This window comes from Patella vulgata, chromosome 6 (assembly GCF_932274485.2).
Source record: "Patella vulgata chromosome 6, xgPatVulg1.2, whole genome shotgun sequence".
NCBI lineage: Eukaryota > Metazoa > Mollusca > Gastropoda > Patellidae > Patella > Patella vulgata.
Genome location: NC_065884.2, coordinates 57,656,905 through 57,773,552, shown reverse-complemented (window position 1 = coordinate 57,773,552; position 116,648 = coordinate 57,656,905). Strand labels below are relative to the sequence as shown.

General features: G+C 33.5%; 6 protein-coding genes across 10 annotated transcripts; 3 read left to right on the top strand and 3 right to left on the bottom strand.

The window, feature by feature from the left end:
• Positions 1–2,838: 2,838 nt before the first annotated feature.
• LOC130013207 (uncharacterized) lies at positions 2,839–4,834 on the bottom strand. Its single transcript, XM_056101937.1, has 2 exons — positions 4,455–4,834; positions 2,839–3,560 (listed from the first exon to the last, which is right to left on the bottom strand). The coding sequence occupies exons 1-2, from the start codon at positions 4,645–4,647 to the stop codon at positions 2,890–2,892; spliced, it is 864 nt and encodes a 287-aa protein (XP_055957912.1). The 5' UTR covers positions 4,648–4,834; the 3' UTR covers positions 2,839–2,889.
• Positions 4,835–5,046: 212 nt separating this feature from the next.
• LOC126823847 (exonuclease V) lies at positions 5,047–9,063 on the top strand. 3 transcript variants are annotated; one of them, XM_050552872.2, is made up of 3 exons: positions 5,047–5,191; positions 6,388–6,654; positions 7,620–9,063. In XM_050552872.2, the coding sequence occupies exons 1-3, from the start codon at positions 5,068–5,070 to the stop codon at positions 8,366–8,368; spliced, it is 1,140 nt and encodes a 379-aa protein (XP_050408829.1). In that variant the 5' UTR covers positions 5,047–5,067; the 3' UTR covers positions 8,369–9,063. The 3 variants fall into 3 exon arrangements, with proteins under 3 accessions (XP_050408829.1, XP_050408830.1, XP_050408831.1); XM_050552873.2 differs by lacking the exon at positions 5,047–5,191 and adding an exon at positions 5,314–5,402; XM_050552874.2 differs by lacking the exon at positions 5,047–5,191 and adding an exon at positions 5,454–5,730.
• A 15,417-nt stretch (positions 9,064–24,480) lies between these two features.
• LOC126824417 (uncharacterized) lies at positions 24,481–40,359 on the bottom strand. The gene is made up of 19 exons (XM_056102051.1): positions 40,285–40,359; positions 39,007–39,145; positions 38,225–38,485; positions 37,479–37,613; positions 36,682–36,811; positions 36,419–36,518; positions 35,465–35,573; positions 35,045–35,137; positions 34,211–34,356; positions 33,411–33,479; positions 33,019–33,103; positions 32,211–32,316; positions 31,775–31,837; positions 31,281–31,371; positions 29,971–30,069; positions 29,672–29,715; positions 28,343–28,518; positions 26,421–26,512; positions 24,481–25,847 (listed from the first exon to the last, which is right to left on the bottom strand). Exons 1-19 carry the CDS (start codon positions 40,348–40,350, stop codon positions 25,692–25,694), a joined length of 2,160 nt encoding a protein of 719 aa, XP_055958026.1. The 5' UTR covers positions 40,351–40,359; the 3' UTR covers positions 24,481–25,691.
• A 79-nt stretch (positions 40,360–40,438) lies between these two features.
• On the top strand, positions 40,439–52,906 carry LOC126824416 (beta-1,3-glucosyltransferase). Its single transcript, XM_056102006.1, has 14 exons — positions 40,439–40,527; positions 41,142–41,204; positions 41,701–41,816; positions 42,345–42,424; positions 43,312–43,420; positions 43,866–44,002; positions 44,230–44,293; positions 45,038–45,157; positions 45,681–45,750; positions 46,359–46,472; positions 47,063–47,165; positions 47,855–47,977; positions 48,751–48,892; positions 50,050–52,906. The coding sequence occupies exons 1-14, from the start codon at positions 40,479–40,481 to the stop codon at positions 50,185–50,187; spliced, it is 1,428 nt and encodes a 475-aa protein (XP_055957981.1). The 5' UTR covers positions 40,439–40,478; the 3' UTR covers positions 50,188–52,906.
• A 1,738-nt stretch (positions 52,907–54,644) lies between these two features.
• LOC126823414 (serine/threonine-protein kinase ULK2) lies at positions 54,645–91,910 on the bottom strand. Of its 2 annotated transcripts, XM_050552244.2 has the most exons (27): positions 91,534–91,910; positions 90,339–90,359; positions 84,779–84,871; positions 83,961–84,011; positions 73,778–73,810; positions 73,337–73,373; positions 72,534–72,584; positions 71,417–71,539; positions 70,984–71,057; positions 70,033–70,193; positions 69,096–69,178; positions 68,678–68,725; positions 68,357–68,478; positions 68,076–68,186; positions 67,594–67,636; positions 67,096–67,156; positions 66,520–66,763; positions 65,888–65,969; positions 65,223–65,351; positions 64,922–65,107; positions 64,100–64,219; positions 63,126–63,349; positions 62,417–62,592; positions 61,872–61,990; positions 61,101–61,252; positions 59,691–59,826; positions 54,645–59,372 (listed from the first exon to the last, which is right to left on the bottom strand). In XM_050552244.2, exons 1-27 carry the CDS (start codon positions 91,621–91,623, stop codon positions 59,311–59,313), a joined length of 2,832 nt encoding a protein of 943 aa, XP_050408201.1. In that variant the 5' UTR covers positions 91,624–91,910; the 3' UTR covers positions 54,645–59,310. The 2 variants fall into 2 exon arrangements, with proteins under 2 accessions (XP_050408201.1, XP_050408202.1); XM_050552245.2 differs by lacking the exon at positions 90,339–90,359.
• Positions 91,911–92,189: 279 nt separating this feature from the next.
• On the top strand, positions 92,190–114,636 carry LOC126825039 (A-kinase anchor protein 1, mitochondrial). 2 transcript variants are annotated; one of them, XM_050554461.2, is made up of 9 exons: positions 92,190–92,363; positions 94,271–95,307; positions 104,114–104,336; positions 105,403–105,548; positions 105,984–106,164; positions 106,639–106,786; positions 107,693–107,760; positions 108,233–108,369; positions 108,996–114,636. In XM_050554461.2, exons 2-9 carry the CDS (start codon positions 94,312–94,314, stop codon positions 109,059–109,061), a joined length of 1,965 nt encoding a protein of 654 aa, XP_050410418.1. In that variant the 5' UTR covers positions 92,190–92,363; positions 94,271–94,311; the 3' UTR covers positions 109,062–114,636. The 2 variants fall into 2 exon arrangements, with proteins under 2 accessions (XP_050410418.1, XP_050410419.1); XM_050554462.2 differs by having other exon boundaries at positions 92,194–92,233.
• The last annotated feature ends 2,012 nt before the right edge of the window (positions 114,637–116,648 follow it).

Here is a 116,648-nt window from a genome sequence, read left to right as displayed (position 1 = left end):
TAGATTTGTCGCGATTTGAGCAGCTGGGTTTAAAATTGAACGGAATTGAAATTGCCCTTATTTATCCGATCTGGGAGATCGTTGCCTGTTTACATTGTGGATTCTATCAATTTCCAGTATGTTCAGTTGCCGCGCAATATGGGATAGGATGTGCGTCTGGTTATCTAACGGACTTCAAGTATACATGCGTGAAAAATGCCTTTCTGGAAACCCTGTATGTTTGTTCTATTTATAACATATACAATAAGTAAGTCCAGAAATAGACCTTCAATGAAATAGATCAAATAGTGTCACTTTTATTGTTTGTATATGGGTTTTATTAATCAAAAATAGATAAACACTGACTATAGAATTATAATCAACACTTACACTATGACAAGTCTATAGTATACACAATAAACCTCAATTTATATTTCTTTACACAGAATAGATAAAAGCTGGGATTTATAAATAGTTGTTTATTCTAGGGGATAAAAGAGATATGCCTCTCTTATTAGTTCGTTGGTATGAAAGAAATTGTCTATAATGGGGTTGGATACAAATATACATGTATGTGGATAAGTGGAAAATAAACTGAAATATTCTCTGATTTGTTAACTTACATTATATAGACCTGAGATAACTATATCCTTGAGTTATATGCAATGGTAGAGACAATATTTACTCAGTCCCAAGATTTTCTGATATCTTTGATGGAAAACAAGATTGATTGCTATGTGAAATAATGTTCTTTTCTAAAACTTTTTTTCTTTATTTTAATTTTTAATTTAGGTTTGAATGATAATTTAAATTTTCTTCATTGTGATAGTGATTATATAAAACTACTCTTTTTATGGTGCTCAAAGTCCGGACACTCGAAATGAGGAAGTATACCCTTAAACTAAATTTTGTTTCGAGTATAAATGGAGGATATCCAAAAAGACCTGATAAAGCGCTTAAGTTACAAACTCTTTTGTTTCTGGCACAAATGTGAATTGAATCATCCCATCAACTGCACTGACAGACTATTGAAGAGAAGAACCCAGTATTAAATTATTTCTCTTAAGAAGGAACAAGTTAATAATTTCATTAAGATGAATTGTAATTTATTACACATGATGATAGGTTATTGAATTTCAGTTGGAGCCAATCAAAATTATTAACTTTGCTCTTTTGAATTTCAACAGCAATAATTTAACAACCTCATCTTCTCTTCAATAATAGCAATGGGGTGTGTTGAAAGTAACTTGTGGGTTGTTTTTTGAACTACTGGAAAATTTAGATCTTTGCATTCCAATATATATAATTAATCAAAATCGCTATACTTTGAGCCAGTTGCATAGTAAGGGTAGTTTAATTTATACCAAAACATATGACGTCTTTCAACAGTGTATTATTCTGCTGAAACTGTACAAGAAAATGGGGGGGGGGGGGCGGGTTGAGCATTTCTGAATAAATTTACTCACAGAATTACACTACCTGTCAAAACCTATCATTTGAATCAGAGACTTATTAATTACATCACTGAATAATTCATTTAAGGTTAAAGGGTTGTACATGTAATGTCATGTCACATTTATGCCGCCCTTATGACAACTGGGGAAAAAAATGATCTATTTTACATTATTGCCATCTGAAAATTACAATGAAATAATATATAAATAATGTTAATCACACACAATGGAAACATCTACCACACAAAAACAATAACTTTTTTAATAATCAGTCAGAAATTTATGATGTAAATCTGGGAAGCTACTTCGCCTGTACATTCTGGACATGTCCTATGCAATTTTCCATACGTCAAACCAGGAATGGGTCTAATCGGACATCAAGATATGGTGAATAATATTCAAAATTCCAATATATATTGACTGTACTGAGTGTATAACAGTTATACTGTATAACTACTACTCATCTTGATTATCATGGTTGATAATAGACTGGATTACACTGTAACTGCAGATTATAGTCATAGAGGTCAAAAGGTAAAGAGGGATAATGTTGTAGAGAAATTTAAAAGCTCACATTACCAAAGACTAAAACCACAAGGCTTTTACATCACAAAAACTATGATTTAAGAACTATTTAAGTAAACATACTGTCAATATGCTAACTGGTATTCTAATAATGTTGGCGGAGTCATCCTAAATTGTTGGACTGACTACTGAATGATCCTGATCCCCAAGATAACCAAGTTCTCATTTGCACTGCCATAGTGAGTTAACATCTGGTTTGTATTGAAAATGTTTGGTTTGTGAAATCTACCTATCGCTGAATTATTGAAAGCAAAAAAATAAAATTAGAGTAAACAGTCTTGTTTTAGAATAGATCCAGTCTTGAATGTGTTAACTTCAGCGCACATAAAAATATATTTAAACACATGTATTTTACTATTTGATATAGGAGAAGCTTACATAATAAATTACATCTAAATGTATCTTTTCGATGTATCTTAACATAAAATGTATCTTTAATTATACCGGTAATTAAAACTTCATTTCCAAAAGTTAGCAGAAGTCAATCCTATATCTACTGTCACTTAATTTATTGGGGTTTTACACCTACGCTTTTCATACATGCCTATTTTGGGGGCCAAATACACTACACAGAAGAAACTATAAATATTAATTTTGATCAAAATAAACCATTTTTTCATTTAATGATGTATTTTCAATGAAAAACAGTTCATCAGTTACAGTACTTTTCTTAACACCTGCTGAATTGAAGTGCATGAATTTAATATAAAACCAAGAAAAGTAATTGACACTTTTTTTTTCTCACATAAATCAAATATGATCTGTCCTTTTAAATTTGGCTTGGCACAATATACTTTACAGTACTTGACACTTTTATGAACTACTCTGAACATAAACTGCTGATTTTGTTAAATGCAAGATTTAGAAGCAACTAATGTCCTATGCTAATAGCTTTGGCATCACCCAATAATGAAATATTTTTTTGGCTGGTGCGAATAATGCTAACAGTAGAGAATTCACTAATACCCCCTTCTTTTCTGACATCTACACTTGTATCTTCTGACAGAGGGAACCCATTAACGCCATATTGCTTTACCCAACCCAAACCCTTAAGCTGAGCAGCAGCAAGGTAACGCTTTCTACGATTGATTTTATATAAATGAATTCTCTCCCTTTCCATATCTGTACCTGTGAGTTCATTTTCCCATCGAACACTTTCACTTACAACAGAAACGTTTTTTTGAGTTTCCACAATATTAGGCATAACAGAGTTCAAAGCAGCAGGTGTTTGTTTCTCATCTGTTTTCTTAGTTTTGGCACTGCCACTGTCCTTCTTTCCAGCACTACCAGTTTTATTTTTAGATTTTGAATTTTTGTTTTTTAAACTTATATTAGATAATTTAGCACTGAAGGAGTCTGCAGACTGTGATTTTGAACGAGGTACAGCAGTTTTACTGTCTGTCTGTCGAGTGTTAGAGAATCTTGAAATTTGACTATCTGTTGACACTGGTCTTGGTGTAGTCTTGCATTTCACAGTTATATCCGATACAGAAAGTTTTGGTAAACGTGGTGTCTTTGTGCTTGAGGAGTCATCTGTGTCATCTAAATGTAAAATTCGAAAATACAAAAGGAAAAACATTTATTACAATTTATAAGTTTTTAAATACAAGACAATTAATGAAAAAAACTTTACAGATGACCCTACTCCATGCCATGTACAACTGGAGAATCGAAACCACGCCAGTTGACCCAATGACAGACCTTATGATACAGCGTGCATGTACTAACCATTTGGCCATCCAACCCACCCTTGAGGCAAACAAAGTCTACAAAAATGGAAATAATGTTACCTATTGTATGTTTCATATGGATTAGGTGGGGTTTTACTGTCAACAGCTGTGTTAGGGCTTCATTTATATTTTTAGAAAGTGAGAGAGAAATGGGGTTTAACATGCACTCAACGCAACCTCGGTCATTTCGGGACTAACATATGGTTCAATTTTATTTCAATAATTCGCTTACGTGCGTTATAATTTAGACATAAACTGAACAAAGGATTTTTTCTAGATTTTTGTTGCAAAAAACAGGATTTCTAAATATTGTTATTATATTAATATCATCTAATCAGAAATCAAATCTGGTTCTATACTTTGCAACGGTCAGGAACCATATCCAGTCCTATAAGTATAACTGACTGCCTTGAATTTATAACAATAACACTAACAGACACTTTATTACAATTTACATAAAAGAAAAGTAAAAGGAAAATCTGCTTTTTCTTCCAATTTCACAGGGAATAATATACTAAATCTAAAGAATGTGTTTACATGCGTACTTTAATAAATTTTGAAATCTCAACAGTGGCTGCTTATCCTTATTAGGCCCTAGTCCCAATTGCCTGTGTCCTTCAAAATGGACTACGGTTTTGTCTAGACTAGAAGTAGAAAGAAAGAGCAAGATTAAAATAGGCCCTATAATAAAATTAATTATTATTACCGTCATTCTGATAACATGTTCCTTCTATTTCCAAACTATTAACATCTTTATGAATCAACCCTTCTTTAGACTCTAATTTTGCTGACTTTTTAGTCTTTTTCTTCTTTTTTGCCTTCTTCGTCTTGTCACTTGTTAAAGAGCCTCTTTTGCTGTTACTGGATTTAACAACCGGTTTTTGATCCACTGTCGGCATTGCAAACACATTTATTTAGCATAATTTTCTGTTAAAAAAAAAATCAGTTTAGCGTAAATAGTTGGTGATGACCCGATTTTGATTCTTATCGGAAACTATTGGTATAAACCTATTTAATTATCCTTTTTTCATTGTTTATCTACCAGAATTCCCAAATATGACACATTTCACTCGCCATGTTGTTTACATCTGCCTAACAACAAACCAACTTAACAAAATATCCAGGAGCAGAAAAATACCAAATAGTTCCTATTTATGGGCATAAGTAATCCGATTTCCACAATATTTAAAAAATAATATTATTTCTGAGTTTGTTCGGGACAACATACATGGTTATTTCTGTTAATGAAAGTACCAGAAACATCAAAAATAAGGACACGGAATGATTTGTTTTTACGCGAGGTTCGAAAATAGTCCAAAATGGCCGACTCCACCAAACCTGAAAATGGCTCGAAATATGAAGCTGATTTGAAAAGGAACATTAATGATTTAGACCTATGGGATGATGATATCAGTGACGAAATATTGTCATCGTATGATTCTGGTATATTCATTTGTTTTAAACTAGGCATATTGATCAGTTAGCACGCCATCTATGATCTAAAAAGAAGAATAGGTCCACTTTTCAGAATTGGACCTTAAAATAGAGTAGTCTCCCTTTGTAAGAAATAATTTAATGTAGGCATTTCCGTGTGGACTAGCCTAGTTCAATCGGTCCAAAACGGCAAGAACCGCAATGACAAGAACATCTCGAAGTAAATATGCGTTGTTTGTAAACATTAAGATGTGATGTCACACGAAGAAGTATACTTGATATGACCCTAAAACTAAAAGTAATCTATCAGAAGGCTTTCTGCTCATTGCCGCAGGCGCAGGGGCCGAGCGATGTTGGCTAAATCAAAATGAGTAAGACTGGCTCGCTAGCCAGGAGGTCGGTGTGGTTTCCCCTTTGTCAGTGGTGCTGGATGGAGAGCCTGACAAGGACAGCTGTCTAGTCATTCGGATGGGATGAGAAACCAAGGTCCTGTGTTCACATTGGAGTGCACGTAAAAGATCCCTTGGCAGTGGGAATTCAATATAAGAGTAGGCAGTTTTACCTTAGTTTCCCTATTTATCATCATATATATATATGATCATATTGTATTTAAGGCAACTAATAGTAATAGACCATTTGCAGACTGTGCAGACCGAACCCCCTTCTTTTGTTGTTGAACTTTCAGTTTATCATGTATGTGCGGGGCATTCTACCTGGAATGTTCATAATCTTAACATTTAAAGTGCTTGGAAAAAAGAGTCAACACAAATTGTATGTCTTTTATATATATATAGTTTATGTTATTTATTATTAAACATACATTATGCAAGAGCTAAATCTGCCTATTGCAGGTCTTTCTTTAGGCCTGAAATGTTTTCTAAATTATTAATTAGACATTAATTAACTGATCCAGGCCATAATTAACTCTCGATAGCATCAGATTTCTCCGATATTAATATATTAGAACGGTTCAGACATATTTTGATTTAATCTAAAAATGGAGGAACGAGACTTAGCTTCGAACAACCAGTACAGTGGTTGAAATTATTGCACACATCTTGTCAAACCTTCAATCAAAGGCTAATATCTTTGCTCGCAATAGAGTAATTTGAATAAAATGATCTATTTTGTAACTATTATAGTAAGAATGGCTAGCTCTTTATCTTAATCTTACATAATGTATCTTTAATATTTTTTTTTTTCAGACATATTATTAATGCCAGATAAAAAACAAAGAACTAATAAAGAAATGACAGTAAAAGTAGACATTAAAGTTTCAACAGATCAACTTGCCCGTCATGGAACCCCACTGGAAAGATTTCGACCAGGCTATTTGTGGGTTTCTGACTTGACTAAACAAAATTGGTGTGAACAACAACTGTACTATTCGTTTACCATGTCTGGTATTATAGAAGTAAACCCTGTCGTACAAAAAGTTATGACAGAAGGATCAAATCTTCACTTAGCAAGAGGTCAAGTTTTACAAACTAAATTAGACAAAAAATTTGTATCTTTTTCTTTTAGCCAATCTGATTACAATAGATCCTATATCCTTTCATCTTTTGCAATTTTTTTTGTCACTAGTTGACAATTACCGTACTGTAGGCCCTATACAGAATTGTAAAAGATGCCAGCGATGTGGTAAAGTGTATAAATCAGGTCTTGCTGTTTCAGGAATGCCAACGATGCTAATACTCCATGACATTCTTAAATTCTGCTACTCTATTTGCTTTAATATTCTGATGAGCAATTTTGGCATTTTCAAATAGCATGGCCTAATAAATAGTTACTGTCGTTCATTCTTTACGACATTGCTATCTGAGATAGTTTTTTTAAGTAAATATATTGCTTTATGTATGATGTTTGGAATTTTAATGGTTTCGATTCCCCGATTGTACATGACAAGGAGTAGGGTCACCTGTCCAACCTCGTGGGTTTTCTCTGGGTCTTCCAGTTTCCTCCCACTGCTAAAGATCTATACGCGCAAGCGAATTAATGAAATAAAATTGAACCATATGTTAGTCCCAAAATGACCTAGTTTGTGTTGAGTGAAGGCTAAACCGTCTCTCTCTCTCTCTCATACCCTCTACTTTTGTCAGCACCAGGGTAATGCTCCCATTGCCTACAAAAAAATAAATATTTGACTGCCCTGTTGGACTGCTCAGGTGACTGTGGCCATGTTATTTGTCTGGCAACCTATCTGTTTCATGACTTTGTTGCTCAATATTGATTTTTCCCATATAACTGTAAAATAAACTCTGTGTTATGTAATGGTGTTATGGTCTGACATTAGAACTAAAATGTTATATTTATTTTACAATTCAAATAAGAATTAATGCAATCAGAAATCAATCAGTAATATGTCAGTCAATGATGCTATTCACATTATATACAAACAAGTCACAACATAACCTTTAAATGTTATTTTATTTTCTAGAGTTGGCAGTACATGATACTGTTCCTGTTAAGGTTACATCAAATGAAGATATATGGGCTATAAAAGTCATCAACTTATTGAATGCTGTCCAAGGATTTCTCAATGGTGTCACACTAGCTCGGGAAGTACCTATTTTTGGAGCTCCCTTTCAGCAGGATGTGTTTTTTGTGGGTTTAATAGATGAGTTACGGTTTGATCCCGAATCTTATAACATTGATTTATTAGAACTAAAAACAAAGGCCTTCAAATCCCCACCCAGTAAAGCTCAAAAATCACAACACAGGCTACAGGTGCTTTTATATAAAAAGCTATTTGATGACTTAGTAAAAGGGAATTTATCAAAAGAGACTGTTGCCAAACATTTGCGACTTGATCTGAAAAGAGATTTTGGCGAGGCTGTGTCACTGGAACTGACCAAACATTTGGTTGAGTTCCAGAATTTGGATGGACTTTTGGACCATCTGTTTCAAAGAATGCAATGTTTGACGTGTGTCAGTCAATTACATATTGAGTATGTCCATCAAGAAAGTAAACAAACTTTGTATCATCATACAGAGGACTATGATGATGATGATCTCTCTAATATTTTCGAAGATTACTTGAAATTTTGGAGAGGTCAAAGGCCAATTGCTGGTGTGGATATTGAAGAAGCATGGAAATGCCAGAAGTGTGATTTTGCTGACATTTGTGAGTGGAGAGCAAAAAAATCAGAAGAATATTCTTCAAAAAATAAAGCTAAAATAAAATAATTTAATAAGCGAGAGAGAGATGGGGTTTAACAGCCACTCAACACAGACTAGGTCATTTCAAGACTAAAATGGTTCAATTTTATTTTAATAATTTGCTTGTGGATATGGTTCTTTAGCAGTGATCGGAAACTGGCAACCCCACAGGGTTGGACAGACGACCCAACGCCTTGTCACCCACCTACAAGTGGGGAATCGAAACCACATCACTGACTCAATGACAAATCTTATGATCTAAAGCATGCACATTAAACCATTTGCCCCCACCCCCCCAACATTACAAACCACACACACTTAATAATCACTGAAATGTCAAAAAAGTTTAAATAATCTTATGTAACATGAAATAATGCGGCATTCTGTGGGCCAGTCACAATTATACTTAAGTTAACATACTGTCACTCCTGCACACCTTATGAAACACAAAAATGGTGCCACCAATTGATCAATGTTCAAATATGGTGTAGATGTTTGTTATGTGAATGTCTTGACCATGTTTAGCAATGTGATTGGCCGAGACTTTAGAACACAATAACTCTAAATGAGTAGGGATGATGAAACTTGGTGTAAAATACAATAATAATTTTCTGCTTTTGTTAAGCAGAGTGATAAACAATTTGATTGCGAACTAGCTCACATCTTTTAAATTCAGACACTGTCATTTTAAGCTCTGTGAATAAAAATAATTGAATTGTGAATTACTTTTATATATTTGTCTTCCAGTTTAAAGTTCCTACTTGATTTTCAGTCCTATTGGCAGTCTCCATAAGTGGCAGCCATATTGTCATTTAATGCAGATATGGTGGGCCACTCAATACCTAAGAAATCTGATGATCTAGAGAGTTTAAGATGGGCTTGTCATGTTAATAACTATCTAAATAATAATTTATATAACATGAAGTCAAAAAAAGGCCTGCAATAGACAGATTTCTTTCTTGCATAATGCATCTTTTAGATAACGGACAGTGTATTACTTCTAGAAGTTACATAACTTAAATAACTGTGCGACCCACCATCAGCATCTAGGGTCCATTTTTCAGAATGTATTTGTTATTATTTACTGTCCATTTACCACACCAGGAATCTTTAAATGTTGACAAACACAGCCGTACTAATCACCTACAAGTGTGGGCCAGTAACGCTCAAAGTTTACAAAAAGTAACCGACAAGGACATGTATTATAGGTAGACTATACATATTCTACACCTTGTGGGCTTAACTTGCCTGGCAATCTATGGAATGTATTTGGTAAAGGTCTAGGTTATGTTAAGTGGACACTGCACTGCATTTCACTGCCAGAGGTGCTGGGAGTGGGAGCATTGTGCTGTTACCCTGTGCGTAGGCCCGTCAACAATTGGCTGTGAACGCAATAGAGGCTATAATTTTTAACAGATTTCTTTCAAATTTGGTTGAAAGCAATGGGGTCATAAATGATAAATGAATGAACCCTATATGATTAGATTTCTTCACTTGCTCAACATCCAAAGTTTTCCTTTCGAATAAGCTGCAGTTGAGACAAAGCTGCAGTCGGGGCGTATTTCACACTTTACGTGGCTATCTTTGAGTTATGATCCTTCCTTGAGGTTAAATTTTGATGTAACTAGACGAGTAACATTTTTAACTGAATTGTGTCCCTTTGGTGATATTGTTTTAGCTTTATTTTTTACGTCCTACTGTTCTGCTCCTATACTGGGCTAATGAAGACGGGCATACGCCATACAGTGTGCTATGAGGGAAATTTTGCCCGGGCAGCGACACTATCGCCTACTCTTATATCGAATTCCAACTGCCAAGGGATCTTTTACGTGCATTCTAATGTATACACAGGACCTCGGTTTTTCGTCTCATCCAAATAACTAGACAGCTGTCCTTGTCAGGCCCTCTTGGGGATCACGTGGACCGAACACAATTTGGCGACCTATTCGGCTAGCGACCTATTCGACCGATCCAGCTGGCAACCTGTTCGTTGGCAACCTATTCAGAATAAATTCAACAGTCGCCCAAACTCATCTATTTTTATCAACCAATCAAATCCAACGTTACGTCTATCAAATGAAAGTAGAATATATTATTATTTATCCATTCCTTTAGCTCAGAATAGAGATGTATTTTCGCATTATCTTACAAAATTCTGGACGTCCAACTAAATATATTCCGAAAGGTAAATAAATAAGCTTTCCAAATATTATTAGTAAAAGTTGGCACAGTCATATTAAAGGGATGCACTCTCATCCTAAACATGGTCAATTTTGAAAAAAAAATTAAAGGGAAAGACTGTTAATGTTAATACCCCGTGTCAAAATTCGGACCATCGTACAAAATTCTGATGATCCAACTAAATATATTCTAAAAGGTATTTGAATAAGCTTTCCAAATCTTATTAGAAAGTTGGCACAATCATATTAAAGGGGTGCGCTCTCAACCTGAACATAGCCCAATTTTCAATATTTTAAAGTGAAAGAACGGTAATATTCCGAGTCAAAATTCGGATCATCGTACAAAATTCTGAGCATCGGTATCACGTGGCTATGTGGGTAACACGCTGGCTCGTTAGCCTGGAAGTCGGGTGTTCGATCCCTTCATTGGCCGAGAAAGTTCATCCAGATTTTCCGGCGTGGTTTCCCCTTGCCAATAGCTGAGTCACAGACCAATTGAATTGAATTAAATTTTATAGAATTTATTCTATCAAATCTATGTGGGTTTTAATTTGGATTTTATATTGTCAGAAATGTATTCGCATTATCATACACTTATAAATGTATGCATCGCAAAATTTGTGGGTTTGTTAGCGGACATGTATTGCTTCATCAATACTAGTCTGATTTTATTTCTGTTGCATCGACGTCATCATTTCAGAGAGGCTTCAATAAATTGTATAGTAAGAAGGGGCTAAGTGAAAGGAACGCAATGGTGCGTTTTTGCTGCCCCTCTGGAGCATTTGACACAAAGGTTAATGTTCAGATTCTGATCTTCATTACTTCATCACCGGTTTGTACTGTGTCTTAAATATTCAACACATCGACTCTAGCAAGTGATTTTAGTTTACATTTTTATTGAAAGTGTGATTACTTTTGATCATTTACAGCTTATTTTCATGATGCAAGAATGACTGCGCATTCACTTTCAGTGCAAATGAACCCATTTGACCTTTGACCCCGAATATCTCGAAAACGCCCCAACGGCGGACTGATTACCACTCGGCATCGTATTCTACGCAAAATTGTACTCTAGAAAAGTTGGGTCTGGTTTTGTGCCCATTTGATGGACACCCCCACCCCCCGCGCTGAGCCTCCAGACTAGCAGTTTTGTATTGTTTCTGAATATCCCCTACTTTTTTATACGCCCATATTTTCATGTGGACGTATATTGTCGTCGCCCCTGTCCGTCCGTCCGTCCACAATTGTTTGTGGCCACTCTACAGGTCACAATTCTTATCTCCAAAAGATCTCGGTTGCTTTCGATATTGGCATGTATCGGACGGAAACTTCATGGATTATGGCCCCTATAGAGGTCACAATTTTCTTCTGATTTTGTTGAAACTTGAAATGTAAGTTTGTAGCCCAAAGATCTCGATTCCTTTCGGATATTCGCTCATATCGGATCATAACTTCCTGAATTATTGCCCCTGATTGTACGAAAAATAGCGTTTTTAGCTTGTGGACCCTACAGAAGTCATAATTTTTATCCGATTTAAAAAACCGTTTAAGGGTTGAGTTCGAATTTCGTAAAAATCGGACCAAAACTGACAGACAAAATGGCCGCCCCTCGTACTCAAATAGCGTAAAAATATGGTATATCAATGTTGTGGACCCTCTAGAGGTCACAATTTTCTTCTGATTTTGATGAAACTTGAAATGTAAGTTTATAACTCAAAGATCTTTGTTCCTTTCGATATTCGCGCATATCGGATAGTAACTTCCTGAATTATGGCCCCTGATTGTACCAAAAATCGCGTTGCAGACCCTATAGCGGTCATAATTTTTATGCGATTTAAAAAACTGTTTGAATATATCACCGTTACACCCTAAGGATGGTTGAGTTCGAATTTCGTAAAAAACGGACCAAAACTGACAGACAAAATGGCCGCACCTCGTACTCAAATAGCGTAAAAATATGGTATATCAATAATGTTGTGGACCCTCTAGAGGTCACAATTTTCTTCTGATTTTGATGAAACTTGAAATGTAAGTTTATAACCCAAAGATCTTGGTTCCTTTTGATATTCGCACATATCGGATAGTAACTTCCTAAATTATGGCCCCTGATTGTACGAAAGATCGCGTTTTTATCTTGTGGACCCTATAGCGGTCATAATTTTTATGCGATTTAAAAAACCGTTTGAATGTATCACCGTTACACCCTAAGGATGGTTGAGTTCGAATTTCGGGAAAATCGAAATGAAACTGCCCAACAAAATGGCCGCTCTTTCTACGCAAATTGTGTAAAAGTATGCAATACGAAGGTTGTGGACCCTCTAAAGGTCACAATTTTTATCCGATTCTGATGAAACTTATCCTGCCTGGCAGCCGCTGGTTTGAAGAGTATAGTAATAATGTTTCACCTTGGTCCCTCATTCGTGAGTGGTCAGGTCTTTTTGTTTATCATAGCGGGACTAGAACGGACTTATCAACCTTGTGCGATCGGTGATCTGCTTTTGCTCCGACAGGTAACCCATTCTAATCAGTGGACGGGTGTTCAGCGGATTGTTGGAATGGTATCCTATCATCTGCTAATTACTTTCGCTTTCAAAGCAATTTTTTGACAAAAATCGGTCAATTTTGATCACGATCTGTACTACAATGGACGGAAAGCTTACTACTAAGAAGAGGGGAAAAAGAGGAGTATGGTGGGTTTACTAATTACTAAAATAAATAAAGGTAGAAACGTCACTTCAGACCGAAATTGAGCACAATGATAAGCGAATGGTCGTTGATGCCGATCCTGTCCACACATAATATGAACAGTTTGGTCTTGCTCAATCAGATTTGTTCTTTCATTTTTATATGGTTGTCTTTTGAGTGAGGACAAAGAATAGGCCGACTTTCTATAGTCCATTATCACTGCCCGGTGACTTTTTTTCAAGATAGCAAACATGTTTTTTTACTACCCAAGAAATACATCATAAACCACCAAATGGCATCGATTTTTCTAAATGTTGTGGGGCGGGAGGGGGGGGGGGATCAAGGGCTTCTGCGGGCGCCGATCTACCTACACTTGACGGTCCACGAAACAAGGGTGCCTTCCCCCAAAAATTTGATGAAAATAGGGTTTGCACCTATGAAAATGACGGGAAAATTTGAATTTTGAGGCTGAATCTGCGATATTGGCGTATTATGTTGTTTGGATATGAACATCCTAAAAATTGGAACCAAGGAATACGAATTCATTCGTGGGCGCCTAACCAATTTCACTCTGAATTATGGGTGCCCCGCCAATTATATTATGGGCGCCCATGATCTCGCCGTGAGATGGACGCTCCTCCGGGATGAGGCACCTCACCATGATGCCGTTTTGGGCACCCCATTGATCAAGTTGTGGGCGCCCAACCAATCTCACTCGGCATTATGCATTATCATCTCATTATGGGCGCACCTCCCTTATAAGGCACCCCACATATCACGCCATTTTGGACGCCCCATCAATCAAGTTGTGGTGTTAATAATTATTGGAAGCTCAAAGTAGGGAAATGAGTCAGTACCAAGTTAACACATAATTTAGTTGGCCCCATAAAAAATACAATTATTTGCTAGTTTACTTCCTAAAGAAATGAGAAGTAGTATAAGTTGTTCTAGAAAGCATCTGCTAGCTAAATAGAGCTAGGACCTGAACTTCTGAACTTGGATGTCAGATAATAGTAGAAATATAAGGCACCAAGGCGTACAATCACACTTATATTTACTTTTGATTTAACCAACAAACGATATTAAATAGATAATTAAAACGTATTGATTTTTTCAATATCAAAATTGTCCATAATATCATTAGATAGATAATGAAAACGTAATGGATCTTTCGATATCAAAATTGTCCATAAGATCATTAGATATATAATGAAAACACTATGAACACGTATTGGATCTTTCGATGTCAAAATTGACCACAGTATCTTTTTCAAAATTGACCATAATATCTTTTTCAAAATTGTCCATAATATCATTTTCAAAATCTTCATCTATTATATCTGTGACATTTTTACTATCGAACACTGATGTGTGATTAAGGTCGGGTTTTCTGCTACGTCTAAAAGATTTTGTTTTAGATCTGTCAGTCTCGATCGATTCTATCAACATATCCGCATCTTCGGGCAACTTCGTTCGGATTCGAAGTTTGTAAAAGTTGTGACCCCCATTCACGCTGTTCTTCAGCTTACTTAAACTGTTCCGGGTCATTAGTTCCTCTTGCAACCTTTTCTGCTCGTTGAAATACGACTCCATTGTTGATTTGCTGAAATCTGGGAACTGTTTCTTGACCTTTTCGCGTTCTTTTTCCTGGCGATGCTTTTTTGACTTTTCGTCTACCATGCTGGAAAAGAAATTCCCAGCACGGAAGTTGTTAATTTTTGGTAGGGAACCGGGAACGCCTGATTCTGTTAATCTTGGAACAGCAGGATTTGTTCTTGATCGGTTAGGATTTACAAGTGCCGGCATGGACAGGTTATTTCCGAAACCAGAGACTTGTTTCGACTGTCGGCGTTCGCCGGCGCCTTTGAGATTCGACCAATTATTAGAAGCCCCCACGAGTTCTTCCTCTCTGTGACTATTCAGGCAATTTTCAACTTGATATGAGCGTTCGTTGGTTTCCATCAGTTGCTTTTCTAAGGCACTGTTGATCATTTCATCAAAGGACTTTATGGATTCACACAGGGTTTTCTGTTGACCAAAAACCATGGACCATTTTCTTAAGATGTCTCTTTTCTGGCACTCGATGTTCGTCTTGGCTCTCGTGATGTCCTTATCGAATTTCAGTAACCGACGATCCAGATATTTGATCTCGTTTTTATTGGTTCTGTAAATGACCTCGCCAGTTTTGCTTTTGGACATGCTCATAGCTCCCTTCATCACTCGAGGGGTGTCTGTAGTCTTGCTTTTGTCCGTATCACCATCAGCAGTGTGCGGCGAGTCCACACAGTCATGCATCTTGGGATGGTTAGTGGGAAACTGAAGGATAATATTGTAGAAAGTGTATTAGTTTCTGTCTTATTTCATACGTATAAATTGGTTTATCTTTGCTTACGTGCACACCATTGAGTCACCATACACCTACAATTATAAAATGCATTTAACATTGGTGATTAGAAAGATAATCCTTTTAGAGGTTTGGTACTTTTATGGATATTTGAATATTTCAGGATACCCTACTGTTCAAGATAACCTTCATTCTCGGTAACTTAGCATCACTTGTTAACCCTATGACTTAGAAGTTTGATAACCAGTACATAGTGTGGAAAAGGGATCTTAAGTTTTAGTTTTTTTTAACCAGCGACTTACCTACTGTTTAAAACAAATGACTTTGGGCAGACATATATGTACGTACTGAGTAGGTGTATCACGTCATACAATATACATTCCTACCACCACGCTCTTAACTGTAGTCTGTATCGCAATCTATCCATGGAAAGATTCGTTCTGAGGATAACTTGTATCACTTGAAATTACTAACTATCTGCTAACGATGTCAATTTTTACATGCTCAGTGCCATATTTAGGCATAAGTTAAACCAACTATAGCTCAGGGCATCGCAACAGTTTTGTGTGCACGGCTTTTATGTGTGCCGTATTTGGTTGTTTTTTTTTTTGTTTTGTTTTTTTTAAATGGTTGAGAAATTATTGTAACTTTATTACGCAAGCTTGATATATTGACCGCTACTAATATTGTATCTAATAAAACCGATACTGATTTGTTGATAACACCTAAACCAAATTAAAAACACTTATATGGATATACTACTTCTGAATTTATAAAAAAAAATTGCTTTAGTATATCCATATAAGTGTTTTTAATGTGTGAAATCTACTTCTATATGTCTTATAAGGATTACACCTAAACCATTTATTAAACCCAATATAGTAGTTAGTTGCTTAGCCCTTTGATACACTATAACCGAAAATGTTTAGATACATTGGTTTCCGTTTAATAATATTAATTTCAAACTTTTTGTTATTAATTAGAATGTGTGCAAATGGTCTGAAAAGGGCCATTTTTCAACTAATAATCTAAATGTCTTCTCAAAGTCGTTTGTTTTAAATATTTTAGTAAGTAAACGGGTTGTTGCGCCGCGGAGAGCATCCAGAACCAAAACTCGGGAACTTTTATCTACACAAAATAACTGAAACCCGTCCTATAATTCATACAAATTTAAACGGATTGTTTTGCATAAAGTATAACAAAATCAATAAACTTACCCCCATATTTTAGATATTTTCCAAGTCTGAACGTAAACTAAACTGATTTAACAAACCGCTTAATCTTAATCTAGTCACGTGATTAGTTAATCTGTAAGATATTGGGTATTAACAAAAATGGCTGTTGTCAACGATTAGCACGTTGTTATATGGATTAGTTGATAATTATATCAACATAGGTTTGATAATTGCTATTTGGTGTTTGATTTTTGCCAAAACAGAAAATGTTACTCAATTTCTTCCTGCGTAACAAACTAGGTTATAACGGAAAACACCACTCGTATATTATCCAGATAAGTATGTAATGTTACAGGATAATTATGTAAATTTCTAAGCTTGAATCCCAAATTGAATAATCAATCTATGCAGGGAACATGTCTGAATCTGATAACCATGGACGGAATGCCTCCCCCTACCTCCCCGCATAAGAGCCGCGAGTTTTACAACATCTATGATAAGATGTACGGAGTCAAAGCGAGATCAAGCTTTCTATTAAGGATGGGGGCCTTCACTCTTGGGGTTCTCTCTCGTGGACCCGAGGAAATCTTTGACAAACTGACTAAGTGATGTTATCTAGAATATTTCCTAATTACAAACCTACAGAGATTGCTTTGCTTATCAATTCAAGAAAAAGACGTAAATACAATATTAAATTGAGGCCCCCAAACTACGTAAGAACATTAACTTCTTTATGGACCCCATATAGTCTACCATACTCGCAGACCACTCCTCAGTCCACCTCTGCTCTTAATAGCAAATTAAGATCAATACAGTTTTATACTTTTAGCATATTATCTAAATAACCGTTCATTAAATCAACGCAATGTAAAATTTTTATGTTAATTTCCCCTTCAACTCTCCATTTGATCGAAAAAACCTATATCTTTGAATATTTCTGGTATGTACTTAGATAAGTAAGGGCCCTGCTGCTCCGGAAAATACAGAATTCAACGACCTATAGATGCTACTGTGTCCTGTTCCTTCGTCCACATAGTCGTCGTCATCGTCATCTTTTAACATAAATGTAGGACAGTATATTCATATTTATTCAGTTATTTTGAAACTAAAAATTTAAATCTATTAAATATAAAATTATAATACGAATACCACGACGAAGGTATTATCGGGTGCATGAGTTGATCTTCTCGAAATTATTATTTTATCTATCTATTATTATTATCTATAAAATATTATTATTATCTATAAAATAAGGTTTCAAGCTATGACAGGTACAGAGGCTATTTTTAAACGTCCACATTTTATGTATACTTATGGTCGTTACCTCCTTCCACCGTTCGTCGATCCATCCATATTTTATTGTGAATACTCATAGGTCAGTCTTCATGAATAATTATGTGCCCACATTTCAACAATTGACTTGTGGATGCGGTGGATTCTTTTCAAATGTGGTGCGAAGCATTTTGGTCATAGAAGGACGAACCATATCGGTATTCAGCGTTCCGTGACCGGCAGTTCTAAAGTTATCACCCCTTTGTCGAAAACCTTAGAGACTATAGTTTCCCTCCACTCCCCCCCCCCCCCAAAAAAAAAAAAAAAAAAAAAATTTGGTGTGAAGAAGCACTGTCGTCATAGGAGGACGGACCCTCTCGGCGTTTCACTAATTAACGGATAAAGGCTACGGATTTTTCTTTCAAATTGGGCGTGAAGTGTCCGGGTCCATCGAGGACGAACCCTATCGATATTCTGTGCTCCATAACCTTCTTTTCTAGATTTACACCCCCAGCCCTCTTCTTAAAAGTTTGTGAATGCAACAGAGACTACCGATTTTAACCGATTTTTTCAAGGTTGCTAACACGACATAGATTAGATTTCTCAAAGGCAATTTGGTGAACAACTGAGTTTTTCTTTCGGATAATCTGATGTCCATGGCAATCTTTTTTTTTTGAGACGAAGCTGCTGTGTGGGCGTAAATACGCTTTGCGTTGGATATCTTTTGCAAAAGTGCATGGATTGTTTACTTAGATAAACCTTTATCGAAATGGAATTTTTCTATTGCTACTAGATGTGTTTCCAAGATTTTGTTCAAACTTATGAAGGCTCTTGAAGACCTCTTCATGAATTGCTTAGCGTATCTTGGTGAAGGTGATTCGAGTCGGGCTCCATTCTTTCTTCATGCCTTCGCCTGACCCATTTATTATAGAAGTCATGACAGACGGAACTCGGTCGAGATTTAAGAGGACCACGTTTTGAGTATAAGCAGATATCTTGCCACAGTTTCATAACAACTTTTGGTCTTCGAATGAATTATTAGTGAGCAGAAATTCGCCCGTGTATCTGTTATCACTCGTCACTTCAGTCAGTTATATAGAAGGATAACTCGCGTTTTCCTTTGCGTTCGTCACTTCCCTTTCTTGAAAATCTTCATAACGCATCTATCGTAGTAATATCTCTGGGTTCAAATTATATTTGGAACGGGTTTAACCAGTTCTATCACATATGTGATAATAATTGCCACCAATATTGTCCTTTAAGATTTCCCCATTTCGAACGTGTTATCTTCTTGTTGTACAATAATTTTAATACAGCATAGGGTTCTTTTGCCCGTTGGGTGGGTAACCTATATGGTCTCTAGTTACATGCGTGTAGCAACGTGCTCTGTAGGATACTGTGTAGGCATACTATCATTTATCTGTTTTGGTTGTCAATTGAAGCCCTGTTATAGATAATTATAGCTTAAATACTGTAAACATATATTGAGAGATTGTATCTCTCTATGGGATTCATTTCAGATAGCTCGTACGAAGGGCGAATCAAAAAAAGAGGAGCGGGGTACGTACCCTAAAAATGCTCTTCCAGAGTCGTAGATTGTAAGTAATAATCATTATTAATTTCTTCCAAAGAGAAGATTAAGTCGCCCGTTTCCATGAGTTTTTAGATGGCTTCTAGTAATTGTCACTCCCACCCACCCCGAGTTAACAAAATTTCTGTATCTGCTTTTGCCTGGTCTCGTAGGTGAACGACATTATATCACAGCCTAGATACCTAGCCCTTTGTTAGCTTCACTCAAAGTGGAGCCGGGATTTTTCCAGCAAGAAAGGTGCATGCGGATTATATATATAGTTATGTTATTATTGGATTAGCGTAAAGCCATGCGCCAGAAGGGATAATCTCGTTTACCCAAACTAATCGTCAGGTCTAACATTATGAAGTTACGAATTTGAAACTGACAAGAGTGGTTGTTATAGTTGGTCATATTTTAGGTGGAGTTTATTTCTAAGGTTGTATGCATGAAATCAAGAACATTGTTGTATTGACTGTGTTGGCATATTATTTTCAGTTCTGAGGACGTGTTTTCATAATACTAGGTACTTTAACAGACTGTGTTAGGTCAAGGTTTCACAATGGAACGATATGACAGAATCGTGGTTCGGGGATTGTTTTATGTTAAAGCATTTCAATAGAACTCATTTGCGATCGAAATGAATTGTGGTTAAGTACCCTTATCTTTGAAAATGGATATCGGAAGCACCCAACTTAAAAATAGGTCTATCTGTTATGATAAGAAACTGTCAACAAAACGTGGTCCTCTTAAATCTCGACCGAGTTCTGTCTGTCATGACTTCTATAATAAATGGGCCAGGCGAAGACATGGAGAAACACTGGAGTCCGACTCGGATACGGGAGGGAATCAAACATGGACGCCAGCGGAATCACCTTCACCAAGATACGCTAAGTATCGTTCAGATCTCCGGAGAACACCAGTGAATCTGCTATTTAAACATTCTACCTCGTGCGCAGGTCCACCTCCCCGGAATTTTAATAGACCCAAATCGAGAAATAGAATATATTTGGACAGGGCTGGATCTTGTGTGTATCCATCTGATTTGGAACCGAAAAATATCATTGATCCTAGAAATGCCCAATCTGCTCTGGATTTTCAGAGCTTATCTAAGCTTCCTTCAATAAACTCTCAGAAATTAGTTCGCCCTGGCACAAACACGTCAGGGTATCCCTCGCCGCGTTCTTATAATAAATCAAAACCCAAGGCAGATCAGCAAGTACCGTTTCATATGAACAATGCGGTTTTGAATTTTACAGAAGACATTGTGCTAAGGGGAGATAAGTATGTTTTTATTGATCAACTCTACAGAAAATGTAAGGATACAAGAACTTCGGTGACTGTTGAAAGAGTGACTGTTAATCAGTCCGGCGAAAAACATTTAGCAAGAGCACAGTTGATTGATTTTGGAGAAATTAAACAAATTTTGAGTTTAAGACGAGAAAGGCTACAAAAGGAAAGATTGGAGAATTTGCGGAAAAGTGATTATACATCGATTTCAGTGCCGTCAAGAGCATGAAGTGAACCTATAGACTATACGTATCGGATTGTCAATTTCCTCTTTTATTTCAATGTGTATTTTATTCTTGAAAAGAATAAGATATTAGCTTGTAGATCACAGTAAAGTCCGCTACAACGGAAACTTTTCTACAATATACAATATGATGTAGTTCGTTCCAACTGCACATTCCCCATCGGTATTGTTTGTCTACGAAACTGTGGTTAAGGTGGTGAAGCTGTAGTAAAAATAATGGCGAAGGGTTGTTATTTATGGAAGACCAAATGGGACAATATTTATGATTCTTGTTTCTACATTCCAGTTTGAACATTTTAGACATGAACGCAACATTCTAAACTAATGATTCTTGTTTCTACATTCTTATGTCAACATTTCATGCACAAAATCAACATTTTAAACAAAAAATTGACTTTATGTTTCATTTTCGGCGTTTTATCGGTAACTTTTATATATCATTAAATATTAAAATTAAAAAATAATTTCTTAATTTTACACGATAAAGAAATCAATTCATTGGTTTCTGAAAGTATCTAAAAAAAAATCTGAAATTTGAACTCTTATGAAACTATTTTCTACGTTACAAAAAGTCTTTTAGTTAAAATCTTGAAATGAAAATGTCCAGAAAAATATCATGAATTATCAACATTATTACACCAGAGGGCGTTAGCGTATGTGTACAACGTGTCTAAAATGTTCAAACTGGAATGTAGAAACTAGAATCATGGATATTGTCCCATTTGGTCTTCCATAGTTATTAATTCCAGCGAAAACTATTAAAAACTGTGCGCATGTGTATACCCACAACATAGCAGAATATAAGTTAAATATTGAGAATCTAGACATAGGCCCCTAATAACATTAACCTTTACAATAAAATAATATATATTTTTGACTTTTGATATAATATGTATTAGTAAACGATCTGACTTGTTGAGTCTTTAAGTGGACACTTTGTTCTTGTAATAAGATCTAGGAGCCCCGGACAGGGATGGACTGAGCCTGAGTATGGAAGACTCGGGGGGGGGGGGGGGCTCCTAAAGACGTTAATGTTCTCACGGACTTTGGGGACCTTTTTTCATTTTAAATTAAGCCGTTTTTTATGCTTAATTGGAATTATTTCTTGATAATTTGCAGTTTGATGGTTTGTAGTCTCTGGAGGGCTGGTAGCAATCTGTTTCACAGAGAATTACGAGTATTGTCGCGGCCAAGCAAATATTCACTGCGGATCAGTGTGAGCTGGTAGTCTACTCAGGATATACTCTAGAAAGCACCATTAACATACAGTCTTCAAAATTTCAAAAATATATCTCCTCCGAGAATTGGGGCCCCTTAAGGATCCAGGCTCAGGGGGCCCCATCCCCAAGTTAATCCCTTAGGCTCCAGAACGAAATAATTTATAACGATTGTTAAGTATTTGAAGATATAAATATTATATTGCGAGAAATACTTAACATTGTGATATAAGCCACCCATGTACTGCAGAGGAAAAAAACCATCAATCTCGTGAAGCTATTAATCATACATTTTAACCCTTCATACGACAGCCAAACCCCATTTTATGCCTTGACATGGAAATATGGTCCACTTAATGTTTTTTATCGATTATATATCTTTATGTGTAGATTCAAAATCCGGATGGTGCCACCTTGACACCATTGGGGAAATTATACTACATGTATTCGACCCGCTGAATCCAGTGAGGTTGGGGACGATCTTGGCGTTTCGTTCGGTCATGACATTCACATATGAATTCGGCGAACCCGAAAGCCTGCATGTTTTACGTATTACACTAACATCGTTATGTCTGGCCAAATATGGTCGCCATTTTGAATATGTATTCAAAGTGGAATACCTTTTGGTCGGTACATGTTTTTATCTTTATATCTGAAGTATCTAACTCCAAAAACATATATTTCAATATATTACACAACTTTTTAAGGAACATTATCAGTTTCCCGACAAAATAAGCCCCCAGTTTGAATTTAGTCCCCTATAGCAGAATTAGTTGCCCCTTTCAGGTGGAATACCCAAGCTCATTGGATTCAGCGGGTAGAACTCTTATAGAAAACACCTTCAAACCGCGGTCCAAGAATCTATCACCAATTTTACCCAACTAAATAACCAGAAAATGCCCTCGTGTCGGCCATCTTGAATATTTAAATCCCCCGCCACGGGTGCCAGGGTGGCAACATCCTGATTCTGAATCTACACATATTAAAGTTATGTAATCCACCGAAAAACTATATTTCAATATATTACAAACCTTTTTAGAGAACTTTATAAGTTTCCCGCCAAAATGAGTCGTCATTTTGCATTTGGGTCCCTACAGAAATTAGCCGTCACTGTTAGGAGGAATACCCAAGCTCATTGGATTCAGCGGGTCGAATTTTTACCGAAACCACCTTCAAACCGAGGTCCGAGAGAATCTAATTTTATCCCAATAAATAACCAGAAAATGTTTCATGGCGGTAATCTTGAATACTGGAGACATAATCCATCAAAAAACATTAGGTGGACTATATTTCCAGGTTTGTCAACCTGCCGCCAGTTTAATTTGTCTATATTATGCCGGGGTTGGGTTAAGCTAGTGTGGGGTCTGTAGCATATGTTATAAAGAGGCCCTAAATTACCGCACACCCATTACAATAATAACCCCAACTGACGGTGATGGATCCTTGAAAATGCAGAACCATGTTATTTTTAATATTAGTTTTCTCCAAGTCCTTGGACCATAAATTAGAGATGTAGGTGATAAGTTTTGGGATCGGTACCCTATCAATAGCAAATTACTGGTTGCACCACATTGCCTTGGAAAGGATGATCCGGGGTGTGGGTCTGATTTAGATAGCAGATGTATGTTTGTGAAGAAACAGAAGTAGCCTGGACCCTGGTGAAATCTGCCATTGAATCAAGGTGTGTAGGATGGACTGCCCATAAAGACATAGCAACCCAGTCAAGCCTCTTCAATAATTGATTTCAAGACTTCTTTTCATACCACAATACTATATACCGAAAAACTACCGTAAAAACACAATGTTATACTGAATACCGGAAAACACACTAAATACCCCAAACGCCCTAAATACCGGAAAACACCCTAAATAGGTAACCCGGAGCCTGGTCCTCTGTGTGGGGGGGGGGGGGGAGGGTAGGGTTAGGGTTAGATTTTTCCGGTATTAAGTATAACATGGTCTTTTCTGGTAGTTTTCTGGTGTTTTTCCGGTATATAGTATAGCCCTTTTCTTATCTAATATTTTTTTTTCTTGTCACTCTTGCAATGTAAGACAGAGATAGGGGTTTAATAATTCGTTTGCACCTAGGGGTCTTCAGCAGTGAGGAGAAAATCACTCAGCCACCTAATGAAACCTGCATGTACAAATAAACAACTATACAGTATATTTTAAATTATATTTATATTTTACAAAATTCTTACAATAAAATATTTAAATAAAATAATGAATGTCTTATGTACATGTAATAATATAGATATAAAAGTATAAAATCTTTATTTTGCCAATTTATTTGTTACAAGTAATGCTGTGATTTTTTACTATCAATAAATACGTTTCTTTACATAAATCAATAGTACATGTATTTCACTTTCTGTGACTTAAAAAAAACCCAGAGGGGGATGGGGTCACATAATTTGTTCAATATTAAAGTAAAGGGAGAGTTTGGGGATATAGGCTTTGAACAAAACGGTTTTCAACTGAAATAACTCCAGCATTATTTCAGATAAGCCCAAATATAAATTATAACAGCCCAAAGTGTGTCCCTCTATAATACACCACTGGAACTGTTAAAGGGGAATTATTCAAGAACTAAATCTGCCTATTGCAGTTCTTTTTTTAGGCCTTAAATGTCATATAAATTATTAATTAGACATTTATTAACTTGCCAAGATCATAATCAACTCTTGATGCCATCGGATTTGTGGTTAATGATTTTTAAAAATGGATAATCGAACTTTGTTTATTATCATAACAGTAGCAATGAAGATCGTGACTGCACTATTCTGCAATCGACAATAACTCCGCTCAGAATGGAGAAATTTTACTGACATTTTCAACATATTCCCTTTTTATTACCTATTTTTTAACTATTATAGCGAGAACTGTCAGTTCTTTATCTAAATCTTAGATAATATATGTTTAACAGTCTGGAAGATGATCATTAACCCTTTAGCATTTAAAGGTGCATGCAAAATGGTCCTTTAATACAGAAAGCTATTCACACATATCGGGCAGTTTGACCTAGTCTAAGGAACAGTAGATTCAGACTGTTTCACTCTGTCCAAGGATGTACCAGTATTAATATATCACTTTTCTCTAAATTTCTTCAAGGAACTGAGGTAGTCAATACTTACATGTACCCACCAAGTGCTAACGGCTTAATAACCTAGCAATAAACTTGACTAAGAAAACTAGATATCAGTCAGCTTAGATAACAAAGAAGAAACATTTCACATTAATTTTACCCATAAAAATACTTTTGAGGGTGTAAAAAATGATATACTAAAATGATGATGAATTTATTTTTTCTAAGTTTTTAAACGATGTGATCTTATAGTCAAGCAGTTCGTTCCTGTAAAATATTTATTTTATTTTATAAAGACTGTCTTGATTGTCTTAATTCTGCAGCACGTCTTTCTTCCCGCCATTTTTGGATTAAAATCATCATTTGATCACTGATTTCCTGCTGCTTTTCATAGGGCATGGAATCAAATTCTCCTGGTTGTAATCTATGACCCATAACTTGTGCCTGAATAATATAAGAGTGTGTTTCATATTATGTCATGTTATGTTAAAGAAATAAATGGATGTAAAGGGATATAACCAATAAAATGTCAAAAGATGGGCTTGTCTACGATATCACCCCCTGGTGGAAGTGGACCTAAAACTCCAGGAACAAACGAACAAACAAGATAGGTTACATTTATAAACTACTCTGGAACAGAGAGAGGAAGAGAGAGAGAGAGAGAAATGGGGTCACGTACAACAGGGAATCAAAACCACGCCAGTTGACTCAATGACAGACCTGATGATACAGCGCGCACGTGCTAATCATTCGGCCATCCAACCCCCCAGCTCTAGAACAAATCCAATACTTAAACCTAGAACATGTCTGACAATGAATATTTTTTAATATAAAGAATACAAACAATAAATGTTAATAAAGTACACCCGATGACAAAATTTACCTGTATAAAGCTATAGATACAGATAAAGTATCTGTCACATAGAAAATATGACAAAGACAATATGCTATAGAATTAAATATTTGTCAAGAACATTTTACACATAAAATTGTCTGACTGTATTTAGATGAACATACCTCAGCTCTCTTTATATCATCTATATTTTGATCTACAAATTTTTCTGTTTCCCTTTCTAATGTCTCCCTATCTTTACCTTCACCATGAGCAACTAAAATATATATCAAATTATTAATTAGATACTACCAGTACAGAAATATTATCATTGAGAGTATTTAGCAATTGACTTGAGAGGCAATCTAGCAATATAATACAAGAATACATGGTATGGATACAATCACTTTGTTTACTACACTGTATTGTTTCAAATAGATTTCAAAAGTCCCTTTTATGCAAATACCTAATGTACGTGTGATAGATGTCATATATATAACACCCCAAATCAATATATTATTCAATAACTTGTAAATCAATATATTCGTTAATTTGTCTGCGATATCAATTCGGTGGAAGCGGATGTTAAATAAAGCTATTTCACACACACACACACGTGGTTATTATACAATAATCAAAAACTAAAAAGTAGAAATCTCATGAGACGCATGAAATTACAAGAGATGTAAACGTGACAATTATCACGTTAACTTATAAATCAATATATCCGTTAATTTTTCTGCGATATCACTTCGGTGGAAGCGGACATTAAATAAAGCTATTTTACACAAACACCCACACGTGGTTATAATACAATAATCAAAAACTAAAGTAAAAATCTCGCGAGACGTGTGAAACTACAAGAGATGTAATAGTGACAATTATCACGACGGAGGAAAGATTCTATTTTGATGGCATATTCTCGGGTTTATAATAATATTTTGATGTGGTTTATGTTTAAAAAATGAAATAAACAAGCTGAGAAATGACGACAAATATTTCGATTGGATAATAGTGTACATGTAAGTAGTTAATTGTTTTACAGATAGCGCGTGCGAGTGCTATTATTTAGCAGATGATATCACTGACTCGATATGGTGGAGCGACGCTCACTGCCAAAACAATTTCGGGATACGAATTTGAATATTTTGTTGACACGTGACTTTTAATTGTGGTCTGAAACCGCCTGATTAAATAATGATAAGAGTTATGCTCCTTTATTTTCTGTAAAAATGTCCGACAAGAAAAAATTTAGAAATCCCATCACTGGTTTGTACATTAGGTTTTTTTGCTTGAAAACTACTTTTGGAATCTTTTCGAAACACTCTACTGGTTTAATATACATTTTATATTCTACTGGTGTAATATACCTTCTACTGGTATAATATACATTCTACTGGTGTAATATACAATATACATTCTACTGGTGTAATATACATTCTACTGGTATAATATACATTCTACTGGTGTAATATACATTCTACTGGTGTAATATACATTCTACTCTGGTGTAATATACATTCTACTGATATAATATACATTCTACTGATATAATATACATTCTACTGATATAATATACATTCTACTGGTATAATATACATTCTACTGGTATAATATACATTCTACTGGTATAATATACATTCTACTGGTATAATATACATTCTACTGGTATAATATACATTCTACAGGTATAATATACATTCTACTGGTATAATATACATTCTACTGGTATAATATACATTCTACCATTCTACTGGTGTAATATACCTTCTACTGGTATAATTTACATTCTACTCTGGTGTAATATACATTCTACTGGTATAATATACATTCTACTGGTATAATATACATTCTACTGGTATAAAATACATTCTACTGGTGTAATATACATTCTACTGGTATAATATACCCTCTACTGGTATAATATACATTCTATTGGTGTAATATACATTCTACTGGTATAATGTACATTCTACAGGTGTAATATACATTCTACTTGTGTAATATACACTCTACTCCTGTAATATATACTGGTGTTTTATACATTATAATATAGAATATACATCATTATTAAATTCAAGGTAATTGTATAAACAATAAAACTTACTGTTATCTAATGTTTTTCGAACTTTGCTCAAAAAGTGTAACACTACATTTTCTGTCTGTTGTTGTGGTGTGTGTGTTCTAGAAGGTGTTCTACCAGGTGATTCTAATATTGGGGGCAGACCGTTTGTTCCTGAATAATGTGAGGCTGGTGTCGGTGGTGGTGGTAACAAAACACGACTGTTTATAAACAGAAAGAAGAACTACTCATTGATCATTATGAGATAATTTACAGAGTTTTTCATAAAGAAATGCAATCCAAGTATTCAGGAAAATTATTCAGTTTTATAGCCTGCTCTATTTGACCATAGGTGGTCTAATTTGATAATAGGAGGTCTAACTTGACAGATACCAATTGAAAAATCATAAAATTACATACAGGTATTAAAGATACATTATGCAAGATTTAGATAAATAGCTAGATATTCTTGCTATAATAATTCGAAAATACATGATGTAGATAATGTAAAATGAATAATTTAACATTTCATTCAAATTACCTATTGCGAGGTATAGTATGACAAGATGTCTGCAATAATTTCAACCTCCGTACTGGTTGTTTGAAGCTAAGTCTCGCTCTTCCATTTTTAAATTAAATCAAAATATGGCTGAACAGTTCTAATCTATTTAATATTGAAGAAATCCGATGCCATCGAGAGTTGATTATGGCCTGGATCAGTTAATTAATGTCTAATAAATAATTTAGAAAACATTTCAGGCCTAAGGAGACCTGCAATAGGCAGATTTAGCTCTTGCATAGTATGTTTAATTGTTTTAAGATCATACTTTCACTTGTGCTTTGATAAATAATCATTACAATTTATGTAAAGAATATAAGAAACGGTCCTGTGATGTTTATAAAGTTTTGGAAAAAAGCTCTTTAAATTGTTTTTTTTAAATTTAAAGCACAACAACTTAGATTGTTCACATATATTTCAAAAGTCAAAAATATGCACTATATTATTTTAAAGAATGTAATTAAGCAGATCCACATGTAAAATATCTTCATAAAGAACCAAAATATTTCTAATAACAGTATCTAAAACTTTTGGAATTTACATTTTGTGATATAATTACGTTGCATTCCCGTCTGAACAAAATATAATGGTAATAAATAATAATATTGATAATTTTTATTGTGATAATTCCATTCACAAATTTCATGCTGAAAGCACCATGGTGTGATTCCCTGTACTCCTTTTAGAATTACAATTATTAAAGGATCTTTTCAATATCTGACCACTTGGCACATAGCCATCACAAACCAACGGGTGTTACCGCCTCCATGTTTTTGGCACACTTTTCAAAATGATAGTAAATTAACAAATCTCACCTCATGTATGACATGTTACTATTGACTGAAGGAGTTGGGGATTTCTACAAAAATAAGAAATATAATATGCTATATTCAAAGAGAGAGAAAGAAATAAGATCTATGCTATATTCAAATATTGACATAAATTTTACTCTCTCTGCACATGCATCATCGTTTGATCCAGCAGCTACAAAAACATACTGGTCTGACCATCCTCTGCTACTCTTTTAAGGGTGTATTGCTGTTCCTCCTCCAGTTTCTCATTGTTAATAAAATTGATTCATGCAATATACTATATAAGTTAGAGGGTCTCTTACTGTTGGTTTCGATGTTCGTTTCAATATGTCAACTTCTCGTTTCAGTTGTTCAATCTCGTCTTGAGCTTTTCGTTCATTGTCTTCTCTTAATCTTCGTTCCTGAATGATTAAAATATGATAAAAGGATATAAAAATGGTGACTCCCCATAGATCTTTGCAATTATTGCATTCCATTTTCTATGAAACACAAGCCTTGCTATATTGAAATATATTTTCTGACTCACATTTACAATTGGATAACAAAGTTTTCAACGGCATAACAAATGAAAACAAGATTAACCAGTCTAGTTCAAATGAATGAATGGTTAAAATATATCACCAGGGCTGTCGGTTATTTTTCACAGATGATTAGCAAATTTAGAAATTGATAAGCAGTTTTTCGGTTTCAACATAAAATACCTAAATAACAAGATTACTTTAATTTATAACAAATGATTAGATTTCATTCTTAAGATTTTAGCACTGCTACAGGTAGCTGTGAACATTTCTGAATGTAGACTTTCGGTTATGTCTGAAGCCAATTCTTGGCAGTGGCTTCCGAAGTCCCACTCATTTTAATTCTTATTTCTTCGACAAAAAACAATTTTGTCTGCTTTTTATCGTGTGTTACTATTTTATTTCAATCGGACGCGCACATTTTTTTTACGAATAATCTTGATTAACTAGACGCATGCAATATAAACAATAATATTTTACGGGAATTCTTACTTTGATTTCTCATTTTACAAAACATTTACACATATTTATTTTTCATATTTTATTGACAATACGTGGGGGATACACTGACTGAATTTATTTTGTTCAAATTGAATACGGATATAATTACTCGAAATTGTCATGTCTTGCAACATGAGTGATACTACTTGATTCCCTATTTCCTGTTTAATAGTCCCAATTTATAGAGTTATGTCCCTGTATAATATAGTATAATGAATTGAGTCTGGGTAGTTCGAGAAGAAAATGTCACACAGAGAATTCAGTTTTGCTTATAAAATTTATTTGATATTTTATACACGTTGAAAGTGTTGAGAAATGTGGATAAATCTTTGTGTCGATATCCAAAATGACTGGCATATTAATGATTCGCAGTTACTGCGAATCAAAAACATTAAGATTTTAATTTTTGATTAGCAACGGACACAATATGTATCGCAAATTGCGCTGCGATACTGGTTGTCGGCAGCCCTGTATATTACTGACATTTTGGTTGACCGTGACCAGCAGGTGTATTAATTAAATACAAAAACAATGGCTTAGTGTGGAAGTGGAGAGTGGGATAAATAAAACATTATGGGTTATATGATCCATACCTGATATAGTTGTTCCTCTAATAGTAATCTTTCTTGTTCAACTCGGAATCTTTCAGCCGCTGCAGCTCTGGTATATTCTTCTTCTTCTTCTCTAGTAAATAATAAATTTGATTCAAGAAACATTAAAAGAATAAAAAAACCTATTTAGAATCAAGGACCATATCTTGTTAGCATATATGACCACACTTTGAGAGGAAGTATAGTGTATTTCTCCCTGCTATCACTCCATCCTTCTATATACAATCCGTGTTTCTGATTTTCTTTCAAACTTGCTGGGATTGTTCTGAGGTAACCAATCAGGGTTTTTCGATCTGTCATCAGAACCTTGTGATTTTATAGCGATCTAGGACCGGAGCTTTGAAAATGTTTACGGAATAAAGAATTGGTAGAAAACCTAGAATTTAAATTGCTTTATGTTTCCACTCAGCCAAAAATAAAACTTATTATTTACAAATTATGACTTAAATTTAATAATTCTAAATTCAAACACCAACCTTCTTTCTCTTTCTTCTAAATCATTTCTATAATCTGTAGCTTCTTTCTGTTGCTGTAGTAACCTGAAACATTAAACAACAATATAATTTGTAGCTTTCTGTTGCTGTAGTAACCTGAAAATGTAAGCTAAAATATAATTTGTAGTCTTTTTCTGTTGCTGTAGTAACCTGAAACAGTAAACAACAATATAATCTGTAGCTTCTTTCTGTTACTTTAGTAACCTGAAAATGTAAGCTAAAATATAATCTGTAGTCTCTTTCTGTTGCAGTAGTAACCTGATAATGTTAGCTACAATATAATCTGTAGTTTCTTTCTGTTGCTGTAGCAACCTGAAAATGTTAGCTACAATATAATGAATCTAAGAAACGATAAATACTTGAAGTGTATGTTTTGACTCCTCAAAGAAAAGTTAATTTTTGAATAACGAGTTCTAACCTTTCTCTCTCTGCCTCTCTCTCCTCTCGTGCTTTCCGTCTGTCTTGTGGTTTAGTGTATGGTGGTATGACATCATTATACCAGTGGCGCCATGGTGGATGGGCAGCTGAGAATGAAAATTTGCAATCAATTTAATTAAATGATTATTTTAAAAAAAAAAAATTGATGAATATCTTCAATAAATACAGTGCACATATGACATCAATATGCATCTGATCTGATGTCATCAAGTGACACCATATTGCTTGGCAAAAGAAAACTTTTATAGATATTATGGTAATAAAAGGAGGTTTCTAAAAATGCTACTTTTTTTCTTTTTTTTTTTTGCTACACAGATGGGTTAATAGAGGTTGATAAATTTAGCTATATAATATAGTCACATTTTAATTCTCTTTTTAACAATCTGTTTTATAACAGACAAGGAAACCGGCTTGTTGTTAAAAACTCAAGCAATCTCTGGTGTACTGAAAGAGTGGGGGTCTAGTCAGATCCACTGAGTGCAGATGTCAGCTAATGAAGTGCCCTAGGATCTGGAAACATTCAAGGGGCCTGTGGTAAGGTCCCATAAAATAAATTATGTGTGCCCTAGCCAGTCCAACTCAGCGGATATATCAGCCAGCGCAAGTGCCCTAGAATCAGAAAACATTCAAGCAGCCTGTGGTAAGGGCCCAAAAAATCAATTAATCTAATTAATAAAATGCTTTGTTTTCCCTTCTATCACGCAAAGGACTGATGGAGGAACTTCATTACAATTGTTTTAAAGGCATAGAATGAATATTGAATGTTCTATGTAAATTGTAAAACATACCTTGAGTAGGATCTAAAACAGGCATAGCAGCTTTCTGATCTTTAGTTAACATAGCATATAATTCTCTATAATGATGTCGTTTTACCTGTTCAGAAAATAATAATACTAACATTTCACAAAATAGCGATAAATAATATGAAAATGAGATAGGGATATTGATCGAAACAGTTTAAATTAAACCTAATTCTGACATTTCATTCTTTAAAACCACTGAACAATTATCCCTGTCAAAATCTTTTTAATGCAGGGTTTGTTATATATGTTTTTTCAGGGTGTGATTTGAAAGGAAAAATAAGGTTCAGTGGTTACGACTAGCTGGCCCAATCAGGACAAAATGTCCAGTGTGCTATATATTAACTAGAAACTGGTATAGTAGAAGAAAATATTATTACCTCATATTGAAACTGTGGGATGGTTAATTTAGGTGATTCTTGTGTTATAATACTATCTAATTCTGAAGGCTGAAATTACAAAATAAAATATAGTTTGCTAGGCAAGGTACACATAGGCCTACAATAGCATTTCCGCCATTCACTATGTAAATAAGACTCTTTATATCAAGATTATCTTTTGACCAATATTTACTATTCAAGAACTGAATAGAGTGAGTATGAGTACGGTAATATACATTTATCAATCAGGGGCATTAACTCTGGAACTACTTTTGCGAGAAATGATCAAAATCGAAATAAACGATCTTTAACAAGATTTCATATAAAATCAGTTAATACATTAAGTGTTTAGGTTGAGTGTTGGAACAAAAACATATATGACTATAATAACATGTGGACATATAAAAACCAAACCCACCATCATGAATGTCATCGCAAAAATAATTATCATTTTGTTTTGTAATCAACTGCTCTATATAGATGTCTCCCATAATTCATTGCACACCTTGCTTAAAGCTCAACAATTTCATTGAGTAAATCATTTATATCAAAGAGAACGTGGGTTAAATAGTGAAGTTTGATACACTTTAGAAAAGCTTAATCCCCGATTTAATGCCAATATGGGTTCAATTTGGATTGTAATTTGAATTTCTTTTTGGTAGAATTGATTTTAGGTGAATCCCCTACCAGTCCATAAAATGGTATAAAATAAATACCGGTATCTGATAAATATAACAAAAAGTTTAGGATTTGTTGAAATCAAGACATTCTCAAAATAACACTTCAAATAATACGCTTACGCTGTTACATTCTTTTAATTTATCTTGTAATAATCCTAGTAACGTTGCCATGGCTACAGCCAACCATTCTGTACCAAAACCAGGAACATCCATACCAATAATATACTGATCCCACACATACAATAATACGTCCATCTTTAAATAAGCTGTGTTATAAAATAAATAAAGTTAAATATATTAATATTTTTTATCAGAACAAAAATCCAGTGTGGAAAAAAAACACAAATGTGATAACGGTGCCTAATGATATAATGTCATACCAATTCAAACCATGTTGTCTGTTGTCATTTCATTTACCAGACATTACGAACACAAATGAAATGGGGTTTAAAGTCATATTTTTTTGCACCAAGTGGGCTACCAAAGACAGGCATATGCCATACAGTGTGCTATGTGGGTAATTTTGCCCAGACAGTGGTTCTAGAGCCTACTCTTATAACAAATTCCAACTGTCATGGTATATTTTACAAGCACATCAACATGTATACAGGACCTAGGTTTTTCGTCACATCTGAACGACTAGACATTTTCCTTGCCAGGACCTCCGTCCTCTATACATTACAAGGACCCCATTGGAATTGAACCTAGTTTTAATTTAAGCAAGTTTTTAAGGGTTATCCTCAAAAGGCTGATCATTCATGACATCATTACTTTTTCTATCATCAAAACTTTCTCATCTTATTATCATGTAACTTCATATGATCATCTATATTGTCATGTTTGATATGCCTCTTGCAAAAATAAATATATACTAGAATGAAATCTGAAAATTAGAAATTTTATGTATTTTTTGAACAGTGAAAAATTATAAAATTGATATTGTCTTTCACTCACCCACAAATACAGCTCTAATGACCGGTCTAATTGACATTGTTAAACCATCTAATAACACAGCTTGAGAACCTTTCTCGGTTGCTACTATCTTTTCTGAAAATAAAAATCATGAGTATTCAACGTAATTGTTTGATTAAACTGATGAGTTCAAAATGAATGAAACTAGTTGCTTCAGGAGAGCAATCTGGGACGGCTACTCGCCACTCATAGATGTCTAATTTGAATATATCAGACATCTGGAGTCTGCATCGGTTAACATTCGTGAGTTTCTTTTCCTCCCAGGTAAACATTAAAACATCTAACTACCAAGGTCCAAGGAGGAGGAGCAGAAAAACGACTATTGAAAATTTTAAATTGATTCTATAATTACATTATATTTGTTAGGAGGCCTGAGGTTGCTCTTGATGGCCTTGTACCTACCTTTATCAGGTACATATGCTCTACCAATCGTTTTTGTAACTTCTGGATAAAGTCTTTCTAATATTGTTAAAACTTTACTTGCAAATGCTGCCATTTCTTCATTATCCACCTACAAATTACAAGCAATTGTTACATGGGCAATATATCACCAAGATTTTAGTACAAATAGTTGATATATGGAAGACACTTAACTATTTTCCATCTTAATATTAAAAAAAAATATTTTTCAGTTTAAAATGATCGAATAAGGGTTTTAGTCTGTTTAAGATTCCTAACCGTCCCATTCCATTTTAAATGCATTATGTTAGAGCTAAATCTGCCTATTGCTTCAAATGTTATATAAATTATCAATTAGACATTTATTAACATGACAAGCCTATAATCAACTCGCTAGTTTGTCAGATGGTCATGATTTTTTTTAACGGATTGAGTTGCTTTATTTTATAACAGATATGATGTTTCCATTTTTAAGTTCAGAAATTTGACCTACACAATTGAAACATTGCCATTTAATCATTTAATTTAAAAATGGATAATCAAGACTTTGTACAATATCGTAAAAATGGTACTTGACAATCAAGACTATATTGTGAAACCTTCAACTAGAATAAATTCACTCCTGTACCAGTAATTTGACTGAAATTTTCAATATATTCATTTTTCATTAACCAGTTTAGAACTATTATAGCAAGAACAGCCAACTCTTTGTCTAAATCTTACATAATGTGTCTTTAAGATCAATAGAGGTTTTATTTTATGTAATATTTTTTTGTTTATTATCCTTTTGTATGTAATATCTTTTTGTTTAATATCCTTTTGTATGTAATATCTTTTTGTATGTATGTATGTGTGTATGTTTCATTTTATGTAATATCTTTTTGTATGTAATATCTTTTTGTATGTAATATATTTTTGTATGTAATATATTTTTGTTTAATATCCTTTTAAACTTGCCTGAGATCCTGAATCTGTAATAAATCCTGGTTTTGTTTCATTAAAAGTTAAAAACTCTTCAACTAACATGGCCACCACTCGACCAGGAGCAGGTTCTTGTCTAAAAGTAGTAACCAAAAATATATATATCACGTATATCAATTTTTAACCCAGATTGTCAATTTATGAACACAAAACATTTATGGGATACATTTTCTGAGTTTCAACAGTGATTCTCTTATTGTTAATGTTGTGTAAAAACATTTAAAATATAAATTTATTACCTAGAAAAGTTTGGTGCTGCCACTTCTACAAATGGAACAATCAACATAAAGTCCATATCTCGTACTCGGTTTTTCGTCCTCTGTATAGCATGATTATACGATAAAACAGCTTTCATTGCATAAAATGCACCTGCAAATCGATGATTTAAAAGAAATTAAATTTTACGGCAAAAACTTTTAACCTTTTCTTTAAATGACATCTAGAAACACGGTTAACTATTCATAACAATAGTGACCTGTATGTGTTACGAAACGTCGTTATTAAATAACTAAGATGTAGTTATATCCATATATACCTTGTGTTGTGTTTTGTTATGAATAGTTAACCTGCACCATTTTGAACAATAATGGCTGATAATATAAAATCAATGAATTAAAAAAATTAAATTTTACAACAGAAACTTTTAATACGCATCATTTTGAACAAATAAGTTTTCTGTGATATATATATATCAGAAATGGCTGACATTCTAATTTTCTGGAATCTTCTGAATATTATTCATCATATTGATATTTCTTAATTGGTTATTACAGTCAGATAAGAAGTTATCAGCTATCAGTCACAAAAATCTTGTAAAACTGATAAAAATTTGAAAACAAGAATCACTATTGTGTGAGCTTTTATTTAATGGGATATTTAATTCTACAATTTAACCAGAGGTGATTTCACACACATAGATAAATTTTTAAGTAGCTTGTTCATAATCAAAAGAAATCTGTTTGAAATTTATGACAGCTGACATGGTAATTTCTGTGAATATGTGTTCCAATTCTTTGAGAAATATAAAACATTTTACCAACTGAACCCTTTAAATCTGAAAATGTTGTTTCAGAAAGTAGAAGTTGTTCACATTTCTGTGAGATATCTACATCATAGGGAGAAATGGCACTTCTCGGGTCGCTCTTCATCAAATCAACATATCGTTTACGTACTGAAAAATAATAATGGAGGAACCTAAGAAATTTTTCTTAAATTTCCAGTAAATGAGTAAAATGGTTTGGATGGGACGAAAAGTCTAGGTACACAGATGCACATATTGGTGTGCATGTAAAAGAATCCGTAGTAGTTGGAATTCAAACTAGAATAGAAAAGCCACTATCCAGGCTAAATTCTTCCCCTCACATTGCATGTGTAACCATATAACTTTTATAAGTGAAATTTATCATATGTTAGTCTCCAAACAACCAAAGTGTTGTGTTGATGAGATGCCGCCACAAATCGAAAAACACTGACACGAGTTGATGATATTACATCAATAAGAAAAAAGCCCAACTATTGTTTTTTTTTTAAGAAATCCTATCAAAATTGTATAGCAGAAGAACAGTGAAGTTTAATAAACTCATTGATATGATTTGTTATTGAACATTTTCCAAATAATTAAGTTTACAGCACTTGATATAAGGAATGATGCCATGTGGAATGAAACATTCAGCTCCCTCGTCACTAGCTGGAATTTGCTATACTAAACGATTTTGTGTTCACTAACTAAGGCAACCTAGACATCACGAGTGACGACAGGTTACTGGGAACTGGTCTACTTACATTTTGCATTACTAAGATAGAGTCTCCAGGCTAACTGTCGGATTGTTAATGGAAGAGGTTGATTCAAACAGATGTGTAACTTTGATTTAAATTCAGGCCATTTCTTCAATAAACTGAGAGCCCCTTCTTCAGCTCCCTCTATAATAAGATCTGATTTGGTGTCGACAGGGTAATCTTCAAGAAGTTGTTTAGCTACGTCGTTGTTTAAATGTTGATCCAGAAGATTTGTGACTTTACCAGCAACATTTTTAGAAACACTACCTGTAATTAAATGGGTTTTTTTTAAGAAATGTTCTTTTTAAAAGAAATGTTTTTTTAAAGAAATGTTTTTTTTTAAAAAGAAATGTTTTTTTTAAAAGAAATGTTTTTTTTTAAAAGAAATGTTTTTTTTTAAAAGAAATGTTTTTTTTAAAAGAAATGTTTTTTTTTAAAAGAAATGGTTTTTTTTGAAAAGAAATGTTTTTTTTTTAAAAGAAATGTTTTTCTTTGAAAAAATGTTTTTTTTAAAAGAAATGTTGGGTTTTTTTTTTGAAAAGAAATGTTTCTTCAAAGAATTGTTTTTTTGCCATTTTGGTTTCAAGTATTTGCTGAAATATACCAATTTTATAAATCTTTAATCAAAAACATTAAATAAACTTATTTGTGCAATAATATATTATCTGCATGCTCCCAGTAGACTAGTACAGGGATTTTTATTTTTATATAAGGTGAGAAAAAGGTCGGTGAAGATATAAATTATGAAATTGATAAAAAAAGCATTAGGCCTATCGATTATAACCCACCTCCTTCAATCGCCTTGGTAGCTCTCTGCATAAACAATTCTTTTTCTGGTTCTGATAAATCAGTAAAATATTGAACATGACTTTCTGTTAATTGTTGTTGTATAGCATCATGTAATTCCTGGAGAAAAATACTCCATTCCTATAAAAGAACATACCAGATGTTAAAAATGTAAACAAACAATTCAGATTTTAAAAAACATTTTTGGGTATGATTTGATGATAAAAAAACCCTACAGATGCAATTTTGGCATGTTGATATACACATTTTAAAATTCAGTTTAATCAGAGAGGTTGAATAAAGGGAGAAGACGCGCCTTTAAATTTTTTATCTCATCTTCCGCCTTAACGACAGTTAAATTCCAACTGAATTAAAATCATATCTTTATTTCATTTTGTTCCAAGGTTCTGATTTTCTCTACTCTGCAGTTAATAAAGATCTAAAATATATTCAGACTGGCAATTATTCAGATGACTGATGTTGGCTGTGGTATTCAAAGGAATTTAATGACATTTGGTGTGATTGGAACAGCAATGTAATGTTTTTATGGGCTATTTTCTACAGTAAACTAAAAACAAAATACAATGAACAAACTTGTTAAGTATAACAGAGTTAAGTAAAATATTAAAATGCAGAACACACACACACACAAAAAAAGAAAAGTAAAAATGTTTTGAAAAACAACAGATTCTAATCAGATTAGTCCCATGATCCCTATTTTGGGGTCTATATAAAATGGTAAGTACTAGTAGTATCTTGAAACCAATGCAAGCCAATGTTTATCATCAAAGAGTAAGATATTCAGAATGGCAATAAAAAATATCGATTAGCGTGATATAGATCTAAATATTAATTGACTACCTTGATTCTTAGCGTGATATAAATTTAATATCTAATCTATTGTCACATATTGACTACCGGTACCTCAATTCTTCCAAGTTGGAATATGTGCTCAATTTTTAATGTCAAATTCAACCAATATTTAAAAAGTAATATGATGCACAAATGATTGCATTCATTGTTCAACTAATTTTTTTTACAAAGTTAAGTACCGGTACATAATATGTCATTTTTCATTTATTTTCATAACATGTTTAACAGGTGTATAGGCCTATAGTAATAGTGTTATATGTTATATATCGTTAATAATACCGGTAATTAATTATTAAAATTTGGACTTGTTACCCTGATCCCGATGGTCATTCATAATTCATAAATGCAGATTCATTAACTCTCTGCTGATTAAGTGCGACAAAGCCATATCAATAATCAATGTTCACCTTAGATTTTGTGATATCTTCTTTACAGTTCAGCAACCACTTCGGAAAACCTTGTGTGGCCGCCATTTGTAAACAACCTTGATTCCAAGGTATGCCATGTTTTGCGCTTGCTGATTGGCTAGGTATTTTTAGCCATTGAATGCAAAAGTGTCACGTACCATTCAAGAAATATGTCGTTTTCCAGTTCGTAAAGGATGGCGTTGTGGTTTGGAAACCTGAACACGTTGTTGTTTTTATATGTCTGTACGTTTGCATTATTTACAATTTTTTAATTTTGTTAGAATGAATGCAAATGCCTTGTTATTGCACAAGAATTGCTGTTCAATTACACTCTTTATCAGATTATTAGTCACAAAGCGCTTTAGTCAAATGAGAAAATCGAAAGTAGATCATTGCAACTGCAAGTAGGATAAAGAGAAATTCCATACATTTTACCGTCACAGCCAATTATTCAAGAATTTGTCGAAAATATAAACAAATAATAATTGTCATTATTTTCACTGAAATCCAATTTTGTTTTTGTTAGTATGCCATCGTGTGGAACTCCAGGATTATCTAGATTCAATCATCCATAGGCTAAGGCATTTTGCACCATCTATTTCTTTAGGCCTGAGTCAGAAGTCAATCGACTTCACAGTACCGTATAATGATGTTTTATTGAAGATACATTGTCTCGTTAATTATAGCTAATGTTCGTTATTGAATGTGACTACACACGTTAATGAGAAGCAATTTGATAAGGACCCTCGAGATGAAGACTCTCTTGTCTTATTTCTAATTAGATCAAAAAAGCTTTCACTGGTACACCCAAGCTTATTCAAGAGGTAACATTAAAAATATTTTTGTGTTTATTGCAGATGTATTATCACAGACAGGAAATCTGTGTTCATCAGAAGAAAACAGGCAAATAGAGAAAAAAGGTGACTTTTATCAGAATTCACATATTTAAATTTTGTGATTTGTTCTATAATTGCAGGGGAGGAGTTTGGGGTGGTGGATGGGTGGGTAAAGTTAAGGAACAGGGTATTTATTTTTACCAAATAATGAACTTAATGCAGGTTTCTGTGTATTTAAATCGGTTTGGTAGAGGTGGATCTGTTCCTCCCATACATGCCTTCAATATTATGTTAAGTAATTTAATGCCCCCTCCCCTTGTAAAATTGTATGCCACTCACTGGTGAGAATGCAGGATGTGCACATAGAATCCTCCCTCTTGAGAGTTATTGTATCAATTCTTGGTCGACATACAGATAATGTAATGTGTGGCGTGATCAATAATCAGACATGTCATTGGCATTTGAGAAAAAAAAACAATGTTATCATATAATGATTTGCCCTGCCTTTCCAATATTTCAAGAATATATTTTAAGATTTATTGTATAACTCACTGAAATCTTTCAATAATATATTTTATAGATCTACGTCTAAGAGATATAGTATTTATTGTATTGAGTCAATCCAATACTTACCACAAACAAAGAGCCAAGGAATTTAATCATCATTTTCATAAACAACTCCGAGATACATCACAGGTAAATATACCTCTTTCTCTGCTAATTTACCAGTATTTGTGATAATAATATGACCTACTTGTATTTTTTTTTTATAGTAAAATTTAAAAATAAAGATTTGAAAATATTTTAGATGTAAAAAGATGAATAGGGACATCATGGTAATCATGGCACCGTTTAGGTTTTACACATACATGTTGTTAGATTTCTTAGACTCCCAGTACCAGGTAGTTACATGCTGGTGCCATGAGTCTTTCTTTCTGTGTTCTTTTACCTTTCAATTCAACAAATCAGGAACATTTCTATAATTTTGAGGTGTTTGGGCAGACAAGTGGGTTACTTTTAAGATCATAATGACTGTCATTGAATCAAGTGTAATGGTTTTGATCCATATGAGCAGGGTCGCCTGCTTAATCTCGTGGTTTTCTCCTTCTGCTGAAGCTCCCTACATACAAACAAACCATTGAAATATATATGTAAAATACATTAGTCCCAAAATAATCTAGTTTTTGTTGAGTGGATGTTAAACACCATAGTCATATTTTGTAGGAAGATCATCCAGAACTTTATTTACTACATAAAAAATGGCCATCAACTGGGAGCTGGACAATATTTCCTATTTTACAAAAGTAAGTTTTAAAAAAAACCTTGTATTTGTTTCCTATCCAAAGAACTAGACACTGTCAACCTCCAATGATTAAAGGCTGGGCTTGAAATTCTTGAATTTTTTCTTAGCCCACAATGGGATTTGAACCACTGAGATTGTAGTGCTGTGTGTCCTACTACCATGACCCTACAGAAGAGATTAATCTGTCTTTAAGCTATCCACTCCTTTACAACGTTTTTAACAGAGAAACGCAAAAGCAACTCCGTGAGCTCCTTGTTGAATTCAAAAAAGATTTTCCTAGAGCCACTTTTCAAAGTATGTGAAATAGTAGCATAATACTCAGCCTAACTCAAGGCAGAATATGAAAAACAGGGACGAGTTCCCATTTAATCAAACAAGGTACCCCCACGGCGATAACTAATAAAAAATTAGTGCATACACGCCCTTAACCTAATAGAGTTATTTTTAACTCCTCTCTAGTTTAGAAAAGTTTAAACATAAAGTACAAAAGGTTAAGGAGCCTTGAGTCAATGCTAATTAGCATAATCATGACGGAAAATTTCTTATCCGAATAACTTTTCGGAATAGTTGACTCTGGCGCCAAAGATTGACTCCGGTCCATCTGTGACGTCACATGTGCTCCGGTGCCCACCGAGACTATATATAGAGGTCCACCGCACATCCTCATTTAAGCCTGTAGAGTTCAAATAAGAACGAAACTAGTAGCTGAGAGAAATCTGGAAGGGCTGTTCGCCTACTCACAGATTTTTTACTATCCACTCCTTTTTTCGTCTTTTACTTGAACTTCTAGCCCCCCCATCCCCCACACACATTTTGTCTTTAACCATTTCATTTGTTATAATTGAGCGCTACAAAAAAATCCAGCCTGACATATCTTTTATCTTATAGTATAGCAGAAAAGTTTAAAGAAAAATCATGGGTGATATTTGTAGAGGAAGAAACACGTGTCGATTTAAGTCGACTTGTTGATGTTCTCAATAAATATGATTATAAAAAGGTAATAGATTAAAAATAATGAGGTCAATGATTAATCTTAAAACATTAGTTTTTATAACAATCAAATTAAAATTATATTTTTATTCATTTTATGTTTCTTGTTATTTTCATGACATAGATTTAACATAATTTTTATGTTTCCTGTTTTCTTCACTAAATAAGATCTAACATTTTATGTTTCTTATTTTCTTACTACATAAGATCTAACATTTCGTTTTTATGTTTCTCATTTTCTTACTACATAAGATCTAACATTTCGTTTTATTGGGGTTTTTTTTTGTTCACTACATAAAATCTAACATATATTCAAGACATATATTCAAGACTTGTTATTGAAATTAACGTGACTGGTAATAGGTCACATTTATTTCTTGTTACATTAATTTATTGTTTTACAATATTCAAAATTTATGAGACATTTAAATTTTTATATATTTATATTTTAGGAATATTTTCTTGGTAAAGCTTTATATGATAAATCACCAACTATAATCCATCATTTTGCATTTTTTGATGATCCGAGAAAGTTTGGATACCCCGATCCGGCAGCGGGCATGTGTTTTAGTCAGGGGTTGTTGACAAGGTTAGAATAGAAATAGTATATTTCAAATTTACTTGTTATTATATATAAACTTATTACAAAGACATCACAATGTTCAGGTGGCTAGCTGGCCTACTGAACGCTCTAAAGCCTTGCAATGCAGATTTTAGGTTTGACATCAATTCACTTTTGGGTATAATCCCATGATTAGACTGATAATACATTGACCCTCAAGGTAACAATAAAACTGTTTTAAATGTATATTGTAGTTTAGCTGAGAGACTGGCTACAGAAGACGTTAAAAATGATTTTACTATAGATTATAAACATGAAGTAAGTAATAAACAATTATAGCTCTTTCTACTACTTCTATATGTACATTGCTTGTCAATTACTCAATCAATCCCCTTACTCAAAAGAATATGACTATAGTCTTTGAGCACTGCTAGCCTGGAGGTCGGGTGTTTGATCCCTGCATTGGCCGAGAAAGTTCATCCAGATTTTCCGGCATGGTTCCCCCTTGTCAGTGATGCAGGATGGAGGGCCTGACAAGGACAGCTGTCTAGTCCTTCGGTTGAGATGAAAATCGAGGTCTCGTGTATACATTGGAATGCACGTAAAAGATCCCTTGGCAGTTGGAATTCGATATAAGAGTAGGCGATGGTGCCACTGCCCGGGCAAAATTTCCCTCATAGCACACTGTATGGCGTATGCCCGTCTTCATTAGCCCAGTATAGGAGCAGAACAGTAGGACGTTAAACCCCATTTCATTTCATTTCTTTGAGCACTATCCATATCTATCCAGTTACCTTGTATCTTGCCTTAATAACTTTTAGTCCACAACAATTTAATTTGCTGTTCTTCAGGAACACCTGCATTGTTCAAAAGCTTTTAGTTCAAAATTTTAAACTAAATATCTTTCATGTGATACAAGTGACTCTATTTAGTTATCAAGATCCTGAAGAACAGAAAATCAAATTAGTGTAGCCTTAGTAAAGATCCACACAGGTTATTTGTATGTGTTATGCCAATTTTTCTTCAGAAATTTGCAATTATCTTACATCTTGTGTATTTCAGCTTGCTTTGTATATATGGAAAGATGGTAAAGGTGTTAATTTAACAAATGTTGAAGAATTTTGTACAATTTCTGATTCACCCAACTGTGTAACAACTTCACCATTCCTCTTCCCTAAATGTGTAAGATATGTTCTTTTATAAATATGCCTGCTACGGAAAAGAATATTTTCCTATTGAATATTCAAAATACTTCAAATATAATAAAATCTATATTGATATTAATGCAATCCCATGTGTTTTACCTCTTTATAAAATTGGGAACTATGGTGGCTTAAGATTACACTGTAATACAGGAGGTCTTGGGATTGAATCTGATGATGGCTGAGAAAATTTCTAAGGATTTTCTAGCCTTGTTTACTCGTGACGCTTGTGTAGAATTGAGTGCCAGGCAAGGAACATTATCTTGTCATTCAGATGAGACAAAACAACAAGGTTTCATATACATGTTGGTGTGCACAATTTGGTGAAGAGGATACAGAAATGGTGCTGTTCAGGCAAAATATCCCTCATGGCACACTTCAATAGCCCAGTTAGTGCAGAAAAAATTGTATGCTATACCTCATTTCATTTCATTTCTTTTCTATTTCAAATGAACAGTCGAGTGGCTTCTTGTAGAGTAAAATAATATGTTATTATTTTCTAGGGTTCACCTGTGTCAAGAAATGACATCTATGTTGCTGTTAAAACATGTGAGAAATTTCATAAAGATAGAAGTAGGTGTAATAGTTTATAATGTCTGATCAAATATACGTCTCCACCAGACCAAAAACATCAAATAGAAATCCGGTAGTCAGGGTGGCTAAATGAGTAGGACGTTGGCTCGCTAGCCTGGGGGTCCTGTATTCAATCCCTGCGTTGCCCGAGAAAGTTTATCAGATTTTTCAAGCGTGGTTCCCCATTGTCAGTGGTGTAGAACGGAGGGCCTAGCAACCGATAACGTATAGTTGTTCCGTTGAGACGAAGAACCGAGGTGCTGTGTACACATTGATGTGCACGTAAAAGAACCATTGACAGTTGGAATTCGATATAAGAGTAAGTAATAGCGCTGCTGTCCGTCAAAATTTACCTCATCGCACACTGCATGGCGTATGTCTGTCTTCATAAGCCCAGTCGGAGCAAAACAAATAGGACCTTAAGCCCTATTTCATTATCTGCATGCATTATTTAATTAATGTTGTTACATATTTAAAGGAAACTGATCAAATTCCATTAGTATTAATTCACATTGAATACTGAATACCAAAACGTTTTGCATTCAAATATTTGTGTGAGCTCTCATTGTATAAATATTAAATTTATATAATCTTTTTCTTGTTTGTAGTACCTATAGTAAAAGCCACATGGGGAAAAGAGAATATAGATATAGAATATTTTAGTGAAACAGAGGATAGTTTGATACCAACGATTGATCTGGGAATACCAAATACAGAAAGAGGTCCTTTAATTTTTTTTTTTATTGCAATGTAAAGAAGTATCTTTTGATGAAGTCTGTTGATATTAAAGTGAAAAAACTTCCTCGGAACCAATTCTAGCCTATAAAAACCAACTAAAAATGTTCAATAGGAAAAATTTTGAAACGGAACCCCAGTATTGTTCTCTGTTAGGAGTAGCCTTAAAGCTGATTGGCTAATAAACTGGAACTTGTGGTTGTTATTAAGTTGCTCTTTATACTTGACAAACAGATGTACTGTAGTCTCAGTCACTCCAGCCAAAGTTGTACCTGCTTGGTCCAGAGAAAGTTGTCTCGGCTTGGACTACAATGATTATTGGCCAGGACAAAATAGCATCAATTATATCAATTATTGTATGTGGTAAATGGCTTTGTGGCTGTTCATAAATATATACAGTCTACATTGCGACTTACGAGAAATGTTGTCTCAATCTGTTATTTATTAGTTCTGTCTACATTTTTCCAGACCTTTATCCATTGGAGTCAATATGAAGTAACATTGTAAATACTCCAGAATAATGGTACAATCTGTTATGATGATTTCATTATACTACCTGTGTTTGTTGTGATTTTAGGTCATTGTGGAAAGACTCTAGCAATAATGAAAAGATTTGTGGAAGAAGAGAAACTATCGTCTAAACAATGGTTGCTGATAGCAGACGATGATACTATCATAAAGTAAGATAATCTATGTCATCTGTTCATAAACAATGTTACCAGGGTAATACACTTTTTGTAAACAACTTACATATGGTTATATGTGTTATATGTGTTGTTGCCTTTATGCATCTTTTAAATGGAGACGCAAAGGCTCAGTGAGTAGGACTCTGGATCGCTAGCATGGAGGTCTCAGGTTCGCTCCCGGTGTTGGCTGAGAAAGTTCCTCATGAATTCCCGGTGCAGTTTACCTTGATGGTAGTGCAGGACGGAGGGCCTGAAAAAAAACAGATGTCTAGTCATTCGGATGGGACAAAAAAAACGAGGTCCGATGTACACATTGGCATGCACATAAAAGATCCCTTGGCAGCTGGAATTTGATGTAAGAGTAGACAGGCATTTTCTATTAGCTGTATTCATTTTGTCTGAATATTAAATTTATGACTCTTCAGGGTTTCCGTTTCAAATTCTTGCAGTCTTTCAGTCAGATGGATTCAGACCACTATTAATATTTATGTTCAACTGCATTTACTGTGCTTTATTGTATTTCATTTTAAAGAGATTACATCATTTGTTATTGTGTTATAACTGTGTACTGTACTTACTTGATCATGTTTTATTGTTATTTTAGTTTAAAGAGATTACATCATTTGTTATTGTGTTATAACTGTGTACTGTACTTACTTGATCATGTTTTATTGTTATTTTAGTTTAAAGAGATTACGTCGTTTGTTATCATGTTATAACTGGAAGGAGGATATAGCATTAGGTGAAAGATATGGTTATGCTTTAAAAGATGGATATGGTTACGATTATATCACTGGTGGAGGAGGGTAAGATTTCTGTTTCTTGATATTTCTGTTTTCTTGTTTCCAATTTTTTGTCCCTTGTCAGTGATGCAGGACAGAGGGCCTGACAAGGACAGATATCTAGTCATTCGGAAGGGATGGAAAACCGAGGTCCTGTGTAGGCCGTAGTGCCGCTGTCTGGGCAAAATTTCCCTAACAGCACACTGAATGGCGTATGTCCGTTTTCATTAGTCCAGTTAGGAGCAGAACAGTAGGACATTAAACCAAATTTCATTTTTCATTTTGTTTCCTATTTGAAAAATTCAGGTGGGTTATCTATTCCTTGCAGGACTCCTGTTACAATTATATTTGCCAGTTGTAACTTATTGGCAGTGACATTAACTGGTTAGAGAACTTTCTTGTTGGTCGAGAAAGTTTCTTGGGATTCTCTAGCTGGCTCTACCCTGATCAGTGGTACAAGAAGGAGGGTCTGAAAGGCAAAAGCAGTCAAAAAGGGCACCTGTGTGTACACTCTTTAGTGTGCACACAGAAAGAACCCTTGACACTTGGAAATCGTTGGGCAAAACACTACTGTCTTGGGTAAATTCCCTTCGTAGCACCTTGCAACATATATGCCCGTCGTCATAAGTCTTGTTTGTGTAGAAAAGTAAGGACGTTAAACCCCATTTCGTTAGTTTGGTTTGTTGCTGTGGATTATTTCATGTGGATTCACATGTGCAGTACTACATGTAAAGTTTATATTTTCAGAATGGTATTTAGTAGAAGTGTGGTACTACATATAAAATTTGTATTTTCAGAATGGTATTTAGTAGAAGTGCAGTAAAAGAAATAGCAAGTCAATGTAAATGTCCGAGTAATGAATCACCTGATGATATGATACTTGGTATGTGTTTAAAAAGAATGAAAATACCTATAATTCACAGTAAATACTTCCATCAGGTGAGTTATCGTATCCTATTACAGATCCTCTTAATGCTGTATTGTAAGAAACTAATACCCAGAATACTCATTAACCCTGCTGCTTCCTGTCAGGGAGTGGTCATCCTCTATACTGAAGGCTGCTGGTTCCAGTCGCCCATGGAAAACATAAGGCTATTTTACTATGAAATAATTGCAATGATGTGAAGTTAATGATTTGTAAAACTTGTGTAGAGTCTGCATCCAACAGGAATATGAAAACAATGGATCGAGGAAACTGATACGAAAGTGTCTTTCACTAGATAAATATTAAAGTTGGTAAATAAAAGAGGTTAGGTCGTAGGAGACCCTACTCCTTGTTACATACAAACCTACGATCCAACCTTTGTTGTGCACATTCATTAGACGGCTCAATCACCCAAACCCAAGATAAAATCGAATAAGAGCTTCACTATACATCTGTAGAGTGTCATAGCCCATGTGTTATACTGGAATACTCTTTATTCATGCTATTGTTTTATACTAGAATACTCCATGCTATATTTGAGGTCCGGTTTGTAACCTATTTTCATACTTGCACATTATAATGTGGTCATGTTGTTGTAATCCATGTCAGTCTGTTGGTCGACTTGTCCACCATATACAATTTAGGCCACACTTATCATCTGATATTTCTGTAATATTTATTAATTGGTTAGATCATTAAACATACATTATGCAAGAGCTAAATCTGCCTATTGTAGGTCTTTCGTAGGGCCTGAAATGTTAACTAAATTATTAATTAGACATTAATTAACTTATCCAGACCATAATCAACTCTCGGTGTCATCGCTAGTCTGCGATATTTACTGGATTAGAACTGCTGCTCAACGCTCATTGATGATTAAATCAAAAAATGGATAATCAGGACTTTTTTTATCGTACCGACTTTAGTAATGATGATCGAGGCTAGGCCCAAAATTCAATCGCTAAATTCCCGGTTCAGAGTGGACCAACTTGACTGAGATTTTCAGCAAATTCCCTTTACATTATCTAGTTTTTAATATTATAGTGAGAACTGCCAGCTCTTTGTCTAATCTCCCATAATGTATCTTTAAGTGAACAAAACCCTCTAAATATACATGTTAATACTTTAGTTATAATTTTGATAATACATGTATGCTATTTATCTATTCCAGGCACGTCCAGAAGATTATAGCTCTGACTTTCTCTCTGATCAAATACCTATTTCCTTTCATAAACATTGGATGGTTGATGCATATAAAGTGTATGATTTATTACTAGAGGGGGATCCAGCAGATCATGATGAACTCTAGAGCTCAACATTCATCAATTAGGCCATACAAAAAAAATATTCTGGTTGTCAGACAATCCTTCAAAACAATCTGATGAATGAGACTTTTCACAAAGTTTTACATTTTATCTCTACTCCTTCCATCTTGTATCCCCATAAAGTATAATTTCAGTCATTTCCTTCCATCTCTTATCCCCATAAAGTATAATTTCAGGCATTTCCTTCCATCTTCTATCCCCATCAAGTATAATTTTAGTCATTTTCTTCCATCTCCCATCCCCATAAAGTATAATTTCAGTCATTTCCTTCCATCTCCTATCCCCATAAAGTATAATTTCAGTCATTTCCATTGCATTACTACAAAGGGGGGGTGGGGGTGTAAGGGGCAAATGTTTTAACATGTGTGCTTTAGATCATGATGTCTGTCATTGAGTGGCATGGTTTCAATTCCCGGCTTGTACGTCTGTCCAACCAGATGTGTTTTCTCCATGTCTTCCTCCCACTGCTAAAGACCCCTACACGTAAGCGAATTATTAAAATAGAATTAGATCATGTTTGTCCCAAAATGACCTAATTTGTGTCTCGTGGATGTTAAACTCCATTCCACTCTCAACCCCATAAAGTATAATTTCATTCATTTTCCTCTCAATACTACATGTAAAATGTACTTAAAAAAAACTAAAAAAATTGAGCATAAGAATGGAAGATTACCATTTTGTGATAAAAATGCATCATTAACCATTAGAGTATTATTTATGATTGTCATAATATTTATCAGGGTTACTTCCCTTTACCTACAAGAATTATGAACATGGGATAATAAATGAGAATGTTTTAAGTTACATGGCAGTATTTGAAAACCAGGGCATTTTTTTATATGGTGTTTATTATGTGCAATTTTACAGGCGGTATGCACCGCTCATACTTTAGCTAACTTTGTATTTTATTGAAATATTAAAAGTCAAATTTCGGTATGACAGTGAGGACTATTCCATCCTTTATTCATGTCTACTCTCTTGGTCTGAATCAGCTTTTGATCAACAACTACACAGATCTATTGGCTTTTCCAGCCACAGGCACTGATACTCTTTCAAGGGAGTGTTGCCATATACCCCCACTGTATCGCATGACAAATATGTTAATTATAAAATATTAATATCTTTATTTAGAATTAAGAAATTATCTTAGCTAGAGTTAGAACGGTGCATATAGGAATAAGAATCTTTTATCTTTGAAAAACTTTTAATTTCTGAAGAGGTAAAAATATGTCTTATTTGTTATGGTATGCTTGCAGAATCAAAAAGTTTTTATTGTGGGAATTTTTATTAATACTGATTTTGTTTTTATACTGTTTTTGTTTTTATTTATAACTGGGGATTTTGCTTAATACTGATTTTGTTTTATTAAATCAGTTCACAGTTTGGGATTATGATCATGGTTGTCCTTATTTATTTTCAAGTAAGTGTTCAGGAATCAAAAAGTGTGGACAACATGAGTGGCAAAGTTTGTTTAATAATATTTGCAGTAGGATAAGTTTTTACGAATCAAAAATATTTAGAAAACATATATTTGTTTTTATACACCCACACATAGTTTGGGGCAGTTTGGGCGTATATAGTTGTTACCCCGTTGGTCCGTCCATAAACAATAGAGGGTTTAGTCTTTAACATCTTTTTCAAATTCAGCTCCTTTCCCGAAAACTTTGTGAACATGATACAGGCTATAGTTTTTAATTTAGTGTGAAGCATTCGGATCATGAGAGGATGAACCCTATCCATATTCAGCGTTTCTCAACCTTCTGTTGTGGTGCCCAATTCCCAAAAAATTGTGAATGCAATACAGGCTTTAGTTCTTAATGGACTTTTTTCAAATTTGGTGGGAAGTATTGGATTATAAGAGGATGAACTCTATAGATATTCTGTTTCATATTTGATGTGAAGCATTTTGGCAATTGAGGACGACCCCGGTCAATATTCAGCAACTTTCATTTCCAGAGTTATCCCCCCTATGCCAAAATATCAGATTTGGTCAACATCCAAGTTTTCCTTTGGGATATGCTGCTGTGGTGGAGGTATTTCCACACTTTGTGGTGGCTATCTTTTATTTATGTGAAAGACAGTACAGCTAGGGATTATAGTCATGGAATGTACAGTACAGCTGTCTTATGTTTTCCTTTACAATAGCTACACATCTTGTGCATTAATGAATGGAATTCGAGTCAGTTGTCTTGTTAAATGGACTAAATTGGGGTTTTTTTTTATCAAATTTCCTACTGCTGTAGCTAAAAAGCAAATGAATTACTTAAATCAAGAAATTACTGGATATCAGTCCTGAAATGAGCTGCTTGTGTTAAGTGGATGTTAAACCTTATTTCTTATAATTGTTATATTTTATTGCCACCAAATCAAATGACATGTTATTACCTGGTATGTGGTTCTAGAATGATGGTGTTTCCGTCAAGTTATATTATCATTCTACAGATCTGATGTTATTTCTGAATCTCTTTGAGGATTATTTTCGTAGGTTTTTTTTTAAAATTGTATTTTTGTAATGATATAATTTGTTTGTGGGTTTATTAGTACTATATATATTGGTACAATATGAATTGTATAAAGTTAAAAATTTTTGGTTTGTTATTTATGAACATTGTAAAATCTACTAAAAAAACCAACAAAGGGCAGATAAATAAAGAAAATCAAGTAGAAAAGGATAAAATTAATTTGTTTTTGAATAATTAAAGTGGGGTTATGAGTAGACATCTTACTTGATTGTTTATATGTGGTCCAAATAATGAGATGAAATGGGGTTTAACTGTTCTGCTCTGACTGGGCTAATGTAGATGGGCATATGCCATGAGGCAAATTTTGCCTGGACATAGGTGCTATGGCCTACTCTTATTTCAAATTCCAACTGTTAAGGGTTCATTAACGTGCACATCAATGTGTACACAGGATCTTGGTTTTTCTTCCCATCGAAACAAATATCTGTTGTCCCTTGCCAGTCCCTCAGTCCTGTATCAATGACAAAGGAGAATCACATTTGAAAATCCTGATGAACTTTCTCCGCGACCACCGGGATCGAGCACACTGAATCTCCAGGTTAGTGAGCCAACATCTTGCTCACTCAACCTCCATCTTTAGATACACCACTTTTCCAATTACTTTATCATCCTAATCCCAATTGACTGATTATTAACCAACCAAACCACTTTAAATCTGTCAGCTGACTGAAACCCTAATTTCTTTATAACCACTGTAGATTTGATGACCAGCCAGACATAAGGGATGCATTGTCCAGGATTTTTCATCGCTATTGGATATTCAAATGGGTATGACAGATTGTCCCCAGTATTTTATTGTTTGTCTGTATTAAAGGTCAATGTGTTAAGTTTTGTATAAGTTAAACAGTGGCAAAGAGAAACTCTTGCCAGGGGATCTTTACAGCTTAGACACTGTCCTTGTCAGGCCCTCCATCCTGCACCACTGACAAGGGGAACCAGACTGGAAAATCCTGAGTAACTTTGTCAGTCAACACCAGGTTCAAACCCAGGACTAATTATCTATATCGATGAGAAAGTGGATCGAGTGGTTTGGTTGTGCATGGCCGCCCTATATTTATCAAGTGTTTGGAATATTGTGTCTAAAGACTTCACATCTGTAAGATTATTGAAATCAAATGGTGTCCTATTTTTTGGCACCCACTGGTCTAATAAAGACAGACATGCAGTCGTACGTAACTAACGTACGAAAATTAAATGGTAGCTGGCTGTTTTTTCGCACGTATACAGTGAATGGCCATTTTGCTCAGTAATCCCAGCCAGAATTTGGCTATTTTTTTAAAATTGCGTTAAAGTTTTAAATTTTTGTTTAGAACTGAAATAAGTTAACTTTTAGTCAATCCCCACACTAAAAACATTAACAGAATTGATTGTGTATATCTGAAATAGACACGACTGAAGCACAAAATAGTGCCAATATGCCGACGTCAAATCTAGAGTTGTAGATGATGTTATTTTTGTGAAAAATCATTGGAAGAAGCGATAAGACGTTCTGTACGGATTATTCAGTCCTAAAGGCTGCAAGAAGGCTATTGTTTACAATGTAACATTGTGTCTTGTAATGTTGATAATGATCATAATGATGGTGTTTACATTTGTTTGTTGATGTGACCTCATGACCTGTGACGTTTAGATAATGTCATATGGATATCATGGCTATTCACTGTGTCAGTCACTGTGTCAGAGTCACTTCTCTGCAGGTAGGGTGAGTCTGTCGTTCAGATTGACATGCAGTGTGTTATGAAGGATATTTTGACTGGACACTGGCGTTTCCACAAATTCTTTGTCAACTTCCAACTGCCAAGGGTTCTTTCATGTGTACAGGACCTCAATTCCTATACTGTCCAAATGACAAGATGCCATTCCTTGCCAGGTTCTTCGTACGGCACCATATTTATCACAAATAAGACAAAGACAATATGTTGGGGGAAATGAACAATGTGCATTTTATTGGAAATAAATTATCCAACTATATAATAATATATACATTGTACATTGTCAAAAACTTTGTTTCTATTGCATCAAATCCAAGTAATGGACTTTCTGAGGTTAAATAATTGACTATTATTTAAATATCAAGGGCTGTCGAGACAGCGAATAGGAATTAAATATACACAGGTTTTATATAAATAAACTTCACAACTCATACAGATTTAATATATAAAACAAACTTCTTAATCGTACATCGACAAACACTCATCTTACGCGCTACGCTCTCCAATAAACAAGGGGGATAACTTGTCATATGTTGTGTATACAATGGTAGAGATTCTGGTCACTACCCGTTTTCTATAGAAATATTTGGATTTGGTTAAGATTGTCATTTAAATAAATAGAAAAGAGTCAATAAATAATTTATACCCTATAGTATCAGTATCTGAACTTGTTTGTTGGGACTCGCGTTCACATCTATGAGGTATTCATTCCTCAAACATTGGCCAGCCTGGAAGTTAGCCAACTGAAACAGACAATGTTAGACTAAATTCAAGCTTTGTCAGGAACAATTCCGCTAGTGCCTGACAGTATCCATGTTTTTTATTCCTTGTATTTTTCATGTATAGCCAGCACAAGCTTAAGAGTGTTCGGTGCAACTAAAATCATAATTTCCAATTTTCAGGTCTGCCTTTTAAAGCCAATCATTTCTAACAATCTGTTAACATATTTTACCTGTATCAAGGTATTTTTCATTGACAAAGAAAATATTCCTTCAACAATATTATCAAGGTTGGTCATATCAGAAAATTCTAATTTCTAATCAACATAGTTGACCTAGCAAACTCCAAATTCAATGTAAACATATTAATTACCACTATAGTCAAGATAAAAGAAATGCTTATAATATAGTCAACTAGAGTTGAAATAGCTTCATTATACAGGCCATTTTCGGAAAACCATATTCTCTTGCTGAAAATTTCGACTCTTAGATGCATGATAGCCAAAAAGATGGTGGGGGGGGGGGGGATTTTCCCGTTTTTTTTCCACACTAAGTACTAATGGAGTTTTCATTTATCAGAATGTTCGGAATTCAGGAAATTTCAATCAAGTGACTCCTGTCACCTTCCAAGAGATTGAGAGAATTCTGCAACTTTCAGTTGAGATTTACAATTATTTTGGGATGGGACTTCCTGTAGACTACTATTCAATGACAGAAGAAAACAATTTTTTTGCTACGGCACTCACAGAGTCGCTGTGTTGACAAGAGACTACAGGTTTCCGAGAAAGTATATATATATACATATAATCATAATTATACATATTAATTAGAAACAATATACTTCATAAACATAGCGGTATATTATCAAACATGTTGCAAAACATACCATAAATGCAGTAATATTCATTATCATATCACAGAAGATAAAAGCAACAAAAAAATACATGCAAAGCAGACAAAAATGTTTGTAACATACTAATTTTACACTTCATATATACTTTGCAAATATTTGAGACTGGGATTTGTTACCCCCAAAATTGTAACTTTTTAACATTTTGATTCAAAATACATGTTTGCAGTTTGCCGTTTTAGACAATATAGGCAAACTGCAAAGATTCCTAGCTTCAATAAATACTAGTTTTAACTATATCATACATGTATCTTTACCCTCCATCAAGTTACAATTTTCTTAGGTAACATGCTCAGAAATTATCCAAAAAAAAGAAAAAAACATTTGAAGTAAATACCTGGACCAGTGATTTGGTTGAAATCCAGGTATGAATGATTTAAAATGAAATAACAATAAATGGTGAAACTAAGGCTCATATACCTGTACAACTCAAACCAGACACATCGCCATTAATCATTGATAGTTTGAGATACATGTACAAGCCTTTGATTAACCAGATTTCAGCTTACCCTATTAATTTGATACATGTTGTTAAACTAGCTTCACCTGACTGGTTAAAATTTGGATTCCATTCCAATAACAATTTTCAGCCAATCAGATAGCTTCAAATATGATTTGTTAACCCAGAATGGTATTGGCTGTACCTGACTGGTTGAAATTTAAATTCCGATAAAAACATGTTCAGCCAATCAGATAGCTTCAACCCATATTGGTGTTACATGCCTACTCATGAAAATCAAATCGTTAATCTAAACTCAATGTAACTATCCAAAAAATGATGAAGATAGTATTAAATAAGAGCTGTACATTTCATATGGGCCTACATGACCAAATGAATTCGATTATTTTTTTCTTGGAGATTACCAAAGATTTCAATTTGAACAAAAATTGAAACTAACGGTGTATGTATATATATATATATATATATTATATACATAAAAAAATCACCAGTATTCTACTTCTATATGACTAAATAGAAATTTACTAAAAATCAGCTGATGTTAAAAAAAAAACATTGACCACATTATATAGAAATCATGGCATGGTCATTAATTAGTTTCTTCTTTAAAGATGCATTATGTAAGAGCTAAGTCTACCTATTACATGTCTTTCATTTGGCTTCAAATGTTATATAAATTATTATTTAGACATTCAATGACATGACAAGCCTATAATCAAATGGTCTAAGTCTTGGTTGTCAAGTACCATTGCTACGATAATGAACAATCTACACAGTATTATTACAGCAAGAAAGTCCAGCACTTTATCTAAATCTTATATAATGCATCTTTAAGCGTGTGAGTGTTTAAAAGGTGATAAATTATGGAAATGAAATTTACAAATTTGAAATATGAGGGATAAAAATGCCTTGACATATAAACAATGTCTTAATATATAAGTTTTAAGCTTACAATTGAAAGACTAAAACAACAATATTTATTATATATTTGGTGAAAGCACAGAGAAAAGAACCCAGATGCATGATAAAATGAACATCTATAATCTTTTTTTTATAAATTATTATTACATACATTAAGTTTTACTACATTGAGATATATATAAACAATGAAAAACATTTTTTGTTTTGGTGTTTTTTTTCTGTATAATACTACTATTGGAATATATTCATCTTCACATTGTTAAGACATTATGACATATGTCCGTTACCTTGACTGAGTTAGCCGTTTTATTGTACATTGGAAAATGCATCAGAAATAAGAAAACTTTAAATGAAATGAAATGGGGTTTCACATCCTACTGTTCAAGAAAACTTTTAAAAAGGTTTGATTACTAGGCTTAATGCCTAAAATGGATTTATAACAAGCCCTACAGCTGATGTGCTCTGCGATACAACAACATCAGCCAACACAGTCAAGGTATCAGTATGTTGTAATACCATTACAATATGAATATGTAGTATAATATGATATACAGGCACTATAATGATGAATGAAATATATTAAAATTAAAACAACTATATACAATAAAATATGATAAATCTATTTACATGAGACTAAGAAACCGTTTTTTTATATAAACGGTTTATGAAGAATATCAAGTCAACTATAATAAACTAGAACAAATAACACTATTCACTTCCTAAACCCTTCACAGAAGTTGGTCTTTCCTTCAAATTTCTCTTACTGTCATCATCCAACTTCACACACACACATACATCAAATATCAATTTTACGTTAATTCTCCCGTCACAAACGAGAAAGTTCCAGATTTTCTGTCATACAAATTTTGCAAATAACACATTATGATTCACAATATCTGTCCAGTTCTTCTCAAAACCATAGATCAATTTTCCAACTAAAATTCCCTTCAATCAAAATAGTGTATTAAAAGTTGAGATTTGATGAAATATGAAGTTAATAAGAGTGATTTACATGTGATAAATGAAAATATAAGAAAAGCTACTATCACGACAACAGTATACATGGCACACAACCTAAATATATATGGAATTCAAACATATCATTATACAAGGATATTTTTATAACATTTTCTTCTAAAAGATGAAATCATTCTCATATTATCTTATTTTATCCATTTGAATTATAGCACAATAAGAGGTTTGATGCCACCACAATAACTATTTTCTGTCCATTTAACATATTCCTCAGGTGAACTCAATCAATAACAGTTCAGGTGACTAAACAACTATTTTTTGGTCTTTTTTCGTGTATTTTTCCGGTGAAAAACATTCGCGTCTTTTCCTCCTCGCAAGATAAACCAGCACAGTGACGATGGATGAAGGTGATAAACAACAACGGCAAGAATCATGTGTAAAATATCTCAAAACATCAAATTGCACAAAGCAAAAAATTCGGATGAAAATAAGTATATCACATGATGCAGAACGGTGACGATAAAAAAAATCGGACATTAATAATGCCCATGGTATACGTATAATGATTTTATATCTATTATAAGTATATCTATATGTAAACAGATATATCAGGGTGTATAATAAAATGCAGTATTTCTTAACAGCAAAAACAATCAACAGCATTTTACTCTTATTATTATACAGTTTTTGTCCATGGTTTATTGACGGTAAATTAGGCAGTTGATTCTCATGTGTTCTTTTATTTAAGTAAGAGACTTCTACAGTTCTTTTGAACTGGTTTTATTCTAAACTTTTAACATTCCTGGAATAATTCTAATCTTAGTTTGTACTGAACTGAATATAGTTCTATTTCATCGGGTACTCTTCGTGGATATAATTTTGTTTAATCTATGCTGGTACCGTTCCTGGAGTTTGGAGATTAGACAATCTATGTTCAACGGAGAGTTTATCTGTAAAACAATAAACAAAATAAAATTGTACTAAAATAGAAAGAAAGACAATTGAATTTGAAACAGGTTGCCAGGCAATGAAAAATTTATTATGATAACTTCATCTTTTCGTATATTAAATCAAAACGCATCATTTCATGAACATAAAAACTGTGTATAAATTTCAAGTCAATCAGATCATAACTTTAGTCTCGAGAGCAACCACAAGGTTTTTCAAATTTCTCCAAGACCATAACTCAGACAGTAATTATCGTAATGTGTGTAAATTATCAGTCTGATGATGTTTTCTAGTTTTACAAACTGGAGGGAAATACTTACATTTATTCAAGAGATCTTTATCTCTAGCATTTCTAGTTTGTTGAGCCAAGCTATGTAATAATATCTGGGCTACCGTATATCGACGGAAACATTCCTGTGGATTTCCAAATAATTCATCTAATGCAGCAGATTGGCACTGAAATAACAAAAGAAACAATAAAACAATGGTAAATAATTTGTAAATTTATTTAATTAGGCTAAACTAATTTATTTTTAGTTCTGTTCAGTTTTCCAAATAAAATAGCCACTCTAGTCTCATGGAAGACTTTTTGTTTATAATTTATAAACCTAAAAATTTAGAACTAAAAGCTTTTGAAAATAGCAATCAAGTACTTCTTGTTTTAAAATTATTTTTTCATGAAGAAATAGAAAACAACGTTGTGTGTAAACAAATTCATCTTTGGTGTGACTTTATCTGTATAGACTTCTATGACACTGAATGTAAATCAAGTGTTGTGCTGGAGTGTATATAACAAGACTGGCATACAACGTCTGCCTCTTGAAGGTTTTACGTCTGCTTCCACAATAGTGATATCGCAAACATGACCCTTTTTACTCTACATAGGAGCCTATCTGATTCCACTCTTTCAAAATAGTTTACAAAGCTAGTGCTTCAAACGTACATAAAAAGACTGGGTCGGAATCTTGTGCTCCATGCAAGGCTCTACAATGCGACTGAAACACTCGCATTTGCGAGTGAATTTTGACAATGGCGACCAGATATTTATAAATGCTAGGTTTCTGGCGAGTGAACATATATCTTGAAGTCCCCAATTAACACTATAGCTATCTGAACTTTTCTCCGTAAAGATAACGTAATCGGCAATGATCCCAGTCAAATGTCACTCTTGTTACTTTCCTGGTTTGAAATTGGGTCAATCTCATTGTCCTCTGCGAGGAAATTCTCATTGCGCATGCACTGTATTTATCGGAAGTTTGCAAGACAGCTGACTGCATGGCTAGCAGACGAATCAAACCTATATCGTCTTACTTTACTAGTAAAGTAACTTCGTCTCGCAGTGAGTCTCAGTTGGGGAAAAATGATGATAGTCATGGTACTGACGCTACACCACCCAAACACGCAGTGAGTCCCAGTCGGAAAAAAATGTTTAAAACATCTTTTTTTATTATTATTATAGGACGACGAGTTATGTATGTTCACAATATAATTTAGCTATATCATACGACAAATTATTCTAATCTTCAGACTTGGCAACTGAAAATTTTGTTTGGCTAGTGGTTTTGAAAATTTACTTATGTTTGCACAAGTAAGTTCAAAATGCTGTGTAGAACCTCGGCTCCATGAAAATACCAGATAACACCACTATTCCAGAAAAAAATTATATAGGCTGTTTGCTTTTTAATCCTTTTAAACTAAATAAAATAATCTTAAAATTTAATTAAACTTACCATTTCAATAGCATAGTTATAAATAAGTTTATCTGCTGTTGATACAACTAACTGTGGTGTTAATGGTGTTTTACAGATTTTAGCCAATCGTTGATGTAATATTCTACATTCTGATACACACTTGTGGTATAGTTTATTCATATCACATAAAACTAGAAATAAATAAAACAAATTATTCAACATGGGCAATATAGTGTAACAAACATCAGAATTATTTGGAAAAATGGAAAGTCTGAATTGCCATTATCCAGTTTTTGAAAACTTTTGAGACTAACATATGATAGTTTTTGTTTCAATATTCACATGGGCAATGCAAGGGGAAGAATTTTATTCAGACAGCAGCACACTTCTGTCTACTCTTCTTAGAATTCCGCCTGCAAAGGATTCTTTTACGTGCATACCAATGTGTACATGGTTTTACATCCCATCCAAACGACTAGGCACATTTTACTTGTCAACCTTGTCAGTGCTACCCCTGGCTTTAAAAGTTCCATTCTAGTCATGAGGCCAGTGCCCTATCCCTCAGAGATAATCATATAAAGTAATGTGTAAATGTATATCACAGAGATAATCATATATTGGTATAAGTAATGTATTAATATTTACCACCCAGAGATAATCATATATAAGTAATATATAAATGTTTACCACCCAGAGATAATCATATAAAGTAATATATAAATGTATATCACAGAGATAATCAAGTCTAGGTAATGTATAAATGTTAACCACCCAGACATAATCATATATTAGTAATGTATAAATATTTACCTGATCTAAGTGTATTAGAAGCTTGTAATTTCTCCATCTTTATTTCTTGTCTAGACAGTTGTAAAGCTGATGATAATAAATGCAGAGATCTAACATAGAGGACTAGCTGCTCTAGATGTCTATAATATAAAATAATACAACATTTAAACAATCAATCAGTTACAATGCATTGCTGCTTGAATCCCAAATATGTTCATCTGAAGATATGATCAATGTTCTAATTGGGGAAAATAAGAATTGTAATTCTAGAAAAACCATTTCTAATTTTGATTCATCAATTGTATCTCGGTCAAAAGTTTTATATTTTAGATACTTTCTCTTTGTTTAATTATAAATGCTATCTTGTAAAATAACAGTTCTGTGTAATGTTCCTTTGCACACTATTTGAAATATTCTCTCCCTATTTCCATGTCATGTGAATCATATTTTAAATATTCTCTCTCAGTTTCATAATAAATGCTACTTTATTTTGTGAAATAACAGTTGTGTTTCTATGACCCTGTGAACTATATTCTTTATTTAGGAATTGAAAGTAAAATATATACCTTTGAGCTTCAGTAAATCTAGGTACTTGTTCAGCTGGTAGACTATCACCTTGTTTAGATGAGAAGGAATCAGTGAATGATGTCAAGGCAGCACCTCGTACTTGAGCTAACTCCATGATACATTCAACTAAATCCAACACAAACGTTAACTTGGCCATTATTTCATTATGTTCATCCTGTAAGTAAACCAATGGAGTTGTTAGAACAACACCAAAAGCAAAGGGTAAGGGTGGGGTAGGGGGCTGTGGTGTAGGCGTATTAAAAAATATAAACAATATACAAAATGTTTTGTTATTCTCTTTGTGATGCAAATATCACACGAAAATTATAAACTACTGCAGAAAATGTTATCTAATATACACAATGTTTTGTTTTTCCCTTTTAAAACAAAAATTGAGAACAAAAAATTATGATCGCTGCAGAAAATAATATGATATCTGTTATTGGGCCCACACAACTTTTAACCTCAGTCCTGATGGTGCTCTCAATGACCCTCTTTAGAACACTCAATACTACTTATAATTTATCTGCGACGTTCACTTGTTAACAAATGATACTAGTTTAAATATTTATGTAATATTTAACCAGTAAAATTTAGTAGAGTCAGATTTACAAAAACCTGTTTGAGTATGTCAAATTGAATCACATCAGCTGAGCAATATATGATAGCTTAGTCATGTATCTGAAGTTAAAATTTAAAAATTCTTACATCCATCAGCGTTTCTTCAGATAGTTCAGGAGCAACAAATGTTATGGGTCCCTCCATGTTGGGTGGAGACTGAGCATAAAGACCGGAGACAGGTGGTGAGGTTTCCATGAAGGAACTACTACTTCTTCTAAAGAAAGATGAAGATCTTTCCCTCTCTAGAGAACTCTGTTTATCTATGTTTTCTCGACTGTTTGATCTACCATTGCTAAACGGCACCACAGTTCCTGTTGATAGAAAATAAAATAACAAACTTAAATAATGTGAGGAAAATTTCAACATGGACGTGACACTGACAAAATCATATCAGTTTTAATAGTTGAATTTCATCATTTTTAAAATTTCAGGCTGTCATATATACATTACAATGGACAGAGAGAGACAGAGAAATGGTGTTTAACGCTCCGAGTCAACACAAACTAGGTCATTATGGGTACATTTTTATTTCAATAATTTACTTGTGCTTAGGAGTCTTAAGCAGTGGGAGGAAACCAGAGGACCTGGATAAAACTAATGAGGTAGATTTTAGACCCTACTCCTTGTCACGCACCAGCTTGGGAGTCAGATAGAAACCATGCTTCATGATTTATCGACTGGCCATGTGATCTAAAGTATAGCGAGGGGTGTAACTCCTAATAGCTCAAACCAATCTATCCAGAAGTGAATATGTGTCACATAGCCAGTTCTGACATCAGAATTATAGTGCTAGAAGTGACCATGTGCCATATATCCACTTCTGGCCGAATCGGTTTTATGATGGTAGGCTTTAATCAAAATCAGGAAAATTGGAGACATTCACTTCTGTTTCTGAGCCCTCGATTTGTGTTTGACAACTCAGTCCCCAACCCAACCTTATTTAAAAGTATCTGCTATTCCATGCTATTTTCATCTTTTTTGTTAGCTCTTTCCTGTAAAAATGAGGGTAAACTAGGGGCTAATGAGATGATTTATTGCAGGAAATAAATTGTTTATATTACCTGGTGGAGGATGAGCGAAGGCAGCCCTTAATAACTGTTGAGATAATAAACTGGTTCCTTTATTAAATTCAGGATCTGTATTAGATCGGTGATATTCTAATCTACTATTCTCTGGTGAAACTATAATCAAACAAATATAAGATTACATCTATGATATTCTAATCTATTATTACATAAGAAAAGGGAAGATAATATTTGTATAATTCTATTCATTAAACTAGTCTAAGGGTGAATTTTATGGTGTGGCTATGATGCACTAAGACTAAAACTCAATTAAAAAAAATTTTTCTGTCCTTACAGATTAACATGCGCATGCTATAATGATTACTAACTAAGCTAAATAGATAAATATACTCTTCAAAAAAAGTAGGGGATATTGAAATGCAAATACCTATGCAGGATGCGATATGATAAATAGCCATGGACATTTGACATGCTTTGAGAGTATGTTCACAGATGAAGAACTTATCGCCCCAACAGAACCACTGAGCTGCACATGCGACACGCAATTAGCGCTATACACGTGGGAGGGGTTCATTGTCAAATTTTACATTTCAAGGAAAACTGGTGGAGCAATTACTCATTATTCAGACAAAAATCAAAAACATCCATTTTCACTTTTGACGGTGTATCGCTTTGCGAGTGAAATGGGGCCCTCAGATAAACCACCCATATGAACTGTTTATGTTCATGTGTAGGCAATTGGCCTGTTACTAACATACACTGGTTACCTCCAACAAAAACAGCAGTGCAATTCCGCAGTTTTGTATTGTTTCTGAATATCCCCTACTTTTTTTGAAGAGTATATAAAACAGTACATACTCTCTCTAAAACCTATAGCAGGAACATTATCTCGATTGTTACAACCAAATGGTACCGGGTCTTGTGTGATAGGTTCTGGAAGCTGTTTAAAATTATAACCATCTTTTAATTTAGTTGGAGAACCTAATATGGTTGGTAACGCACCACAAGAACCAAATGGTAGTGGAGATATTCTTGGTGATGATCCTACAAAAAATTTAAAACATTCTTTAATCTATATTAATTCCAACATTTTTTGTTTATTCTTGGTTTTTCTTGTTTAGTTTGAATAAAGTTTATTTAAAGTAAATGTAGTAAATACCAGCAGAGCGTCTTAAGGGAGAACCAGTGATACTTGGTGGGGTACCTGATGGTCTGGTCGGTGGAGTATTTGCACTACTTCGTCTCCACTGTCCAGTTGTACTTGGTGGTGTACCAATAGAAAACTGAACTACAATATCAAACATAAAATTATTCACCTTGGATCATGGTACACATACATCTTCAGTTTTTAATGATTTACAGAGTGTGAAAAGAGCGACAGAGACATTGAAGTCCAATGCTATACGATCATGGTTTCATCTAAATACAGACATTTACTGACAATATGGATTGTGGTAAGATTGTGGTACTGAATTAAACATGTATGTTATTATAGGATTCGAAATAGACATTCGAAGGGACCTAAAAATGGCTCTAACCAAGATGGTACTTTTGGTCTATATTTTAGGGATTTTGAATCCCTTACAAGCTATAATATTCTAAAAGTTGAATCTCTATAAGGAATATCAGTTCAAGAATGGTTCTATTCTGTTCCGTATTTACAAAGATATGATAAATTGAAAATTTCGCAATATGTGGCATCTTCTGCAGACAATATAAACACGTAAGCACTGTTTAAAATCTTTTGATTGGCTTCTGTTTAATCAGATTGAATACAAGCCAGGAGATTATCTACAGTATATATTTATAAGATATAAAACTAACCTGATGGTGGAGATAATGAACCTATATCAGGACCAGATAAAACATTTTCAGAATATCTTCGGGTTCTATTTTTTTCTACTCTCTAAAAATATAAAACAAATATATCATATTACACAGATTCCACCATTTGCATAAAATATAAAACAAATGTATGATTTTACAAATATTCTTTCTACTCTCTAAATAAAAACAAATGTATCATCTACACAGATTACACCATTTGTAAGAATAAAATAATTCATACTCTTTTCTTCTTCCGAAACTGTCAAAGGGGGACTCCATAGTCAGTCCGTAATTGGCAGAATTACAATCAAGTGACAGAGAATATAGTCCTGTCACATGCACTGTGAGCAGAATCGTGAAATAATTAAACATTTCAGTTATAGTGATACTGATTTGTTGAGAGAGTATCATATTCAGTTGGTGAATATTCGGGTGGTAACCTGATCGACACGTTTTGAGGGATTGAAAGAAATCAATTCTATATTGTATCCATATGTATGCAAAAATGAATCGTAAATAATTACAAAAATAATTTAAGACAAATATTGGGGAAAATCCATAAATAAATGTTACATCGGTAAAAATTTTAAACAGATTATAATCAGCTATTAATTAAAAATAAAACTTACAATAGGTGAATCTGACATAATACGTTTTATAACAGGACTAGTAGGAGAGGTTGTGTGTAGTTTTTGATAAGCTCTCATCTGTGACGGTACAGGTATTGGATCTGATGGTGTAGGTGAGGTAGTAGGACTAGATACACACAGAGTGGCTGGTCGACTAGGACTTGTCTGAGCATCTTTTCTAAACGTAACTGTTCCAGTAGCTGGACTTGCTGCTACAACTCTTAATGAATGGGGTGGCCCATCACTGTAATAATAAATTGTACAAAATGATTATACTCATATAACAAATAAGGTGGACCATCAGTGTAATAAACAAGACTCAGTTATCAACACCCCTCCCATTGAATAAGCCTACCAAGAACAAAGTCAATTCTTGTTTACATTTGAGTAGAGATAGGACAAATTAAGCAAAATCTGTTTTGTTATTAAACATTTTCATAACTTTACTAAAACTGTTGACTGTTATATTATCAGCATTGGCTCTTATCTGTGTACCTGAAGTTAACCTTGCCCCTCTTTGTCACCACCCGAAACTCAATTGAAAATAAAAGAGAGTAATTATTATATAAAACAAACCTAATAATATCCATTTCTTCTTCTGCTAATGGAGCATTCAATACAGCACCCATACTACCACCTAAAACATAAAACATACAGTTATTAGGACATAAAAATATAGTTATATAGTTCTTACATTACGTAAGAATTATCAGAAAGAGTTTGCCGTTCTTGCTATAATAGTTCAAAAGTAGATAATGCAATATGAATATATTGAAAATTTGATTGAAGTTTTGACAAAATTTAGCAAAGATTGTAGCAACAGTACTTGACAATGAAGACTAAGTCATGATTATCTTTTTTATCGTTTAAACTCTTAAATGGCCACGGTGTTTTAATCTACTTAAAATCGAAGCCATTTGAAGCCCGAGTTGATTATGGATTTGTTATGTTAATAAATTTTCACATAATAATGCATATAGCATTTAAAGCCATAAAAAAGACCTGCAATAAGCAGATTTAGCTCTCACAAAAGGCATCTTCAATTATATTTTTTCATACTTCAAAGATATTTACCTGAATTATCAGACGGTAATGATGGTGGAACCAAAACAAAATCCTACAAAATATAAATTCAAGTTAATTTAGATAAAGTTACAATACCGAGAAGAGATAATCCTGGCTACTGTTTACATTCACTCAACATTACCATTTCTTTTTCTTAAATCACAATCATAAAAATAACAGGTGACTTAAAAGTTGTGGATGTTCATCGTGCATTTTTAGGACAACATCTAATTATTTGTGGCTTAATCCATGCTAATATGTACGCAAATTGATTACCTAACATTAAGAAATTAACAAAGTAAAACAAAATATCAATAGTATATAATCTGCTGAGGATACCGAGGGATATACTGTATAGAAGGGAACCATATTTGGATTAATATTCCTTTTAAAGATTAAACTTTTATAATATTGTAGTTTGCAGAAGGATTCAAAATTCTTCAAATGAGGATAAGCCATTTTAATTAAAGAAATAATGTAGAATTTCTTACATCAGGCGGACTTCTGCTTATAGGTCTACGAGCCTGTTCTTTCTCTATTTTCAAGAAATCTTCTTCGGCTTCAGAACCTGGTGCACCGGAAAATACATCATCTTTACCACCCTGTAATGTAAGATGACGTTTAAAGTATCAACCTCACTATCTCAACCAAATTCACTGAACTAGTTTTTGCGAACCTCAATCCAAGATCAAACCCTACCTATTAATCGTGTGCTATATTAGATACCCAGCACGTAAGATGACCAGTATGTAAAATCAGACATGTAATATACCTGTTGGGGTGATGTAGTAAAATCCATATTACTAGATGATGGTGAAGACGTTGTGTGTTTACCGGGTGTTGACCCCTCCGAGGAATAAGTTGGACTTCTATTTGGCACAGGTACTGGAGAAGCTGTAACAGATGTGATGTAAATAATTGTAATAATCTGATATTGTGATTTAGTCAGATTTCTTTCCCTTGTTAATATTTGCAATTACTTTTTTATAACAGCATTTATCAGACAGTATCCACACTAAAATATATTCAAATGCAATCAAAGTCAAAATATCAATGGTAGATATTTCCTATATATGTATAATATAGTACTTACATGTTGTCTTGACAACTGGCTTTAAGAAAGGATGTATAAAGAAATCATCTATAAAAAAAAAACAAAATAAATTTATTTTTTTAGTGACTTAAAACCGTGACACAATTTAAACTGCGTTGACCATAGGTATGTTGAGTTCTAAAATCATTACTTTTACTTTCGGTGAGGGCATATATAGAATAAAAAATCATGTGAAATAAAGAATCTGAATCAGGGCTCCTTATAAAGTTTGATATGATTTCTATGATGTGATAAGTAAGGCATTTTTAAATTAAGAATGTTTTCAAATGATTGGATACTTCTAAGAGGGTTGCTACTAGTAGCTGGTAGTTTAAAGTCTGCTTCCAGCTTCCACATCAGTAATATCACAGACAAAGCAGAAATACAAAAATCTAATGGCAGAAATGATAATACATACCAAATTCAATCCTGTCCTTTGCATTTCTCTTCAGCAGTTTTAGAAGTAAGTCCCTTAGTTCTGGAGAAGTTGTTTGAGGAATACTGTAAATAAAGAATAAACAGAAATATATTAGTTAGGTAAAAGGGAGACCATGAACCATGTATCATTTAATACATCAATACAGGGCTATAGTGAAGCTCTTTGGTATAATTAAGGGTCAAGCTATAGTGAGGCCCTTCGGTATAATTAAGGGTCATGCTATGGTGAAGCCTTTCAGTATAATTCAGTATAATTAGTATAATGAAAGTTTACAGTCAAGCCAAATTCTACCTGCATTACTTTTCATGGTTAAATGTTACAATAAAAAACAAAATATTTATGACTCCAGCACAATTAGATTGCTCAAATTTAACAATTTAGTTCTGTAAATGTTCATATTTATTTAATATTTAGTAATATCCATAAGATTTGTTTAAATGGTTGCCAGTTTGATAGTAAAGTTTGAAAAAATCAATATGTTAAACATGCATTATGCAAGAGCTAAATCTGCCTATTGCAGGTCTTTCTTTAGGCCTGAAATGTTTTCTAAAGTATTAATTAGACGTTAATTAACTGATCTAGGCCTTAATCAACTCTCGATGGCATCAGATTTCTCCGATATTAAATAGATTAGAATGGTTCAGCGATACTTTGATTTAATCAAATATGAGGGACCGAGACTTAGCTTCGATCAACCAGTACGGTGGTTGAAATTATTGCACACGTCTGTCAAACCTTCAAAGGCTAATATCTTCGCTTGCAATAGAGTAATTTGAATGAAATTTTCAAATTATTCATTTTACATCATCTACTTTCGAACTATTTTATCTAAATCTTACATAATGTATCTTTAATAAAGTGTAGATGAAGAACTGTGCATAAAGCCAAATGACAAAAAGAAAAATATTTTTCTTACTTAGGTTTGAGTTCACTGTGCTTTTCATAGAATTGTTTTAATTGTTGTGGTGTCTGAGCCTGAAACGGTGCTTTTCCTGTTAGACACTGGAAGACAATGGTACCAATACTCCATAAATCAGCTTTAGCATCATACTGTAAGGACATTATCACTTCGGGTGCCTGAAGAAAAACAAACACAAAAAATACTATAACAAAAGCTTGATATACATAAAATACATTAATCAATGCTTTTTTGCAATTCATTTCTTCTTTTTTATTTATTTTTTTTTACCTAAATAAGGACACTTCCTCAAACTACATATTTTAACATATTATTTTTTATATATTATTTAATGTTTTTTCAATCAGTTATAAGTATGTTAAAACCACATAGTACAACTGCTGGGAATTGAGGAAATTATAATAGATATATGGATAGTCTGACAACATCACAGATGACTAAATCAAAGGTTCATTGTTGAAATTCTTGTGACATCATTTGAATGTTATTCATAGTCAACTAAACTACAAGTCATATATTATTGAACACACCCAAATAATCAATATGTATAAGGGGAGGTAATTCTGTCTGTTTGACCTAAATATCATATTACCTCCCCTTAGACCACAGAATGACAATTGACAATAGGTGAGAACAAATGTTATTAGGATCTGGTGAAGACTTTAATTAGACTAGCTTGAGACTAAAAAGAAAATATTCTTGCAACTACAAACATCAACAAATTAAAAAAAAAGCATTTGTCTGACTTCCTCGAATGCCATTTCTCTGCAATGGTCATATCTTTGTAGTAGGTTTTTTCATGTTACTGCTAAACAAATATCACCATCCTACCATTACCGGATTACAACTTGGTAGACTTGAAAAAATTTGCTTATTCAAGGAATAGACCCCCAACAAAAGTGATTATCAATGCTTTCCCTCATTACTAAAAACAATTTCTCGACTTACCATGTACATAGGTGAACCACATAATGTGGCAGCCATGACACCATCCTGTAAAAATCGAGCGAACCCAAAATCAGCTGGAAAAAAAAAAAGGTGATGGCCATTAAGTATGCAAAACATCTGAAATTTTGGGTGTAAAATAATGCCTGGCACTGTTTTGATCTCTATACAGAAATTCTCCCAATATAAAATTATATTATCATTTGTACTTGATAACGATAAGAGAATACTTGTCAAAACGTTCTGCTATATGTGTATAAACCAGTGATTGTATTCCATATAAATTGTGTTGTGTTTTTTAAAATCATATTATTTATCTGAAGTTCTTGATATTAGCAAGGAACTCATTCTATAAACTATTTTACGATTAAATTTCCAATTGTATTCTGTAAAGGTATATGTTTTACCTGCATACATGTAAAACTAAACGACTTACCTATTTTAAGTTTGAGATCAGAAGCTTGTGGGTTTTTCTTGCCGACATGACAAAGCAATATATTCTGTGGTTTTAGATCCCGATGAACTATACCCTTACCATTTAATGCCTTCATAGCAGCAGCTGTAATGATAGAAAATATCTAACTGATGTTTAATCAAGATCTTTAATTCTGTTATTACCGATTCAAGATCAAACACTGTGGTGTATACGTAAACTTCAATATACACAATCTGCCATTATGGGATCCATTCACTTTATTTGAATTGTGCGTTTGTTTGTGAGTTCTGTGTAATATGTCTTGTCCGTTTATTTGTTTTTGTGTAAATTATGTGTGGTGCAGTCTCCTGCACTTACTATATATAGAGTATATCCTTATTTCAATAATTTTGTTTCAGGTTTTTTTTTAGACAGAAATCAAAACATACCCTTTTTCATTTATACAATTATGGGATATAAATTTGACATATGATCTGAAGGGTAACATCTCAGACTGTCCACAACGCCCTTCTACACATTTAAAAGCAAATTTACGGTTAGTCAGATCAAGAATTAAGCTGACTAACATTTTTATCATTTCAAGAGCACTACAGTATACACTGGTTTTGGCACATACATGTAAAGTCCAAGTCCTGTCGCTATATCTAACAAAACTTTAATAATATTTTAATAATGTAGCCTTTCCATTGTCTGAGAGATAAAATAAAGTGCGATTATTTTAGTACTCAAACAGTTCAAATTTTAGTTGAAGTTTCCGTGAATAAAGGCCATAGTATATTGACTATAACTTAAATTAATATAGTAAGTTTACATGCACTGACTTAGACTGACTTACTTTTATTCAAATTAAAACACATTGTTTATTATATAAATACAGAGTCTTTTAGAGAAGAAAAGACGTTCTGTGATTGTGATATATGAAGCATGAATGAAACCAAGGTAAATATTCAACTATTTGCGTTGATCGATCAACCATGAACACAGCTGTATGACTCCTGGCTATTTCACTTTAAAACTCCTATGATGAGCTAGTTGATCGACTTAACAAAATTAACATCTACACATATTAATCACGTTAGTATATTAATCTAGGACTAGAATCTCTTGTTTTACTCACCTATCTGTCTTAATAACACCACGATTGTATCTTCACTTAATGTTCCTTTAACTACAGAAAAAATAATCATGTGAAAAAAATCCTTAAGAGAAATGATCGACTGATATGATGTTAAAAGTTAACAAAATAAAAGCCAGCTGATTTTTTTTATGAATTCAACCGTCATTGGCTTTATATCTGATAAACTGAACATCTCTGGTTGTTTTATATTTTACTCTCCTACTATTCAGTAATTTTAATAACAATGTCAATATCAGTAAAATTACAATCCACACCAAAAGAAACATAAATGTAGAGAGAGAGAGAGAGAGAGAGAGAGAGAGAGAGTTTAACATTCCCTCCTGGACATTAACCAGGCCATTTCAATAACATTACATGTACAATCAACACTCAAAAAAATAAATGCAGAGACTAACTATGGTATAGAGTCAATGCAATAATTCGCTTGTGCACAGGGGTCTTTTAGTAGAGGAAGGAAACCCGAGTACTTATCCGTGAAAAAAACGCACAAGGTTAGGTATTCGATCCTATTCATTGCCACATATAGAATACGGATTGAACCACTGACACAGTGCAAGGGTTAAAACACCCACCCCTTAAATTTATAGAATCAAATCATTAATTCGCTTGCGCACAGGGGTCTTTCAAAGAGGGAGAAAACCAGAGTATGTATCCGGGAAAAAAAATGAGGTTAGACAGGCGATCCTACTCTTTGTCATGCACAGAATAGGGATTGAACCCTTGAAGTTGAAACAGTGCACAAGCTAACCCCCTCCCCCACCTCCAATTATAAATATACCTACCATGTAAATAGTCAGCCAAGTCTCCTCCATTACAGTACTATAAATAGAAAATAATATATATTCATATAAATAAACAAATGAGAAAAAGGACATTATGAAACATGATGTCTAGAAATGTGACAAACCATTAATAACAGAAATATGAAGAGTTGTATAATTTAATCCACAGTAAAAAAATACCTTCAGCAGTATTTGGTATTTAGACTCAACCCAAATAATGTCAGCCATTAAAATCAATGTTTTATTCTCATCTTTTTTTCCATTATAAGATTTATCAAATCTGATTACTCAACCACTAAATACATTGTTTTTTGGGCAAAGTCTTATATTTTTTCCATTATAATTATAAGATTATACAAATTTGATTAGTCAATCATACAAAATGGAGTTTTTCCTATTAACAACATGGTCTTGGTAAAATATAATGGATTAAGGTCTTACCTCCATAACCAGGTAAACATGGTTGGATGTTTCCTGTAAAAATATAAATATTACTTCTGTAAAATAATTTATTACAAATACTAGACAAGATAGGAAAACTGTGCAAATTAATGCAGACAAAAACAAAGAAAAGTTTTGCACTTTTGGACTTGGGCCTGTCCATGGCAACATAAAGCAGACCAAAATCAATGAAACGTTTTGCACTTTTAGACTTGGGCCTGCACATCGCAACCTGGAAACTTTGAAGGCTACCAAAAACACAATTCATGATGTTGTTGTTCTAGCAAGTATTCTACAAGGTCAAACATCTCAGTTTTAAAAAAAATCAATCATTATGGTGCGGTAACTTTGTAATATATACATGTAATTATGAACCCTTTTTCTTGGCAACTACTGAACAGATTATTTCATTTGAACATTAAATTGTATTAAAAATTACATATACATGTAACACATTTGTAGGGAAATATGTTTAAAGAAAGAAATCAACATTACTGTGTCCCTTTAAAAGAAATATATCAAAGTGAATCTAAAGGTACATGAACTTTATCCCTACAGGAAGACATCTGGGGCACACAGTTTAATAAGGAAATATGACAGGATATGTTCTGTTACAATGTATTTATTCACATTCCTTGTCATCCTAGATCAATTATTTTTATTCATATATCTCCTCTTGATTAGTTATATATCTTGTACATGTATTATGAAGCAGTAACAGAGAGAGAGAGAGAGGGAGAGAGAGAGAGAGAGAGAAAGAGAGAGAGATGGGGTTTAATGTCCACTCGACACAAACTAGGTCATTTCGGGACTAACACATGGTTCAATTTATGTCAGTGGGAGGAAACAGGGGGACCTCGAGAAAACCCACAAGGTTGGACAGGCAACCCTACTCCTTGTCATGTACAACCGAGGAATCGAAACCACGCCAGTTGACTCAATGACAGACCCTATGATACAGCACGCACATGCAAACCATTCGAAAATCCACCCCCAAGCAGTAACAGTAATTATTAGTAACAGGAAAGAAAAAGGTTGGGGGATTTTTCTGAGAAAACAGGTTGGCCCTACCAGGGAGGCAGAATTTATAGTTTTAAACAAAGTTTCACCTAGTTAAAAGAGAAGAGTTGATCTACTTCTTTTTTTTAAAAAAACAATATATAGAAAGATGTCATTTATCAATCAATTATTAAAAAAATTACATTACTAAAAAAATTGTCAAACAGACTGATATTCTTTTACAAATAATTTACAATACAAAAGATTATTCCAATAAATGTTTGACAACAGATTGATTATTTTGATACCTAATTCATAATACATATAGATTATTTTTATAAATAATTCATACTAGATTGGCTAGTTTGACAAATAATTCATAACAAGTCAATGATTTTTACACCACATGTCAATAATAATAGATTTTTAATTTCACAATACTGAACTTACACTTATTAAATTTTAAAGACAAAGATGTATATTTTCCTATTAACTTTTTTTTTTATAACATTAGTGTTCTAGATTACTAGAATGAACATGCAGTACAAATAAACAAATATGTGCTCAAAATGTTCGATGGGCACTTTGTCAGAAGATTCCCACTGCTCACTTCATTTTTCCTAAATTCCACCAGATTTCTAGTTTTACGACAAAATATATGCACTAACCATCAGACTTTGTCAATGAGGAATTATGGTTAAATCTATTCCCCTTTAAGACATACATGGTTCATGGTAACTCATGGTATATAGGCTATGCACTAACCATCCGACTTTGTTAATGACACATTATGGTCAGGGGCGGATTGGGGACGGGAACCGGCCTGGGCTCCCGTGTGGGAGCGGCCCCTTTTACTGACCGCGGAGCCGGATGGGGGGTCCGGGTGCTCTCCCACATGAAAATTTTGAAAAATGAACCCCAAATATGCGATTTTGTGGCATATCTGATTATAATCTCTGTCAACAAATAATATATCTCATAAATCGATTAATTTAAGCCAAAACCCCGACCTTCAAGTAATTTACAACCATCAACCTGTGAAATTATCATATCGTCATATTATTAATTAACGTATTATCATTGTATTGTTAAGACCAGCTATCATCAAATTTTGCCGAGGCCTTAAAATTGAATTTTTGGGGGGAGTTACGAACCATCGGCAGACGTTTCCGATGAAATTTTCGGATGAAATTCGGAATCACCATTGCAGGATTCCGAATTCCGGCCCACACCCAGCCCAGAAAGTCTATTATACCAGCCCAATCCAGATTCCAGTGATGCCGTGGCGGTCCAATACCCCCCCCCCCCATATAATGTTCAGCAGAAAAGGGTTTTTTTTAGACGAATTGGGCAAAATTATTTTTTTTCATTTTTTGTCCGACCGGCCCTTCGCCCGATGGCCCAATCCACCCCTGATTATGGTTAAATCTATTCCCTTTTTAAGACATACATGGTTCATGGAAACTCATGGTACATGTATATATGCATAATCATCAGATTTTGTCAATGAGCAATTATGGTTAAATCTATTCCCCTTTTAAGACATGCATGGTTCATGGAAACTCATGGTACATGTATATTGACAGTAACTGGAATCGTGTTCCTACAAGTAACTGGCAGCCCTGACACATATATTTGCTGCATATTTTACTTGTTTGAAAATCAGTGAATGTAATATACTTCATCAATATAGTTCAATATAGTATGTGTGCATATTTAACTTGAACATATGGAGAGATTTTTTTTTTTGTAAAATAATATTTTAACAGATAAGAATGGGAGTTAGTCTGCTTAACGGTTTTACATGCAACTCAAAACTGATATCTGTAAGCAAACTGAATTCCAATTAAAATTTTAAAACTAATCAAAATAATTTATAACAAATCGTGTAGTAGAAGGTAGTATGAATTACATGTACATCTCATGTTGTCCATGTCTACAGAAATACATCTGTAGCACATTGTTCTAATTTTTTTAAACCATGCAGCAGACCATGGAAAAGATATGACTGTCTTAAGAGTAATTTATCATAACGGACAGAGACCCCTAATCATCTTAGATAAGATTGTTTTAGGTACATGTACACACCTCATGTGCTCTGTGTGTATTTAACATAAGGAAATTTTGGGAGTTCAAGGTAAGTTCACACACACACACACCAGTGAAAAATTGTGTACATGTACAGCTGGAAGGCATACAAAATAAACAGCCAACTCCATCAAAACACATTACAACCTAATCTCCAGTAAACATCTAAATTATATTAAATGCATTCATTTGTAAAAATATTACAATTCAACATTTTTTTCCTGGTGCAATTCAGATTTTATCCCCTTTTAACCCAACTTCACTACAATTTTCCCTGATAAAAAACCCCAAAATAAACTGATAACAGTTTATTGTCGGTTTTGAAGTTAATGTTATGGGCTTGTTTGTAGTCATACAATTTTTAACTACAAAACCTGACTGCATTTTTTATTTTAACTTATTTCGTGGTTGAAGGCATAATTTGCTTTTACTTTAAAAGCCTTTCTTCAAAGCATATCATACTGGTTAAAGATTTTGTATAGACTTATATAAATTTTAATTAGAATTTTGTATTATTTAGAATAATATTGCAAATTACACTGTAAATATGTGTATAAGAGGTTATTTTCTTGTCCTTTGTAAGGAAATGAAAACAGCATTAAGTAACTGATTTGAAATTTAATAGTTCAATATAAAGTACAACTGTATTTATTAGAAGAGATCTTATTACAGATGACTAATGTTGAAATTATGATTAGGGTATTATAGAGTCAGGATGATGACACAGTAATATCAAACTTATCTCATCAATATAATGTTTATTATATGCTAAAAAGTCATATGCAATTATATATGAAATTTTCATCATTTGGAAACGGATTAATTAATATAAGCTTTGTAGCTTGTTTCTGAATCCATATAATTTATTATGTATTGTATATTGTGTGTAATCATATGTTAATAAATATTGTTTAAATCAAACAATGATATATTTCTAAGCTTAGTAATGTTTAACATTATCTGTAGTTCGACAACTCGACTGACATTTAATCAAAAAGGTGAACGCCTTAAAATCAAACTAAGCTGACGACATCAGAATTCCATACATAATAGCATTGCACAATTGAATCTTTCAAATTAAAGGAGCTAAATCCCTATTCTTTGGGACCTAGAAATTGACACAAATGGGTCGCCACGCATATAATAATGTAATATGAATGTATATAAACTGATTTACATTCAAATGTTTCTGTCCTGTAATTTCTAATTAGTTGTGTTCGGCAAAATACGCGAAAAGTCCAAATTAAATGGCACTCTTTGGCATCTGGTAGTATTCTCCTGAGGGGTATGTTTAGCCTTGTTCATTGAGTTGCTTCATTACAAATGGCGCTCGAAAGCATTCTGGCATACAATTCAAGTGCCAATTTTAAAATGTTCATTTTGTCCTAAATATTGGCTATCAGAAGCCCATCTTTTCACGGTAAGATAACAACATCAATGTTGATTTAAATTGACCAATAAGTCTTCTTTGCAATGTTGAAGACTGTGAATGATATTGAGTTAAAGACTTGCGACCTTTAACAACATGAACATACACCCACAATTTTATATCAGATGACTGTATTAGCTGGACAAAGCCGTCTCGAGACAGTTTAATAACAAAGTCTAACAGAGTTTTCATTTCAGCTATATTTGCCAGTTTTGACTGATATTCAGGTTGATAGTCAAAATGTATGGCATAAAATTAGGTATTTCAGAGAATTAACATCAAAACACATTAAATACAGTTAGATTTACAGTTTTTATGGATAAAACAAGTTGGAATTAATTAAAAATTTGAGATAATACAAAAGACTGTCATATTCTGACCATTTAAAGTAAACAAAATGTGCAAACGATTGATTGGCTGAAAAAACCCATGAAGATGAAACTTTGGTCTATAACAAACATTTTTTTTTATGTACATACACAGTATATGCCTATCTATATTTTATTTAAAGATGTCGAAAATGAACATTAATTTTAAGAAATCGACTACAACAAAATGTAGACCATCTGTCCATAAGGACCATATGGATATAATTAAGGAACATAATTATCATGCATTATAAAGTTGGATAAACTTAAATCCCCTGATCAGCTGTTAAAAGAGTTCAAAGGTTAAGTCAAGACTAATGAATTAATAACACCTAATCATGAACACTGTCTAACAATGTTAGTTATATAAGACATAGCGTAGATACAAAATAGATGTGAAACACTCTGTAAACATGTGATCACCTGCACTAGAAAACATTAACACCAAGTGGGCATGGTGTGTCAATATGGATATAACATATAGTCCTCCTGCACTTACTAATAAAGTTATGTAACTTCTGTTGAAAATGATCATTATCTCTTCACTTATTAGTTTAACATAGCATTCAGCCAGACCCCTTTGTCTGAGCCAGACATAGGCCATGTTTAAACCACAAAGTTCAAAGGTTGAAAAGGCCTTGATTAAACATTTAATTATTGATTTTATGATCTGACATCCATAACAAGTCTCTTATACAACTAACCTGTAGACATTCTACTTAGTCAACTTCAAAAGCCATATAATCAATAAAAATATCAACGGAAGGAAAAATTTCATTAGTCAGCTTTTAAAAGTTCAAACGTTTTGTTTATCGAAGGATGGTCAAACTTTAAAAATGTTGACAAGTGCATGGCTAAGTTTACTTAACATCTTAGCATGTTAAGCTACATGTACATGTAGATATCCTTTTTATCCTTAAATGCACTTATATTTGGATGCCCCATTTGATATACACACTATTAATTTAACATATACACAATAAACAATATATAATAAAATACATGGATTCGGAAACAAGAGAGAGAGAGAGAGAGAGAGAGAGAGAGAGAGAGAGAGAGAGATTGGGTTTAAGTCCACTTGACACAAACTAGGTAATTTCGGGACTAACATATGGTTTAATTTTATTTCAATAATTCTCTTGCGCATAGGGGTCTTTAGCAGTGGGAGGAAACCGGAAGACCCGGAGAAAACCCATGAGGCTGGACAGGCGACCCTACTCCTTGTCACGTACAGGCCTTATGATACAGCACGCACATGCTAACCATTCGGCCATCCAACCCCCCTATTCGGAAACAAGCTACAAAGCTTATATTAATCCAATTCCAAATGTTAATAAACCAAATAAAAATTGCATGTTTAAACGGCATAAAATGTATAAGAATAATGAGATAAAGTTAAGTATATTTATTGCATCACCATCCCTGTCAATACAGTCAGTATGGCATCATTATCTTCACTGTCATCAAAGCAATTGCCAAGAGGCAAAGTATAATCAGAGAAACTAATAGCTTGCTGTCAGGTAGGAATGTCCCATTTGATTCTGCATTAAGTTAGATATCTTTTTTTTTGTCCTTGAGTGCATTTATATTGTGTGTAATGGAAAGAAAAGGAAATGCATTTTTGTCTCTTTATCACAACATTTGGGTCATTTTGAGACTAACAACAGTAACAGTTATATATTGTTATTAGACTAAAAGTAACACTTACATATTGACTGTTATTAGACTAACAGTAACAGTTACATATCGTTATTAGACTAACAGTAACAGTTACATATCCTTATTAGACTAACAGTAACAGTTACACATTGTTATTAGACTAACAGTATCAGTTACATATCAATATTAGACTAACAGTTACATATCCTTATTAGACTAACAGTAACAGTTACACATTGTTATTAGACTAACAGTATCAGTAACATATCCTTATTAGACTAACAGTAACAGTTACACATTGTTATTAGACTAACAGTAACAGTTACACATTGTTATTAGACTAACAGTAACAGTTACATATCAATATTAGACTAACAGTTACACATTGTTATTAGACTAACAGTAACAGTTACACATTGTTATTAGACTAACAGTAACAGTTACCTATCATTATTAGACTAACAGTAACAGTTACACATTGTTATTAGACTAACAGTATCAGTTACCTATCATTATTAGACTAACAGTAACAGTTACATATCGTTATTAGACTAACAGTAACAGTTACATTATTTCCTTTTCACCTGTGAAATGCTGGGAAGGAGAATTTCGACTGAACATCATAAAATTTTCATTCAATTCCATCTGCCAAGGATTCTTTTATGTGAGTCTTATGTTGTACACACTTGTACTTCTGTTGTACTTTCTATATGCCCTATATATATTTATATAGAAACCTTAGCTGCCTAGATTCTGCATGAAATACTGCATGCATCGATGCACCTTTTGAAATGTAGGTATATAACATGTAATAAATTATAAATGTCAATCATTTTAGATTATATCAGACCATTTTATAATACACTTGAAAATGAATACCTGTCTTTTTATTTTAATAATAAATTATAGGATAAAACAATTAAAATTGGTTTATAAAAGAACTTCTGTAATAAAAGCTCGGACAAGTTGACGTCGGGGTATAAAGAGTTCATTATCAAATACAAATAACATATAAAGTACTGTTATGTAAGCTAAAGATTGACCTCAAGGTACTGAGGTACTACTCCACACTCTAGAAACATGATCAAGTCGTGCTAAAATTACTCCTAATTCAAGCTACTTGATGGTCTCATACTTGATTTCACATGGCCTTGTGTCAGTGAACATCCTAAATGTCAGTGTCATATTACCATACTGCCACTGTTCTACTGACCTCATTAACTATAAATATCCCTAATGTTATTGTTTACATTCCTCCAATGTTGTCATATATATATATAGTTTGACCTAGCATTACTTATCATAGGTTGTTAGCATTAGAAATTCGGTGAAGTTTTTCTAAGGGCTTGAACCACTGTGTTATTAAATCAATATACAATAGCTAGTATAAGATAAGTATATTAATAAAAAAAGCAGTCAATAACTAACATTTTCTTAAAATTTAAACATATGTATTCTTATATTTGTTCAGAAAATATAAATCCTCTCTCTCTCTCTCTCTCTCTCTCTCTCTCTCTCTCTCTCTCTCTCTCTCTCTCTCTCAATTAAAATTTAAAACTAAGGCAAACAGAATTAAGTCAGTGAAGTTTTGCCATGAGTTCATCCATTGTTTTATTAAATCAAAGCTAACAGTGGCTGATAAGATAAGAACAACTATAAATAATGCGGTTAATTTTTGACATATAAGAAGTACCCAGTGTGACCCAACACACATAAATTCGGTGAAGTTTCTGAAAAGGTTCGTGATGCATGAGTGTCCGATATCAATACAAACAGGGACTGATAACAGTGTCAAAGTCAGGATTTTGCAAGTGAGGGGGGTGGGGGGAGGGTAGGGGCTAACCTCCCAATATTTTCAATAATTTTCTGGTGATATATGTGATTTGGAGTATGTCCTGGAATCACAGAAAAAACAGTGCAATTTTTAATCACAGCCCTCAGAGTTTTAGTTCTTTAAAAACTGATTCATAATCATATTGCCTTTTTGGATGGCTTGTGCTGTCCCCTAACAGCCCCCGGATTGATGCCCAAATAAATATCACAGAGAATTTTTTTATATTCCATCAGAGAAGATGGGGGGGAATGGCACTGAATGTTTATCACAATCGTGTTGGTCAATGTATAAATTAGTTAAAGAGTTTTTAATTGGTTTATCAATGCATTGTTTTATAAAATGAAAACAACCAGAGGGCTGATAAGACAAAAGTATCCTATACTTTATAAGTATTGTGTAACATTATTAAATGGGTTAACTTAAAACCGTGACTGTCATACCTAAGTTGGTCATGTGCAATAGGAAATCAATAGAGGCTTACTACATACACTACACTGAAAATATTATTAAAATTGAATAAGTCATAAAAGTGAAAACCAATAAATTATGTCTCGTTGAATACAGCTGTTATTTATTCATTGCATCCCGAGCTGTTACTGCATTTGTATATTAAAATTCCACAAATAATAAAGCGATAAATATCTGTTAAATTACAGCTAAGCTTGGTTAATAAATATTAACTTAGAGAGAAACAGAGTTGAAGTCCACTCAACACAAACTAGCTAATTTCAGGACTAACATATGGTACAATATTATTTCAATAATGCGCTTGGACGTATCGGTCTTTGGGAGTTCAAGGGGGGGGGGGGGTAGACCAAAGGACCTGGCAAAAAAAAAACATGAGGCAATCCGTATTCTTTGTCACGTAAAAGCTTGGGATTGAAACCATACCAGTACAACTTAAATCATGTAACAGACATTACAATTTAAAGCACACTTGTTTGACAACTTGACCCTAAACCCCTTCCTATATTAAAATAGTAAAAGTGAAAACAATAAATTCTGATTCATAATATGGCAACTCATGAATAGTTTTACTTGGTTGGTTAACACTTATGCCAATAATGTATTATTCAAACTAAAAACCAATAAATATAGACTATAAAACTACATGTTACTTATCAATACATATATCATGTGATGTATGTATGGTTATCAGCATGTCTATCACTGTGATATATAACACAGTGACCAACGGAGATGTTTAACATCTTGGTATGTTCTAGTTGCTTTCAGCTGGTTTGATGTATACTTATTCACTTGTTTACAACAAAAACAGTACAATCAATATATGATAGATATTACATGTACTTTGGGAAGAATTTATCGGTCAGGGTTAAGATGGCCCAATAGCTTGTGTAATGCCAAAGAATTTTCTAGGAGTTTAATCATTATGACGCCTTATCATCCATCTGTGGAACAAATTCTTCAGAATATATCTGTGATATATTCAGCAGTTAGAATACATCAAACAAATTAGATATCTTACTAAGTCTGGTGCATCATTTTAAAGGGGGGGGGCTTACTTTTTAAGTTATTTACTTTTATTTTTAAATGTATTTTCATTAATTTATAAAAACTTTGGATTTACTTTGATATTACCCCAAAAGTTTGAAAATAAAATTGACAATTTACCACAATTTGTATTATATATTCCTTTGTTATTACTGGAGTATATTACTATATTTTTTACTGTTTAAACTGGTATATTATTCAACTTATACAAGTCTGTTCCTGTAATGTTGTATTCTATATTATTTTTGTAAGAATACCTGATAATCATTAAAACATCAATGATAAACTTACCTTACAATCCAATAAGCCAACAACATTCTCATGATGAAGATCAGACAATTCCTGAAATATTAATTTAGTTTACACAGTAAAACCAGAAACGCTTCTTGTATGATATTATGATGAAGATAACATGTCTATGGGAAACAGGAAATTAATGTGATCTTACATATGTTGCAATTTAAAAACTGTTATGTTTACATAAACAACTCACATGAAATAAATGCTACCTTGTTTTACATGTGTGATTTTAATTATCTTTCCTTCAAATTTCAAAGACAGACTCTAAAATATTTCAAAGAATCATTGTTTTAATACACGGCCAATTTGAATTGGATTGGGACCTTGTTTGTTTTGTAAATAACATTAAAATGGCATAGATTCGTGTATTTTTGGCATGAAGTAGTATCTACTACGAAAACTGGGAGCAGCCTTTGAAAAATCCTGAAATTATTGCTTTGTTACATGGGTGTCTGTGTCTATGTAAATTTGTTTAGATCCCCTGTGTAGATATATGCTGATTTAGTGCTCCATTGCAAACAGTTTAAGCCAAAACATAAACCAAAATTAGTAAACTAACCCTACTTCTGCTTAAACAAAAAAAATAATCGTTTAGATTTTTCGCACCTCTAATCGAAATAACTTATCTAATCAACCCAATATATTTTGACCTACATGTAAAGCAAAGAGGTTTATCGCCTTTAAGTGTTTCAAAAAAAATTTGAAGTTTCCATTTGTACAATGTAGCATATCTAAATGTAAAGGAAGAAAAATTCATTCCATCAATAAAATGTTAACAGTTCAACTGTAGTAGTCTATTGTCTTCATACCTTGAGTATTTTTATTTCCTTGCTTAGCAACTGTTGAGACTTGGCAATGTTTTTCTTGGTTATACTTTTTATAGCCACAGCAACATCAGGCTTCTGTCAAAAGAGCAATCAATAACATTGCATTATATTAACATAAATATAACATAAATATACAATATAAATACAACAACTGGAGAAATATACAATATGATTAGTGTATATTAAAAATGTATTATATTAGTGGCATTTGATGTGATAACCTACATATTACCAAGAAATAATTCTAAGGATGACAACATACAAAGTTAAAATCTGACTATAATTCTATCATCTTTATGCTCATAGATGTTATTAACATTTTATCATTGGCATAATCAGGATAAAAAAAAAATCATCATCTAACTTAATACAATGTATATGTAATTGATATCCATTAGAATTAAGTCTTATTATAGATAAAATATTTTGGTGTTCTGGTAATAATGAAGACAATGCCAACTATAATAGAAAGCTTTAATTAATAAAGTGTGAGAAACTAATTGACGATACAAAAAAAACACAACCCACTAAAGATTGGTTATCCTGAAAACACTAAATTATCAACTGTAGTAGTCACACATAGGCATTAGATTGTTTCCCAAATTAAAGAGAAATGCTATTAATCAACCAGTTTTATGGACTGTTGAAAAATTACAACACTTGCATCAAAACAAAGAACCGGCGGATAGATATGGAACCACCCACCCACCTGCCTCCATGGAGTTAAAAAATGTTAACATACTTCCATTCACGATACAACATTTAATTTATCATTTTCTATCCACAGGTTATCCTGTTGAAAGTTTTATAACAACTTGAGGTGAGAGAGAAATGGGGTTTAATGTCCACTCGACACAACTAGGTCATTGCGGGACTAACATGGTATAATTTTATTTCAATAATTCGCTTGCGCATAGGGGTCTTTAGCAGTGGGAGACAACTTGAGGTATTTATTGAAGTGTCACTGAGGTTAATCAGGAGAACACATAACAATAGAAAAGCATTAAATGTGACTGAATAATTAATCCATAAGTGATAGAAATGGACAATGGTGAGTGTGTATACTGGTCATGGTCTGAGTAACCTGTACTTAATATGATACAAGATTAACTGGAAAGTTGGCTGACCACACCAGGTGCTAATATATTCTAGTACCATACTTACATGATATATGAACCATATAGGTGGATGATACAGGTGAAAGGCCTAAAACCTGGGTTCATGGTCAGACTTAACTATTATAATAAAATATACCAACCATATATAATGATAAAAATATTAAATATAAAACTAGGATACCAGTATTATGTACATGTACATTGTATATGAAGTGTGTATTTTGTATTAATGAAAATATAAGCCCATGGATTGTTTTTCAATCCTTAAAATCTATTTGCAATGAATGTATACTTGAATAAATACTGTCCACGCTTGAAACATTTCTTTCAAGGGTCATTTTGAGCTTTTGTTGAAGGATTTGTAATAATAAAGACCAGATTTAAAGGGTTTATCTATACATTATATTAGTAACATACATGAAGTTCATCCATAGATTTACTGTGTTCTAGTATTATAGAGGTAATTTTATAGTTTTAGTTGTACTGACTGGCTGGATTTAAAGGTTTTTTATGTTATTGTATATAATTAGGTAAAATGAGCGCTTCATTTATAATTAAGGGTCATTTCAAGCTTAAGGGATTAGCTGTGTCTAATGAAGGGCATGATTTATTATTTCAGTTTATTACAGATAAAATGAATACTTCTTACATATGTATTTCAACATGAGATCATCTTTAACTTAAGGTACTAAGGACCCTTCATTTGTCAATATCACAATGATTGACAGATAATATGCTAAGTATATGTATATGTATACCAAAATATTAAATAACAATCTTGTCTATAACAACATGCGAGAGAAAGAAATAGGGGTCATACCATCCACTCAACACAAACTAGGTCATTTCAATACTAATATGGTTCATTTTTAGTATGTGTAACTGTGGAAGGAAACCTGAGGATCCTGAGAAAAACCCATGAGGTTGGACAGTCGACCCTACACCTTGTCACCTAAGAGTGGGGAATAGAAACTATGACACTTGACCCAGCCATCACATGAATATATAAACTTGATGCAAGAAGCTTGTTAATATTTTTGTAAAATCCTATTTTTTCTAAATGCTTGTCTTCAGCAATCCAACTGGGTGTGGGAGGGTTATGTTGTAAATTTACATGACATGTCCTTAACGTAACGTAAAGTAGCTTACACCATTTCAAGAATATCAATATAAATTCAACTTGTTTTGAGCGAATCAGTCTAAGAAGGAGAAATGACCCTTAAATATTGTTGCTGTGTTCCTTTGTTGCAGTGTTCCCATTAATGGTCCTTGGACATAATTTCAGTTCGATGTCAGTGTCTGGGTCACTGAAGTCAGCCTAAATCCTACAGGATATCAAAACATTTTGATGGTTTATTTCTCAACAGATTGTACAGAAGTTATTGAATTATCTGAGATAGTTAAGATTTGATGATGTACCTACATGTAGGTGATATATACATGTAGTAAATCTAACTTTGACTCCAGTTATGAAAATGCAACTTCAATTCTTGTACTTTTACTAACAGAGAAAAATCATGATTTATCTAAGCCACTTAAAATTTGGTGACTGACAAAAACAAGAAATACACTTTATTAAACTTAAATGTTTTTTGATGAAAACTTAAAAACTTAGTAAATTCTCACAATTTTTGACAGAAATTTTGGTCCATAATATTTTTCTTGTTTTGCTTGTTTCTACATACACATGTAAATGTATGTATTTAATTGTACTTATATGTATTTAATTGTACTGTTTATTTTTTTTTCTATCTGTGGTTTGATATGCAGTCATTCTTCCAGATAATATTAACAAAGGAACGTCTATAGGTCAACTTACACATACATGTAGATTTCTAATACAGAAAATGAACCCAGTAATTAATAGGAGTACAGTATAAAGAGTCATTCAAGCTTGACAATGTCAACAAACGTATTAAGATCTCATTTTAAAAGTTCTCTTGCTCTAACATGTAATTCAAACATGTAATTTTCCAAGAACCTGTTTATTTTTTTATATTCTTATTTATGTTTAGACTTGTCCAAGACATATTAATGCATTTATTATACTAAATTATATTTTGATAGGACCTGGGATTTATTTTTTAATCTAAATAGTAGCAGGCATTGATTGTATGGTCATATTGACATGAATGAGAAAGGGTGCGAAAATATATGTGCTTTTTTTCTCCTTGTCAGGTACAAATGTACTATCAATTTCAAGACTGTGTATTAATCATATTTGCCTAGCATCTCTATGTACATTGTATTATAAGAGTAGGGCAATCCAAAAGCAATGAAAATCACTTTAAACACAGTAAATATACATATATATAAATCATATTACACAATGTTTCAAAGCCCTACAAATAAAAACTATAGTCCACCACATTGTACAAGTGTATTCCACAATAAATCACAGTAAATACACATGCCTTATAATAATACACAGTCTTGCAAGGCCTTAATTAGAATAAATGACCAACAACAAAAACTTATTGTACTGTTCATTAAAAGTACTTATTACCAGATAACCCCCAGTAAATATTCAACCCATGCTTTAGAATACACACAGAGTAAAAATGTATTTTTTACTCTGTGGAATACACAAGCCCAAGGTTTAAAAATGTGTATTTCTATGATTTATTCATATAGCTATCATCAGAGTAACATTGCCAAATACATCTATATCTATGTATGTTCCAAAATACATGTATCTGATGTTTTATTTTGAGCTTGTTGTTTGTGATACATGTATATTGTTGTAATACAACCATGTAAAAATATTATAAACTCAAGTCAAAATTTATGCTTTAATTCAAAATCAAACAGGATGATAAATAAATAGCATTCAAGAGTTAAGTATTTCAGATCAATCTTATCGAAATAATAAACCATGCCCCAGACGTAGTTACCAGTATTTTTTAAAGATTATTAAATAAATATTCATGCTCCTTTTTTCATTTTCAGTAAAATTCAGTCCATGCAAGAGTGTAATAAACTGTGAATGTGATGCATAGTGAGCAGAATCTCTCCCAACAAAGAAACATACAGCAGTTGACACGGACCTTGTTGTCTACATGAAATCATTTATTTTTCAACCCTTCCTTCAAAACTTATTACTCTTGCAAATTTGATAACGATGGCTTCGCTTTTGTAATAAATACACAATATTCATGACTGAGTGATAGTTTCATATTCTGTGGAATAACACAGATGATTTGATATTCATTAATAAAATATCCTTTATTTAATAAAAGAGAAAAAATGATCATGCAAGGGGGAAAATAACATCAATTTATGGCAGTCATTGACAGCAAATGCACAAGGAGAGAAAGATTTCGGACAGAATATATAAGAGGTAGTGAATTTGAAAATATTTATGCACAATGAGGCAAAGAATTTGGAGTGGGAAATTACAAAATTGACCACATCTAAAAAATTGAGAATGATAACAAAAGCTTTTACTTTCAAAAAAGACACATAAAAATATTTAAAATAACTTTCAAAAAAGTTAAGTGATTCAATTAAAACGTAAGTTTAGAATAGTGAGTCACAGAAAAATAATATTTGTACATGTAGGTACGATGAGAAAATTTAAATAAGATCTTGCATGAAAAGATGACAAATTAAATAAATCTATTTTAAAACTAAAGGTGGGGAGTAAAATATAACTCTATTGTTGTTACATGTCATGTTGTAGATACAATGTATGTAAATAGAGTTTATGATCTAAAAATAGGCCTTACTAAATGTCTATATCAGTTTGAACAACGTGGCCTTCTGTACATGTACAACTATTACTTTTATTATTGTTATGGAATATGTCACTTTTGTGACCTCAGTTCTGCGATGTACATCATAACTATTAAATACCGGTCATAGGGTAGTATAATAGTTTAATTATGGTATTTCCCCAACACTGTTGGATGCATTAAATTAATTAACAGAAACTGTCACGGCACATAGCCCACAAATTCCAGAAATTGGAAAATTAGGAACAATTTTTGAATTTCTGAAGAAAATTTACCCAAAAAATTTTCATAACAGTATAACTCCACCTGCGTTTTTTTTTGTACATGTACATGATTAAGTGGAGATTAATTTCAAATTCTGACTTCAATTTAAAACTTAAATTCTGAATTCTCTCTTTTATGGTATTTTGAAATCGGCCTATGGTTACACTTTGGTAATATCTAACATGTATGGCAGCAAGCTTGACATACATGTTTTTAGGAATTATTAGTCAAAGATCTTTTTTGTAATAAAAAGAATCATTTTTAGGCTTAGGCCTAAACTTATGGTTGAATTTTTTAAAAATGGGTGTCTTCACAAAGTACACTGACAAATGACAACAAAGAAATTTGTGCGTGAAAACGATTCACAATAGCAGAAATTTATCAAAGTTTAATTATAAAAAAATGAGGGTAGTTAATGATGCCAACCTTGCCGGATATTTTCAATCTCTGCAATACAAATAATCTTAAAAATAATTTGCAATCACCTGGCAGGTAAGCTTACATTGTGCACTCAGATTTTAATTAACATGTATAACATAAAAAAAATTCAAAATATTAAATGCCAATAAAAGCCTATTCAATGATCAAAAATTCCAAATTTTATATTTTATAAGAGTAGAATAAATAAGGGTGAAGGGTCAGTTGGCCGGTTGTATGATGAATATAGGATTTTATTTTCACTGAATTAACTTCTAATTGCTATTCTCAAATATTATGTCTACACATAAGGCAGATGTGTGTAGAGTTGTGACTGTATGCATCTTTCACTTCAGGGTTATCCGACCAGCTACTGTACAGACACTGTTGTCGGTCGTTGGTATGATTAAAAGAAAAATACGATACATGACCTACTTGGAACAGCACACTGACAATGCATGATTGTGATTTTCAAACTGGGACCACCCACTGAATTTATGCATTATACACCAACAAAGCAATGGCATGATGCAATATCAAGCAAGGCCATTGAGCTTTAAAGTTAGAACTTTATGAACTTTTGTATTTACTAAAAAAAAAAGAAAGTGTAACCTACAACACAAAATATTAGTGTTAGTACATGTACTTCATTTGCTATATTTTTTAAACTTAAAATTTATGTAGTTATGTAGGCTTCTACTACTGTAAAATAAGAGAATGAAAACATTTATTTTTGCTACTTTTAATAATTTAGACTACTCACTACTCAGTAGGTTCCTTTAATACTAATAATAGGAAGCAATATGTACATAAACTCAAGATGGGGTTTGATTGTCAATTGGATTTCACAATGAAATTCTTCATATAGTACATGAAATCCATCAACACAGTCATCCAACAATTCATTGCCCCATTTCCTTATCAATAAGACTGAAGAATATGGTATTGCTGTATCTACCATCCATCTGATCTAAATACCCATCTTCATATCCAATAAGATTGTCCCACTAATCTCTGTCTTAAAATTCTCCAACTTGAAATTGATACCACTAGTTTACCAAATGGAAGAACAAAAGACTGGGTGTCATTAATCATTTTGAATAAACTGAGGTCGAGGACTGTCATTCTTAAATTGAAGTTTGTCAGAACCTTTGTTTTGGTGAGCTGAAATCTAAACTTCTTGGTTCTGTCAACAAATACATACCTTTCTGTATCTTCCTTTGAAGACAACTGCAAAGGCACCATGTCCGATTAAATCTTTTTTGTTATATTCGTAATCTCCTATTATCTCCATCTTTCAGAATGAATATTTATCATGGAAAAATTAAAGTTATATTTTGGTTTGACAGGAATGGCCAATATTTTTGACACTCAGCCATATTATTATTGCAACCAAATTATGATTACATTATTCAAGCTTTGCTGAAGCCATTTTGTTTCATTTCAACTCATAATGAGGTCGTAGAATCTAAACAATGACAATCAAACCGTTATAATCACAAAGATTCAAAACACAAAGAGAAATATTTCTTCATAGGTACGTAATTTTTCTTCGTTTGTACTAAGTTTATCGGTGGCCACCTGATTATGTTTAGGTTTTGACCAATTTGTAGCGAGTAAACATCCACAGCAGAACATAGTTCTCAAGAATATCGATATTTTATACTATATAATGACAGACGTAAATAATCACATCTCTTGTATACAGTTCGCTCAATGTTGAGGCAATCAATAGTTGAACTGTCAATTTATAAATTACAAGATTCATTAAATAAACTTAATTATATTCTAATTTATGAAAATTGTGTCAAATTCATACGCATTATAGTGCGTCTCGCGGTTTCTCGCAACAGTGACGAGAGTTTATGCTTACGGTTCATGTATATTGCGCCTTCAACCACGTGGTGAGATTATTAGGGAGATTATTGCATATTTTGGTTGAAATACCGCCTGTCATGTCTGCAGTATTTACAGTTCATTCACTGCACCATTTTTTCTAAGTGCATACGTAAATCGCCTATTCTTGGGGCAGAGGTAAGGGCTCCACATGGTGGAATAACCTTTTTATTCTTGGTAAACTATGGCGGTGTTATCTCCACCAATCATGACATAGCATCATGTCCGAGGATGTCAATGACACAGAAAATTGAATAACTGCATAGAAACGAATATCTGAACTGCTTCTGAATTCCCCAAATTTAATGTAATATCGTATAGTTCATTTTGTTAACATATAATTGCGAATAATTAACGAAATGCATGCATGCACCAAAGCAACGATGACATTGACCTCGGCGTTGGTGTTGTCCGTAGTGTTTGTAAACAAACCAGTTTTTGCATGCTTTTTGATTAGATAAAGACAAGAAGATAAGGTATGGTACCAGCTGATTGTAGTTGTCATGTGACAGGCAACTGTGTTATCTTATACCAAAAAACCCCAACATTTTGTTAATTTAGAATATAGGTGCCTTAGTCACTAGTGTGTCTGGTTTAGGCCTTAACTACCAAAAATTACTAATTAAATCACTCATACTGACTCAGTTACAATAATCCACTTTGACTTAGCTTAGACTCACTTTAATCTTATTACTCTCATGTTACATTACTGTAAAACATTATGCAATTAATATGACCTGAAGAATGGTGACATGCGTATTGAAATTAATGCCTACAGCTATTAGAGCTAAATGTGATTTTATGTAGTTAATTTATTTATTTATGGTACTGTATGACATTGTGTCATGGTGCACATTGAGTACAGTGGACTCTGTCACATCCGATCTCTGATCACTCCGGATTGCAGTGACATCCGGTATGATTTTCATGTCCCGATTTATTGCCTTATTACTTCAGCCAAAAAATCGCTGGTAAATCCGAATTCTGTATGTTCCGGATTCCGAAATCAATCAGCCGTCCCGTCACATAATTTCCATTGAATCGACACCGTATAATCCGTACTTCAAACGGTGGGTGTGAAGCATCCAATTATCGGTGAGATTAAAACTCAATGGGTGTGAAGCCAGAAAAGATTAACAAGTAATCACCAATCAATTATCGGTGAGATTAAAACTGTGTTGATTACTTTGATCGGTAAAGCAGTGAACCTGAGTTGTTTTAAGGGAGTGGACAAGATCTACCTGCCAGTCTACCTGATTGCAACAATTCATTTGTTAGAAGATGTTGCCCAGGACTCCGCCTTACGATATGCTTCCGGTAATCTTAACTAAGCAAACTACTTTAAATGATTACATGCATTGATATTTATAAATATATTGTACGCATGCATTGATATTACATGTAAACGATTTTATGAATATATTGTACGCATGCATTGTTATTGTTAATTATTTAATATAATAAAATTTTGAAAGTACAGAAAAGTTTATCATTTATAAAGGGAATAGCATTCTGGTGATTCGAAGCTACAATATAAAAATACTTCCGGTTTTCTAAGTTACAGTATTTCCGGTTTTGGAGAAAACTCGGTATTACGAAACGCTGTGTGATCCGAATTATTGTAACGATCCCGCACGATGTCGGATGTGATAGAGTCCACTGTAATAAGGTGCTGACTCACTAACAACGATGCCCTGAGAAAGTTCCTCCGGATTTTACCTCGTAATTTACCCATGTCAGTTGTGGAGGATGAAAAATCTGAGGTCATGTGTTCGCAGAAAAGAACCCTTGAAATCTCTAATTTTGAATTAAAGAGTAGATAGTGGTAGTGATGTTTTCCAGGGAAGCTTTACACCTCATTTCATTATTTTGAGATAACAGACCTTCTTGTTTTCATTTAGGCTCTCTCTCTCTCTCTCTTTCTCTCTCTCTCTCTCTCTCTCACTCTCTCTCTCTCTCTCTGTAGTAGGATGTTAACTTCATTTCATTTAATCTCTCTGTGTCTTAAAAATTTATTTGTAATGTTGCTGTTATTCTTTTTTCAGATAATATATATAAAGTGAATGAGAGACATCAGTGGTTAATTATGGCAAATATCAGAGTAATTGTTCAGTATGCTGTTCCGGTAGTGACAGGAATCTTGGGATTGTTATGGCTGTTTGGAAGAAAAAAGGACAAAAAGAGAAGCATAAAAGAACCACCATCACAGAAAGATTCTAGTAAAGAAATATCTTCAAACAAGCAGTTGCCCACAGAACAGAAAATTGACAAACCTCCAGATATAAATTGTAAGCAACCAGTAATACCAACAGCAACAAAGCTTTGTGAAAGTCCAAGCAAAATTTCGAAAAAGGATGACCAGACCCATTCTGTTTCTGAAAAGAACAAAATCATGTCACAAAGCAGTCCAGTCATCGAAGAGCAGATATCTCATGTCGTCAGTACAAGTTCCCTGAAATCTAGCGTTATTCCGGAAAGAAATATTAATGTTAGCCAAGAAAATGCTATCTCGGAAAAATCAAATAATTCTAAATCTGCCAGTAGAAATCATACCGGCAGTAACTTATCTCCCTGTAATTCAATGACAGAACAAAGAACGGACAGTTCTAATAAATCGACAGTAGCAGACACTGTTACAAAAACTTCAAAAAAGTTAGTTGAGCCTAGTTCTGATACCAAAAATGGTAACTCTTTGGACAAAGTAAAATCAGAGTTAACATCAAGTGAAATTTCTAATCATGAAAAACAAACATCTACACTAAGTGCTAATGTTTCCACAGACAGTATCAAATTGATTAAGGACTCACCACTTGAATCATTGTCTCAAAGGCTAGACAGTGAAAATAAAAACATTGAATCTACTGAGAAATCTACCAAATTGAGTAGTTTGTCAGAGAAAGCAGTCAAGGTAGTTGAGGTCAATGAGGAATTGACGGTTGAGGAATCGTCATCCACGCAAACTCAAGTCAGTAATAATGAATCGGTGCCAATTGTTGACGTTGAGGACGCAGCAAAAAGCAATGAACATCAAGACACTAGTCCTCCAAATTCCGATTCACCTGGTTGTGATAGCAATAGTGAGGTAAAGTATCTTTCATAATATCTAATAATCAGTTGGGTCCTTTATTTTTGTACAGTAGTCACAAAATTATTCACTTGTAAATAGGGCTGGCAATCGATCCTGTTTCAAGTATCGATTATCGCCGACCATCCACCGATCGATAATTGATAATATCGGCAAATTATTTTGACTTCCAATTGGTTTGAAAACAATCATAATTTGTCCACGAATTATATGTGAGTTTATGCTGTGATGTCATTCTGTTTACATGTAGAATTTTTTTTTCATTTATTTGACATTTGACAATGAAATAATAGCATTCCATAGCAAAACCAAGGTGAAGAAAGAAACTCGATCAACTTCATTTGGAAGACAGAACCTGCCACCGCTCGCCATATCTTTGTCGCTTATGACCTAAATAATAATGAGTAAAATGTAGTTATTTCCCTTGGACCACATCAAACGAATTCTTCAGTTCGCCGTAACAGTTTATTTCTCGCAGTGACATAACCCGCCAACATTTCTCACCGGTGGCGTCTCGCGTGAAAAAAAAACCCATGTATTTTATTATGACTAATACAGTTCTAGGTCCAAGCATGGACTTCTTCTTGCAAGTGAAGTACCTATAATTGCGCGATAATCAATATTTTAAAACTGTATCGATAATCGATTTTCAAAACACTTACTGATGATTATCGGCAATTATCGATTATTTCCGCCAGACCTACTTGTAAATTGGACGCTCATTACCAAACATTAACGGTCAGCTTTAACTGGACCTGGGTTCAAATTAGATGATTTTGGGTGATTTTAACCGATCTTTATAAATTTTCAAACTAGATTTGTTATTGATCGAATGCAAGATTAAATGATACCTTATTTACAGATACCAATAAGACTAGATTAATTTCAATTTAAAGTACCACGGGTAAGGTTTCACACACAAGTGTATGTATGTAACAGTTCAAAATATTTTGGATTGTTTACTTTGACGTTAAAAGTGCAGCCCAGTGATGGGATTTTAAAAAATTTCTTGTCAGCCATTTTTACCGAAAATAAAGGGACATACATGTAACTCTTATCGTTATTTAAGCAGGCAGTTTTTAGACCACACACAAAAATCACGTGTCAACAAAATATTCAAATTCGTACGGAAATAAAAAAATAGGTGCACCTTGTTATTTTTGTCCGCTGCCTTTCGAAGAAAGCAGGGGACTATTAAAATGGGTTCGTCAGTCTATCTGTCTGTCCGTCCGTCAGCCTGTGTGTCCGTCACACTCTTTGGGACACAATAACTCTCTTTCTAATTAAGCTACAATGTTCAAACGTGGTGTCGGTGTTGATTAGGTCAATGCCTTGATGGAGTTCGAAGATGAGCATTTTCGGCTTAGGGTAAGCAGAGATAAGCAATTTGATTGGTTGAGATAAGTAATTTGATTGGTTGATGCTTTGGGACACGATAACTTTAGTTCTAATTAAGTGAGAGTGGTGAAACTTGATGTATAGTTTCATTACATCAATACCTTGACTAAGTTTGATAATGAGCATTTTCTGCTCAGGGTAAGCCGAACGATAAGCAATGTGATTGGTCGAGACTTTGGAACACAATAACTCTTCATTCTAATTGAGGTAGAATGTTCACACTTGGCATGGGTGTCTATTAGGTGAATGCCTTGATGGAGTTCGAAGATAAGAATTTTCGGCTTAGGGTAAGCAGAGATAAGCAATTTGATTGGTGGATATGCATGAGACACAATAACTTCAAGTAAAGTGAGAGTGAGGACACTTGGAGTATAGCTTTATTACATCAATACCTTGACTAAGTTCGATTATGAATAGTTTCTGCTGAGGGTAAGCAGAGCGATAAGCAATTTGATTGGTTGAGGCTTTGGAACACAATAACTCTCCTTCTAATTGAGGTAGAATGGTTAAACTTGGTGTAGGTGTTCAATAGGTGAATGCCTTGGTGGAGTTCTATGATGAAGATTGTCTGCTTACGCTAAGCAGAAATAAGCAATCCGATTGATTGATGCTTTAAGGCACGATAACATTGGTTATAATAAAGTGAGAGCGATGGAACTCCAAATATAGATTCAATATATCATTACCATGACTAATTTCGATGGTGAGAATTTTCTGCTTAGGCTAAGGATCAATAAGCAATTTGATTGGTCAAGGCTTTGGAAGATAACAACTCTGCTTTTAATTGAGGTAGAATGTTTAGACTTGATGTAGATGTTCATTAGGTGAATGTCTTGACTGAGTTCAATGATTAACATTTCGAGCTGAAGCAATGCAGAGCTAATCAATTTCATTGGTCAATGCTTTGGGACAAGATAATCTTGATTCTATCTTATAGAGAGTGATGAAACTTAGTGTATAGTTTGATTGCTTGATACTTTTGAAAAAAAAAATAAATGTGCCATTAATTAATGTGTGTCATCTATTTATTTTGGGATTTCGGCGGGGGATATCAGCCTCACTGTTGGCTTGTTCATATTTAATTACCGTACGGTATTCAAATTTATGTCAGTAATATTCCTTCAAAATTATGTGATGTCGTAATACGATATAATGAAAGCGTGCCGACTACTGCCGATCCATACTGTTTCAAATTCCTCCAAAGTTACCGTATTTTTCTTTACGGGTCATAAATCGATACAATTTTCAGCAGAAGTCCGGCATTCGTCTTATACTCCGTTTCGACTTATATATGGAGGGTAAAAAAATGACATCCCAAAATTTACTTGGCAGTAATAATTACGCACTTCCATAATTATTTGGTCAAATTTTGTGAGTTCACAAAAATTTGTAAAACTATATTTGTTTGCCTTCAAATATGAACCATGAATTGACGCATTAAATTTGACTGTTTATCGATAAAAATAACACTGTAGGTCGTTGGTGATAAGTGAAGTCTGGTATGCTAATGTACATGTACGTGAAACAGGAAGTTAAAAAAAATGTATCACATCTGTCATTCAAACCAAGGAATTGTTGCTGAGCATTTTCTTTCACCAAAGATGACATACATACTTCATAAGACACTTGTCATTTGTAATAAAATTCACGGAAAGATACAAATGTCTTTAAATTCCTGCTAAAATATTTTATTTACCGGTATGTGACTAGCACTCTGTGACGAACGTGTAGTTCCAAAACTGCCACCGTGAGATAGCCTCGATCATGAGGTACCGACTGATTGACACTACTTCACGATATTTTATTAACCACAACATTATGAAAAGGACACAAAGATACTTATAAATGTGAATACTTTGATGAAGATAGGCAAAATTAAAAGTATTTATATTTTCACGATGCCATGTGCTGATGGGGTCAAAGTTGAAGACAATTAACATACAGGTTATTGGTACTGTCTTCTTCAATGTTAGAGAAACGAACACGTGTGTAATAAATTCTTTGGACTGAAAAAAATTCCAAAGGTATGCTTTTAAATATTTATGTCAGAACAAATCATCAACCTGATTGGAACAAGTCATTTCGTAACCTGTCAAAGCAGGGAAAGATCATGAAGGAATGAAATGCCTAGAATGAATGAATTACACTGTAACGAACGGTTAACTTAGAAGCATATCACTAATAATTTAGACCTATCATTATTATGCCTGGCTATTGTGCACCAGATATTTTAATCTATAAAACTTATTAAATGTGAATAAACCGTGGGCGGCGGTTACCATTGGGTTTTCAATGACCAAGTACATGTAACTGACATTAGTAAATGCTGAAATACATGTAGAAACCGCAATAAACTCAAAAATTTTAAATTCCATCGCAATAATTAAGAATTGCCTCATGTAGCATGTATATTTCACAAACACAAATCATGAAAACCAAACAATTAATTAACCGCGGCTTTAACAGAATTTATATCAGAGATTTGAATTTGAGATGAGTTATCATTCACACCACATGTTTTGATCACCGACAAATTTATCATTGCATCAATGGTTGTTGTGGATGCATGAAATTGTATCAGTAATCAATATGTGTAATTACCATCTGTTACATTGAATAATCTAAAGTTGTTTATAATGCTGATATCTAGGGCTCACGAAAATATTGATATAGCCAATAATCGTCGGCAACTCCGGGAAAATATTAATATTGATATTCAGTTCTTGATATTGATACTCGTATAAAAAATAAATGAGCTTCAATAAAATGAAATTATTGGTGTCAAATAATCACCGTCATATCATTCAAATCACATTAAAACTAAAAACACACACACAAAAAGGTACAACCACCGCGCCGGTAATTTTCGCAGCCGCATACAACAATGACAATGACTAATTAATTAATTGTTCAGAAAAAATAACTCAATTTTAATAGAAATTTATTTAATGTTATAAGCGATCGAGAAAAATTGTCAATAGCGATTGATGGTGAGTGCGAAGCTGCGAATACTATTTTATTAATAACACCATTAGATAAACTGTGAACGAAACGAACGTTTAGAAAACACAGTTTGAGGATTTCCGATAATTACTGCCAGAGTTATGGCCCTTGATCACTTTGAAAAATCTTGTGACACTCTTGACAGTCCGATCGTTAATGTAAATCCGTCGGCTTTTTGGGTAGAAATCGTGGAATAAGCTTTATTTTGTAGGTTTTGATGTTTGATTACAAAAAACCAATGTTGACATTTTTTTTGAGTAGGTCTTCACAGTATGGGAGGCCATTATTTGAGGGTAGCCATTTTGCGATAATATTCCAAATTATTTATAATTTTCACCTTATTTATAATGTTATCGACATATCAACTGTGATTTGGCAATGTATTAATATTGGCGGCATTCATGACTATATCTCAGATTGTTTTCCATCATTTCATGATGATATTTCCAAGATGGCGCCCATTTTTAGCGGGAAAATCGGTCGATGTGCCGATTTCGATTAAGTAGTAGTGTTTGGTGTCAATATATATGTTTTCCATTCCTGACATTTACAACTTTGTAAAATGATCACAATTTCATATATTTAACATATTACCAAGATAGCGGGCATTTTTGGCGGGTAAATGAGAGGATGTTCAGATTTTGATTAAGTGGTAGTGTTTGGTGCCAATATTTATGTTTACGGGGGTGCAGAATCAATTTCTGACATTTACAACATTGTAAAATGTTCACATGTTTACATATTTAGTATATTTCCAATATTGCTGCCACTTGTGGCGGGAAAATCGGACGATGGGTTGATTTCGATTAAGTAGTTGTCTTTGGTGACAATATATATAGATTCGATTTCTGTCATATACAACTACGTAAAATGGTCGTATGTTCACCAATTTAGCATATTTCCAAGATGGTGGAACGTTTTCTAAACACATTATTAGCATTTATTTATCATCGATTTTCCTGGGAAAGTAAAACCTATTCCTGGCATGAAGGCAAAAAGAGCATAGCGGCAGCGTGGTGCTTACGTCACGTGCCCATCATGCGCCTGCAACGACCACACCAAGCGCTTACTACAAGATCTTTCTACGCTCATTGCCAAGATCTGGCTGCGCGAACAGTGTTCCCACCATGATCTCACGGTTACCAGTCAGACCGGGATACTTTCTCACCACATTCCAGTGACATGCCTACCAGGCATAAGGCGTTCTCTCGTCACGCCTATGGAGACTGGGCCATGCTCACCCGTCCTCATTCACTTTCAAAGCAGAAAACAACCAATAGTCAAGCAATCAAGAACATTTCATAGTTTTCTTGAGGTTTCCTCTTTGATTGCTAGACTGGAGCTGATGGGCGAGGCTCAGTATCTTACCTATATATACATAAAGGTCGTAACAGCGTAGCAAGCATATGGCCAGGAGCTTCGTTCCAGCCTGGCTGCAATGTGAATGATAGTGGTGGGGACGTGGCTGTAAATGAAATACTTGCTAAGAAGCGAAGCCCTTATAGCATAGATTATGTTATCAACTGACTTCCAAGATGAATGTAGAACAAACATGTTGAATGATATTGCGCTGGATTTCAACTACTACATTGTTGGATATTATACCTAATGGGTAAACTCGACACAGGCTTCCAGGAACATGCTACAAGCTTATACATAGCAGAATTGGATTCAGAAACCTTTTCAGTAATGTGTTTAGAAAACGTCCTGCCACAAACAAAAATATGCTGAATGTGTGAACATACCACCATTTCACGCAGTTGTAAATCACAGAAATCGAATCTGCACCCCCGAAAAACAAATATTGACACTAAAACGCGACTACGTAATCAAAATCAGCACATCGTCCCATTTTCCCGCCTGACATGAAAGCCATATTGGAAATATGCTAAATATGTGAACATGTGATAATTTTACACAGTTGTAAACGGCAAAAATGGAATCTGCTCCCCCAAAAATATATCCTGGTACCATAGATGACTACTTATTCAATATCCGCACATCGTTCCATCTTCCCGCCAAAAATGGCCGTCATATTGTAATTGTGTAAAATAATCATTTTACACAGTTGTTACTGACCGAAATGGATTCTGTGCCCTTGAAAACATATATATTGACACCAATGACGACTACTTAATCAATATCAGCACATCGTCCTATTTTCCCTCCAAAAAAATGACCGCCATCTTGGAAATATGCTAAGTATATGAACATGTGATCATTTTACAAGGTTGTAAATGTCAGGAATGGAATCTGTGGCCCCGAAAACATATATTTTGACACCAAGCACTACTACTTAATCGAAATCAGCACATCGTCCGATTTTCCCGCTAAAAATGGTCGCAATCTTGGAAATATCATACTGAAATGATGGAAAACAATCTGAAGTATAGTCATGAACCCTGACAATATTAATACATTGCCAAATCACAGTTGATATGTCAATAACATTATAAATAAGGTGAAAATAATAAAATAAGTTGCAATATTATCGCAAAATGGCTACCCTCAAATAATGGCATCCCATACTATGAAAAAATGTCAACATTGGTTTTTTGTAATCAAACATCAAAACCTACAAAATAAAGCTTATTCCATGATTTCTACCCGAAAAGCCGACGGATGGGAATTACGTAACAAACCGAATCCGACTATGAGGCTAAAGCTATCATCCGATTGACTTCAGATTGATACACAGAGTTTAAGGTCTTGAGACGAACAAGTATATTGATTTTCAATGAATTTTATGACTTGATGGTTTTCTGATAATTACTTAATGAGTTGTTACTCTTAAACAGATTTTAATGTATTGTGAATGCTTCATTACAGAAAAAAGTAAAAATATGCGACAACTCTTGACTGCCCGGACGATTTAGCTGCTGTGGGCGTATGTTTCTTTGCCTGGCAACCTATCTTTTTTTTATTTGAACAATAACACATTTAAATGCATTGTTAGCATACAGATATTTCTTTCAACTTCAAATTTTCCGGTATATTGGTAAACTTGTTTGTCACTGACACTCGCGGTTGAATATTACATGTAAATGTAATATATATACATGTATATTATGTAAACGAGTCAGTTTAGTACCGGTAATAAAGTTTATACTAATACCTACCTTTATTATGCATTCGGTAATATATGTATTTATATATCTTATTTTGAAGAAATTACCTTCATCTCTCAGCAATTTCCAGCAATTTTCAGGGGATACAATCCCCATGTAACATTTAAAGAAGACACTCAGCACATCACACATTTAGTGGTAATAGAAAATGGATACTCGCTGGTCATGACAAAACTTGCTTGTGTGTGGAATAGCTCAGAATGATCTTCCGTTAATTACTTCTAGTGTTATGGTCCATGTTTCACTTTGTGAACACTCTAAAGATTAAAGTTGTCATCCGATCTGATTTCAATTTCCATGCATTGCTTAAATTAGTAAAACGAATAAGCCCATGTATTTTTGAATTTTGTTTCTAGTGTTCACACCATATATCGTTGAATTGATGTATCAATTAGTGCATATTGGACCATAACTTCCTGAATTATGGCCCCTGATTGTACTAAAAATCGTGTTTTTAGCTTGTGGACCCTATAGAGGTCATAATTTTTATCCGATTTAAAAAAACGTATTATATCACCGTTACACCATTAGGACGACTGAGTTTGTATTTCGTGAAAATCGGCCCAAAATTGACAGACAAAATGGCCGCCGTTCATTCTCAAATAGCATAAAAATATGGTATATCAAGGTTGTGGACCCTATAGAGGTCACAATTTTTATCCGATTTTGTTGAAACTTGAAATATAAGTTCATAACACAAAGATCTCAGTTCCTCTCGATATTCGCGCATATCGAATTGTAATTTCCTGAATTATGGCCCTTGATTGTAGAAAAAAACACTTTCTTGTTAGCTTGTTCTCTATCCATCTCTCGAAAATGTGGGCGTATCCTGCCTGGCAGCCGCTGGTTTTGACTGGCAACCTATCTTTTACTAAATGATGAACAATGTGACACCCTTTATGTGTATGTTTCATTGTCAGGCAAGTTATATTTGGTGTCTTGTAAATGCGCTAGGTTTTATGGACTGCTCAAACAACTTAACTGTTGTGGACATTTAGTCGATTGTCTGGCAACCTATTTAACATCGACTGTCTGTTTTATCAGTCTAATTCCACCTTTTATTTCTTAAACTACTGGATATCATGTATTCAAATCAATCAGAATATTGTTTTTTTGTGGATGTATGCTTCAAACGAAACAATACCAGAAAAAATTGTCGGTATCAATGGGGTACATGTATGTTAATAGATCACTTACATCTGGCAACAGCAGCATCAAAATGAATGAGAATTGTCTGTTATCTGAAATGTTTGTGTTTATTGTTCCTTTTCCAGGCTTCAAATGACAGTGGACGAGGTGGGAGTGTGACAGAGAATTTGTCATCGATGTGTTCACCAGAAATAGTTCGTTATGAGTTTAATTTTCCGTCTGAATTATGCGGTCGTTTGATTGGTCGTCAAGGAAAGAATATCAATGCTATTAAAGAACAAGCCGCCGCAAGTGTATCATTACAGAATAATCCATTTACTCCAGAATTTCAGATCTGTATTGTAGAAGGTGAGTTTAACAGGGGTTATTTTGGTCTGCTGGTCATTTCTAAGCCCTTCACAATGAGTTTAACTATTGCTCAAGCACAAATATTTGGTAAACAGACGTGTCTTTAGTGTTGACTTGAAAATAGAGGTGGCATGCATATCTGTGGAGAAAGCTCATTCCTTAAATATGCACCATGAACTGGTAAAGAGTATTTTCCATACAATTTGTTATATTTGGGAACCGAATATTAGTCTTATCTGGTTGTCAGAATTTTATAGTAAATTCTGGCTTCAACAGGCAACCATTGGAGTTGCACAAGTTTATTGGAGATGTGATCCGAATGTTTTTAGATTGAATAACTAAACAAGTTTTGTTATTTGAGGAACTTAGAGAGCTGTTTAAAGAATATTTTGAAGCTCCTGCTAGCAGTCCATTTGCATAATCCAGTTGAGATAACACTAGGGATGACACTACTGTTGGCCAAATGTTGTCACTCAAATAAGACACTTGACTAAACTAAGGGCCCTACCATGAGTAAAATGACTAGAAATGAAAAAGTGATCTCCTCATAATAAAACATAAATCTGGTAGTTCAGCTACAGGTGAAGGTCTACAACTCTGCATTAACCATTAAATAGTGATCAAAATATAATCCTGATAAGTGTAGTCAAAACTGAGACAAAGTCAAAAGAACTTCCTAATTCCTAAATCTGAGCGTCTTATGTGTAGTCTATTCAGCTCTATAATCTTTCTTAAAATATTAATCATTATAATAGTATGTATTTGTGAGAGAAAAAAAAAATTGCTTTTGAGAAAGTTGGGTATGTTGTTTCGGTAGCAGGAATTTTCAGAATGAAATTTCAATATTTTAAGGTTTTAAGATTTTTTTCAGCGTCATTTAATTTTGTCATTACGTGAATAATTCTATAGGGCTTAGTTGAAATTGACAGTGCAGAATTAGTATTTACGATTTTAAGAAATATTTAACAATTGTATGATGAATCTATTGATGGAGACTATATTTAACAATTGTAGGATGAATCTATTGATGGAGACTATATTTAATTCTTGTTTTATGTATTGCTAGGTACACAGACGGAAGTTGAGAAAGCATTGTCTTTAATACGTCAGAAATTTCCCCGTTCTCAATTCTCTCAGCTTGACATGAGTCCTATCAACCAACCAGCACCACCCAAACCAGCTCCACATGTTCTTATGCCAAATATCATGCAGGTGAGATAATGGGTAAAATCAGGGAATCTTCTATTTACAGACTGCTCTAAATAATAAATCAATCATGTTGTGAGTGTTTGTGAAGTTAAGCACCTTGTAAAATACCAATTTTAACAAATAACATCTTGGATGAAAATGCCTCATTAAGATAAATACTATCAATCCTAAAGGACATTAAAACTTCATGAATACAAAAAGTAACTGCAGTTTCAATAGCAAAGTTGTTTTTGCGTATGTTTCGAAAAGGGTAAGCATAGTAAAGAATGATGAATAGTTATGGGAACTTTATATGGCCATAAACTTACATTAGGACTGATTGGTTGATTGAACCAATATGTTATTTAAGACTAATATTTATTGTTAATAAACTGAAATTTGCTATGTGGAATACTGTGCCTGTAAGAAATGAATTATAACATTGATATTTAATTATAGTTAAGTTTACCAGAAGGTGTATCTGTTGATGTGGTTGTGTCTAGTATTGTTGATGCTGGTCATGTTTTTGTTCAACAACCAACTCATCCTTCATTTCCCTCCCTAGAGAGACTAGACCAGTGTATGGCTGTATGTTATAGCCAGAACAAGATGGTTCCACCTCTTCCACGACCCATAGAAGGTAAATATATCTTTTATATCAAATGCCATCTCTACCTAGAAGGGAGTTGCGTTGGCTCAGTGAGTAAGAAGTTAATTTGCTAACCCAGTTGTCCTGTGTTGGCCAAGAAAGTTTGTCAGGATTTTCCGGTGTGGTTCCCCCTTATCAATAGTGTAGGACGGACAGTCTGGCAAGGGAAAACTGAGGTCCTGTGTACACATTGGCATGCACGTTAAAGGACCCTTGACAGTTGGAATTCGATATAAGTGCAGGCTGTAGCATCGCTGTCCGAGCAAATGACCCATATAGCACACTGCATGGCGCATATCTGTCTTCATTAGCCCAGACGGTGCAGAACAGTAGGACGTTAAACCCCATTTCATTTCATTTCTCTTTCTAGAAAGTAATTATAAAGATTTTTACCTCCTCAATAAGTTTAAATATATTAGATATGATAAATGTATGTATGATATATATTGTTGTTTATATTTGTAGTGGGTGTTATTTGTGTAGCACCTATGATGGATGGTTGGTATAGAGCACAGATAGTACAGGTTTATGAAGATACAAATGAATGTGATATAAAGTTTGTTGATTATGGGGGTTATGAACGTCTTTCTATGCCTCTCCTTAAACAAATCAGGCAAGTACTTTACAGATTCATTTTTATGAAAAAAAATTCATATGGGTGCAGTGATGGGATTTCAAAATTTTTCTTGTCTGTCATTTTTACCGAAAAAAAAGGGCATAACTATTATTATTTAAGCAGGCGGTTTCAGACCACAATTAAAAATCATGTGTCAACAAAATATTCAAATTCATACGTAATAAAAAAAAATAGGTGGGCCTCGTTATTTTTCATATTTAATTCGCATACTGTTTTCAAATTTATGTCAGTAATATTCCTACAAAATTATGTGTTGTAATACGATAGAATGAAAGCGTGCCGACTACTGTTGACCCATACTTTTGTTCAAAATCACCTTTTGAGTGGTAGTTATACACTCAGTACACTATATTAATTTTGGAATTTTGAATATTATTCACCATGTCTTGATGTCCGATTGGGCATATTCCTGGTCAGACAATTTAGGACGTTTGAAAAATAAAATCGGACATGTCCGGAATATACGGGCGAAATCGCATCTCTGTATAGGTGTATATATTAAGATAATCACAACAGTTCAGTGGGAAGTTATTATATATTTTATTCAGAGCTATGTTTTCACAAATTCTTTTGTCATTTTCAAGCATAATCTAGAGTTGGTTCGAAAGAACAAAATATATATACGTTTACCCATGTACATTTATAACATTACTCATCAGTGAAATCATTTAATTAGTCATTTAAATTTAATCAGGAGGTGACAGCTAGTTAGGACTGTTCAGCTAGTCCAAAACTCTGAATTGTGCATGGATATTGAGAGTTATTGGCGCTGACCTTGGAAACTTGAATCTGCTGGAGGGGATATATTGATTGGCTGTAAATGCGATGCTTTTGTTTTATTTTAAGAAATTATTTGTGTTTTTTTTTCCTCTAATTTAACAGAAGTGACTTTATGACGTTACCTTTCCAAGCTGTAGAATGCTATGTTGCTAATATTACTCCTCTTCAAGGTAAGGTTATTATAAGCCAGTTCACAGTACATTCAGGTTCATTTCAGACATACTTATCAATGCATTATAAAAGTCCCAGTGTCACAGTGGTTCCGTTGCTGGCAGAGACAGTTCCTCAGAATTGTCAGTGGTGCAGGATGGAGGGCTTGACATGGTGGAAATTCAATATAAGAGTAGGCCGTTGTGCCTCTATTGGGGCAAAATTTCCTTCATAGGACACTGCATGGTGTCCATCTTCATTAGCCCAGTTGATGCAGAAAAGTAGGCTGTTAAACCCCATTTCATTTCTTTTGATCAAATCAAAAATACTGAATTGTCAGTAAATGATCATGATGAAGAAAGGTCAATAAAACTGAATGTAAGATGGGGGCACATATTTATTTTGTTATTTTAATAAAATCAGTCTTTCGTCTGCTTTGCTTACTTACTGTCAAAGAAAGTTTTAGAATTATGGTATTATTTTTATTTTTAGGTGAGGATTTTTTCAGTGATAAAGCTGGGTCTGTGTTGGAAGAATTAACTCAAGGGAAATTATTACAGGCTCAGGTGATAAATAGAGCAGAAGATGGAATACCATACATACATATTTATCAGATCAGTGGAGACAGGGTAAATAATTATTACTCAAATAATAACAGATAGCCACAGTGATTCAGTGAGTAAGACATTGGCTCGATAACCAAGAGGTCTCGTGTTCACTCCCAGTGTTGGACAATAAAGTTCATCAAGATTTTTCGGCACGTTTTCCCCTGTCAATGGTGCAGGACAGTATCTGGTCGTTCGGATGGGACGAAAAACCGAGATCCCCTCTACAAATGTGCACATTCAAAAACATTCAGAAATATGGTAGGTTGGAATTCAAAATTAGAGTAGGTCATGGTGTTGCTGTCCAAGCAGAATTTTCCTCATAGTACACTGTATGGCGGAGGCCTGTCTTCATTAACCCAGTTGGAGCAGAAAAGTAGGACGTTAAACCCCATATCATTTTATTTCTATAATAATGACAAAAGTGCTCTCATTGTAATAATTTCTGTAATAATACCTTCAAGTGTTGACATCGTTGGCTTGAACTGTGTCGCAGTGTCAGAAAGGATTAATTGTCGCCAGGATCCTGATTGGTGATCGCTTGAAGAAAACATCTGTCCGGCTGTATAATTTACTACAGACTAATTATTGCTCAAAGCCAGTTATCCTACTATTATTATATAATAAATGTATTGTTTTGTGTTTTTCAGGTGTTATTTGTAAATAGAGAACTTGTAAATAGAAAAGTAACAAGAGGAATAGAGATCATACAATAACCTCAACTATCTATTCAACATAAATACAAACACAGCCATTGTACTATCTAAGTCAGTCCTCAGACCCTCTTCCTACAACAATCTTTAGAAAACACTTCCAGTTTTGAACAAAAAAGAAACCGTCATGAGATATTTTTCGAAAAATGCAAATCATGCATCGTTACTTTAAATGTGGCATTGTTTATATCGTTTGTAGATAATGGCCAAAGATTTAAATTTCACAATAATGTAGTTTGCAAAGGATTCAAAATGCCTGACATGGTGATCAGCAACTTTATCTTTAGATACATCATATCAACAGGCTTGTGTTGTAGGGACTATGTCACACCTTTTAATGAATACTCCTTAGATTCTTAGTCTTTGGATTCTTAGTCTTTGAGGGGGGTTGGATGGCTGAATGGTTAGCACGTGCATGCTGTATCATAAAGCCTGTCATTGAGTCAACTGGCGTGGTTTCGAATCCCTGGTTGTACGTGACAAGGAGTAGGGTCACCTGTCCAACCTTGTGGGTTTTCTCTGGGTCCTCCGGTTTCCTCCCACTGCTAAAGACCCCTATGCGCAAGCGAATTATTGAAATAAAATTAAACCATATGTTAGTCCCAAAATGACCTAGTTTGTGTCGAGTGGACGTTAAACCCCATTTCTCTCTTTCTCTCTCTTAGTCTTTGGACAAACATTGTGGAAATTCTACCATTAAATTTTCTGTATGATATGTATTTTGAAGTAAAAAATAAAAACATGACAGTAGCTTCAGGGTTTTTCTAGGAAGAGGTGTCAGACTTTTTATTGATCTCTATATTAATTATATTTTAAGTAAAGATGTTCCTTAAACATGCTAAGAGGAAACAATGTTTTTCAATTCCTTAAAAATTGTTCAAAAGCTTTGAATGACATAAATATATTATCAAAATGATCCTTGAAAAGGTGACATTCATAAAATGAGAATCTTAGATAGATATCACTCACATTTGCAAATACGGAAAAATGAAAATATGATCTTTACTGCATCAATTTTCTGATCTATATGAAGTTTGTAAAAATTGAAATCCTATATTATTATTTATTTGATCTTATCATCATGCCCACAATTTGTAGCATAATTCTGCCCTTTTTTTATTATAAGACTTAGGTGCTAATCTAATACCAGCATTTATATTGGACAATCGTACACAACATTTTACATACATTACTACAATTTATTGATATTATTTTTAATTACATTCTCAAAAATGGGTTTTTGTAAGACAAGAGATAACAGCATTTGTTAACCTGCACTTCAATTAATTAGTAATATGCGCCATGCCAAAACGAATAGCTTGATAGGACATGACCTGTGGATTTAGAGTATTCAAAATGGAATTGGTTGTTTGTTTATATGACAAATGTCATGCGATGGATATTGGATTATTGGTTTATATGATAGATATTCTACTTCAGATTAATCAAATAAGCACAATAGGCATTTAAAACAAGTTATCTCCTGTATTGAAGGTACATTTTTGGTTATGCAAATCGCACATTCTAAAACTTCAATCAGGTGTCATTTATAAATGGTTACTATAATCTCCAATCACTGGTTACTAGTATGACACAGTCTTTCAATGGAATCCATCTTTAAATTGCACAGATCTCATTGCAATAAATTCTGATATAAACAATATACATTCAATTAACAACTTAATGTATGGTATTGTATTTTTTTCTGTTTTTTTGTTTGCTTATTTTTTAAATGAGTGTATAATATTATCTTTGTTTTAGTATTGTTTTGTTGTTTTTTTGATTGATTGAATAGTATAAGAACTTTCTGTTTTGTTTTATTAAAGTTGTTTTGTAGTTAAAGCTGAATATTTTAGTGTTTCGATTGCTAAAGTTCGTACCAATAGATTGATCGTGTCAGATCTTCAGATCCAGAATGACCTATATCAGACAGCCATATTCCTCAGAATCTCATAATCTGATTTACTTGAAGATTCTTGCAGACTAGATTCTTAAAAAGCCCACCAAATATTTGGAAGATTTTCCTAGGCCAACTGCCCTCTGCTAAAAATTAAAATTATCTACTCCAGTTATTTCATTAAAAGAAATAATGTTTTTGCTCAGTTCTCCCCAAAAAATTCTTGAAGTTTGCATCTAGGAGAGTTCCTACAAAATTTGGCCGTTTTTTAGGCCCGAATTTTGTTTAATATCGTTAGTTTGGAAGGTTTGTAGAAACTTATAGAGAATATCTTACCATGTTTTCTAGTTCAGAATTTTTACATAGTGAAAAGTTGTTATAGAATAATGTATTCAACCACCTGTTTGCTCTTGAGTGTACTGTTGGTATACTGGGGACATGTTACACATTTTCAGTTAAATCTCCAGAAAAGATGGGAGACCAAGGAGACTTGGCTGCAAATCTGAATTTACACAAAAATAACCACTTTTAAATTCTGTCAATGGCATTTAGTAAATGAATTGGATAGATACACAGGACATGATTTGATTGACAAAGACTTTTAGAATCCTAGTTTCTCAGTACCATTAATAAAACATTAATGTATTCAATAGAATTGTCATGTAATTTTGAATGACAGTTTGATTTTTGACAAGTCCCTAAATCGATAAGATTCTATTACATCTACTATTATTGTATAGTTTTATTAAAATGACAAGGCACGCTGATAGTGAATACCGGTACACAGAAAACGTAAATCCAGTTAATCTTTGTTCTGAATATTATTTTAGTGTTGTGTTAGCCAAATGTTAACAATCTGCATTCCCTTTCCTATTCTTTGCATTATTTATGCTCAGCAAAATCGTAATGGCACAATATATAGCAATATTAGTACAATTATTGTGTTTGATTATAATATGTACTCTATATAACTTTTATTGAAATCATAAAATCACAGCATTATTTAAATCTTACAACATGAACGTTTTATAACAACCCATTAAATGTTAGCAATGCATTTATTTTAATTTTATACAATTTTCATCTTTTGTTGAATTTGTTAATTTGAGATGTCTAAATAGAATTATTTATTATTCAATGATGGCAATTGCCACATATAGAAAATATAAAAAATAATGGACTAGGAGAAAATGTAAATGGCATATTACAGATTAGATTGCTCCAGTGACCATATATAGAGAGAGTCTGGCAAATGATCATTTTGAAACAAAATGTGATTTATTGTCATACTTTGATGCACCGACTGTGCTAATAAAGATGATCATATGTAAGAAATTTTGCCCGGACAGCCGAACTACGGCCTTCTCTTATTTCGGATTCCAACTTTAACATGCACACCAGTGTGCACAGGAGTTTGGCCCATCTGAAAGAAACCTGCTTGTTAGTGAGCTAGCATCTTACTGAGACACCATTGCTACCCCAAAATTAGAATAAAATAAAAATAAAATAATGAGTCTGTGAAGAGAATTATAGTTCTGCATAACATAAAAGTGGTTTAAATGATGGAACTGAAAGAATTACTAATTACATAGCAATGTTGTTACAACAGTTGACCAGACTCCCTGTATATGGCTCTACATAGCATGCCGTATTGTTGATCAATTTATGACTCGCCGAAAATATATTGTGTGAACATTTTCATAATTTCATATATAAATGTTAGATAAAATATATTTGCACAAATGATAAACTGCTTGTGTGAATTTCCTTCATGAATGTAAGTGATTACTTGGTGTTGTGACAAGGCCTATTTATGCCATAGTGGACTAAAAATGTGTAATGAAGTTAATGAAATCTATGATTAGTATTTAACCAAATATCTATATATAACTTAATTGTATATTTATTCTCTGAAATGTTGCTGTTTATAAGATTTAAACTTGCAAACAACAGAAGTTTATTGTCCATAAACATATGAAATTTCAATTTCAGTTCTTACTTATTCTTCAATAATTTGTAAAGTTATCACTCTTTGGTATATGGATATATCTTTGAAATTAGTTGTTTAATCATCTACATGTTTTGTATAGTTTGGGGACTTTTTGTGAAACATCTTTCCGCTTTAGATTAAGTTGTATGGCACACTGTACCAGCCAAAATATTACATCTGTGGCATAATGTATAACAATAAATTAATGCAAGCAAGAAATTAAAGTTTATTTGCTACATATCCCAGTCATATTATTTTCAATAAGCATTTCTGTTCTCAACCCCCCCCCCCCCAAAAAAAAGCATGGCATAGTTGTCCCATAAATCAGTGGTATTGTCAAATACTTCACCCATTAGTAAAATCAACAGTGATTAATCAGATGGGAGGCTAATCAATGTTAATTGGTAAATGGCATCGTAAAGAGGATGAAGTCGAGCATTATAAGCACTTGACTTGAATCTTGGCATATGCCAAACTCCTTCTGGGCCCTGTTTCACGAAATTTTAACTAAAGATAAAAACCAAATTTTAGTAGATACTTCAATTTTGATTAGCTAAGCACTAAAATCAATCTAATATTATCCAATCAAATTACCAAAATTTGGATTTTATCTTAGATAAAATTTTGTGAAACAGGCCTCTGGTTGCATTAATCTTTTATCTTATAGTAGTATCCATACAGCTAAATCTACTGCTGTTTCATATTTCACAAAAAAACCTTTTGAATAGATGTATTATTATATATAATATACAAGAGTTGATATATTTATGCTTAGATATTGTTTTAATATTGGAAGTTATTGGCAGAATCAGTGCTTAATGTCTGTTAGTATGTGCGTAAACCTGATAATAAATTCACTAACTTTTAAAATGATGTTCAACGCTTAAGAAGTTGAATAGCAAATGTTTAAAAGATTTCGTTTTAGATTATCAATTAGCAGGAGATGAAATTATTAAAAGACATTGTATGTGATAGTTTGTGATTATCAATGCAATAATCCGAAGGCAACTGGGACCACACATAAATACATAAATTGGAGAGCAGTAACATTGTTGCCCAGATTTATCTGTGAATATTGTCCATAAAATTACTGATTCCTGATTACTATTTATCCTCAATGTATCTCTGGATACATTTGTGGGTTCCTCCTCCTTTAACCCCTCTAGATTAATACACATATGCATTAACATATAAGCACCCACCTGGCGATTTTATTTTGTATGAACAGAACACAAATTCTTTCAACAACATTTTCTTTGCTAACCAACAACTTTGGCATAATACACATCTGATCATTTCATCCCATATCCAACAAATGTGTTATTGTGTTGAAACTCGTATATGACAAGGGTCATTCTCGGTACCCCCAGTTGTATTGTTCCATTCTGCTGCACAATACCCTGGGTCCATTCATGGGAGAGACACAGTAAAATTATCTGCCCTTGATAGGGAAGTAAATCGCATTGTATTGTAACTGAGATAATTGTAGTGAACATAAACAATGACGCTAAGACTGGTATGTAAACTGATTTTTGATTGGTTCGAAGAATCAACCTACGATTAAGAGCAGATATTTGTGAAAACCTTTTGAATGAACCCAGGGTATAGTAGAGTATAACGGAACAATATCACGGGGTTTATAAGGATTGACAATGGTATGGTATATCAGGTTTAAGCACAGACCAACAGACTTCTTTTTCTATCTTGTAGATCAATTATGTAAATAGTCCTTTTCAGTTTTCATTATCAATTTTAATAACAGATCGAGAATTTTTTAAAATCAAATATGTAATGGTATCTATATTTTTAAGAGAATTTTTCCACATTTCTGGTATTTTATTATAACGTTACTTTTTATATCAGAAATTATTATTAAAATTATGTAAACTAGACAAATACTGTCATTAAATGTAACGTAAATGTTGAATATCTTTGTACAGTTGTTAACTAGGGTTCCATTTCATAAAGCACACATTGAAATTACTTATACATGTACATCAAAATTTTCATTTCCAACTCTATTGAAATTACATTTACATAGCTTTACGTATACTTCATGAAACGGACCTTGGGCTCTAAAATTTATGTTGATTCTGGTATCCTGTTTTGTTGGGGTTTTCTTTTTTTTAGCATTCTAACAGATCTGGAATAGAATATGGAATTACAAGTCAACATGTTTTTTATGTGAGGGGTGTGCATGGCCAGAATTTTATACATTGCTTTCTTTTTTAAGAGAAATTTTCCAATGCTTGGAAGGATCAAAATAAGAACTTGCATAAACTATAGAAAACGTCCAAACATTCATGTTAATATCAATCGAAAATATCTGTTGGGCCACAGGCATAGAAGAACTTCATTGGTTCATAGTGGTCTGGATAAATAAAGTCAAAACTGTTAATAGAATTTAATACAATAATTGAACCGACATTCTAAGCTATGTGAACCTTGCAAGTAAATCAGAAGGGTTATAAGGTGCCCTGGAAAGAGTACTGTCAGCATACCCTGTCCATACAAAACATCTGCCTCAATTTGTAACTAATTTTACTTTATTAAATGAAGATTTTGCATATTTTGTTAAGAATAAAAACAGGTGGTTATATAGAGGAATCAGTGTTGTTGAATTAATGTATATTAGATATATTTTGTTTGAATATAGAAGAATTGTTATAATATATATACATTAAATATAATATGTATATTCAGCTTTTAGAGATGTTTGCAAGAGTGATTAAATCCAGTTTGAATTCAAATTATCTTGTTATTTATTGTGTTGATCTGGTGAGATATTTGTCCCCCTCCTTTTCGGAGGAAATTGTGGACTATTAAATTGAGCTGTCTGTCACACTTTTTAGAACAAAATAACTCTGCTTCCAGATGTTCAAATGGTGAATATCTTGACAGTATTTTCTGCTTAGGCTAACAGGGACAAGCAATTTGATAACTTTGATTCTAATTGAGTGAGAGTGATGAGACTTGTAAAATTTTATTACATCAACAAGCCACATTCAGTAACTCTAATTGAGGTGGAATGTTTACACTTGGTGAATATCTTGTCAGAGTTTCGTATCTTGCAAAGCAGAGATAAGCAATTTGATTTGTGGATTCTTTGAAAAATGGTAACTTATGGTTCTAATTGATTGAGAGGGGTGTAACTTGGTGTATAGTATCATCGCATTGATACCGTGACTAAATTAAAGTATAATAAGGAGCATTTCTGCCATGGACATTTGATTGGTCAATACTTTAGCAAGGGGACCCTATGCAATGGTCACAATCGTAACAAATAGAGACATAAGGTTTAACGTCCACTCAACTGTAACTTTATTTTGGACTTACATTGATACCGTACCGTGGAAGAGAAAGATTGTAAATAAAAAAAAAAGAAATAGTTAGCACACTCTTTTCTGATTATATGGTATAGTCTTTATACGCCACATTTCATGTGGATGTACATTGTCGTCGCCCCTGTCCATCCGTCGTCCACAATTTCTTTTGAACACACTACAGACTATATTTATCATCTGAGTGTTTTGAAATTGATATAAGTTGTTTACCACAGAGATGAAGAACCTTATTTAATTTCTAAATAATTTCTGTTAATTTCTTCTGGAGTTATGGCCCGTGTTTCACTTTGTTGAACCTTGTGAACGCTCTAACAACAAAAGTTACCCGATCTCTATGAAATTTATATGCATCATTTAAA

What these genes read in the sequence shown, in the direction of transcription:
- LOC130013207 (XM_056101937.1), bottom strand. Translation starts at nt 4,647, where the DNA reads ATGCCGACAGTGGATCAAAAACCGGTTGTTAAATCCAGTAACAGCAAA. An exon ending in AACATGTTATCAGAATGACG is followed by an intron (nt 3,561 to 4,454) that starts GTAATAATAATT and finishes TTTTACATTTAG; the next exon opens with ATGACACAGATGACTCCTCA.
- LOC126823847 (XM_050552872.2), top strand. Translation starts at nt 5,068, where the DNA reads ATGGCCGACTCCACCAAACCTGAAAATGGCTCGAAATATGAAGCTGAT. An exon ending in ATTGTCATCGTATGATTCTG is followed by an intron (nt 5,192 to 6,387) that starts GTATATTCATTT and finishes TTTTTTTTTCAG; the next exon opens with ACATATTATTAATGCCAGAT. An exon ending in AAATCTTCACTTAGCAAGAG is followed by an intron (nt 6,655 to 7,619) that starts GTCAAGTTTTAC and finishes TTTATTTTCTAG; the next exon opens with AGTTGGCAGTACATGATACT.
- LOC126824417 (XM_056102051.1), bottom strand. Translation starts at nt 40,350, where the DNA reads ATGGCGGCCACACAAGGTTTTCCGAAGTGGTTGCTGAACTGTAAAGAA. An exon ending in TGTTTTAGATCCTACTCAAG is followed by an intron (nt 32,317 to 33,018) that starts GTATGTTTTACA and finishes TTTCATTCTCAG; the next exon opens with CTGCCCATCCACCATGGCGC. An exon ending in AACGAACATCGAAACCAACA is followed by an intron (nt 29,716 to 29,970) that starts GTAAGAGACCCT and finishes TTATTTTTGTAG; the next exon opens with AAATCCCCAACTCCTTCAGT.
- LOC126824416 (XM_056102006.1), top strand. Translation starts at nt 40,479, where the DNA reads ATGGCGTTGTGGTTTGGAAACCTGAACACGTTGTTGTTTTTATATGTC. An exon ending in AACTCCGAGATACATCACAG is followed by an intron (nt 41,817 to 42,344) that starts GTAAATATACCT and finishes CATATTTTGTAG; the next exon opens with GAAGATCATCCAGAACTTTA. An exon ending in ACAGTAAATACTTCCATCAG is followed by an intron (nt 48,893 to 50,049) that starts GTGAGTTATCGT and finishes TATCTATTCCAG; the next exon opens with GCACGTCCAGAAGATTATAG.
- LOC126823414 (XM_050552244.2), bottom strand. Translation starts at nt 91,623, where the DNA reads ATGGAGATAATAGGAGATTACGAATATAACAAAAAAGATTTAATCGGA. An exon ending in TCAAAGGAAGATACAGAAAG is followed by an intron (nt 90,360 to 91,533) that starts GTATGTATTTGT and finishes TTTGTATTGCAG; the next exon opens with AGATTGAAAATATCCGGCAA. An exon ending in GCCAGTTGTCAAGACAACAT is followed by an intron (nt 68,479 to 68,677) that starts GTAAGTACTATA and finishes CATCTGTTACAG; the next exon opens with CTTCTCCAGTACCTGTGCCA.
- LOC126825039 (XM_050554461.2), top strand. Translation starts at nt 94,312, where the DNA reads ATGGCAAATATCAGAGTAATTGTTCAGTATGCTGTTCCGGTAGTGACA. An exon ending in TCTTCCACGACCCATAGAAG is followed by an intron (nt 106,165 to 106,638) that starts GTAAATATATCT and finishes TTATATTTGTAG; the next exon opens with TGGGTGTTATTTGTGTAGCA. An exon ending in ATCAGATCAGTGGAGACAGG is followed by an intron (nt 108,370 to 108,995) that starts GTAAATAATTAT and finishes TGTGTTTTTCAG; the next exon opens with GTGTTATTTGTAAATAGAGA.